Source organism: Moschus berezovskii, chromosome 6 (assembly GCF_049115385.1).
Source record: "Moschus berezovskii isolate FMDL1 chromosome 6, NW_MosBer_1.0, whole genome shotgun sequence".
In the NCBI taxonomy this organism is placed as follows: domain Eukaryota; kingdom Metazoa; phylum Chordata; class Mammalia; order Artiodactyla; family Moschidae; genus Moschus; species Moschus berezovskii.
The window spans coordinates 72,578,464-72,722,642 of record NC_142465.1 but is presented as its reverse complement, the minus strand read 5'-3'; the positions used below and the strand labels follow the sequence as shown (position 1 = coordinate 72,722,642).

Sequence of the window (144,179 nt, the reverse complement as noted above, 5' to 3'; positions counted from 1 at the left end):
TTGTGATCAGAGGTAATGACAATGACAGGCAAGTCATGACTTTGTGTCAATGACAATACGATATTGATCACAAGGCATTCCAATCACACAGCTGCTAAAAGCATGTGTCGAGGGGGCAGGGGAGGCATCTTAGAATCTGTGAAAATATGTAAATAGTATTACTTTCTCATTATAAACAGAACAGACAAAGCATACTCAAAATGATTGAATCATCAAAGTCTATGCCTTCATCTAATTGTAAAGAACTGTGAACCTTGGTCAAGATCTTAAGCACTTGTATAAAAGCATCTTTTGAGCACAAGCAATTTGTCATTCCACGAGGGCAGTTTTCAGCTTGGCTACTTAATTTTGACCCAAATCAGATGCATATAAATTTTTACCAAAGTTTCTCTGGATGGGCAAGTCACAAGGCATTGTTTAAATTGAGATGTAATTGACATGTAACACATCAGTTTCAGGCATACAATATGATTCAATATTTGTTAAATACGTTGTATTTCACAATACTGTGTATATATTATAAAATAATCACTACAATGAGTCTAGTCAATATATAAATTTTTTCTTAAGATGAGAACTTTAAAAACTGTCTCAGCAGCTTTCAAATATACAGTGTGTTATATCCTCATGACTGACTTAGTTTGTAATTGGAATTTGAATATTTTGATCCACTTCACCCATTCATTCCTCCACTGCCCCTGCGTCTGATCTACTTTTTATTGTTGTTGTTGTTGTTTTAGATTCCACATATAAGTGATATCATCCTTATTTGTATTTTTCTTTCTCTGTCTAACTTACTTGACTTGGCATAATGATTTCAATATCCATCTATGTTATTGCAAATGGGAAAGATTTCATTCTTTTTTATGGCTGAATAATAATCCATTGGATAAATATACAACAAAATTCTTTTTTTTTTTCTTTTTTAGGTAATTAATTTATTTTTTATTGGAGGCAAATTATTTTACAATATTATATTGGTTGGTTTTGCCATACATTGATATGAATTTGCCCCAGGTTTACATAAGTTCCCCCTCCTGAACCCTCCTCCCACCTCCCTCCTCCCTTTATCCTCCCTCTGGGTCATCCCCGCATGCCAGCCCTGAGCATCCTATAACATGCATTGACCCTGAACTAGTGATTCGTTTCACATATGACAATATACGTGTTTCAATGCCATTCTCCCAAATCATCACACCCTCACCCTCTACAACAAAATTCTTTATCCATTAATCCATCACTTAGGCTGCTTCCATGTCTTAGCTATTGCAAACAGTGCTACAATGAGTGTGGGGTGCATATATCTTTTTGAATTAGTATTTTTAATTCTTTCAGATAAATACTCAAAAGTGGAATTGTTAGATCATACGGTAGTTCTATTTTCAATTTTTTGAAGGACCTCCATACATGTTTTTATTTATTTGGCTGTTTCAGGTCTTAGTTGCAGCAAGTGGGATCTAGCTCCCTGACCAGGGACTGAACCTAGGCCCTGGACCACCAGCAAAGTCCCTGATTGTGGTTTTTGCTTCATTTCCCTGCTGACTAGTGATGCTGAATACCTCTTCATATACCTGTTGGCCATTTGTATGTCTTCTTTGGAGAAATATTTATTCAAATCCTCTGCCAGTTTTTTAATCAGACTGTTTTTTCATTATTGAGTTGTTTGGGTTCTTTACGTATTTTGGAGATTAACCCTGCAATGGATACATAATTTGCAAATACAGTTTTCATTTGTTGTTCAGGTGTTCGATTATGCGTTTGAAGGAAAAGGAAACAAGCAGTGTTGATTCTCTTCAGATGGTCTCATCTCTGTATCTTCTCTGGGTTTGCCCAAAGCACTCCTAAAATGCAGCCAAACAGTGGTTCTCAAATCCAGTGGCTATACAGTCACCTGGAGAGCTTGGTAAAAATGTAGATACAAAGACCCCACTCAGGAATTGGACTAAAGCAGCCTCTAGAAGTGAGACTCAAGAATCTGCATAAAAAAATACAAAAACTGGTCCCTCCCCATGATTCCAACACAGCCTAAAATTGAGGGTCACATCTCTAGAAAAAATCATAATAGGAAAAAATGGGCAAGAGATGGGGGAAAGGCCATGGGGGAGGGGAGCATAAGAAAAAGTTGTTTCTACAGAGCGGAGTTTCCAAAAGTGGCTCTTTTCAACACCTTTTAAAGGTAATTTGTTGACTTTATAGTGCTGTTAAAATGAGATGAAAGCTGAGGAGAAATCATGAAAAGGGTTGAGCTTTAGGTGCTTTCTGCCTCCACCCAAGGTCCAATCCCAGCTGTGCTGAACAGTTGGGAAGTACACTGGCCCACCCAGGAGGAAGGCAGGAGTGCGGGCCAGCAGCTCACTGAGATCCTGGGACACCTGGTCCCTTTCTGTCCCTCTGCTCTGCCACACGCAGCGTCCCTCTGAAGCCTGGAATCCATGAGAGTGGAGTGTGACTGCCAGGGAAATCAGGATAATGTGACCACCAAGCATGGCCTGGAAAATGGCAACCAATTGGTCCGCCTGTTCAGAAATTACTGCAGTAATGGGGGTGGGGGATGTCTTTAAGGAAAATAAAAGAGTCCACTGTAGAATAGTTTAAAGTGTATTTTTAACTACTCAAAATCCCAGCAGCCTTACAAAGTAATTATTTCCACTTATTAATAAATGGTGGTGAGGGGGGATATCTTTAAGGAAAATAAAATATAGAGTCCACTGTAGAATAGTTTAAAGTGTATTTTTAACTACTCAAAATCCCAGCAGCCATACAAAGTAATTATTTCCATTTATTAATAAAGGCCTTCTCATTTAATTCTGATAAACCCACATAATGTTTACAGAGTCATAATCACAGCGCACACACACACACATCTTTTTTGCTCTTAATATTATTCTCTAAACTTTTCTTCATGTTTTATAGACACCATATAATTTCAAGTAACAGCAGGTCATCTTTAATTGATAGGCCAACAGGTACTTAACCAAATTCTATGGTTTCTTCCAGTTGTTCACTGTTATAGGCAAAGTTGTGATGACAATCTTTTGCATACGTCATATTCTACACACCTACTGCTTGAGTGATGGTCATTTTCATTTCTGCCCTGTGGAAGAGAGAACTTTCCCTGGAGCCTCTCACAAACTGCTCCCTTGTTCACTGGGTAACATCATTAAAGTACAGAGCTTGAGATGGCAACATTATCCTGGATTATCTGAATGGGTCCGAGGTAAAAAGCATCCTTAAAAGAGGGAGGGAAGGTGATTTCCCTGGCAGTCTGGTGGCTAAGACCTCGGTTTCCAATGCAGGAGGTGCCAGTTCAATCCCTGCCAAGAAGCTAAAATCTCACATGTGGCCAAAAACCAGAACATGAAACAGTGGCAATATTGTAACAAATTCAGTGAAGACTTTTATTTTTAAAGGGAGGATACAGAATGGGAGTTAGGTGGAGGAGATGTGACAATAGAAGCAAGAGATTGGAAGGAGGTGAGAACAGGGTCCTGAGCTGAGGGATGTGGGTGGCTTGTGGAAGCTGGGGAAACAAATGCTCCTGGGCAGGCTCCAGAAAGAACTCAGTCTGCCAACACCTTTATCATAGACTTCTGGTCACTAGAACTTAAAGAGAATAGATCTGCACTGTTTTAAGCCACTACATTTGTTACAGCAGCAGGAGGAAACAGATACATGTACTGCTGGGGCTGGAGCCCGACAGGCACAAAAACTAGTAGTAATAAGAGTGATAATAAAAGTGCCGACATCCATCGACGGCTTACTTACTCTGCTTATTTATTTGTCCTGCACATCAACCTAGAGGGTCGCGACACTATGAGATGGGTGCCGTGATCCCCACGCGACAGACGTGAACCGGAGTCTTACAGAGGCTAGGGAACTTCACAAGGTTGCACAGCCTGCAAGCGGTGGGGTCAGGACTGAGACTCAGTCCAGAATCCAGCAAAGATGATGCACGCGTAACACTTGCCCAAGGTGCTCGGTTACAGACAGAAGCAGAAACAACCAATCTCAGCCTCCCCACGGACTCCAGAGGACTCTCTCCTTAATAAGGGGGCTAGATTGGCCGGATGGTAGCGGGGCAAGGGGGTGGTGTGGGGGACCCAGACCTGGATGAAGACTGGGTCAGATGCTTCCAGATTCTGCTCCAGGACTTGCTGGGCGTCACGGCTTCCTAATCAGACAGAGGTTGCCACTGGACGTCCTGTCTCCGCAGCTCCTCTTTGGTGATTCTGACATCTCAAAGCCAGCTCCACCCTCTCAAGCTTTTAGCACCTTTGTCTGTGGGGGAAGTCTGAGAAATACTGCAAACTCCACCAGCCCAGTGCTCTTGGGGGATGGGGGTGGAGGGTCTCTGCAGGCTCTGAACTTATATAGAGTTCGTCTCACCGAGCTGAGCTTCTTGGAGCCTCCATTGGCCACTGCAAGCAACTGTGTGTTTGGAGCGCCCCCTAGTGGTAGCCAGGGTCCCCAGCATTTCTTCTCAAACCTGGTCGAGAGGAAGGGGCTGGAGTACCTCCCTTCCTCTGAGGTCATTTCCAGGGAGGCTTGGGTGACTTAGAGCAGTGGTCCCCAAAAACTTTTTGGCACTGGTCAAAAAATTGGAAGTCAGTTTTTCCATGAAACGGAGGGCGGGGTGGTTTCAGAGTGATTCAAGCGCATTATATTTACTGGGCACTTTATTTCTATTATTATTAGATCAGCTCCACCTCAGATCATCAGGCATTAGATCCCAGAGGCTGGGGACCCTAGACGTAGAGGGTCTTCATCACTCTTGGATTCTAGGACACTTTAGAGAGGCTCAAAGCCCGCTGTGTGTTGTACTGTGTGTGCTAGTCATGTCTGACTCTTTGGGACCCCCGGACTGTAGCCTGCCAGTCTCCTCTATCCATAGAATTTCCTAGGCAAGAATACTGGAGTGGGTTGCCATGCCCTCTTCCAGGGGATCTTCCTGACCCAGGGGTCACACCCACGCCTCTTGCATCTCTGGCATTGGCAGGGGGATTCTTACCACTGTGCCACCTGGGAAGCCCCCAAAGCCGGCTGCTTCCATGAAAACCTGTCAGCTCACAGTGGGACATTGTCACATCCTGGGTTCTGCCTGGCGGCACAGATGCTGACTCTGAGTTGAGACACAGAATAATGCTTTTTATTATTTCTCAGCTCCATGGCCTGAAAGAGGGTGGGGAAGGTGTCTTTTGGGGTAGGAATTAGCATATCTTTTCAGTGTGAAAGGAACTAATAGAGGAAAGTGAATTTTAAAAAGCTATTGAAAATACAGATTACTTGACAACTAGATAAAAATGGGCCAATTCCTTGAAAAACACAAATAACTACAACTCACTCAATATGAACTAGATAATTTCAATATGCCTACAACTGTTAGGGCTTCTCTTGTGGCTCAGCTGGTAAAGAATCCGTGGGTTGGGAAGATCCCCTGGAGAAGGGAACGGCTACCCACTCCAGTATTCTGGCCTAGAGAATTCCATGGACTGTATAGTCCATGGGGTCACAAAGAGTCAGACACAACAGAGAGACTTTCACTTTCACAACTGTTAAGGAAATTGAATTTGAAAATAAAAAGATCCCTGTCAACCTAAACTATACACTTAATACAAAAATTAACTCTAAAATGGGTCACGGACTTAAATGCAAAACATAAAACTTTCAGGAAAAGACAAGAGAAAATCTTTGGGATTTTTAGACTAATTTAAGAGTGTTGATTGCTGGGAGAAATATCAATAACCTCAGATATGCAGATGACACTACCCTTATGACAGAAAGTGAAGAGGAACTCAAAAGCCTCTTGATGAAAGTGAAAGAGGAGAGTGAAAAGGTTGGCTTGAAGCTCAACATTCAGAAAACAAAGATCATAGCATCTGGTCCCATCACTTCATGGGAAATGGATGGAAGGACAGTGGAAACAGTGTCAGACTATTTTTTGGGGCTCCCAAATCACTGCAGATGCTGACTGCAGCCATGAAATTAAAAGATGCTTACTCCTTGGAAGGAAAGTTATGACCAACCTTGATAGTATATTAAAAAGCAGAGACATTACTTTGCCAACAAAGGTCCATCTAGTCAAGGCTATGATTTTTCCAGTGGTCATGTATGGATTTGTGAGAGTTGGACTGTGAAGAAAGCTGATCCCCGAAGAATTGATGCTTTTGAACTGTGGTGTTGGAGAAGACTCTTGAGAGTCCCTTGTACTGCAAGGAGATCCAACCAGTCCATTCTAAAGGAGATCAATCCTGGGTGTTCATTGGAAGGACTGATACTAAAGCTGAAACTGCAATACTTTGGCCACCTTATGCAACGAGTTGACTCACTGGAAAAGACTCTGATGCTGGGAGGGATTGGGGGCAGGAGGAGAAGGGGACGACAGAGAATGAGATGGATGGATGGCATCACCAACTCGATGGACATGAGTTTGAGTGAACTCTGGGAGTTGGTGATGGACAGGGAGGCCTGGTGTGCTGTGATTCATGGGGTCTCAAAGAGTCGGACACAACTGAGCGACTGAACTGAACTGAAATGAATGATCAAAAGAAAGGTGACATAAAAACAGTAATCAAAGGAGTTCCCTATGGCCCTAGTGGTTAGGATTCTGGGCTTTCACTGCCATAGCCTGGGTTCAATCCCTGGACAGGGGGCTGAGATTTTGAGTACCACGTGGCACAGCCAAAAAAAAAAAAAAATCAAATGACCAAATTTACAAGTACATCAAACAGAAGTTAATAATTAATTCATGCTTTCCCTTTCACACAGGTAGGATAACCAATTGTCCCATTTGCCCAGGACTAAGGGCATTCCCAGAATTGAGGACTTTATGTACTACACCAAGACAGTCTGATAAACCTACATAAGCCTCATGGGATCAGTATAATTACTGGTTACTCTCTGCTTTCCCCATTAGACAGAGATCCACAGGGGCAGGACCATGTGTATCTTATAGCCTGGTCCATATCTTAGTATATCATAAACGCTCAATCAATATTTGGAGATGGAAGACAGACAGGCAGGAGCAGAGTGAAAGAGGGAAGGAAGGGGGAGAGAGGAAGGCAGACATACGCTTGCTGGGCAGACTCCCCCTCAACATTCCTCCACCATCGGACACTCACCATGATCGCAGTTCTGACTGCACACAGTATAGCTACTTATTTATAGGCCTGTCTCCCTTAATTAGGCCTGAACCCCTCCTGTTCGTGGACTGTATTCTCTGCACTGTCGTATCATCAAAGATGCCAAAGCCCAGAGGTTAGGAGAATGAATGTTGAGTTCAGTCTGCCTGGGTTCATATCCCAACCCTACGGATTATCAGCTGGAACCTTTGACAAGCTATTTCACCTTTCTCTACCTCAGCATCCTCATCTGAAAAACTGAATATGAAAAGAATAATACAGGACCTACCCTTATGGAGCTGTGAGAATTTTACACTCGTTACTGCATGTAAACCGTTTAGAATGGTGCCTGGAATAATATCCAGAGCATTCAATGCCATTAGTTAGAATTGTTATTAAGGGAAGGGAACCCACAAACCCCATTTAAAGAACTGAAATGGAGACGCGGGAGACGCCCGGCTCCGGCGGCGCAGGCGCACACGCGGGAGACGCCCCGGCTCCGGCACAACCGACCACGTGCAGAATCGTGGCTGAGATGAGCTACCCCGCGCCCAGGGTTAGGGCGGTGGCCGAGAGGAGCTGTACCACGTACAGGAGGCGGTGGCTGCTTGGGCACCGGAGGGCCGAGAGGAGCTGATCCACATTCAAAGCAGGAGGGGCGGCCTTGAGGAGATACCCCTCGTCCAAGGTAAGGTACAGCGGCTGCGCCTTGCTGGAGCGGCTGGGAAGAGATACTCCACGACCAAGTGGAATATAAGAATCCAGTGTTCTGGGGAGGCAGGAACAAGATGGCGGAGGGATAAGATGGCAAGACTACTTTCTCCCCCACAAATTCATCAAAAGAACATTTGAACGCGAGTAAAGTCCACAAAACAACTTCTGAATACTGGCAGAGGACATCAGGCTCCCAGAAAAGCAGCCCGCTGTCTTCTAAAGGAGAGAGAAGAAATCCAGCTCCACCCACCAGAACACCGACACATGCTTCCCTAACCAGGGAACCCGGACAATCACCCGTCCAACCCCACACACAGCGAAGGAACTACATAATAAAGAGAACTCCACAAACTTCAAGAAGAGGGAAAGGCCACCCCAAGCAAAGCAATATAAGCAAGATGAAGAGGCAGAGAAATACCCAGCAAGTAAAGGAACAAGATAATTGCCCACCAACACAAACAAAAGAAGAAGATATAGGGAATTTACCTGATAAAGAATTTCAAATTTTGATGGTGAAAATGATTCAAAATCTTGAAAGCAAAATGGAGTTACAGATAAATAACCTGGAGAAAAGGATTGAGAAGATGGAAGAAAGATTTAATAAGGACTTAGAAGAAATAAAAAAGAGTCAATATACAATGAATAATGCAATAGATGAGATCAGAAACACTCTGGAGGGAACAAACAGTAGAATAACAGAGGCAGAAGACAGGATAAGTGAACTAGAAGATAGAATTGTAGAAATAAATGAAACAGAGAGGAAAAAAGAAAAACGAATTAAAAGAAATGAGGACAATATTAGAGACCTCTGGGACAATGTTAAACGCTCCAACATTCGAATCATAGGAGTCCCAGAAGAAGAAGACAAAAAGAAAGACCATGAGAGAATATTTGAGGAGATAATAGTTGAAAACTTCCCTAAAATGGGGAAAGAAATAATCACCCAAGTCCAAGAAACCCAGAGAGTCCCCAACAGGATAAACCCAAGGCGAAATACTCCAAGACACATATTAATCAAATTAACAAAGATCAAACACAAAGAACAAATATTAAAAGCAGCAAGGGAAAAGCAGCAAATAACACATAAGGGGATTCCCATAAGGATAACAGCTGATCTTTCAACAGAAACTCTTCAGGCCAGAAGGGAGTGGCAAGACATACTTAAAGTGATGAAAGAAAATACCCTACAGCCCAGATTACTATACCCAGCAAGGATCTCATTCAAATATGAAGGAGAAATCAAAAGCTTTACAGACAAGCAAAAGCTGAGGGAATTCAGCATCACCAAACCTGCTCTCCAAGAAATGCTAAAGGATCTTCTATAGACAGGAAACACAGAAAGAGTGTATAAACTTGAACCCAAAGCAATAAAGAAAATGGCTACGGGATCGTACTTATCAATAATTACCTTAAACGTAAATGGGTTGAAATTTTCAAAAAGGCTAGGAAACAATTCTCATAGCCATCAATAGTTCAGTGTTGAGTTCATGAATAGTTTTTAAAGTTTGGGACAAACTGTAGTATTTGCTATTTGAAGTTCTATTTGTAATTGGCATATTACGATATAACATTGGTCTTCATTTCCAACTTAAAACGCCTAAAAATGCCTAACAGGTTTTTAGATTTGTGAATTTTAGTTGAAATGTATTTTACGATGTTACTAAACCTGCAGAAATATTGAAATATTTCAGAGAACTTATTCACTGTACATTTAATTTATTTTATTTATAAAAGTTATGAACTGTAGAAAGTTTTACTTGTTGGGTCAAATGCTTGTTGCTTCAGATGCTTGTTGCATTTGAAGTGCTAGTTACAAGAAAATCAAATACCTTCAATGTATAAATGCTATTAAGTTTTTAAAGGACTCTGGAGTATAAGTAAATTTGTTTAAAGAAATTTAGTCTGTTCAACTTGAAAAAAAAATAAAATTGGATTATTTGATTTAAAAAAAATAAAATAAAATAAAAAGAAAGAAAAATAAGTATCAGGCAAAGAAAATATTAGCTTTAGATTTTATAAGATGATTAAAGAAGAGAATAAACCTTGAATTTTGAAAAATTAACTAGCAAGATATTACCTTTTAACCTTTTTCTATTAAAGAATAAGTATACAAAATAAATCTTACTTTATAACTTTCTTAAATATCGACATCATAAATTTTAAAATATTTGTATCCTGCTTTCTCAGTCTCACCTGATTGCTAATGATTAATACTAAAATCATGTATTTTTCTCTTGTTTCCTCATAATTTTCTATTGTTTCCATGAAATAAAACCACAGATACACATAAAAAAAAAAAAGAAGAACTGAAATGACCTCATGGTGATCAGGAGCCTGCAGGTGGCTGTATTTTCTGGTTGGTGGATAGACAGCAGTCGCTCTGACTACCTCCAAAAGGTCAAAAGGAAACTTTTCAGGTTTGGGAGGGTGATGCAGGAAGGCTCCAGGCTGACATGGGGCTTCCCTTGCCCACATCCCCCCTGCCTGTATCCGCTACTCATTGTGCCATGAAGGCCAGATACCCCAGTGCCTCTGGTGTCCTCAGAGCATCTAGCCTACACCTGCACCTCCACGTGCATTGTCACTTGAAGGGGGCAAGGGACTCTTAATGGAAAGTCAGATCTAGGTGAGTGAATCCTTCAGTTCATCACTGAAACCCCAGAACCTGGTTTCCAGCACAGAGCAGGCACTCTGGAACTGCTCGTTAAAAGACTGATTTTAATAAGCATAAATATTTTTTTAAATTAACTATATGCATATAACTGAGTCACTTTGCTATATAGCAGGGATTGGCACAACACTGTAAACAACCCACCACACTTCAATAAAAAATAAAATTTAAAAAAATTCAACAAAGTTTAAAAACGGGTTGAAATGAAAATAAAGTTAAGCAGATAATATTTATCAAGTGCCTCCATACAGTGGCAAAATGGGTACCGCACAAATATAAAACCCCAAATCTCACAGGTTCACGCTTCACATTTAACTGGGCATTCTTGCATCCGTTACTTCATTTGCCACACCCACCCCCCACAACTCTATGAAGCAGGCAATGAAGATATCATCTTTGAGTTACAAACCTTTTAAAATCCCAGTTGTCTGTCGGTGCCCAGATCCACATCACCTCTGGTCCTGCCCTTCACTGTGCGTCTCCTCTCCAGGTCCTTCCTGCTGGGTCATGAACCAGGAAGCAGAATGGCCATGAACCAAGTTATTCCATCAGGATTTACCCAAAGGAGCTGGAAACTTACGTCCACACAAAAATGTGCACGCTGGTGTCTATGGAGGCTTTGCTCATAATCGCCAAAACCTGGAAGCAACCAAGATGTCCTTTAGCAGGTGGAGGAATTCATAAAACTGTGGTACATTCAGACAATGGAATACTATTCGGTACTAAAAAAATACAAGCCATCAAGCCATGAAAAGACACAGAGGAACATTAAATGCATAATATTACTAAGTGAAGGAAGCCCATGTGAAAAGATCCTATACTAGGATCTTCAGTCTTCGTTGTGGCATGCAGGATATCTTTTTTCCATTGCAGTATTTGAACTTCTAGTTGCAACATGTGGGATCTAGTTCCCTGACCAGGAATCGAACTCCGTGGATTGGGAGGGCTAGTCCTAGCCCCTGGACCCCCAGGGATGCCCCTCCAATTGGACGATATTCTGGAAAAGGCAAAACTATGGAGACGGCACAAAGATCACTGGTTGTCAGGGGTTTGGGGGAGGGAGGGATAAACAGGCTGCAAGAAGCTTTAGGGCAGGGAAAGGATTCTGGAAAGTAAATTGGTTCCACCTGTGAATTCCCCAGGATTCTGCCCCTCCCCCACTGTCCTCTTGACTTGATAGAGCAGAGACCCAGCTGGGTTCAGTAGGCAAGAGACTAAATTGCTTTCCTTTTTTGTCACCAGCCTTTACTAGGGACGTACAGGAGGGCCCCTTTGTCCCAGCTCGTCACAGGCATTCATTCACCCTATTTGCTCCGAGGCACTGAATAAGCTTGTTCTTTGCACTGGACTTAACCACGCAATTCGCAATTCGGTGTGATGAGATCATCCTTCCAGAGAGAGTGCTTGTGAAACCAATAAAGGCTGAGTTAGCGCCAGGAGTCCCCTCTCCCTCCCCCCAGAATAAATCTTCCCTCCTGTGCCCCGAGCCCCCACCCCGGGACATGCCACCAACAACACTTTCTCAAGCTTATTTCTTCATCTTTCCCTCAGACCATGACAAGGACCCTGTTCATCCATCACTCATCTGGCCAGCCCCACCTAGGAGGTGGCAGGTCCCGTGCTAAACATGGCAGACAGATGAATAGACGCAGCCACAGCCTCTCGTCTTGTTCATTTCCGCACCCTTGGCATCAAGCGCGGTGCTCCACAAAGAAAAGACCTTTGTTGAAGGAATGGGTGAAAAGAATCCCTGAATGACCCCACATCAGGTTGCGGAAACTGCCCAACTAAAATCTGTTTTGGGGCTTTGGCCACCTGTGCCCGGGCCCCTCACTCCAGGAGAGCAGGGATGAGGACAGGAAGGGTCCTAGTGACATAAGGATGGACAGACAGTGTCCTTCATTATCACAGATCAAAAGGCAGTTCAGCCAGCTCAGCGCTGACAGCCCGAGGCCGCCCTTTGTCTAGGAGAGAGATGCAAAGCAGACAATGGTTCTTCCAGGAGTGGAAATGTACTGACACTGTTCTTTCTTGTCATTTTATCTCCCCCTTTCACAAAAATGAGACCATATAGTATGGACCATTTTGTAAATTTGGGTTCCCCACACCCTGGCCAGTTAGTATTTTTCCACGGTACTAAATTTATAAGGCAAGAAGTGGTTTTAATGGTTACATCACGTTTCCCTGTATGAATGTACCAGCTCTTATTTTAACTGTTTCTCTAGTTTGGGATGTGTAGACTGTCCCTAGATTTTTGCTGGGATGAATATCCTTATTCCTAAATCCTTAGAAGAAATTCCTAGGAGAGGAATTGCTGAGTCAAACAGCACGGACATATCAACTTTTGACCTTTATGACCAAATTGCTTACATCTGTCAAGCAGGGGATGGGTGAGCACCGGGCCCCTGTGAGGTTAGTGGGCAGTTTAATACAGATCCATGGCACTTATCTGAATCCCTTGGGACCAGATGTACTTCAGAATTCAGAATTTTCTGGATTCTAGAGAAACACCACAGTGTATATTCTATGCACAATCTTGTACCTCCAGAAGATTCCAGGGCAGACCCACAGTCCAACTCATTACAATTTCCTCAGTAAAACACAGGAAGATTGACAGTAAGTGAGACCATTCAAGACCACAGACAGCCTTGTGGCAGCTCAGGTCAGGTTTTGCCACTAGATACGTTTTGGAGCTAGAAGTATGTTTAAAGAAGAAAAAAACAACTTTCAGAGGCCAGAATGTTTGTAGCTCAGATTTTTGGAGAAGGAACCATGGTCTGTAGTCTTTCTGCTGGTTTGTGAGGGAAACTGGCTTAGCGGGACAAGAGAAGGGAAGGCAGGGTGAGGATGAAGTCAGCAGCTTGGGAGGAAAATCCATCTGTGTTTGGATCCTGGCTGCACCAACTGCAAGCTGGGTGTCCCTGGGCCAGTAGCTTGCCCTTTCTGGGCCTCATCTCTGAAGAGTACAGAGCTGTGGAGAAGACTGAAGAAATGGAGCATACAAAACTCTTCACATATACCCAACCAGCCCTGAACAGATGACAGCAGTTATTAAACTCGCCTAGGTAGACTTCTCTGGTGGTCCAGTGGTCAAAACTCCATGCATCCGATGCTGGGGTTGTGGGTTTGATCCCTGGTTGAGGAAGTTCCACATGCCATGCAGCCAAAAAAAAAATCACACATAGAAACTTGCCCAAGTAAACAGCGGCACTGGGAAATAAAAGGGAAATGAAAGTCTTTGCTTGTCCTGTGATGCTAGGTGGGGTCCTTCTCGTCTGTCAGCCCCCAAAGCTGACCTGCAGGAGTCTACTGTAACTCACCTAAGTGGAAGGCCCAGAAATTTGGGGAGAAGGAAGGACCCACCAGGAGCCACGGTGGAATTGCTCCCTGTGGCCCCGCTTGGCTTCTGCCCGACCTGGTGACACTGGAGCCCTCTGTGCCCCGGCGCCCTGGCTGTGTGGGGCAGCGCCCAGCCCGGCCCCACCTGGACCTCCTCAGAGACCTATTTCGGAGTTCCAGGGTGCGGTTGCTGCAAATGAAGCCCAGGATAGTGCAAAGCTGCAGTTACAGAAGTAAGTTTCCCTAAGTACTCGGGCAAGACACCAGCAGGTCCCACATAATTGAGCTGTGGCATTAAGGACATGGGTGGCCCACCGGGAGGACGTGTGAGAGCAGGCGCAGAGGGCAGGGGTCCTCTGGGAGACCACAGGTGGGGGCCAGGGTGGGAGCGGCGGATGAGGGCAGCCCCGTGGCTGGGGTCGGGGGAGGGCACAGGTTTGGGCTGGGCTGGGACAGAGCAGGGTAGGGGAGGAATCAGAAGAAGCCATCCTTCCCCGTGTTCCAACCACATGGACGTGGAAGAGTGCAGGATACACCCCTGGGTTGTTTACGAAAATCGAAAAGAGAGAAAAGGAAGAGGAGAAGGAACAGACTTGGAAATAAAAGCCTGAAAAGCCCTCTGTTAGATCCCCACTCTGGACCAGGTTTTACCAGCACAGATTCTAGCACCTCGGTTGCTGGAGGCTCTTTGCGCCGAGAACTCAGACAGATCATATTTGCCAAGAATAACTTTGTCAGGTCCTAACTGCTCTGCACCAGGACGTGCAGAGATGGAAATTTTCAGAAGCCCCCCGATCCAATGGGACCTTTCACAGCTCACCAAACAGAATCTGGAAAACAGCAAACAACTGGCTCATCTGTTTAGAAAGTACTGCCAGGATTTCTTTAAATGACTTTTAGAAAATATTCTAGAATCCACTGTAAAACTTCATCAAAAGTGTTTCTTCATTGCTCATAAGCCCACTGATTTTACACAATAGCTTTATTTCTAAACATGCCTTTCAATCTTAATCCATACAGATTTCCGTGTTTATATTGTTTTAATCAGTTTTATTAGATTTCATTTAACCCTTTTTCTTTATATTCCATAACAGTTTCTAATGGTTTTTTATAGTCCTCATCTTGATTCTAATAATAGCATCCATTTCATCATATTCAATACCACAGACTTCTCACCAGACTATAAAAAATCGTTTTTCACTATTACACTGATAAATAATGCTGCAACAAACATCTTTGTATAAGTGGTGTATTCACAGACCAACTACTTAATTCTCTGTTATTTATTCAATATAGGTTTACTGGATACCTATTACATTAGGTCCAGGGGGTAAGTGAACAAAACAGACACAGTCTCTGCCCCAAAGGCCAAACAGTCTAATCTGTAATAATTTTCTGATTTGTGTTCCTTTTTCTTTCTGAGTAACATTCCATGTACAGCAGCTCATCTCTATAGGAGACATGGGGCAGGGATCAGGGACCACGTACAATGTGGTGCCTGAGAGGCCACTGCATCATAAACTTGCATCCTGTCACAGGGCAGGTCTGGGCCTCCACAGGCCTCTCCCCACCACCACTCCCACCAGGGGCCTGCCTCTTTAAATGGCTGGAAAGTGGGGTGCAGTGTGGGTGGGAAGTATTCTTCCAGGGACAGGCTACTCTCAAAGGGGAGAGGACGTGCTGAGCGTGCTCAGTGCCTTCTCTCCAGCTCCCCGGGTCAGGTAACTCACTCCTCTCCTAACAGAGGGAAGGCTGTGACTGCAGCTGGGGCCCCCTACCAACCCCCACGCGGCATTGAAACAGGAGTGGGGACTCTAGCGGCAAGGGGGAGGTGGTCCAGTCTTCTGCTTACAGCCCCTATCTCCACCCAAGACCCGTTCCTGACACCCAGCTCCTCTCAAAGCCTAGCCACTGGAACTGGCTCTCCAGGGCTCTGGGACCCTGTCAGCAGGCTGAGGGGTGACCAGAAGTGGTTGGGGTGGGAAAATGGCAGCATGTCACCCAAAGTCAGGACTGGAGTAAAACACTGACCCTGCAGTTGGTCTGAGTCTGCTGTTTGGTGGGATGACGGATTACAGGGCCGATAATCAGGAGGCAAATCCCTCAGCCACAGGCTGCTTTTGACTGAATTATCATCGCTAAATTCACTTACTCAAGCCTTACCGTGTGCCAAGAACTTTTTTTGATCATTGTCCTGCTGAGTCTCTGAGCAGCCCTCTGACCCAGGAGCATTTACCAACTTTCCTTTACACTTGAGGGTAGATAACTTCTCCAGTATTGCCCTGGTGAGTAGCAGTGACCAAGTTCAAACCACAACATGTCTGATGGCAAAGTGCGAATTCCTAGCTCTTGTGCTATGCCATGTATCAGCACATGGTCACCCCCGTCTCTCATGCCCTCCTTCTTGAGGATGCACAATTGCTTGCAAAATCACTGCTCCGGTTACCAAAGAGAAAATGTTTCATTTGACTGATCACACAGACATTCACAAGCATGACTGGGAAAAGGCCAGTGTCTCCTGACAGTCAGATCTGAGCCTGCCAATGGTTCATGTACAATAATGATCAGTAACACCAACGGCCACCTGATGTGAAGGCCTGACTCATCAGAAAAGCCCCTGATGCTGTGGAAGAATGAGTACAGGAGAAGGGGGAGACAGAGGATGAGCTGGGCAGATGGCGTCATTGACAATGGACATGAGTTTGAGCAAACTCCCAGAGATAGTGAAGGACAGGGAAGCCTGGCGTCCTGAAGTTCATGGGGCTGCAAAGTCAGTCATGACTGAGAGACTGAACACCACCACCGTCAATGGAGTACTTTCTAAGGCCAGCTTTGTTGTCAGGACCCTGTGTGTGTGCGGTCAGCCGCATGCAACTCTATGAGACCCTGTGGACCATAGCCTTCCAGGCTCCTCTGTTTATGCAATTTATTCCAGGCAAGGACACCGGAATGGGGTGCCATTTCCTTCTCCAAGGGATCTTGCTGACCCAAGGATTGAACCCACATCTCTTGTATCTCCTGCACTGGCAGGTGGATCCTTTAACACTAGCGACCCCTGGGAAGCCCCTGTCAGTACCCTGAAAGAAAATTAAAGTCGCTCAGTTGTGTCCGACTCTTTGTGACCCCATGGACAACAGCCTACCAGGCTCCTCCATCCATGCGATTTTCCAGGCAAGAGTACTGGAGTGGGCTGCCATTTGCTTCTCCAGGGGATCCTCCTGACCCAGGGATCGAACCCGGGTCTGCCACACTGCAGAGAGATGCTTTACTGTCTGAGCCACCAGGGAAGCCCTGTCAGTACCCTCCTGACAGGTTAAATGATCTAGTCCTCAAAACAACCACATGAGGAAGGAAGGTACAGATGTTTCCACCTCATTTCACAGCTGAGGTGATTGAGGCCCAGAGAGGTTAAATGACAAGCCCAAAGTCACACAGCAAACGGTAAGCCAGGATCTGAACACAGCTTGTCCAAAATTTAAGAAGCTATTGGGACTTCCCTGGTGGTTCCAATGGCTCAGACTCCACGCTCCCCATGCAGGGGACCCAGGTTTGATCCCTGGTCAGGGAACTAGGTTCCACAAGCTTCCACTAAGAGTTTGCACGCCTCAACTAAAATCCCGTGTGTAACACCTAAGACCCAGCACACCCAAACAAGCAAACCAATAAACATTTTTAAACTCCATTTTAGAAAATAGAAGCTACTGCTTCAGCCACCCTCCCTTAAATCCTTTTTGACTGAAGAGGAACAAAGCAGTCCATCCATTTCAGAACACAGGACACTGTGGTGATTCATAGCGGTGGTTCTCCCCGAGCTCCTTCTGGCGTAAACATCTAGATTTTTCCACAAAACCATCCCTGGGAAATGCCTGTTGTTTCCTCACATGGGACTCTGGGGCCATGGGGAGGGCTGGGTTACAAAGTCTCATCTTATTTCTCAGTCAGTAGACTGGTCTTTGCCGTATTCTTATGTCCAAGTACTTCGCCCTCCGAGCCTCTGCACTGACCTTCTCCGATTCTAAAACTTCTCTCCGCACAAAACATTCCATTTCCATTAACGTGGCCTTTCTACTTCATGGAGACTTCTCTTCTCTGCAAATATTGACAAGAGGTTTTTTTTTTTTCTCCCCGTTGATGAATTAACACACCTCAGCCCAGCCAGCATTCTCTGTGCCCTGTATGCTTTGAAACGTGCACAGAAGTTTTCTCTCTGGTTTTATTCAGAGAGAACTGACTGGTCCCAGACGCAATGAGAACAAAACATGAACATAACAAGGAGGATCACGAGAGAAGAGGTTTTCAAGCAAATGCTGAGACTGCCTAATAATGGTTTAACTAGCATCCAAGCCTTCCAACAAGGAAACGGGGGAAAGGAGACTGCGTTAGGATGGTTAGTTTCGCTTGTCCTCTTGGCAGTTTGGATATTCAAGTGAAGCATTTATTTAAAAAGTTGATCTCTATTTATGGCAAATGAGGTTGGTTCCCATTTATGATTTTGACATATGTTTTCGTTTTCAAATAAATGTGTTTACCAGGAAGCCACCAGGGAAGCCCACTTTAAGGTATGCTGTGCTGTGCTTAGTCGCTCAGTCATGTCCAGCTCTTTGCAACCCCATGGACAGAGAAGCCTGGCAGGCTAAAGTCCACGGGGATTCTCCAGGCAAGTTACTGGAGTGGGTTGCCATGCCCTCCTCCAAGGGATCTTCCCAACCCAGGGATTGAACCCACGTCTCCTGCACGTAGATTCTTTACTGACTGAGCCACGAGAGGAGCCCAAGTAAAATACACAGAGGGGACAAAAGTGTGCATCGGGGTTGGGATGACACACACAGCAAGTCCACAGGGATCTCTGCATGAGCGGGGGTGGGAGCAGGTCTTCACCCGCTCCTCCTGCCCACCATGAGGAAGGCTGGAAGGTGCTTTGTTGAGCTTCAAGAGCAGCCCTTCCCCGGACCCCTTCTCCCCTGAAGGAAAGGGAGCCCAGGCAGAGGGCACAGACCCTACCGAGAAGGCTCCCAGCTACACAGGGCATCTCTCAGTAGGACCTGGGCCTCCTGTCTCCCATAGGACGTCAGACCACTTGGGGTCTCTGTGTTTCTATTGTTACATCCAAGGGATGGAGGTTCCATTAGATCATGCCTGACATGTGTCTGCTTCCAGAAAGGATGCGTCACGTGGACACTATCCTTCCTGCACGAGGGGCCTCGGTGTAGATGTGTAGCACACACATGCCTGTGTGAGTGCCCCTGGGCCCCCATGTATCTGAACAAAGGGGCAGGGAAGCTGCTGAAATGGAGCAATAGCTCAAACTCCCTGTCCCCAGTATGGCAGTGGCCTGCCCTGCAGCCCTTCATCATAACGTATAAAATATTAATGCATTTTATTTATGCTCTAATGAATTTCATTATAAATACAATTAACGCTCTTACTCGTCTCAGACACAACACCTCGTGAATCTGATGAACAACGTTTCAAGAGAGTCATATCCTGTCATTATCCATAACTAAACTCAGATTCCAGGAGACATCCACAGACCCTCAAAATCAGCCCTTATAACTCGAAGCGTGTATTTCTTATAAGTAGCTTTAGGAGCTGTGTTGATTTAAAAAAAGGTGCGGCATGCTTACCACTGCACAGGATGCTAAGCTTAATTTCAAAAACAAGTGCAGAAATGCCTACAGCTGTCATAAACTGTCACTCTGTGATACACCATGTGTCATGTGATGCTCGCTTACATGGTAACAGGCTTGATTTTCTTGTGACCCCTGGATTCTTGCTCACTCATTGGCTGGAGGGATGCTGAGGTCCTCGGGGCCAGCTGAGCCTTGGGGAGCCGACCTGAGCATCTTACATAGAGAGTTACTCCCTGGGACACAGAGCTCCAAGTCCAGCTTTGCCTTCAATAAACGTGTGCGTCTCTCAGTGAGCTGTGAGAAGGCCAAGGCCACACCCCAGAAAAACATGTGGGTCTCCCACATTTGGCATATACCTATGTAGCTGGGTGTTTTTTTTTTTTTAAAAAAAAAGATTTTATTTTTTATAGCAATTTTAGTGAAGTGAAAGTCACTCAATCGTGTCCGACTCTTTGTGCACAGTCCACGCAATTCTCCAGGCCAGAATACTGGAGTGGGATCTTTCCTTTCTCCAGGGGATCTTCCCAACCCAGGGATCAAACCCAGGTCTCCCGCATTGCAGACAGATTCTTGACTGACTGACCCGCAAAGGAAGCCTAGAGCAGTCCTAGGTTCACACCAAAACTGAACAAAAGTTACAGAAATTTCCCACATATTCCCTGCCCCTATGAGTTTGAGTGAACTCTGGGAGTTGGTGATGGACAAGGAGTCCTGGCGTGCTGTGATTCATGGGGTCGCGGAGAGTCGGACACGACTGAGCGACTGAACTGAACTGATACACACACACACACACACAGAGCCACCCCACCATCAGCACCTCCACCAAAATGGCACATGCATTAGAGTCCACACTGACACATCATTATCATGCAAAGCCCATAGATCCCCTGAGGGTTCACTCTTGGTTTTGTACATTCGAGGGTTTAGTTAGACAAATGTATAATGACATGTATCCACCATAACAGTATCATATAGAGTAGTTTCACTGCCCTAAGAATCTTCTTTTTCTTAAGAATCCTCTTTTCATATACTGATTTCCCCCCCGCCCGAGCTATAACCTATAAACTTTTTCTCATATCATTAAATCTTTTCTGGAAAACAAAAAATGAATAGCTCTATTAGTCAAAGTACAGACAACTAAGCTGCTATATCAGAGACCCCAAAGGGCTATATCTTCAAAGAGTGGTCCAGATAAGACACACGTGTCTTTCTCATTCAGCAGATGGAGGTGGGCAGGGTTCTCTGGGGCTGGCCATCCAGGGACCCTGCCTGGGCCCTTCCTTCTTGTTTCAATCTGGCTAAAACCAGATTGTTTGTCCCCTTTCTGTGCATGTTACCACCCAGAGAGTCTTCTGGAAAATGGGACAAAAATGTCCAGCTCTTTGGTCCATCGGGAGCCAAATGAAACACTGCATGTAAGCACCTCATCGCATGAGGCAGAGGGGGTGTTTTTATTAGAATACCCTTATTTCAGAGGCTCAGGGAAGGAGCAGAGTTTATAACCATGACAGTGAGCTAAGCCCTTGTGAAGCACGGCTTTTGAAATTCACATGGGGTGGGGGGGACACCCCCCACACACCAGAAGTGACCCCGGGGAAGGCCCAGCCCTGATCTTTTCTTCCTTTCCTTTGCTTAATGGCCCTCCATGTGGACTCCGGCAGAATGCCATAAGAATCATAAAAAGAAATTTAGAAGAAGGCAGTTGTTGAGCTGTGTGAGCCACACAGGAGGCAAGGTAATTGCATTCCAAATCATGCTTCTGTCTCCTCATTTTCACCATGAGAAATTCATTTCACCAACTATTAGGCTCAAATTCACTACAGCAGGAAAGGGGCTGGGAAGGGCGGTGCTGTGAATCAACCTCCTTGCCACATACACACACACCCTAGAGCTCCCACACAAAATCCCCTTCCCACCTAGGGTTTGGGGGGAGACTGGGGAGAATTAGCTCCTGATAACACCCCATCACCTTATAAGGTTCCTAAAGGGGAAAACACAATGCAAGGCTGTGTTGTCCTTTAATTTTGTTACTACTCTCAGATGAGGCGGAGAAGGAAATGGCAACCCACTCTGGTATTCTTGCCTGCAGGATTCCATGGACAGGGGAGCCTGGTGGGCTACAGTCTGTGGGACTGCAGAGTCGGACACGACTGAGCACACAGCACACACACACACACTCAGATGAGGCCTGTGAGGGTTCCTGGTGACGATGGGCCCTGCGCATGGAGGGGCCTTTCTTCCTGTTCTCCGCACTTGGCCCTGAGGCAGAGGCGGGCCTTTCCTTCTGCCTCTCCTGCCAGCTGACCCTGCCTTCTCCCAGGGGTCACCCTCACATCCTGGAGCATCAGCTGAGGCTCTGAGACACACTCCTCACCAGCTGGGGTCAGGGTCCCCTGGGAGGTATTTTACAACGTGACGTATGCTCCCCAATTCCCAAGGGACTCCCTGGCTTGGGGCCCTGGAATGACATTTGGAGGCTGTTGTAGGCAGGAGGGAGCCAGACTGGATAGAGACGGAATTGTCTTGAACTTGACAATGCTGCCTGTTCACATTTTCAGATCTCATATGCTGAGAACTGCATTACTCATATTCAAACAATAATAACAGCACCCACTCACCCAGCACCCCCTTTGTGTCCACTGCGATTCTAAGCGTTTGACCATGTGCTTAAACAACTTAATTCTCCGGCAACTCTGGGAGATGAGCACTGTTACTACCCCTGTTTAATGGGGAAGAAAAGAAGGGCACTGAGAAGCTAAGACTCACCTGTCAGGGACTCCTGCCTACAGGAAGGCCAGCATCAGGGCGAGGTCCTCTTTTTCTTCAACTTCCTTCACTGCCATGGTTTCCTACTCCGTGCTCTGCAGTCAGCTGCTCTGATCTGCTGAAAGTGTGCTGTCTGCAGGGGTCCTTGGTGGGTGTTCGAGCATCTTTACAATGTAAACAAGTGGCTGTTGGGTTCGTTCTCTTCCCTATTGTTTTTTTTCACCCATGTTCATGGTACATCTCACAATACTGTTTCATCATCCTGCCTCCTCCTGGCCAACCAGTCCATCCCTCAGTGAGAGATGTCAGGATTGGGTCCAACCTCCCAACACCACAAATGATGCCACAGGACATTTTTATGCACATCCCCTTACTGACACACCTGAGAGATCCATCAACTTCTCTGGGGCTGATGCCCAGGAGCAGGACTGCTAGATCACACTGCACAGTGCTTGATCTGACTAAACACTGGGAAGCCAACGGTCTACTCTCGCACCAGCAGAGCCTGGGCGTCCCTTCACACGGCCTGAAACAGCTTTCTGTCTCAGGTCTGTCGAGTATGAAGTGGCCTCTCGTTATCCGCATTCACCTCTTAATCTCTCATGAGTCTGCACATATCTCATCTCTTGGGCTTCCCAGGTGTCATAGTGGTAAAGAATCCACCTGTTGATGCAGGACACATAGGAGACGCGGGTTTGATCTCTGGGTCAGCAAGATCCCCTAGGAAATGGTTACCCACTTCAGTCTTCTTGCCTGGGAAATCCCATGGACAGAGGAACCTGGCGGGCTACAGTCCATGGGGTCACAGAGAGTTGGACATGACTGAGCGACTGAGCACACACACCCCTCCTGTTGAGACCCTGGGGTTTCCTCTGCGAGGAATAACCAAGTCAGTGTCCTTTGCCTCCTTTCCTTTGGGGCTCCTGTCTTCTTCCTGATGACCCAGAATCCCTCGCTGTCACCTGGGTCCAAATCTCTTGTCAGTTTTAGACACTGAAATTGTCTTCGCCTGATGTTGTTTCTGTAACTTTTCCATGGTGGGCTTTGTGGTCAGACCTTTTGATGCAGTCATTTTGCCTTATGCTTTGTGGATTTTTTTTGGCGGGGGGCACAATATGCAGCTTGTGGGATCTTAATTCCCCAACCAGGGATTGAACCAAGGCCCACATCAGTAAGAGATGGAGTCTTAACCACTGGATCGCCAGGACATTCCCTGTGGTTTATACCTTGAGGCCATGGTATATGAAGCTTTTCTCCACCTCTACATTACAGAGATATTTTCAGTATTTACCACATAAACTTTATGGTTGTAGGATATATATTTATGTCTTTACTCTGTTTTATGCCTAATTTTGATGCTGTTTTTACATACAGTAACTGAGTTTCTCCGGCATTATCTGCTAAGGTATTTTTTTCTTTTGATTTTCTGCAACTTTTTAGCTCTGTGGCTTTGTTTCTTCAGGAGAGTAGTCTGCCCTTCACAGAGGTGGACACTAGGCGGCGCACCTTCTCTTTCTGCGCTTTACAAGCCACATGAGCTTGCGTAAAAGACCAAGTGAGTCCCAACCTTACTTTGCTCACCTGAAAAACAGGTACCACAGTTCTGAGGGTTCTTACAAAGATTAACAGAACAAGTCACTGCACATAAAGTGACCTGAAGGTACAGTCTATTTCCTGACCGCAGTTCTCATTAATAATGTCTCATCTCTTTATAGCCGCTCTCAGGGCCAATTTAAGGTCTTTGTTCCCCCCACGCCCTTGTGCTTGCTTGAGTTACTCCCACATCATTCCAAATATAATGAAGGCAGCCCTTCCTGTGTTCAATCTAACATTTACAAATACACGAGCAGTGGGGGCTTCTCCGGTGGTCCAGTGGTTAAGAATCCACTTTCCAAGGCAAGGGATGCGTGGTTCAATCCCTGGTCAGGGAACTAAGATCCCATACGCCAGGGAGCAACTAAGCCCACAGGCCACAACTACTAAGCCTGCATGCTCTGGAGCTCTCGCACTGCAAAGACCAGTGCAGCGAAAAAAAGAAAATTAAACCAAACACAAATCAACAAAAAAGAAATATAGGGGCAATGGATCCAACTGTATTTGATTGGCTAAAATAATATTATAGGAAGCATTTCAAGATTGGTCCATAATAATTTTGCTGCATTCTTTTTCCCCTTCTTATTTGGAAGCATTTTGTAATTGGAAGCATTTTGTAAAAGGTCTCAAATGTCTTTATAAACACTAGGTCTTTTTTTCATAGTACTTAGTGGATAAAAGTGAGGAGCCGAGGGCGTAGAGTCTAGTTCCCAGAGTCGTACAGGGCCCAAACCTGCCCTTACACCCTTTCCTCCTTCACCACCACCAACTCATCTCATGGCTGCCGTTACGCCTGCTGTGTGGACACTGACTCAAACCCAGCACCACCTCTGCCTCCTGCACCTGAGACCCACCACCCTAAACTCGAGCTTCTGATATTCCCCTCCAACCTGCCCCTCCTGCAGTGTTCCCATCTCAGTGAAATGGCACCTCTAGCCTCAATCCTCCCAGTGCTGAAGCCCCATAGGGGGAATCATCCTTTCTTTCTCCCACCCCGCATTCAATCCAACGCTATGTCCTATTGGTTCTACTCTCACCTTCAGCTAAAACATCGTCCCTCTCCCCTCGACCACTGCAGCGCCCTCCACCCGGTGCAAAGCCTCAGGCCTCAGGCTGCCCTCAGCCCAGCCACCGCCATGCTCCTGACCTCCTGGGAGTGGCGTCACACGCTCCGCTGCTCGGAGCCCTGCAATGGCTCCCACTCTAGATGCTACCTTTCATCTACCTCTTGCCCCTCCGTTACCTCTCCCTCCTTCTTTCTCTGCTTCACCCACCACGCTGCACTTGACATTTCCCCAACCCAGTCCTTCTCTGCCTCAGGGCCTTCACATTTGGTGACCTCTGCCTGGAATGCTCCTTCCCCCAGGATCGCTTTCACCTCTGTCTTCAAAGGTCACCTTTTCTATGGGGTGTACCTCTACCACCTTCATTAAAATTCCACTCCCCATGCCCTACAGACCTCTCCCCTTCCCTGCTTAGGTTTCCCTGGTGGCTCAGAGGTTAAAGCTTCTGCCTCCAATGCGGGAGACCCGGGTTTGATCCCTGGGTCGGGAAGATCCCCTGGAGAAGGAAACGGTAACCCACTCCAGTATTCTTGCCTGGAGAATCCCATGGACAGAGAAGCCTGGTAGGCTACAGTCCACGGGGTTGCATAGAGTCGGACACGACTGAGTGACGGAACAGAACAGAACAGAACTTAAACACCATCTAACATTCAATACAATTGACCTATTTAGTTATTTTTGCTGGTTTCCTTCTATATAATTTTTGACGAGGATTACTGATGTTTCCTGTTGACTGCTGAACTCTCCTGCCTAGAACAGTACCTGGTACCTAATATCTGTGGAGGAGATGAAGGACTAATTGCGTACATTCACCCACCCTACCTGACCACACACACCTTCAGAGGTGAGATCTGTTTTGGTCCAAGTTCTCTAGATAAAAGTGGACCAGTAGGGGATGGGTAGGTAGATAGACACAGGTAATAGATTCATTATAAAGAATTGGCGGGTGCAATATGTGCGTACTAAGTGCCAAGTCGCTTCAGTTGTGTCCCTTTGTGAGCTGCTAGGCTCCTCTGTCCACGGGATTCTCCAGGCAAGAATACTAGAGTAGGTAGCCATGCCCTTCTCCAGGGGATTGTCCTGATCCAGGGATCGAATCTGGGTCTCCCACATTGCAGGTAGATTCTTTACACTGGGGAAGCCCAAAATATGGAGGCTGAGAAGTCTCACACGCTACCTGCCACCTGCAAGGGGTCAACTAGACTAAAATGTGAACCTCAGCACATCGACCAGGCCAGACAGCGCAGCATCAGTGAAACTTGGCACCGAGTTCTCAGCATCACCAACATGAGCGCTGAAGGCCATTCACTTCTCAGGCACATGAGCCCAAGACCACCACTCAGTAAGAACGCACGGCTCAGTGGATATTAATACCTTTTAATGTTTCACATTGTTTTTTTTTTCTTTCTTCCAGAAGATTTAAAACAAAAATACATGGAATTTAATGAGTTTCAATACACCAGGCGATTACAGAGACAAGTCTATAAAGTGGGATTCTTCTTGTGGGGACAGAATATTCCATTCCACGAAGAAGACAGAATCACAACATGATTAGGCTTGATCACCCTGTACTGCCTGTAATCTAGTTTCAGAGATTGGCAGACTTGGAGGGGGAAAAAAAATAAATAAATAAAACCGAACACAGTCAGCTGCCTCAATTCCCCTCTCTTTTTCCTTTTTCCTTCTCTCCACACAACCAGATGGGGCGGGGTGAGGCAGGGCCGTGGGACAGACGAGGTCAGGGGCCCTGCTGACCGAATGCTGGGCGAGTTCCCTGAGGTGATCGAGAAATGTGCTTTGAATCAACCGCTCGGTGTTGTGGCTGAGAAACACACACAGAGGGAAGACCCAAAAAGGGGGCTGGGGGGCTACAAGGACTGCTGGTGGGAGGCCTGCCGTCCACAGCATGTTTAACATCTTACTTCTGTAGAGGGGATACGGCCTAGATATAATGCACTGTCAGTCGCTGTAGCCGGAAATCTCTAACTGCAGGGTTAATACCTCTTTGTGATAATCCGAGTTGGAATGCAAGCAGAGCATAAACACTTCTGCCCAAATTCCACCAAGTGCTGTCAACAGAAAAAGTCAAAACCACTTGGTTTTTTAAATGAAAATCCTTCACATCCACCTGTGTTCAAAAATAATAAATTATGATATTAACAGCTTCCTTTAAAAAACAAAGCAATTACCACAAGAGTTAAATTGTCAAGTGTAGAAAGACTTTTTTTTCTATGAATGTAGTTCTCAAAGGGACAGATACCTCACACACATGAAAAATTAAGCTGTGCTATCTTGTGATTTCAGCTTAAAGCAAAAGTTACTCCCCAAAACAGTTTTAAACGAGCGCTAAATGTTTTCCATTGCAATAGACCTCAGCTCACTTAGGCCAGCACCAACAGACTAAATACATTTTCTGTTTCTCCCCATTTCAGGTGGACATCTGCCTCCATGATGAAGAACGGTGGAAATCACACTATACTACCAAGTTCTCTGCAGTGGAAGACTCCTTCTAATAGGCTGGCCAGGCAGCCACTGCCTTTTCTAAACAGAACTAAAAACAATCACCAGTGGTGTAGCACATGAGCAAACTGGCCAACCGTGCTTCCCGTGTTCTGGGAGGAGACTTGGGCCACAGGGCAGTCTCTCCTGGGACAAGCCTGGGAGCTTCCCCATGCTTTCCCGGCGATGAGTCGCTTGTATTTGCACATGGTAGCCATGACTTGCTTTTGGACCAAAATTGTTTGCTATCATCTCTAGTATCACTAACACCGAGGAGAAAAAGTGAAAAAAAGAACCAACATTAGAAAGCTTGACAGTTAGCCTAAGAAAACCCACAAAAGAAAGGCCAAGAGAAAACTGCTCTGACAGTTCCATCACCACCCACCACGAGGGGCTTGGGGCTGGTGACTTCATGGACGCATCACTCCGATGCTCTGCCAAAAGCCAGTTTTGAGTTCATCACAGTGACCCCAATGCAATGCTGCCTGCCTTCCACGAATCACCTCCCACCCGTAAGACCCAAGGGGGCCTCGGGGAGTGTAAGCACCGGACACGCAGGTGCCAAACCCGAGAGCCTTTTGCAGCACTTCGCCTTGGACTTGGGCAAGAAACGCATCGGTGGTTTGGAGTCTAGGCAGCAGCATCTGCACTGGGGCTTAGCCTCAGCAACCGGTCTGGAGGATGTTTCCCCCGGAGCGCTTGGTCACCGACAGAGTTGTGAACACCTGCAGGGGCGGAGACAACACGAGAGCGTCAGACACCTGGGAGCTGAGATAACACCGTATGTACAGAGGATGACTTGGCCGAGCACTTAAAATGTATACAACAGAGGAGTAATACGACCAAGGCAAGCATTTCACCAACGTAAAACAGAGAAAATGCAGGCTCTGTCTAATAAAGCACTTATTTATTAGCATGTGATTTATGAACTGATTAAAACAATCTCCCTGGTTGCTTATTAATTCTCTAAAAGAAACACACCATGAAATATTCTGGATACTCAGAAAGGAATAAAGTGTACTATTCCAAATACCCTTGGCCCACCCAGCTCAGACAGCCTCATAATGTGGTTGGAACCCCGTGTGTGTCCCCCTTCCTGAGCTGATCCTCAGCTCTCCCCCTTTAAACACTCCTCAGTAGACTACTCCCAGTCAGGCAGACTGAGTCAGCTGGAGAGATCCATTAAGGCTGGGCCTCTCCAGCCACCGTCTCTCCTGAGCTCCACGACAGTAAGACCAGACCCACACCTCTTCACACTTAACCCAGCTCCTCCCGGTGATCGGCATCACCACTACTTGGCTGCTCAGGCCATGCACTTGGAATTGATTGTTAATTCCTCTATTTCTACTACTGTTGATATATCATCAATTAATAAGTCTTAGGTATCTTGCTTCTTTTCTGTCAAATCTGATCCTTCTTCATGTTAACACTACTGTGATATTTCTGTTTCCAAAACAAAAAATGGTGCCTTCACCTCCTTGTGATGACCCTGTAAGGACACATGTTATACATTCCTGCCCTACTGCACATGGATGTGGGGGACAGGGGCTTGCTCTGGCCAAGGTGGGGAAGTGGAAAGCATCGCTTGGGAACACAAGGCCTGAGCACCAAGGTGCTTTTCCTGCACCTCCTGTCCCTCTGCCATTAAGCCACAGTGGCCCCAGAAGCTGCCCCGTCAGCTGAGTCCTGGAGTGACGACAGCATGGGAGCTGGGCTGCAGCTGATCCGTGATGACCTCAAAGCCCCACAAGGCATACAGGCAAAAACAAAACCTCACCCAAACGGACTATCCATACTGCTCAGGCATGAAAAAGTAATTTTGTGTTTAGCAATGTGGAAGACCTGGGTTCGATCCCTGGGTTGGGAAGATCCCCTGGAGAAGGGAAAGGCTACCCACTCCAGTATTCTGGCCTGGAGAATTCCATGGACTGTATAGTCCATGGGGTCACAAAGAGTTGGACACGACTGAGCGACTTTCACTTCACTTCACTTCAGAGAGCCACTGAGTGTCTCACTGAGACAAGAAGCCATGGCTGACTTGGGAGAGTCCCCAGTGGAAGCAAGACTTTATTGTCAGCACACCTGGACACCCTCTTTGGTCAGCTGCATCTTTGATTCTCAAGAAATATCTGGTTTCCTGATTTTTACTAAAAAGAGGAAAGCACAAGAAATTGAGGCAGTTTTGACTTCTACAGGTCAAAGCAATAGGAGTCAGCATCAAAAATACCTGTGAATAAGAGGGGAAAACGCTGCTATGTAAAGGAGGAACAATATTGAGGAAAATCCTCAGTCTATTCAGCCTTAAAGCAGTGACAAAGCCTTTTTTTCCCTCTATGCCAATTTATCAGCAGCACTGCAAAAATGTCAGACCCAAGTAATAATGGCTAGTAAAACATTTAAAGTATGAACCCAGAAGAAAATGTGAGAATAATTCACATTCCCAAAAATAATAATTATAAGAAGTTCATCCTTATTAGCAAAGATATGTGAAAAGGCTCGAAATAGTCCTTTCCTTTAAACTTATTACAGAAAAAGTTACACTGAATTTTGCAACATTTTCATGAGCACTCAAATTCAAAGCTGATGACACTGTAAACTAGTACAACTCTTTTTTGAAGAGCAATAGAACTCCTTTGTTTTAAAAAAAAAAGTGTGACTGTGGATGAGAAGACCAAGATAATATGCAATAATGAAAATAGCTGTGTTCAGATGCTGGTATTACAGGCAATTTAAAATACCATCAAACATGCTCTCTTTCCAATTTTTTAAAGGAAGAAAAATAATGAGCAAGGGAATACATTAAAGCAAATTTCATGCTTGTGAGTTTGCAAGCTTATGTTTTATTTCTCAGGAATTAATTTAGACACAGAACTTGTAGGATGTGTGGATAAAAAACTAAACCCATCAAAAATGGAAAGAAATGAAGGGGAAAGAAAGAGCTCTTATCTACTTCTCTTCTACTGGAAACATGTTAAAGACACGGGGGAAGCCAAACCACCATTGCTGGTTAGTCTATACAGAAAAAAACAAACAGCATCAATTCCTACAGGGATCTTATACACACAGACCTGATTTACAATTGTCCTAAAAATATTTTTGAAAAAAATGAGCAGAGGCAGTTTTTTGATCCCAGGACAAAGAACACACTCACAAAAGGGTAAATAAACACTATGGGAGGCATGTCTCTTACCTAGCCAACCCCTCTGAGCCTTACAAGATCCCCCCACCCCATTCACTGCAGACTGTGATTATGCTGACTATTAATGAAACAAAACTTTTGATGTTTGGCACTAAAATTCATTTAAGACATTTCACAGGTCTTGTCTCTGATGCTCCTTCTTCTTAAGGCATTATTTTTTCTCTATAGATAATTAGTTGAAATTACTACTCAAAATCACATGTGATCAGTTTCCTCCTCAATTATTACTGCTCAGATGTCCAGGATAAATAACCATCACACCAGCCTCAAACTGAGTAACACTCGTGTGTCACTGACGCCGCAGGCCTTGAGACCCCCTCTCTCACTGACACCAAGGGGCTTTCAGTCAAAACACCAGTAGTCTCTCCTTCTCCCACAGAGACTCTGGAAGGAAACCCTGTGGAAACTATTTTCCTCCAAAAAAGCAAGCCTCCCCCGAGGAATGCATCAACTCCTGTAGGCAACTACTTCAGAGCCAAAGGTTGCGCAATCACGAAGGTTCTCTCATTGAAATGGTACAAACCACCCACAGCTGGTGTGGCACTGCGACAGCAGTTCTGAGGGCCTTCAGGTCCCTGAATAAACCATGATCTCTGCCACACGGGGTTCTCGTACTTGGTGCTCCCTCGGACTGGCTGACACGAATGCATTGTCTCCTCTTGTGCGAGAACTGGCCCCCAACCCTCCTGCCCCAAACGCCACTGTGCACTTGTCCTGAGCCTGGGACCCACCACCCAGATGTGTGCCTGGCCCTTCCCTCACCCGCCTCACTGCTCTGACTCAAACCCCTGCTGCTCCCCAGCACCCAGCACAGAGCTAGGCACACAGCTGCACAACAAATGCACTCAGAGGGAAACAACGGCAGCCAGTTTTTCAATCTCATTAATCAGTCGCCACCTTGGAAACAAGACAAAGAGAAAAGCCTTATGAAAAGAGTGAATGTTCACCTCTGAGCTTCAAAGAGAAGCAACAGATGGAGATGCACAGCGGCAAATGCTTAAAGAGGGTTTCCAGCATGCCAGGTGCACCGCGGGGACAGGCCTCTGGCTGACCTCTCTGCGGGCCTGGGCTTCAGAAGGACACCTGCCTTCTCCACCGCACCTCTCTGCCCAGCTGGCAGTCAGCCTGCAGACAGTGCCACGTGCTGCCACTGGGTCAACACGACACAAGCAAGTGAGGCAGCAGGAGCCATGCTCACATCAGCCTTTTAACCAGTCTGCTGAGAACCGAATTCAGATTAAAAAGCCAGACACTTGCATAACCAAGTTGGGAAGGGATGTCTTTATCCCGGTTGAGAATGACCGTTGTTTTAAAGTATCCTAGACTTTTAACCATACCCACCATCGTGGGTTGAATAAAGTCCTCCAGAAAGAGCAGCTCAAGTCCTAGGCCCCAGTACCCGTGAACGTCATGACCTTGGTTGCAATCAGGGTCTTTGCAGATGTAACCAAGTGAAAATGAAACCATTCAACGGGGTCCTAATCCATGACCTTACAGTAGGAGGGAAATCTGGACCGAGACACACAGCAGGTAAGGCCACATGAAGCCAGAGGCAGAGGCTGGAGCAATATGTCTACAAGCTGAGAAAAGTCAGAACTTGCCGGCAACCACAGAGGCTGTAAAGGCAAGGAAGGCCTCATCTCCAGAGGCCCTGGAGGGAGCATGGCCCTGCTTTCAGACTCTGGCCTCCAGCACTCTTAGACATTTCTGTTGTTTCTAAACGCTTAAGTTGCAATATGTCAGCCCCAAGAAACTAACACAGTTTTTGAAAAAGAATGAAACTAACTGGCTCCTCACCTTCCCTAGACAGTCTCAGTCACGACACTGAATAAAAGATACACTGCACAATTTTCAAGAGCTTTTTAAAATCTATTCTCTTTTCCGTTTTTATGTATCATTTTTGAAATTCAGTTTTACTTCACAAAAACAAGTTTTCAGAAACAAAACAACAACAAAACCCAGAACAAAACAACACATACAAAGTTCTCTGTGAATAATGCCCTGGTCACTAAACTGGTGCATACTATACAGGAAGATACTCATAGTATAGAGGAAGACACTCGGGGAAAAGACAGAGCAAAAGGAAGCGAGAACATTCTTCCAGGCTGCAATGCTCAGCTCCGCCCCTAAGCCTCTGATGAGAGAAGGTACCTCCCCAGCCTCCAGGCTCTCCAGTGCAGACACGTCTCTGGCCTACCAGCCCTGTGGAGCGGCAGCAGAGTCAGTAACCAGCTCGCAGGTGAGCACTGACGGGTGTGCAGACACACTGACAGCCAGAGGCCCCACCGCGAAACGTCCAGTTCTGCCGTCACATGCGTGATCTTTCCCAAGCTTCACTTTCTCATTCTTTGACACTGAAAGCTAACAAGGGAGAGAGCATCACTAGCCTCCAGGGATCTCAGGGATAACTAGGGCTGATGCTCTTTTTGAGTATGAATGGCATCATCAGCTGATTGCCATGAAAATAATTTATGACACGTGATAAATAAACAATTTGAAGCATATGCGTATAAACCACTCTCACCATTTTTACTGTTCAGCAGCACGACAGTACTATCCAGTGGGCTTTCCAGGTGGTGTAGTGGTAAAGAATCCGCCTGCCAGTGTAGGAGACATGAGAGGCTCGGGTTTGATCCCTGGATCAGGAAGATCCCCTAGAGTAGGAAATGGTAACCCACTCCAGTATTCTTGCCTGGAGGATCCCACTGTCAGAGAAGCCTGGTGGGCTACAGCCCATGGGGGTCACAAAGAGTCAGACATGACTGAGCACACACGGACAGGCACTATCTAGCCTTAACTGAAAGTGTGGAGAAAAAATAATAATAATAAAGAAAGTGTGGAGACGCACCTCTGCGCAAACGGGGTGGATTCCGATGGTGCTGTCCAGCTGCCCTTTGGTCAGTCCACATTTGAGTGCCGCTGCGAAGCCCTGGGTCACTTCTCCAGCATTTGGACCCAGTACGTGGAAGCCCACAACACGTTCCTAAGATACAAAAAAGTGATACAATTATGTAGAATTTTCCCTCCTTAACAGCCTGGAATGTTTTTCCAGTCTAATCTAAAAAAAACCCATTCAGAAATATTGATGCTTGCTGCTGAAAACTGTGTAGGCTGAAGGTACTGCAACACGGGCTAATACAGAACTGTGGTCATACTATGCAAGAAGGAAGAGAAAGAACCAGCCACTGGTGATGATGAGGAAAAACACTTTGGAAAAGCAAAAATGTGTGCAACCACGTAAGCACCAAAATGTTCTGGAAGGTGTTTTCAAAGGGCTTTTCAGTGGTGCCCTCGTCTCTATCCGGTTGTCTCAGAGCTCCAGGTAAACCACTTGTGGTAGCTGAAACATTTAAGAGCAGCCATTCAAATTAAAAAACCATTTAAACTGAAGTTTTAGGAGTAGACAGAAGAACCTAAGAGGCTTTCAATGTGAAAACATTTTTGAAAGCAAGAGAAAAATATTTGGCAATTCTGAAATACCTGTGTGGGAATCATTTTGGATAAATGCTAAATCCAAACTCAGGCTACCCCTGCCAAGAGCAGGGAAACCTGTTGCATCCTACTGTGCAGACTTTCCCAGCTCTGGGCTGGCCCATCCAATCCAACCCTCTTGTAACAGACGAGGCAGCTCAGGCAATGAGGCGCAGAGCCTTATCTGATGTTCAATGGCTTCCTGAAAACAGTCAGAAAGGGCCTTCTGTATGTAATCCACTTTATGTTAGACTCTTGCTTTATTCATTTTGGCAATCTGGGTTTGTGCATATGGATAAATAAAGCACAAAATACACTAGCTCTTAAAATACACTAGATCTAAATGCAATAATATGGATAGATCTCAAAAAGTGAGATTAAAAAGGAAAAGGTACAGGCTTCTATTTAGCTGAGGATACCACCTTTCTTTAAACCATGATGTATGTGTTTACGGGACATAATAGGCAGCAAATATATAAAAGTGAGACAGCCCAAGGTGAGGCGAGTGAGGCCTCTGGGGCAGGGAAGGAATGGGGGTGGAGGACCGGGAAGGAATGGGTGGAGGACCAAGAAGGAATGTGAAAGACGACCAGGATAGAGGTTAACAGCATGGATTCTAGTTGCTTGGACTGAATTCCAGCTCCTCAGTTCAGTTCAGTTCAGTCGCTCAGTCGTGTCCGACTCTCCACGACCCCATGAATCACAGCACGCCAGGCCTCCCTGTCCATCACCAACTCCCGGAGTTCACTCAAACTCATGTCCATCGAGTCGGTGATGCCATCCAGCCATCTCATTCTCTGTTGTCCCCGTCTCCTCCCACCCCCAATTCTTCCTAGCACCAGACTCTTTTCCAGTGAGTCAACTTGACGCATGAGGTGGCCAAAGTATTGGAGTTTCAGCTTTAGCATCAGTCCTTCCAATGAACATCCAGGATTGATCTCCTAGCACAATTAACTTCCACACTTCGGCTTCCTTGACTATAAAACGGGGATAACAATAGCACAGTATCTCACAGGATTATACAAGGATTAAATAAGCTAGTATATGTAGACCATTAAGTAATGGCGACACATTTTACATGTTCAACAGGTAAATACAGCCAGCCTATTACAAACTGCGAGCTTCCCCGGTGGCTCAGGGGTAAAGAATCTGCCTGCCAAGTCAAGAGATCAGAGTTTGATCCCTGGATGGGGAAGATCCCCTGGAGGAGGAAATGGCAACCCATTCCAATATTCTGGCCTGAAAAATTCCATGGACAGAGGAGCCTGGAGGGCTATAGTCCACGGGGTTGCAAAGAGTAGGACACGACTTAGCACTTATGCGTTATAAACTGCCTTTATGACATAAACGTCTATCATTCAAAAGAGAAGCTCTGGGCAAATACACCAACATGTTAATAGTCAGAGTCTGCAGTAGGGACTTGCCCTATTCCTTTCTGCAAATTTCAAATATACTGTGTATAAAAAGGATAGCATACAAAAAGAATAAAAGCCCAGCAAGCAAGTACTATTTAAAACCAAGCACAGTCAGTCACTTTGAAGTGACTGAACTCAAAGTGAATACAGCCTGCCCCAAGGATGTTAAAAACCAGAAGCAAGCTTTTATATAAGATGGCTTATGACAAAAGAGCAATGACAAGTATTCATCTCTTGTAATACTGTCTCTGTTTATGAAAATAATTAACAGCAATACCATCCAACAACAATACCATCCTCAGTTATTTTAATTAAAATGAGTTTTTACTGGTAGTATAAGTTATTTTTCATACTATATAAAAAAATGCCATTTGAACAAATGACACATCAGTAAAAGAAAAAAGGAACAAGAGAACCGGGTGTAGTTAAAATAGATTTGCTTGATATAAAGGACACTTTTGAGGTTTCACTGACTGCTGTATGCAAATGAAGTATCTCCTACTAGACATCAGACCGCCAGCGTGAACGTCTGACATTCTCTCCTCTCGTCTGTAGTAGCATGGCATCTAATGCACACTCATACAAATGACTTTATTAAAACTGTGTCTAAAAAGACAAAACTCTCCATAAAACTGTTCTCTATGTCAATTCTGTATAGTTTGCTAGAGGTAACCCTGCTGCTGCTGCTAAGTCACTTCGGTCGTGTCCGACTCTGTGTGACCCCATAGACGGAAGCCCTCCAGGCTCCCCCGTCCCAGGGATTCTCCAGGCAAGAACACTGGAGTGGGTTGCCATTTCCTTCTCCAATGCGTGAAAGTGAAAAGTGAAAGTGAAGTCGCTCAGTCGTGTCCGACCTTTAGCGACCCCACGGACTGCAGCCTACCAGGCTCCTCCATCCATGGGATTTTCTAGGCAAGAGTACTGGAGTGGCTTGCCATTGCCTTCTCTGAGTTAACCCTAGTATGTCCGTTTATTAAAAGCATCTACTGATGACCTTTTCTGTAGCGAATCCAGGTTTTCCGAGAACCCTGGGCTCTGCAAAAAAGCAATCTGCAACTGTGCTACTGTGTAGGGCAGTAGTTACTAAACCAATATATCACTTAATTATACTCAAATCCCAAAATGAAAAAAATGAATTCATTAGGCTTTTAACATATGGATTCTTTTAGTTGTTTATATTTTCACTGGGGTACTTTTTGAAAAAGATCTCAACTAAGTTAAAAATATACCAATTCAAGTTAAGATTCAACCCACAATGGTAAGAGAGACCAAGAGGTACAGACTTCCAGTTACAAAATAAACCATACAGTCATGTACAGTGTGGGGAATACAGTATTAAGTAATAAATCTGAATCGTGACAGACGGTAACTAGAGTTATCATGCTGATCATTTGAAATGTACAGAAATATCAAATCATCATGTTCTACACCAGGAACTAACACAGTGCTGTAAGTCATTAATACTTTGAAAACTAGCTCACAAAAAGAGATCAGATTTGTGGTTACCAGAGGTAGGGGATGCGGGAAGGGAGAAATGGATCAAGCTAGTCGAAAGGTACAAAATTCCAATCATAAGACTAAATAAGCACTCAGGGTATAATGTGTGTGCATGTGTGCTCAGACGTGTCTGACTCTTGCCACTCCATGGACTGTACAGCCCACCAGGTTCCTCCATCCATGGGATTTCCCAGGCAAGAATACTGGAGTGGGTTGCCATTTCTTTCTCCAGGAGATCTTCCTGACCCAGGGATCAAACTCACATCTCCTGCAAAGGCAGACAGATTCTTTACCACTGAGCCACCTGGGAAGCCCTAGTGGTGTAATGTATAGCAGGATAAATATAACTAACATTGCTGCCAGTTAGATATGAAAGTTGTTAAGACAGTAAATCCTGAGTTCTCATCACACACACGGAACACTTACAGAGCATGTGCAAAGACATACACTTGTCCCGGATGACAATACAGAAAATGGGGGCAGTAGTCAGAAAAGTCTGAAAACCAATGACTTCATCACTTTGTAGGTATGGAAACAAAGCCTGTGAGGTCAGGGGCTTTAGCCTCAGGTCTTTGTTACTAGCTGTTACATGAAGCAGCAAGCAATGAAATCTTAAATGAGAACCCAATTAAGAGCTCCCCCATTCCAGCTTTCTCACTAGTGCTAGCTGCTTAGCATACAAACTTGGGTTACTCCTTTCTTGTTCTGTCATTGTTTTTAGATAGTCAATGGCTTCATTGGTTCTGACTGCCTGCCCACAACACATTCACGCAGAGGGGAGTCAGGCCATGTCATCAGGGGCCTCACCCTAGGGTAATGTCCACACAACTGGGGAGACTCACAGGTGAAATACTAAAAGAATGCAATGTGTGTATCACGTGATCAAAACAGAGCTGCATAGTAAAAATAAAATGAAATCAGTAGAAAGGACTAAGTATGAATGGCACTTACATTGTCTTTGATATTGCAGACTACTTTTGCGTAACATTTGTTGTTATCTCTTGATGGAATAGTCCATTCCAATGGCCAAAAGTAACTATGGTAAACCTAGGGAGACAGAAGCACAATTTAGACCCATCATCTCAAGAAGTATGTCTGTCAGACACTAGTTGTGGTGTGAAGACAGTGGATGCTCTTTAATATTTAATCATTAGACTTTCATTGAACAAAAAAATTCATGGAACATATAAGAAGCTGGTCAGAAGGTAAATAACTTTAAACTCATAGTTGACAACCCTTCTGCCATAATCTCATCCCTTCATTATACTTCAACCTCCAATGAATAAACCTTATGTAACGACAACAAAGTGCAAGCCAATGAGGGAAAGAAGCCACGTAATTACTTTCCATCCTGCATTAAAAAAGAAAGAAACCAACGCTATCTTGCTACCTCAAAAGAATGGCAACTTTGGGCAAGAAACAAGTAAGGTGCCAGGAACACTTAGAGCAATTATCTAGTTCCCCTAGTTAATACTTCCAAAGACATCTCCTTCTCTGAAATTATCCACCAAAAGCACGGAAGGAAGGAAGGAAGGAGGGAAAGATGATAGATGAAAGGAAACAGACATCCTTACTGACAGTTCATAAACTTAAATCTTGGATGACCAACAGGATTTTTTTCTCCTTCAACTGCTAGCCTCGATTCAAAACATACAAGGTTGGCAGGATATTTTAAAAACACACTGATTATCTAAACATTATATAACATTCTTTTACCTTGTAATATAATTTTTTTGATAAATGTGGGTTACGAAACTGAATGTACAGTATCATAGTATCACAACAATTACACAGAGGGAAAAATGATTTTAAAAACTACTAACAACAGCTGTGTTATAAACATAAGTCTATGAGTGATTGTTTCCTATTTCCTTTGCATTTTTCAAGATTTCTTCAACTCAAATGCCTTGCCTTTATAATGAAAAACGCAAATTCTAATCAAACAAATACAAAAGATTATCTGAAAAAATACACAATATTAAGAACCTTAAAATTTAAGTTATTTTTTGATAGCAATATAGCCTCAGAAAATAATCAGAGAAAGAGACAGTGAGTAATAAAGATGTTCATCATTCTATTCATAATAGTAAAAAATGAATCTAATAAAATGGCTTAAAAAATTACTGTATAGTAGCACCCCTGAAAGGAAATATTGCAAAAGTCATTTTTTAAAACGGTGCTTTTAGAGGGAAATGCTTGTGAGCTAACACTAATTGTCAAGTACAACAGAAAATTGCATGCAACTTAATCACACTTTAAAAATTAGCTATGTATACCAACACAAAATTATACATATATAAAACATATTTAGACTAGAATATACAAAAATATTAATAGCAGTTATCTTTTCATGAATTAAAATTTCCTTTTGTAATATTTTGAAAATTTCCTATGAGGATATACTATTCTTATAACCAGAAAAAAATGCTAATAATGTGTTACTGATAGATCAATATTATATACTATTACTAAAATATAGAATAAAAGAAGTTGTTAAAAAATTTAAAATAGACTTTCGTATTACAAAATGCACTCTGATTCACAAATCTGGTCTTTTAGGTTTTACTGGAAACTTTTTTCCCCAAATAATTTAAAACAGCAGACCCTTTGTGTAGCATTACTTGTGTATATAAAAGTAGTTTAATTCATGTGCAGTTTCCTTGACATTGGTGGTGGTTTAGTAGCTAAGTCGTGTCTGACTCTAGTGACCCCATAAACTGTAGCCCACTAGGCTCCTCGTCCACGGGATTTCCCAGGCAACAATACTGGAGTGAGTTGCCACTTCCTTCTCCAGGGGATCTTCCCGGTCTAGGAATTGAACCTGGGTCTCCTGTACTACAGGCAGATTCTTTACCAATTGAGCTACAAGGGAATCCCTTCCTTGACTATATATAGGATAAAAAGTGACTGGCAACATTAGCTATAAATTAAAGGGTAATGGTAGGAAAAAAAGACCCTAATAGAACAGTAGAAATGTAGGTACATTTTAGTTTTTTTCCCCTGTATTTTTTAACCATATTAATAATAAAAAAAAAACCAGTAGAAGTGGTTTTGAAAAACAGAACCAAGAATTACTACATCAACTGATGAAATTGATGAATGGAAGGTAGGTCAGATAACCATATTATATCAACAGTAAACTGTCTAAAAAGTAGTAACCACCATGTGTTTAGACAGGAAAATGTCCTTGTTCATAGTATTACAGCATTTAGGGGTAAAAGGGCATTCACCTTACTCAAATGGTTCAGGAAAAAGAAATACACATAGAGATGCACAGAGATAAGAGATATGACGAGGCTAACACAAATGGGCAAAATGTTACTAACACGTGAATCTGGAAAATGGGTATACCAGAGTTCTCTGTACTATTTTTCAGCTCCTCTTTATGCTAGAAATTATTTTAAATTTGGGGGAAAAGAGCAGTAGTGAAGAGTAAAACTTACCTCAACATTTTCTTCCCCAAATTTCTCCACAGCTTTCTCTTCAGAAAGACCACAAGACCCATATTCCAAAGGAGTGAAAACAGTCGTTGGAACGTTTTCATAGTCACACTGTTTCAAAACGGAGGAGGAGAGTTATGATGGGAGAGATTATAACTCAAAAGAACATATGCTTCAAAAAACTTCAAACTGAGGAGAGAAAAGTAGACTGATAAATCCTTTGTACTGAGAACCATTAGCTGCTGTGATAATATTTCAGCAGAGGTTTACATTCTGTCAAGACTAGTCATGAATAAGAGACTCGTGCGGCTTCTCATCCAGCTACCAGCTCATGTTGACAAGCACAAGCTTTCTCTCCCTTAAATAAAGCAAAAACAATCCTCGTGCACCCAATGTTGAAAGTCTTAATTACTAATGCAGAAGTTAACAGACTTTACTGGAAAATCAATTAGGTAATACAAATCAAGAGCCATAAAAACATTTTACAGTTTTTGGCCCAATAACCTCACTTTTAGAAATCTATGATGATAATTTAATATACAGCAAAAGCTATATAAATTAACTGAGCAATGTCACAGTTCTCATCAATAGAGGAAATATCAGAGTGGCTTTAAAATTCAAATAAGAAAGTGGTTCTATAGTACGTATTCTCAATGCAATCTTATGCAGCCACTAACATGGTAACGAAGACCAAGGAACAAAAGAAGTTCATGATGGGCTTTTCCCTGGTGGCTCAGTGGTAAAGAATCTGCCTACCAATGCAAAAGACACAGGTTCAATCCCTGATCCGGGAAGATTCCACATGCCACAGAGCAAGTAAGCCAATGCATCGCATCTATTGAGCCTGTGCTCTAGAGCCTGGGAACCGTGACTACCGAAGCCCTTGTGCCCTAGAGCCTGTGCTGCACAAGAGAAGCCACCACAATCAGAAGCCTGCACATTGCCAACTAGAGAGTAGCCCCCACTGGCTGCACCTAGAGAAAAAGCCTGTGGGGTAACAAAGACCCAGCACAGTCAAAAATAAATAAACAAAATTATTCAAAAAAAAAAAAGTTCATGACTATGACAATATTGCCAAAGCATACTTTAATAGTCATAGATGACAAAAGGGTTCTGAAGTCAAACAAGTTTGTAAAATGCTGTATTAAGCAAATAGGTTTCTCAACCATCAGATTTCTCAGAGGCTTTAATATGCTGATGTGAATTATGAAAAACGTAATTACGGAGATGCCAAATACATTTGCCAGCTGGTAAAAACCTACCCAGTCACATTTGGGCAAAGAGGTTAAGTCATTCTGAACTTAAAATATGAACAATACAATTCTCACTCTCTAACACAGTAGGGTGGAATCTTTAAAATGTGCCTACCTCTAGAATTAGCAATATATAGTCTTTTTTTCCTCTAATACAAATCCTTGGAATTCTGATTCAAAAGTAAAGACAGACTTCTGCTTACACCCATATGGACCAGATTTACTTCCTGCTTTAAACAACTTAAAAAAAAAAGACAAATATGAAATACTTCTTAGACACTGGACCATAGGTAGTGCAGCACCAAGGCTGCTGTTGAGAAGGAAAACGAGAAGGGCAACAAATGAGGCAAGTTGCCTGCCCAGAGCAGTTTCCAGGGCTTGGTAAGGAGAGGGAACAGAGTGAAGAGTGGTCTTTCTGAGTTACAGCGACAGATATCCCGGTTCAAGGATGCCAACGTGGCCAGAAGCTGCAGGGCAGAACAGCAAAGTGGGTGAGGCTGCACAAAGAGAAAGCGAGATCAGCAGAGAGGGCCTCCTGAGATGTGGGCTGAGCACTGACCTGTAAATCAATGCCAGAGGAAAGCAATCAGGGTGAGGAAGGAGCCACCAGCAAGCAGAGAGCCCCAAAATGACCAGAGCTCTTACAAGCCACAGTAGGGAAAGAGTTCACAGTAGGAGGAATGGGACAGATTCCTTGGAAGGGCCTCCATTGAGTAGAACTAAATTAGGCCTAAATGAAACGTTACTGCTGACACACCCAAACAAAGATGAAAAGCAGGTTACACAAGGATAAAATGACTCCTGTGTAACTTAACGGGCCACCAAAACAAACTCCAACACTATATAAAGGAATTCAACAAAACCCAATACCCAACAGTGTAAAGGGCACAAAGTCTTCATCCATCCAAACAAATATCAAGAATAAAACTAATCAATAGAAACAGACACTGCGAAAGAGATGATGGGATTAGCAGAGGACATTAAAAGAACTATTAAAAACGTGTTCTGTAGGCTCAAGAAGGTAGATAAAAATGCAGTCTGCTGAGGACAGAAAAGGAAAATGTAACTTGTAGAGATGAAACTACTTGAAGTGCAAATTACACATAATGGGATTTACATCCCAAGACTACAAAAGAAAAGATCAGTGGACTTGAAGACATTGCCAATAGACTCTCTGAGAAAATAAAAGCACAGAAACGGGGAAAAACATGAACACAGAGAGACCGGTGGGCTAATATCAAGTGAACCACCAGTCATTAATTTGAGGCTTGGAGGGGGGACAAAGGAGGAGCAAAGCAAAAACTTAACTGAATAGCTAAAAAAACTTCCAAATTTGATGAAAACTATGAACAGATAAATCCCCAAATCTTGACACACCATAAGCAGAATAATTATAAAGAAAAGCATGGCAAAGCATGCAATAATCAAATTGCTAAAAAAGAGGGAAAATCTTAAGAGGAACAAAGATAAAAATGATAGCATATTCTCCTATGCAACCAGAAGACAATGGGCAAATTATTAAAATACTTAAACACTGTAAATCTAGAATTCTCTATTCAGCAAAAATATCTTCCAAAAAGTATACAGTGAAGGCATAATAAACTAAAACATCAACCAAAAACCCCACAAGGAATTCACCTTAAGCAGATGTGCATTAAATGATGGCAGAAAATAATGTATCGGATGGAAACCTGGATCCAAATTAAAGATACTTTTTCTCCTTGGTCCCAAAACTGTTTCCAATTGGCTTAACTGACTACTGTGGCCTACCCAGCCTGAGAAATGTAGTCCTTTTTTTCAATACTTCTATTTGGCTAATCAACTTAATGAACTTTTAGAACACAATCCATCCTCAAATTGCAGAGATGTGTACTGTGGTTTCTCTATAGTTCTGACATAAAATCTTTTTATATTTACTGTCAAATTGAGCTATCTTACAAAGCACCATTTTAAGTAATAATAAAATTATTCCAAGTATTTGAGAGCAATTCTAAAAAAAGAAATCTACTGCTCCTTGGAGAAAACAGCTGGAGTGTCCATTCAGTTCAGTTCATTTGCTCAGTCGTGTCCAACTCTTTGCGACCCCATTTACCACAGCACACCAGGCCTCCCTGTCCATAATCAGCTCCCGGAGTCCACCCAAACCCATGTCCATTCAGTCGGTGATGCCATCCAACCATCTCATCCTCTGTTGTCCCCTTCTCCTCCCACCTTCAATCTTTCCCAGCATCAGGGTCTTTTCAAATGTGTGCCCATTATAACCTTTTAAAGCTGGTACATGTGTCTTATCATCTGGCTTTTTAAAGAGCTAACTAGAATGTCCATCACCTACAGGCTGACTCAGCTTTATGATCTGTTTTTGAAATGATAAAAATATTTTTCTCCTTCCTTGTGTTCCCAAAAATAACAGAATATTTAAAGGCAAATATGTTTAGCAGCTTTGAAAATGACTTTAATCTACTGTTAAAAAGATTCATTTAAATTTTTCCAATATATTTTCCACTTCATTTAGTACAAGCACCTCTGTATTGGTGGTAGTCTTTAAAGTCTTGAGGCATCTTTTCTACCCTCATCACCTTTTATAACTGATACTTCCCAAATCTTCCTCATGTCTTTGCGTTAGTTGCTTAGTTGTGTCTGACTCTTTACGACCCCATGGACTGTAGCCTGCCAGGATCCTCTGTCCACAGACTTCTCCAGGCAAGAATACAATAGTGGGTTGCCGTTCCCTTCTCCAGGGGATCTTCCCAACCCAGGGATCGAACCCTGGTTTCCCCCATTGCAGGCAGATTCTTTACCATTTGAGCCGTCTTTACGAGATGCATTTTCATGGTTAACACAGCAGTACCTACAAATCAGATATGGACTGGATTTTTGCTTTGGCTGCCTCCAAGCACTGTGACCTTGGACGGTAACCTAATCCCCTGTAACATGTCATCAGCCTCCACAGCTGCTCTATAGTGGAACGAGGTGCGCGCATACACGGCGCTGAGCACAGTGCCAGGCACGGACAACACAGCTGCTCTCTGTCCTCTTTTCTCCAAACACTCTTACAAGGCAATGAATATACGTTATCAATTTTGGAGGAAGACACAAACACCCATTATTCAGTTTGGGTTCTCTTAAAATCCCACAACAGATTTAAATTTAGGCAGGTGTTTATGTTAAGCTGAAGTTTTCAACAGATAGCTAGCTGCTCCTTCAGAAGGAAGGCAGATGGATGTGGATCCACTAGTGTTCTCAGATATATGGGAATGATCTATTAATGCACACGGGACAAACTTAAAAGGATTACACAGTTCTTAAACAAAACAATTAACCTAGGTATCTATTAGTATTGCAGTTTTGTTTACTATACTTGACAAACAGACTGATGAGATTTCAAACTCAGGGACTTAGCAGCACTTGTTCATTTTCCTGTTCAGTAAAGTATTTGTCCTATTAGTTAGATTAAAAAACAGGGCGGAAAAAGGAACAACAAAAAAGAGTCCTTTAATTTCAATTTACATTAATTCTGATGCTGATAAAAGCTGAAGGCACTTTAAGAAAGAATTTGCTCTACCTGAGAGATGCTATAGTACTCTGCTCACACAAAGAGGTTTATGTCCAAAGTAGGCAGATTCACTGGATTTTTAAGAAAATTGGTGCTACAGTAATTTCACATTTATTTACTAGCAAATTTTGCATATTTTCCCTGATCATTATTGGTATAAAAATTTTTTTCCTTTTCACTTTAGGAAATCACAAAGATAAAAAGGTGAAAAAAAATTAAATGCACCTCATTATATTTCTGAACTACCTTTTCTTGATTTACCATAAAAAAACTCCAAAAAGTATAAAAGACCTAATTCATTTAAAGAGGCAGTTAATTTATTCCAAATAGTAATATGAACCAACTACTATTCCCTGCATGATCAGACAACCTTGCATTAAAAACTCTTTTCAACCTCAATCCTGTTAATTTCAAAATATTAAGATTTATTATACTACAATCCAAACTAACCCCACAAACATTTAAAATGCTTGTCACAAATTTTATTAGCAGTATTCTTTGAGGCTCCATTGCTGTAACCTAACTAAATCAACTATGATGATTTATGCACAAGGAAAATGGGGAGTGACTAAATTCTTTACCATCCTTTTTTAAAAAAAATAAATTTCCAGAATCCTTTAAAAAAAATTAGAAAAAATAAATTTCCAGAATCCTTTAAAAAAAATAATTAAGAAGGGAACATTGATAATAATTAGGGGCAGGGGATATATGGAAAATCTCTATGGTTGAGTTACTCAGTTGTGTCCAACTCTTCCCACCCCTCGACTCTTGCCTGGAAAATCCCATGGACAGAGGAGCCTGGTAGGCTGCAGTCCATGGGGTCGCTAAGAGTTGGATATGACTGAGCGACTTCACTTTCACACATTGGAGAAGGAAATGGCAACCCACTCCAGTGTTCTTGCCCGGAGAATCCCAGGGACAGGGGAGCCTGGTGGGCTGCCGTCTATGGGGTCGCACAGAGTCGGACACAACTGAAGCGACTTAGCAGCAAGCAGCAGCAGCAGCTTCCCATCCCATAGACGGCAGCCCACCAGGCTCCTCTGTCCATGGGATTCTCCAGGCAAGAATACTGGAGTGGGCTGCCATTTCCTTCTCCAGGAGACGTTCTCAACCCAGGAACTGAGTCCACGTCTCCTGTATTGCAGAAGGATTCTTTACCACTGAGCCACCAGACTTCCTCTCGATTTTGCTGTGAAGCTAAAACTGTTCTGCAGAAAATGTCTTATAAAATTAATTGAGCGTATTTATTCTTTTCTTGCCATCTAGTCTCATAAGATACAAATAAGAGTTTTAATGTCCTACAATGACTTTTAAAATCACTTTAGAATATTAATATAACACATTCAACATTCCAAGAGCAGGAGATCTGTTCTTAGAAATGAAGTGAAGTGAAGTCACTCAGTCGTGTCCGACTCTTTGTGATCCCATGGACTGTAATCCACCAGGCTTCTCTGTCCATGGGATTTTCCAGGCAAGAGTACTTAGAAAGGATGGGGGAATAAAGCCTGAATATCACTTCAAACAGCTCTGAAGACTGACATTATTTACCTACATCCTCAAATCCTTTTATAGCCTAGTCAGGTGCCATAAACAGATTTAGAACATTATACACCAATTGGTAATAATGAATGGATGTAAGATGCAACTATTAGGAATTTACAGAATATAACAGGGCTGAAACTTGATATACTCAAGTTCATTTTACTCGTCATTTGATTCTAAGAGTGACAATGTCCATAACAAATCACAAAGGTAGAGAGGTCGTAACAATGTCTTGCCTGGAATAGTTACTAAAGCACATGTGGGAATGCCATCATCAAAATAACTAAATTATTCAAGACCTGGAAAAGTTCACAACCAGCTCACCCAGAGCACCAGGAGGACCACTAAGAATAGCATCTCAGTGGAGACAGCCCCAACACTCACCTTGACAGTGGAGCCACCATACAGCCTCTGAGCCAGCAGCCTTCCTGCCTGGATGGCCACGGGGGTGAGCTCCAGCTTCCCCTCCAGTATATCACCGATGGCATAGATGTAAGGCACGTTGGTCTGCTCTTCCTCTGTGACAGGTATTTTTCCAGTCCTGCAAATTCATTCAGTTAAAAGCACCATCCATTACCACTGTTAATTAGGTCCAACAAAATCCCCTTTCTCCCAAAGAAACCCAAAATCGGGAGTCTAGCTGAGGGTAATGTTCTAATGTATTACCAAAACAACAACAACAAAGCTCAGAGGAGCCAAAAGCTTAGACATTCTAGCTATTTTGAAAATCAGAGGAATAAGAAAATGGTTAAGAAACCATGGAATGGGAAAAGTGGAACACAGTGGTTAAGAACAAAGGAGGATTCTGAACTGCAGGAACTAGGTCTGTTAGTTATTACCTCTGTGATCTTGGGAGGGCTATTTACCATCTCTAAGCCTCATTTTTCCACCTATAAATGGGGATGATGATAATGGGAATAACAGAAGAAAAAACTACCATCATCTGCTTAAAGGGGTTGTGAGGACTGAATGAGAAATGTGTACAAAACATTTAGCACAGCAGTCCATGGACCCTGGTAAGCACAGAATAACTGTGAGCTATTAATATATAAAATCTAAACCTTGGTCCCAACTGCACACAGGCAAGTAGGTTTTCAAGATGGTGGACACTCGGTCTGCTAAATCTTCTCAGACCTCCTTAACTCCCTTGTCTCTCCAACCCAAGGGGGAAAAGAATAAAACAAAAATCCTCATATTAAGAAATCTCTTCTGAGTAAATGTTCCTCCTGAAAGAGGGAAGGGAGGTAGAAGGGAAAGAGGGAAGGGAGGGAAAGGAAGGGAAGGGGGCAGTAGTGGGGACTCTCTATTTTCAATTTCCAAGGCACCCAGCCTTGCACAGCACTTGTTTTCAAATGGATGTAGGAAAGGTGATATTGGGAAAATATCCCATGCCCCTTCCAGAAGCAGACAAGAGTCTCAATTATCCAGAGCAGTGGTACAGTGCAAAGGATTTTAGCTAATAAAACAGCAAAGTTTTCATATTTGCAGCTGTCACTAGAAACGTAGTGACCACTCTAGTGATTCTAAGACTTGGTAGCTTCAAACCCGGTTCAAATCTGCATATTCAGTGAAGCTTTTAAAGCACATAACTGCAATTCAGTGAGGAGTTGGATCTTTTACTGTACATATACACATTAAAGAAACAAAATGAAAGCCAGTGCATCTCTCATTTAGATTTCGAAAAAGGGAAAAAAAAAAGACAAACAGGAAAGATGGTGATAAGCACTTAATGAAGAGTCCTCTAAGTTTAAAAAGGGAATGCTCCAACTGTGGTAAAAACTAACTTTAAAAATCTAAAACTCCAAGGACTTCTCTGGCGGTCCAGTGGTTAAGAAACCATGCTTCCACTTCAGGGAGCCAGGGTTCCATCCCTGGTCAGGGAATTAAGATCCCACGTGCTACATGGCCAAACAAAAGAGAAACCAAGCAAACAAAACATCTAAAACTCCACTACTAAGGAACCTTATAAATCACTGAAATAGTATTTAATAAAACATCATAAAAGTTTTTTTCTTACTTCTCATTTATCTTTACCCCCACGTTTTCTAAGCCAATTTTTCTCGTGCAAGCATCTCTTCCTATTGCCAGCAATACCTGAAAAATCATTAAAATACAGTGACTGTTAATAAAAAGGCTCTGCCTGAGTTATTTCATCACATTTTTTCCATTAAGCCAATATGATTCATTTTCCAGATCTGGAAAGAAATATTCTATTAAGAAAATAATGCCAAGAGTTTAAACAAATCAAAATAAATTAAATCTTCTAAACATGATATAGTAAGAAGCTATAACACATTTCTTAAGAAAAATGGAATTAACAATTCCTTGGTAAATTTAGCCAAGTATAGAGACAAAGCATAGCCTACCAATGAAGTTGTTTTTTTTAAAGTGGTAGGCTGGGGAAATACAAGAACATGAGACAGAAAAATTCAAGGTCATTTTAACATGCTAATCCTTTTCAATAACCATTTGATAGATAATATGTAAGTTATAGTAGAGAAAATTTAAATTCATCCCTGTACCAAAACAAATTATAACATCATAAGTAATAAAGGTGTCTTAGAATGGGAACGGAACCAATAGTTTAGAAACAGCAACCCAGCAAATATAGCATAAGCATATGATTTGCTTCCTAATGAAGTATGTCCGAGGTCCATTCCTTACCGTATTATACTCTCCTTCGATGGTTTCGTCACTATTAGTGGACTTAGCTACCACTCTCAGTCGGCCTGGTGTCCCTGCTTCAATTTGTTCAACCTATGAAAGCAATATAAGGTTTTACTCCACAATAAAGACACATATCAACATCAAGGTGGATAATTATGTCCTCTCCTTCTATCTGGTTAACCCAAAGTTAAAATACAAAATCTGGCTTGAAAAGTCTTTTATGTCCCATCTCCCTCACATTAACATCTTTAGGATGACATGAGATTCTTTTATTTATTCCCTTCTTTCTCATTGCTTACTGTTTGTTAGAGGGGCTTTCCTTCAAATAATTCTCAAATAGAATAAAATTCAGAGAGTAAAAAATCAGCAAAGAAAAAAGCCAGAGAAAGCACACTACAATCTCTGGGGAAAAAAATTTTAAAAGTTAGTTGCTTAGTCATGTCTGACTCTCTGTGACCCCACGGACTGTAGCCTACTAGGCTTCCCTGTCCATGGAATTCTCCATGCAAGAATACTGGAGTGGAAAGCCATTCTCTTCTCCAGGAGATCTTCCTGACCCAGAGACTGAACCTGGGTCTCTCGCATTGCAGGAATATTCTTTACTGTCTGAGCCACCAGGAAAGCCCACAATCTTTAAATCACCCTTTGGTAAACTGAGCAGAATGTTATGTACATAGACACAGGCTTATTTCACTAGGGATAGTCCACCATGTTCTCAAAGGGCCCAAAATGTTCAGAGATTAGAAAGGAAGATGCTACTTTTTATCTGTACAGCATATATACACAGCTGTTTCTTCTAATCACAGTCCTAATGCTAGCAGAATTCTCATGAGAACTGTGAGATGGATGTTATCAATTATCATTTTACAAAAGAATGTGAGGCTTGGAGCAGTCATTCTCCCAGAGTCACATGGCAAGAAACTGGCAGAAGAGGATGTGAACTCACGTCTTTCTAATCCCCACACTTACACTGTTATTTACCAGCATCAAGAGATTCATGCTTCCACAAAAAAAGAACCCCAAGTTACTAGCCCATTAAGCAATTTTAAAAACAACAGCTAAAATTCCTTAATTTAAACAATATTACAATTAAAATTCCTTAATTTAAACAATATAGTCTCATCCTTACTTGCCCTAAAGGAATCTGTTAGAGATATGTCAAGTGATCGATTCTGTCACTCTTATGTATCAGAACATTTGTGGTTAACAAGTACCAAATATAATTTGGCATTTTATTCAGCATTTTCAAAAGAACTGAAAAGAAGATTAAATGAGCAAAACAAGGCCATCCAACATAACAAAATTAGATAATCATTTCCAGGGAAGCCAGAATAATACAGTGAATCTGTGGACTATACTGTATACTAAGGAGAAACGTCTTTGAAAGAAAGAAAAAAAATCAGTCTAGTCTCAAACTCTTATTTAAATCACTGGAATGTAGAAAAAAAAATAAGTATTAATATAAAAGGTCAAAGATAATGAAATAATGGAACACAAAAAGCAAAGCATTTCAACAGAAGAGAATAAAAGGTGGTAAAGTTGAAAGGGGAAGGAAATCATTAATTTGCAAATAAGAACAAAGCTATTGAGGTGGTAGGCCCTATTTAGGCAGAAATAGTATATATACCTAAATCACACAGTTGAGGAATGACAGTATCCCCAATGGTTCATAATGCTGAAAGGAGGCTTCTTCCCTCACCCACCCCAACTCTCTCTCACCTTTTAATCTGAGTATAGAATCAACAAACCTCCAGGCAACCCCACTTACTTTTATTGGTACAAACTGTCTTATGAACTTGATACCATGTTCTTGCATATGTTCACCAATTTTGTTGGCCATGTCCTGGTCAAATCCTCTTAGGAGAATGGACCGTACCATAACAGTGACGTCTAAACCAATACCAGCAAGAAATCCAGCACATTCCAAAGCAACATAGGATGCTCCGACCACCAGGGTCTTACCCGGGCAATAAGGTAGAGAGAAAAGATCATCACTGAAAAAAAAAATTTTTTTTTTTTTTTTTAGAAGAACAGAACAGAAAAATGTCCATATGTGTATAATGACCCAAATTAAAGTAGGTGTTTTTACTTTCTTAAGAACAAAATACTTTTAGGATTAAAACCATCCCGATTAGCTACACACATAATATTTGAGAAATTTTTACAACGTCTTAGACACTCTCCTTTCTCATCACTCAATGCTGTGGGAGCAGCTCGAGCTTCCAACGGGTGAGCACAGCAGACCATAGTAACTCTGACACTAGTCCAGCTCCCAGTCAAACAAGTTTATTTTGTACCATTTGGAGTAATTCTCCACTTAGGTGTTTAAAATCACACATGTGAAAACCCAAACCCCCACCCTCGTCCCACTGCTCCAGCTCTCTCTGAGGTGGAAAACCTGTGTTACGTTTCCTTAACCACCACACCAATCACCAACGGTGGGGAGAGAGATGGAGAAAAGCTGTCAACGTTCGGGTTTTGTAACGTAAAAGCCATTCCAAGTAAAGCCTGACAAAGCTTCTTGTAGAGGCAGGAGGACACCAGACACAAGAGATCCAGTTTACATAACTGAGCTCACATAATTTTTCTCTTATCACAGTCTCATCTTGGAGCTTTCAGGAGAAGAGCAAATCGAAGTACTGTTGGTAGACGAGTCTTTAAAAATATGACAAGGGAGCTCATTTAAGACAGTGAAAACGAGAGATGCCAACTGAGCTGCCCCAGGCAAAGGTTCACAGGATAAACTCAAATTGCAAAGGAAAAAAGCCTAAAAGTAAGTAGTTATAATCAGAAAACAAGAAACTCCTGGGCAAAGAGCATCCAAGGAGACATATTTATCAACAACCTATCTTAATAACGTCATAATTCAAAACTTCAGAACAATAATGTCACCAGTATTTCCACTTGATGGGCAAAAATAAGCCACACAGCAAAACCTTGCTGACTCACTGATTTCAGAAGGTCCCTCTGCACTGACACTGCACCCATTCAAATGGCAAAGAGTAAGGAAAAAGTAGGGTTGAGAAACCTAAATGGCCTGTTATCCTCTAAGTCGTATAGTATCTACATAAAGGGTAATATGTAATCCTAATTTTGTAAAAAAAAAAAAAAACTTAAAAAGGTACAGACATATGTATCAATTATTTTCCGAACTATCTGTAAATATCTATCTGGGTTTTACATAGAATACATTTATAAGACATACTCACATACATATACATTTCAAATATAAATATTGCAAGCATAATCTACATATGAGTAGAGATATTAACTCTGGGTGATAAGATGACCAATGTTTATAATCCTGAATTTTTTTAATGTTCTCTGGTTTAAAACTTTTTTCCTTTCTCTTTTTCCTAATTCCCTGTTCCTTTGGGCAAAAATGTGGTGAAAAACTTAAGTTCTAGGAAAAGGATTAAATGGATTTGAAGAAAAAAGAAAAAGCAGAAATCCTCTTTTCTCTCCCAATTTGTCCTTACCTGCTGATACAGTATTCTTTGTCACCGGGGATACCCAAATAACGTGGCCTTTCACCAGTGGCAATGAGAAATCTCTCTGCTGAGTAAATCTTCTCTTTGCCTTTGTTATTTGTTGCCTACAAAGGAACCAATGTATCAATTTTTAATAAGTTATTATCCTTTAGAATTGTCAACATTGTAATTAAAAAGGCTGTTTACTGCAGTAACCAATTTGATCTTCATAAAAATTTGCTAATACAGTGAGAGGTTGCTCAAGGGCACAATGCTAGGAAGCAGCCATAGAGCCAAGATCCAAATCCTGCTCGTCTGACCCTAACCCAGTCCTCTTATCCTTCACTACACCACAAGAGAAAGCCCCTAAGAAGTGACCACAAAATCACCCAACTGGATGGTCTGGGTCACTAATGTTTTTGTTAGGAAAATCACCTTCACTTTTCCTCCCCCAACAAAAGCTTTAAAGATATAAAACCAAAAAACCTTCTTAGGCAGTCACACACTTACCTTAATCCTGTGAGGCCCCACAAACTCCCCGTATGCATTCTCGTAGGTGACCTTCTTCTCCCGCAGAGCCACGCGGTAGCCCCAGTTGAGAGAGCCAATGTGGTTCTGGACCGCCTCTGTCATTCTCTCCCAGTCATGTTTAACTACACAAGAAAGACAGACACCATGCTCAGCTTCTCAACTGCCTGACAAGTATCAGTTCCCAGGAACTGGTCTGAAATAGCAAGTCCTTCATTTCAAGCACATAAACAACCTTTTCAAGTATTTTTTCCCTTTAGAAAACTACCAAACAATTAATTAGAGTAAAAATCCTCGAAATTTTTAAGACTAAATTAACTATACTCAAATTTTTTTCTTCTTTATCTAGAAACAAACAGGAATTTTACCTTTGACTATGAACACTGACTGCTGGGTCAATGGGGTGCTTAAGTAAAATACCTAGGATTTGGAATGTATATCCATCTCCAAGGGATTCTGATGTAGCCAGGTTTGGAGTACTAATTAGCTGGAAACAGTGTCTGGACCAGAGCTTGGCAAATTAAGGCCCCACCAGTGAAATTCAGCCACCACCTCCTCTATACATGAAGCTTTACTAAAATCCAGCCACGATCATTTACCTTCATAAGTGAGCAGTTCTGACATAGGCCACAAGGCCCACAAAGCCTGAAATATTTACTCTGTGGCCCTTTTCAGAAGTGTGCTGATCCCTGGTCCAGACTGAAGCGTAAGAGTCTGCTTTATTACCTCCCAAACCTCCTATCTCACCAAAGAGGAAAATTCTTAAAATTCTATCATAAAATTAATTCTTTGAGCAAAGGCACTAATACAATATTGAATTTCAACGGACAAAAACAAATCCTGTCATTCATTCATTAACAACTTCAACAATGACTGAAAAAATAGGACACAGGTAAAATCTACTCTGGTGGTAGAAGAAGGCAGGTTCTGGGGAAGCTGTGGTTTGGAATGAGGAAAAAAAGAATCAACACAAATTGAAAGTCTCTGACACAGAAATGAGCAGTCTGAGTCAGGGTTAAGTAGCTTGGCTCAGGCAAGGAGTACTAGAATCAATTCTATGGGTACCAGCAGCCGGTCTCTGGAAGTGGGAATGACAACACAAAAACTGGTTTGTGGCCTCCCAGAGAACAGATTACAGGGATTCAATTCATAGAACCAAAAAATGTCTGCAAAAACTGGAGCAAACCTTCAGATATGAGTTCAGCTGGAGTGGGGGAACTTTGGAGGCCACTGTTGTCATGAGGCCAGGTGGACTAGGTGCTAGGGCCCAAAAGACGTTACAGAGAGCCTTGACCAGCCTGTCTGTCTGATGTCCATCCACCACCATGGAAATATAAGACAGGGCTTACTGTTTCCCCACAATGAATGGAAGAGAATACCATTAACTCACTCCCATGTGCCAATCATCCATATTTAACAATTACCAACATTTAACCAATCTCATTACATAACACGTCTTCTTTTTAACTAGAATATTTTAAGCAAATTCCAGATATGGTTTTATCAGTGGTGGTTTTATTGGTAGTGGTTTTGGTTGTCACTCTGATGCAAGCAGGAACCAAGATTGCCAGGAGAAATATCAATAACCTTAGATATGCAGATGACACAACCGTTATGGCAGAAAGCAAAGAACTAAAGAACCTCTTGATGTGAAACAGGAGAGTGAAAAAGTTGGCTTAAAACTCAACATTCAGAAAACGAAGATCATGGCATCCAGTCCCATCACTTCATGGCAAATAGGTGGGAAAACAGTGGAAACAGTGTCAGACTTTATTTTTGGGGGCTCCAAAATCACTGCAGATGGTGAATGCAGCCATGAAATTAAAAGACGCTTGCTCCTTGGAAGAAAAGCCATGGCCAACCTAGATAGCCTATTAAAAAGCAGAGACATCACTTTGCCAACAAAGGTCCGTCTAGTCAAAGCTATGGTTTTTCCAGTAGCCATGTAAGGATGTGACAGTTGAACTATAAAGAAAGCTGAGCACCAAAGAATTGATGCTTTTGAACTGTGGTGTTGGAGAAGACTCTTGAGAGTCCCTTGGACTGCTAGGGGATCCAACCAGTCCATCCTAAAGGAAATCAGTCCTGAATATTCATTGGAAGGACTGACGCTGAAGCTGAAACTCCAATAGTTTGTCCACCTGATGCGAAAAACTAACTCCTTGGAAAAGACCCTCATACTGGGAAAGATTGAAGGCAGGAGAAGGGGATGACAGAGGATGAGATGGCTGGATGGCATCACCAACTCAATGGCCATGAGTCTGAGCAAGCTCCAGGAGTTGGTGATGGACAGAGAAGCCTGGTGTGCTGCAAGAACATGGGGTCTCAAATAATCGGACATGTCTGAGAGAATGAACTGACACAGGGATGTCCAGTGATGCTAACTATCCTCCACCTTGGTTCCTTACAACTAGGAGCTGTCCAGTACAGCATGCCAATAACACCCCCAGGGAGGAACAAGATCAAAGACACATTTCACTCTGAAATTTTACAGTGGTAGAAGTACTAAGTGGATTCTGCTCTGCCAATCCTACAAGAGATACAATATTCAAAAAGAAGACACAGTTGGGACTAAGTAACTGTACAAAAAAATTACTTCAATGACAGAAATTCAATCATTAGACCTAATTCAACACTAATTCTATTGTTAGGGACAAGCTTTGTAACTGTTAGGCCCCATGTGATTTCCAAACTCCTCAAACCCCTTTTCTCTACCAAAGTTCCTTCATCCTCGGGTACAGTAGGCAGGCATCAATCTCTAGTGTGGTTATGCTCAGGCAGAAGAAATGAAAAAACCTGCAGCCCACTACTCTGGGATTCAGCATCAAGATACTCTAGCTGCTCCTATGGTCCTGGTCTTGCATTTCATTCTGAGAACTGAGTTTCAGTCTGACAAAATCCAAATTCCTACTTAACCTGCTGCTGGTGGTAACCAGATCCCTGTTGGACCATGGGTTACATGCCCGGAACCCCAATTCTCTAGGGCTGCCCTGTTTTCCAGTAATGCCCCAAATCCCCCACCTTCCTGCATTCCCATATACCACCTGGACACTCCCCATTCCTATAGACCACCCACTGGCACAGCCCAGCACCTCCCCCAGGCCTCCTGATTCCACTGGCCTGGTTCACCAGCTGTAACCTAATGCTAAGCCTCTGCAATGCCAATTCCAGCTACCTAGGCAAGGACTGTACTTCACCTGGGTGCGCCCTCATGCCCACCCTGGCAAATAGGTCTTAAGCCAATTCTCTCATGCTCCTGAACCGCCCCCCACTACGATACACCCTGAGGTTCGACAACAGTATTCAGACTAACAGAGCTACTGGCATCGTTTCATCTTCATTGCACCTGCTCACTTATACCTCAAATACCCTGAAGGGGCACAAATTCCTTCCAGTATATTCCTTCCAGTATATACACAGAAGGATGGATGGATGACCTGCCCAGGCCTACACGGAAACTCACAGCAGCACAGACACACTGTATGTGAACTGTCAGCTGAGTATGGTAGGAGAATACATGCATCCAGAAACTCTGCAAGCCCCCAACTGCAAACCAATAATTGTGCTTTCTCTCTAAGGACAATGGGATCCTAAAACTTCACAAATTTTTTAAAAGGTAGATTTAATTCTTGAGCACAAGAGAATTCAAACAGGTATATCTGAAGAAAATACAAAGCCAGTAAATCTTCCAGAAAGGACCAATTCCTCCAGTTTACATAACTGAGCTCACATAATTTTTCTCTTATCACAGTCTCATCTTGGAGCTTTCAGGAGAAGAGCAAATCGCAGGCTGAGTCCTGGACGTGTCACCCACCTCTCCCCGCCTCCCACCTCTTCACCAGGCAGATTCTGTGCTGCCTGGTCCAGGTCCAAAGGGCCTTTCCTCCCTCACCACACTCAGAGCTATTTGCAGTGTCAGAGAAGACAGTCTTCCAAGAAAACAGAAGCACTGTTCTTTGGTCAAGGCCATGAGATTAGATGTGTTTCTATTTGAAAAATGCAAAATAGGCATTCATGCCTCATCTCCTGGGAACACGGAGCAGCAGACTCTAGGGGCTTCTCGTTTGAAAAATATACCTCCAAGTTTCTTTCTTCCTAATATCTAATGATAAATGTTTGTCTAAGTCCACTATATCTTTCACCACCAACATTTTAGCACAAAAAGGAGGGAGGTAATGACTGCTCCCTGGGTGGTAGATCCCGGCAGGCTGGGCCAGCCACTCCCACAGCACCCAGCTCTGGGCCCCACAGAGGCCAAAGCTTGCTGCAGAAGGCACAAGGAGTAATGAGTAATTGTGTGTCGGACACAACTGAGCGACTGAACTGAACTGTATTTAATCCTCACCACACAGGCAGTAAACAGCAAAGTCAGAATTACCACCCGCATCTATCTACCTTAACAACCTATACTTCAATGAGGTGAAGGAAGGATCTTATCCCTGGGGGCCCCAGAGAATGAAGTCTCCCTGAGAATACTGGTAAAGAGTATGTGTGGAAGGATAGGGGTGGATCACAGATCTTATGAGTGGTTAGCAAATAAAATGAGTGGTTCTTGGGTTTTCCTCCCAAAGACCCAGAAGGGAAATTCAAGTGTGGCCTGCAGACTGCACATAGAACTTGCCCCTTTTGGGGAGAGAACGGTGAGGAGAGGTACACACAGACCAAGGTCAAAAGCTCTGAGAGTACTTGCTTCTACAATAGCTCCCAAAACCCTGGTTCCTCTAGAGGAGTTGCCACTGAAGCCATGAGGGCTGAAAGAAGACCACTTGCATAAACCCCATGTGTTTTGAAGTCAGAGAGACTTCAATCTAAACTCTGAGCTGTGCTGAGTCGCTCAGTCGTGTCCAACTCTTTGTGACCCCATGGACTGTAGCCTGCCAGGCCCCTCTGTCCATCGAGATTCTCCAGGCAAGAATACCAGAGTGGGTTGCCATGCTCTCCTCCAGGGGATCTTCCCAACCCAGGGATCAAACCTAGGTCTCCTGCATTGCAGGCAGATTCTTTACTGTCTGTGTCACCAGGGAAGCCCAAGAATACTGGAGGGGTAGCTTATCCCTTCTCCAGGGGATCTTCCTGACCCAGCAATCAAACCAGGGTTTCTTGCATTGCAGGCAGATTCTTTACCAGCTGAGCTACCAGGGAAGCCCGAGTGTTGCCAATTTCTTAGCTATGATATGGGGGCACCACTTCACCATCCCCAGAGCTTCGATCTGCTTGTCTGCCAAATGGAACAACAGGATCCCCCTCCAGGGACAGCAGGCTCATACGTGTATTGCAATAAGATGGAATGGAGAATAAGGAAAATCATCTGACTTTAACTTGACTCCTGACCTGGAGGACCCCAGTGAAGCCGTGAGGTGGGTATTGAGGAGCTTCCTCTCTGCTATAGCTGTGGTCTTCACCTCCTCTCCCCTCTTCTTCCTGCTATCCCAAGAACCATGAAACATCTGCTCCAACTTGCCCTCAGCACAACTGCAGCTTGCTAAGCTGGTCCATATTCCTCCTCCTACCCTCATCCCAAACCGCCCAGGGCATTCAGCCCACAGCAACTGTCTGCTTTATGTTCTCACATGCTCCCTGCTCTAGAGACGCCAACGTGTTTACTACTCTCCAAGTACGAAACTTGTTCCTTTTCTTCCGTCTAAATGAACTGACTATCCACTCCTCTGCTTCTTGTCAAGGACACAACATCTAAAGTCATCTCCAGTCACCTCTTAAATCATTCACTGACCCCACCTCTGGGCACCCAGGGTCCTTAGCTGGTGTATCAACGATATCAGCACGTCGATGAAAACAGAACCTGTGTATCTACAGATTTGTACTATTTATACACTTCCCCAGCACAGAACCAAGTGCAAATAGTGGGTAAGCAATAGTAATATTATGTAACTTCACTAGGAGGATTTCTGAAAAGTCTACTGAAAAACTCTGATTCATTAACTGAAAGAAGGTTCTGCTGTGAACTGGGTACACTGACAGTAGGCTCCCAGGAAGAAAAAGAGTGGACTAGCGGCAGACTCAGGTACGCAGACACGGGAGTGAAGAACTTGCAGGGTAGGCGGGGTAGAGGTGGGACGAGAGGTAGACCATCAGCAGAGTATGTGATAAATTCATGCTCCATTAGGTTCAGTCTCCTCACTGCCTTTTTTGTTGGGCAAGAGAAAAGGATGTAGTTTCCATGGTACTCTAAATACTTTTAATCCAACAAAACCCCTTCTCAACAAATAACCCTCCCAAGTATCAGCTCATAAAACAAACTTCTTGGATGAGAGAAAAATAACAGCTTCATGGGAAAGCAAATGTAATTTGCATTGCCATAGGAAACTCTAGAATTATGAGAATTTCTTGGGTTTCTGTTATAAAAAGATACTCCAAGTACAATATCTGTTCTTACCATTAATAGTTACTACACAGCCAACAAGACACAGGATAACCACACTGTTTTTTTTTTAACCACACTGATTTTATCCATTAAAAAAACAAATAGAAATGACTTCCAGGTTATATGCTAGTCTCATAAGAATGGATGGTGCACTGTAAGATCCCAGCTCAAGCCCCTCAATAGCACAAATGGAAGAGTAGCTTCCCCTACATACCCGTCTCCTCGACGTTCCACCCGTAGTTTCGAGAGTCTTGTAGGGCTTGTCCTAACAACGCTGCTTGGTGCATCAGTTTTTTAGGTATGCAACCCACATTCACACACGTTCCTCCAAGACCTGCAAAAGCATTGCAAAATCAGATTATAGCATGATATACAACCCTCCAAAGAAAAGGGCCAACAGTTATTACCATTATAAGGGAGAGGAACCTTCCCCGCCTACCCCTCTTCAGTTCTTGTGGTTGGACAAACCAATCTGACATAAGACAGATCAACAGGAGAAAAAGAAATACACTCTAATTTGTGCACACAACGCTTTCATAGAAATAGGACCTAAGAAGTAGCCCAGAGAGACAGCTTTTCTATTTTTCAGACAAAGACATAATACATTTGTGAGGAACTGACAGGACAAAGCAGCTGACGTTTTGGGTGCTCAATTATTTAAGAATCAGATCAGCATGGGTTTGGGATAATAGGTAAAGAAGTAACAGTTTTCTTTACATTAGGTTTCTCAGCCCCGAATTCCCTATCTTTTGTGATAAGGGTGTCTTTCTACTTCCTGATGTAGGGAGTGCACCTTTCATGTGATGTACTTTCTGCTTTCAGGCAGCAGAAAGGAGGGCCAAAGTGTCCAACAGGTCATTTCTTAAGTAACTTTAATTAAAAATAATCAACGAGCCATAGTGCATATTTTTGGTGGCCCACTCCAAGCCCCAATGCTATTCTATGAAACATCGCAATTCATTTGTTTAATGTAGTCAACACTGTTTATATGAGTTTATTCTTAAGTCTTTGCCAACAAAGGTCCGTCTAATCAAGGCTATGGTCTTTCCCGTGGTCATGTATGGATGTGAGAGTTGGACTGTGAAGAAAGCTGGTCGCCAAAGAATTGATGCTTTTGAACTGTGGTGTTGGAGAAGACTCTTGAGAGTCCCTTGTACCACAAGGAGATCCAACCAGTCCATTCTAAGGGAGATCGATCCTGGGTGTTCATTGGAAGGACTGATGCTAAAGCTGAAACTGCAATACTTTGGCCACCTCATGTGACGAGTTGACTCACTGGAAAAGACTCTGATGCTGGGAAAGGTTGGGGGCGGGAGTAGAAGGGGACGACCGAGAATGAGACGGCTGGGTGGCATCACCGACTCTGTGGACATGAGTTTGAGTGAACTCAGGGAGTTGGTGATGGATAGGGAGGCCTGGCGTGCTGTGATTCATGGGGTCGCGGAGAGTCGGACACGACTGAGCGACTGAATTGAACTGAACTGATTCTTAAGTCTCACGACATTTCTAAGATCAGAGGGCCTTACAGACTAAACATGGCAAAACTACCCTAAAACGAAAAGAAGCAGACTTCCACAACTTCCATGTACTTAAAAAATTCATAATTAATTGACTGCTGATAAAAAAGCCAGATATGGAGATTTTACTTTGCCTACAACCTTATACTTGCCACTAAATCCATGAACAGAACTGATAACCGGGTTGCTGAGCAGGGCATGGCTAGACTGCAGTGGGTCTGAAACCACATGCAAAGTTTGGTATAGGGGATTTCCTGACAGTCCAGTGGTTTGGACTCCACACTTAACTGCCAACGGCATGGGTTCAAACCCTGGTCGAAATAAGGGAACTAAGATTCCACAGCCACACGATGCAGCCAAAAAGTAATAAAAAAAGTCTAGTGTACGTGAGCAAATTTTTATGGAGGTGGTCCACAGCCTTCACTGATTCTCACCGAAGGATTCAGAACACCTTGCCCATCCCTAAAAAGATTTAGTGTCCCTGAACTCAAATATGGTGATAACCTGTCTCCATTAGAACATAATGTAAGCAGGTGGGCAGGCAGCCAAAATGCCAAGAGTGAAAGATGGCAGAGGACTGCACAACTTGGGAAACCAGCAGCCCTAAAAGGAGAATGCGGGTTGAGTGTCACCACAGTGTGTGAGCTCCACAGGCCAGCAGGACTACACCCAGCACAAGAACATGCCTGACAAGAGGTGATACCTTAACAAGTACCTGATAAATGAATGAATCAGAAATTGTGACACTGGCTTACCCAGACTTCCTGCTTCCTTCTAATTTCCACAGCCAAGTCATCTTGATGAAATTTACCTATCTCATTATTCCCCTTCCCAAAGGTTTCCCATTATGCTTGGATTATCAGGACCAAATCCCTCATCTTGGTCACAAGGACCTGTACAGTCTGACACCTACCTTCCTATCCAATCTTAGCTTCAGCTTCTACTACCCATGCCACAACCACCAAACCTGCCCCAGGGCCTTTGTATGTGCCTTTTTGTGAGAAAGAGAAAAGCTGCCTGGAAGACTCTTCCTCAGCTTTTGGTAGGGCTGGCTCATTCTTACTCTTTGGGTTTCATCTAAAAGCCACTTATTCAGAGATCACCACTGACAACGGTCTCAAAGTTAAAACTCCTTTCTTTATCCAGTTCCTCTCTATTCCAGCAAGTAACTTTTTCAGTACCATGTATCACAATCGGTAAAGTTCTTGTTCATCTTCTGTCTTCCACAAGAATGTAAACTCCACAGAAGCAGGAACTTCAGGTCTACACATCCACTGCTGTACCTCCACAGCCATCGTTCATAGTAAGTGTTCAATAAATATTTACTGAATAAATAAATAATGAACACAGAATTCACCAAGACTAAGAAGCAGCAAGGGCTATCCATTAAGGTACCTAATTCCAGCTCTTGTTGGACACAGGAGACAGATTTGAAAAAGAAATCCAGGAAGAGTTTAAACTTTCACTTATTAAACCCCTAAATATACTAAGTTACTCAAATATTTATCTTTAAATCATCAAAACAGCTGTGGATACGGCTTTGTGTTATCTCAACTCTGTGCCAAGGAACCTAAGTATTCAACATTTAACTGGAGTCCATTTTGACCTAGCACAAGTGAAAGAGGCAGGTGTTTCGTTTATTTCATTTCAAAATTGGATTTTAGAAGTCATTCAAACCAAAGCCAGGGAAAAATCTGCTCCTATAAATTCACTTCTAAGGTATTTTAAAAGCTTACCCCATCTAGTTCCAAGAGGGGTTGGAGTGACAAAATCCAGAACCATCACCTTCTTGTCATATTTGGCTGCCTCCTGGAAAATAAATTATTAAAATGAGTTGGAATGGTTAACATGATGGACTGGAAATGGACCATTAAAAATCAATGCTATTTTAACTCAGTTATAATGTCTAAAGCATAACCAATTATTAATACTTGAGAATTTCATATACCAAGATGATTAGTGCAACTCCAATGTAAAAATTAAAAAAGGGTAGTTCTAAAAACATGCAGATTACAGTTGTAAGGATCTGACTACTTTCCCCATATCCCAGGACACACAAGGAGCCTTGCCTTGGCGGCTGCCAGTCCTCCAGAACCCCCTCCAATGATGATGAGGTCGTAGTCATAGGGCTCCGGGAGATCCTTGGAGCCATTCATTTTCACTGGACTTTGAAGTCTGCTTTCCTGAGAAGCCTAAAGAAGAAAAACAATGGAAGAGAAAACAATTTAACTCAAAAGCAGCAATAAGTCTGATAATAAGCAAAAAGTCTGATAAGTTCTGTGAAAGGACCCTTCTTTGAAGAAAAACAGAAGGCACTTCCAAAGGAGAAACACAGTTTATTACATCACAGCACACAATGAGAAATGTTCACCCTTCCCTCAAGTGGTGATCGGTCACCTGCTTTGTGGTAGGGCTGTCCTCATGCCCCCTCCACATGGCGGCATGTACTGTAACGTGTCTGCAGAGTCACGAAACTGAGGTCCTGATGGCCCGAAAGAATTAACTTACACCTGAGTTAAGTTTGATCAGCTCTTTTTTTCCTAGAATTTTTAATCTATGCTTTAGGTTTTAAAAACACCTGTACTGTATGTTTTTAGTAGACTCAATACAATTTAGCAAACATTTATACTTTCTAGTCAAAGGTAGAATAATGAGTATACTAAGGTTATAGAATAAGATAGGACCCTGCAAACAGCAACTGAAACAAGTTAGCCAAGTATTTATTTTTCCACACTGTTTAAGTAAAACATAAAATCCAGAAATTCAGAAGAAAATCATTAACTGCCATTTACCTGCAGGAAAAGTTAAAAGTCCCTGCTTTCATAAGACGTTTTAAATAAACAGGGGCGGGAGGGGGGAAATAAATAAATAAGTGACCCTTAAAGCTCATTTCTTTAATCTGCCTATGCATGAAGTTACCTATTTTTATTTTCCATATACTTGGCATTTAAAATATAAACTTTTAATTTTACAAAATCCTTTGATTCTACTAGTTTTAAAACACACTAGTTACAGTTCACATTTGGGTAGAACATTGTTTTGGTGATGCATTTAAAATTTCTTCTTATTAAAACAAAAATCTGCTAACATAAGAAAATGATTATACACAAAAAATTTTTTAAATCAGGTTTTAACCTTCGTAATCAAAAAAGCCCCCTGACTTACCAGCCCAGACTGCACATTTTCCTCCTGCCTACCATCAGATGTGGGGGGCAAAAGGCAGAGCTTAGGGTCAGTAGAAGAGGATGCTTGGGATGTGGAAGGGGGTGCAGTGTGGAAAGGTGGAGGAGACGCGGCACTGTGGCTGCCCGTAGGCAGTGTAGCAGGCATGCATGACGGTTCAGGGACTAAAGGGAGGACACCTGGAAACCAGCAACAGCAGGGGCAGGACTGCATCATCCTGACCGTCTGCACAAAAGGTCTAACATGAAAGGCTGGTAAACACAGCCAGTATTCATCAACTGGCATTATGGCGAGGTTCCTCCTCCAATGCAAGGCACTGTGGGGAGAAAAACAACAGCCCTTCAGATCAAAGGATCAATATGGGCTTCAGGTCATAATCGTTTCTCTCTCTAGCTGATCTCACAGCATAAGGGCTGACTTGATGCTTTAAAAGAATTAACAAATGACGCTGGATGTTCTTCTGGGAAAATAACCATTTTTAATCTAAGCCTCATTTTATCTGCACGCACTTAACACAGATGGTGCCAGAACACAATCACTGGCTACCTAAATAAAAACCACCCAGTTCCTATAACCACTTCCTCTACTACTGAATAAAACAAGGTAACTGTCATGCTGAAAAGCATGCTCCCTCCACCAACCTTCATAACCTGCTCTCTACTGAAATTATGTATCAGACCTGGGTTCTTATGGTTCAAGTTTAAGAAAAATTGTATCAACCAGTGCACCAATTTTACAAAGAAAGCTCTGGGTGAACCTGAATATTTTTAATTCTGTAAAGTAAAATCAGAAGGACAGGGAATTGAGGTATTCAGCTGACCCCAGAACTAAACAAGATGTTTTACAATTATAATCCAACTTAAAACTGAAGTTGCTGTCATTCAATTATAAGGAAGAGGTTGCCCACCTGAGATGTAAGACAGACAGACAGACATCTCCTTCTCCTCTACAGCATAAGGAAGAAGTACACAGATGGGGGTAAGGAGAGACAGGAGAAAACTGTCCCCCATTCTCCAGTTACAATTGCCAGAAACAGTGGTCGCTGACCAGAGCAGCTGATAAAGAACAGGAGTTCTCAAACTTTCAGTCTCAAGATGCCTTTAGAACCTTAAATTATTTAGGATTTCACACAAAAAGCTTTGAATAATGTGGGTGGGGTTTTGAATATTAGAAACTAAAACTAAGAAAAAAATTTTAATATCTTGAATATAAAAATACATAAACTATTAAAATATCTTTAAAATTTAAATAAAAACAAACATTACTGCTAAACATAAACAACTGATTAAAAACATTTTTAATCAGTGAGAAAAGTGGCATTATTTTCTATCTTCATGATTCTCTGATGTGTGTTGATGACAGTGCACATCTTTTTCGTGTTCAGTCTGCTGCACCACATCGCCTGCTGTGTAACCTCTGGAAAACTCCACAGCAGACTTGTAAGAGAATCAGAGTGAAAAAGACAAAGAGCAAGTTATTATTAAGATCATTTTGACCTAAAGGACTACTTGAAGGGGTAGGAGTGAGGGTGGGGATCTGGACCACATTTTGAGAACCTACCCACAGAGATGTAAACGTATACCCTCCTCTCCCCAGCAGCTGCTGGTGAAGCTTACAGAATGTACATTCTTCCATCTGCCTCTCAAAGCCTTTCCTCTACCCCACCCCTAGTAAACACTGCTTCAGACTCCCCAGAAAGGCACAATAAGGAATGTAATTAAGATTTCTTTAAAATTAGAATAAGTCATCTTTATTCTCCCCCTCCAAAATCATTGAAGATGGTGACTGCAGCCATGAAATTAAAAGATGCTTGCTCCTTGGAAGAAAAGCTATGACCAACCTAGACAGCATATTAAAAAGCAGAGATATTACTTTGCCAACAAAGGTCAGTCTAGTCAAAGCTATGGTTTTTCCAGGAGTCACGTATGGATGTACAAGTTGGGACTATAAGGAACGCTGAGGGTCGAAGAATTAATACTTTTGAACTGTGGTGTTGGAGAAGACTCTTGAGAGTCCCTTGTACTGCAAGGAGATCTAACCAGTCAATCCTAAAAGAAATCAACCCTGAACATTCACTGGAAGGACTGATGCTGAAGCTGAAACTCCGATACTTTGGCCACCTGATGCGAAGAACTGACTCATTGGAAAAAACCCTGATGTTGGGAAAGATTGAAGGCAGGAGGAGAAGAGAATGACGGGGTGAGATGGTTGGATGGCATCACCAACTCAATGGACATCAGTCTGAGCAAGCTCCATGAGTTGCTGATGGACAGGGAAGCCTGGCGTGCTGCAGTCCGTGGGGTCGCAAACGAGTTGGACATGACTGAGCGACTGAATTTAACTGATACTGATTCTCCCCCTAAACACGACTCTATCCTTTGGGCAGGTGTGTACTGGTCTTTGGTTTTTTACCCATTATACATGAGCTCTTGTGTCAAACCGACCTGGGTTAAAATACCTGCTCTACCATTCTCAAGGCTGGGTGATCTTGCTGCTGCTGCTAAGTCACTTCAGTCGTGGCCAACTCTGTGCGATCCCATAGACGGCAGCCCACCAGGCTCCCCCGTCCCTGGGATGGCTATCACCTAATCCTTGGGAGTCTGTTTTTACATTCTGTAAAATGAGCATGCCCTCTCAACTACTGAGTTTGAGAAAATGCATATATAGCACAGTGGCTGGAAGGAAAAATCCCTACATTCATTAATTCTCCCCTTCCTACAAAAGGGAACCTGCCTGCCCAAGGGGCTGAGTCAAAAAGCTCTGGTATTTCCAGATGTCATTCCCTACACTTCCTTGCATCACCGCTCACCTGAAATGCCCTCTTCCCACCAAATTCTGATGCAGTACATTGACGGCAGGTTATATTATTTCTATTCAATGTAAACAAAACATCACCCTTTCTAAAGCATTCCTTTAGGTTCTTCTACCAATATCTGAAGATCCCAACATAAGGTTATTCCTTCCATTGTTTCCCTAAGGTTCCCAAACAACATTATCTTTTTTTTTTCTCACAACTGCATTAATACAGGTTCTCAGAGCCCTCAGTGAAGGCTGTTCCACCCCAGCCACTTCCTGTCCTTCAAGATTTAGCTGGAAGCCTTTAGCTGACGGCAGACTGGCTCCTCTCCTGAGGCCCCTGTTGGTATCTTCACACGATCCCATCAACTCCACAAGGATAGCATCTTTTCTTTCATCCTGGCATCACCAGTGCCAATTCCACATGCCTGTGATGTGATGTTCAAAAACATTCTTAGAATAAAAGACCTGAGCGCTCATTCCTGCTGTGTTACGTGTACTGAGAGGCTGGGCTTCAAGTTCAGTTTTCTCATCATGAAAATAAAACTGTGGGAAAACATTAGAAAAGGTATCAGGTGTGCAGCATATTGGTTAGGAGCTCATATTTAGTCCACATCTGAATCTGACTCTGCTATTTGTGTGATCCTGAGCAAACTGCTTAAATTCTCCTGCCTGGGCTCCTTGTCTGCATGGTTATATAAATTGTATCAGCTGCTGCAGCCAACAAGCTGCAGCATCCACTAGGGGATGTAGTCAAGCCTCTGTGCTTTGGATGACCATGGGCCAGGAAAGAACACTAAGTGATGGTTTAAATGCTACAGACTTTCTAGAAGAGCCCAGTGGGCCCCAAGGCCTATGACAGCAATTAGCAAACTACAATCTGAGAGGCAAATTTAGCAGGCCTGCAGTTCTTTCTTTTTTTCTTTTTGAACAGTCCCTGAGCTGAGAATTGTTTTTCTTATTTTAAAGTTGTAAGCATGAAAAGAAAAAAAAAAAATCAAGAGTAAAACTTCATGATACATGAAAATTATATGAAACTTGAATTTTGGTATCCATTAAGTAACATCTTATTGGAAAAAGACCAGGCCCATTTGTTGCAATATTGTCTATGGCTGCTGTTTCTGCAGCAGGAGCACAATTGATTAGTTTCAACCAAGGCCATATGGCCCACAAAGCTTAAAATATTTACTATCTGGCTTTCTGCAGGACAAGAATTGCCAACTCCTGGCCTAGAGGAAATTTTAATAAATGCTGACAGGTGGTGCTGGATGAAAAGTACCCTACAGTAATACTAAGGGGTAAGCACAAATCAAAGAACTGTCTTCCTGCTCTGGAAGTCGAGATGCTGGCTGTACTACCTTTCTTCCAGGAGAACCAGGGACACTGATTCTCCATGACCAGTTAACTATCTAGACCTTCAGCTAACATGTGCCTAAAATACTTAAGGGCCACAGTAATACTTGTAGCTCAGCTGGTAAAGAATCTGCCTGCAATGAGACAGACCTGGATTTGATCCGTGGGTTGGGAAGATCCCCAGGAGAAGGGAAACGCTACACCCTCTCCAATATTCTGGCCTAGAGAGAATTCCATGGACTCACAAAGAGTTGGACACAACTGAGCAACTTTCACTTTCACATAATCAGTAACATTTAAAGGACTCTAAATCAAGTATCCAGGCAAATTACTTACAACAAACAGACTCCATTTCAATGCCCCCTGCCAGGGGCTTTGCCTTACACCCCAACCACCCCCAACACACCTGCCCCCCAACACAGCATCTCAACCACTCTCCAGGTAGTTTTTCTTCAGAGCAATCATCACTGACAGAATTACTGTGGTCTCCCACTGTTAGGCTCAACAATAGTACCCCCAACATCAAAGTCCAAATCCCCAGAACCTGCAGATACATTACCTGTAAAACAGATTCTCAAGATGTGAGTTAAGAATCTGGTGACTGGGAGATTTTCCAGGATTACCCCACAAGGCCCAACTTATTCACAGGTATCCTTATGAGAGGGAGGCACACAGACACACCACAGAAATCAATGAAGACACAGAGGTTGCACTGGCAGTTTTGAAAATGGAGGAACAGACTGTGAATCAAGGAATACAGGCAGTCTCCAAAAAGGCTAAGCATTTTCCCCTCAGAGCCTCAACAGGACCCGGCCATACTGACACCTTGATTTTACACCTTGCACACCCTGAGAAACTGATTTCGGACTTCCAACCTCCAGAATCGTTAAAATAATTTGTGTTTTAAGCCACCAAATAGTAATTCATTACAGCAGCAATAGGGAACTAACATACATATCAAGCTATAAATCCCTTGAGAGTAGGACAATTTTCAATCCATCACCTTCCCCTCAGTGCTAGTGCAGTGCCTGGCACAGTTGCTGAAAGAATTAACCAAGTGCTCATTCTAATCACTTGATAATGGTTTCCGCAAAATAAGGGCAAGAATTTGCGAAAGCCGGGTCTAGACTTAAACTGAATGAACCAGGACGGAGAGGCCACCGTGGAAGGGGGTGGCAGCTGCATTCTGACGCTGGCCTAAGTGAGGCACTAACCTCAGTGCTCACAATGAGCCCAACACTGTGCTGAATGTTTTGTACACACCATCCCATTTAATCCTCACGACGGTCTTGTAAGCAATGTCATTGCCACTTCAGAAACGACAATAAAGAAACCTTTTGAGATTAAGAAACTTGTCCATGAGTCAAGAATTAAACCCAGGTCTAAATGATTACAAATCTCTTCCTTTTCTCACTAGATCATACCCAGTAAATCAAAGTACTTGTCACATACTGTACATTTAATAGGTCATTATTCCCACTAAGCAAATAAAAGAACCTAAGGCTTGCAGGTTTAATAATTTGTTCAAAGTCTCTAAGTAGAATTTAAAAAGGCAGAATCTGATCCCAGGTCCTTTGACCAGAATTGGTTCTGTTAACAACAAAATCCTAGTTTAAAAAAATTCCATGATATTTTCCTATCAGCTGATTTTACTGAAACTGTGAAATTAAAGCCACTCTAAATATATTGTTGAGAAACCAGCAGACTTGCAGTTTGGGTCACATCTAATCTCTATAAATGAATTATCTATTAGCCAATCTCCCTTTTTTCTTCACGGTAAAGAGGGGAAGAACCGACTACTTTAGAAAATAATTGGCTTTAATTTCCAATCTATACGTCATGACAATTTAAATTGAAACGAGTGGTCAATCTGATTTATATTTTAACAGCTATAACTTTAGAGAAGACCCAAAAGATTACCTTCCTCCTAAACCTCCACATTCTCCATTCACGCTTTTAGTTAACACTTAAATCTTCAAATACTCCTAGTAAAGACATCTGGTGTGTAAAGAGAAATCTGGTGGTAAGCAGACCTGAGGCAAGATATTTCTACTATCTCTAAGATGATCTTTTCCCCAAAAAGCAAAGATCTGTAAAACCTAAGGAACCTGGATGGTAGAGGTATGCTAAAGGGAGGATCAGAGAGACTTCCACAACTACTAGATCAAAAGGTGGAGGCACAAGGGTTAGCATCCCTTCATAAGAAAAGGGGAAGAAATGACTACTTTAGAAAATAATTAGCCCAGTTTCATGAGAAACTTCCCTTCTCGTAAAAAAAAAAACCACCTCCACTATTACTGAAGAACTTCTCAATCTCAATCTCCTCTCCATCTACATGTCACTCAATCTCTGGGTTTCCCTTCCCTGTACTACATTCAGACTTAACAGGAAATTTTTATTTAATCCTGTTACACAAAGCAGATCCTTATCCACTTCCAAGTAAGGTTTAATGGCAAGACCCACTACTACCAAAGACTGTTTCTACAGAGATCAAGAAAAACAGCTTGCAAGGATGCTCACTACACGTTCAAAAACCGTTTCCTTAAAGACCAAGATTTTCAGCAGTAGCGTCCAAATAAGGTTGCAATTTATATTCTTAATACAAGCGACAACAAAAGCCTTTAGAGCTTTATATGAAGTGAAGGAAATTTGGATAAATTAATCATATACTGATAGTTTACACAGGGAGAGTTTCCAGGCATTCAAAGTCCTATTAAGAAATCAAAATTGAGTTGGGAACAAATATTCAAGGCCAGTACATAATGAAACATCACCAATTCTGAGAAACACTCTGTGTACTAGCAGAAATTACAAAGGGAAACTAGGGGCCAGAGAAGAAACAAAACAAGTAGATAAAAATTGTAACTGGATGTTAAAAGATTTTGTGTTTGAAATAATCTAACAAAGAGAGGGCACTAACAGATGAGGTAAATCAATTTTTGCCTAGTATAACATTCAGTTAGAATAGTTTTCCAAAGAAAACTTATAGATCTCTCTGGAGCCATAACCACTCACAATTCCACATATTTGACCCTCCATATTTCCCCTGCCGATCTTTGATTGATTCCTACTCACCGTTCAGTACTTAGTTGATGTACCTATTACAGTAGACAGTCTACTTTTGTTAAGCCCACACCACAGTAGAAATTATTTAGAACAAGGACACCCACTCATTAATCTTATGAGTCTTCTTTGAAATGAAGCGTGGCATCTGAATTTTTTTTTACAGTGTTAACATGACTTACGCACTGTCCTACAGTCTTTCTTGACCCTTTTTTTTCACCCATTCTTTCCCCCAACCTGGTCAAGAGCCCCATATGGGATTCCCTTGGCTCCCTGTAGCAGAGAAAGCAATGCAGGATCACAGAGCATCATAACTCATTTTTTTTTAATTATCAAACACCTTTTATTTTATGGGATTCAGTTTTTATTAATAAAGTCTTAAGGAGCAGTCAAAAAATCTTTCCCATGAACACGCTAGTAAATTTTTTAAGCAACAAAAGACAACTTTATAAAACTACCAAAAAAAATACAACACACAGTAAAACAACTTATTTTCTTTACTTTTCTCAAGAAATACAGTATGTGCTTCTGTTTGGATTTTACTCTCCACTATGTTATGCTTTAGAAAATAAACAAAAATGCATCCTATGCTAAGAATAAGAGTTTGTGATCATAGCCTCTGAAATTTCGAAAGTTGCCACAATATTTTTCCAGTCTTGTAAACTCAAAGATATAACGCCCTGTTTCCTTCTGTGGAAACTGGGATCATTTCCCTCACCGGCTAGGTTAATATTAATTGGCTCCAATATTGGCAGCCTGTCTTGGTCAAGCCTTATTCTTGCAAAACCATCCCTTATAATGAAAGAAACGTAAAAGATATTCTCCACAGTACGAGAGAAAGAGTTTGGATCAATCACAAACTCAAAATAAGACACAGGAGTATCAGGATACTTTCGAAAGTACGTTTGCAACAATCCCAAGATTCTTTCTACTTCTTTTTCTGTGGCTTCTTGATTACCAGTGAGATCGAGCTTCCTCAGCTTTGTAGGCATATCCCCATCCTCTTCCATTTTCTGAACTTTTCTCCGGTGATCAAGTCGCGGCTTTCGCGCGGCAGACTCTGGTTTGAACGAACCAAAAAGAAAGTGGAACGTTTCAGCTTGTAACATCCACGACGTCGCTTCCTTCTGTACTGTCTCCCAGAAGGAAACAGCTATATTATCGTCACAGTTATTTAACGGATCATGTCTGTCATCTTCCATCCAATTTAGACCCACAAATATAAACAGAAAGTCACAAAATGCCACCTGATTAAAAAAGCTCATGTCAGAGTTCAGCTGCTTTGCTTTTTCTTTACCCAAATCAGAAGCCAAAACAAGAAACTGAGAGTCGAGAGCAGCTTCTCTTGTTCGACTCACTGCATCAAAGAGGACATTGGCTTCCTCAAGAGCCTCGGTTAAGGAGTCGCCTCCCGCGTTCACTATGTCGTCACGGTTCTGGTGGACGGTACAGATGAGCTGCCGGTACTGCTTGCGGATACTCCGGCATTTCTCCTCATCCACCCGCTCCAGCAGGCTGGGGTCGATGTCGGCCTTCCCCCAGCTCAGGTCGTCAGAGGAGGTATCAGATTCCCAGTCAGACGCCGCTGCCACTTCCACCTTCAAAGCTTCCTCCTCCTCCTCCTCCTCCACCTGCTTCCGAGAGTACGCACTACCCCGGATGGTCACCGCTGGCCGCGCTCTCGTCTCGCCGGCTTCCCTCAGGGAATCATTTTCATCGGCCATGTCGGCGACGGGAGGCACTCAGGTAACGGTCTTCGCGACGTTTCGGACGGACAACAACGGAAACCGCAGGGGTCACCCAGGGCGGAGGAAGCCGCTGCGCATGCGCACTAAAGGCGGCCTGGCGGCCCCGCCCCCTCAGTTCGCGAACGAGCACCCCCTCCCCCGCCCGCGCAGAACGCCGGCAAGACGCGGGTCCCGGCGCCGCACTGGAGTAGCACAGGTTGGTTCAAACGACAGCCGTTATTTTGGCGTTTACTCTCAGTGTCATCTAGCTTTCAAAGAAACGCTTGCAAAATCTAACGACAAAACTATGGGAAGACTAAACGTCCCGTACTGTAAAACACTGGCTGTCACATACTGCAGCAATACTGTCATTAAAAGATGGGGTGGGGGGTTGTTTTTTGTTTTAAAAATCTGGCTAAATTACAAACTGCTTACAAAGCCAAGGATCGCGGCCTGCACTATCATCTCCATTGCGGAAAGACTGAACTCCCAAGGTTCACTTGCAGAGTGGTTGCTAGGACTCCGTCTTCATTATACAAATGTAAATTGTGTTTTGAAGGCCTTCAAAAGCCAAATCCTCGCCAACCTACCCCAGTGGGGAGGGGGTAGGGTGACCGGGTAAGCAAGGGTCCGGGCTGGCGCATGCACAAAGGTGCGCTGCCCTACCCCCACCCCTACCCCGTCCCCCAGTGTTAGGCAACTGATCTCTGACTCTGCAGCATCCATGAGTACAAGAATACAGTACACAGGGTCTCCGCCAAAGAACTCTTTGGAAGACTGCAAAAGTACAGGTCACACACCCCGAGTGGATATTAATCTGAATCCTAAAAGGTGAGAAACCTGTTAAGAATTTAAACACAATCTGTTACGAGGATATGAACATGAACTCTGTAAAGTCACGTGACAAATTTATGTAGGAAAATACTGCCACTAGTTCACGGGGGAATCACCTAAAGTTGGAGAAAGGAAGGACTCAGCTCACTAGTCACAAGAGGGGAGGGACAGGAAAGAGGGAGAGAGAACACCTCAGAGCACCTCAAGTTCTGGTTTCCCGCATCAGCAAGTATCTGCCCTACCTTCCCTCCAATGCATCTTTACTTGTTCATTTTCCTTTGACATTAGCACAGTTTTGGAGTAGGAAATGGCAACCCACTCCAGTATTCTTGCCTGGAGAATGCCATGGAGGAGCCTGGTGGGCTACAAGTCCATGGGGTCGCAAAGAGTCGGACACAGCTGAAACAACTGAGAGCAGTTTCTTGTAAATGCATGAACAGCAAAGGCTAGTATTCAGTTCAGTCGCTCAGTCGTGTCCGGCTCTTTGCGAACCCATAGACTGCAGCACACCAGGCCTCCCTGTCTCTTGAGAGTTTCAGTTCAGTTCAGTTCAGTCGCTCAGTCCTGTCCGACTCTTTGCGACCCCATGAATCACAGCACGCCAGGCCTCCCTGTCCATCACCAACTCCCGGAGTTCACTCAAACTCATGTCCACAGAGTCGGTGATGCCATCCAGCCATCTCATCCTCTGTCGTCCCCTTCTCCTCCCACCTTCAATCTTTCCCAGCATCAGGGTCTTTGCAAATGAGTCAGTTCTTTGCATCAGGGGCCAAAGTATTGGAGTTTCAACTTCAGCATCAGTCCTTCCAATGAACACTCAGGATTCATCTTCTTTAGGATGGACTGGTTGGATCTCCTTGCAGTCCAAGGGACTCTCAAGAGTCTTCTCCAACACCACAGTTCAAAAGCATCAATTCTTCGGCGCTCAGCTTTATAGTCCAACTCTCACATCCATACATGACTACTGGAAAAACCATAGCTTGACTAGATGGACCTTTGTTGGCAAAGTAATGTCTTGGCTTTTTAATATGGTGTCTAGGTTGGTCATAACTTTTCTTCCAAGCGTCAAGTGGGTCTTAGGAAGCATCACAATGAACAAAGCTAGTGAGGTGATGGAATTCCAGTTGAGCTATTTCAAATCCTAAAAGATGATGCTGTGAAAGTGCTGCATTCGATATGCCAGCAAGGCTAGTATTAAGTTACTCAAAAATAGTTATATTACTATTTTTGTTCACCATTATTTTCTTAAAGTGGGGTTAAAATTCAGAAAGAAACATCTGTTTTTCAAAAACAGTATGCATTATTGTTACTTGTACATATATATCATCCTGCTGTATTAGACTGTTCAAACAAGGGACTGGTTCAAAATTGGGAAAAAGTAGGTCAAGGCTGTGTATTGTCACCAAGCTTATTCAACTTTTATGCAGAGTACACCATGTGAAATGCCAGGCTGGATGACGTACAAGCTGGAATCAGATTGCAGAGAGAAACATCAGTAACCTCAGATATGCAGATGATACTACCCTAAGGGCATAAAGTGAAGGGGAACTAAAGAGCCTCTTGGAGGTGAAAGCAGAGAGGGAAAAAGCTGGCTTAAAACCCAACATTCAAAAAACTAAGACCAAGGCATCCAGTCCATCACTTCATGGCAAATGGGGAAAAAATGGAAACAGTGACAGATTTTATTTTCTTGGGCTACAAAATCACTGTAGACAGTGACTGCAGCCATGAAATATTTTTAAAGACGCTTGCTCCTTGGAAGAAAATCTATGACAAACCTAGGCACCGTATTAAGCAGAGACACTACTTTGCCAACAAAGGTAAGCACAGTCAAACCTATGGTTTTTCCAGTAGTCACGTATGGATCTGAGAGTTCGACCATCAACAAGTCTGAGCACCAAAGAATTGATGGTTTCATACTGGTGCTGGAGAAGACTCTTGAGAGTCCCTTGGACACAAGATCAAACCAGTCAATCCTAAAGGAAATCAACTCTGAATATTCATTGGAAGGACTGACGCTGGAGCTGAAGCTCCAATCCTTTGGCCACCTGATGAAAAGAAAGAGCTGACTCATTGGAAAAGACTCTGATGTTGGGAAAGATTGAGGGCAGGAGGAAAAAGGGGCAACAGAGGATGAGATGGTTGGATGGCATCAGTGTCTCAATGACATGAGTTTGAGCAAACTCCAGGAGACAGTGAAGGACAGGGAAGCCAGGCTTCCTGCAGTTCATGGGGTTGCAAAGAGTTGAACGTGACTTAGTTACTGAATAGCAACAAATTAGACTGTTAGCTCCCCTAAAGCAAGAACGTGTTTGTAAATCTTCCAAGCTGAACTGTTTTCACATGGATATATTTGAGTAGACACATTTCAATGTGTAAGCGTAGATGAAAAACTTTGTTCCAGCACCTACTGCAACTTATTTGGCAGCAAAAGATGAACTTCTCTAGTGTAAGAAATAGATCTCACACATAGATAATAAAAGTTGACTGCTTTTCATAATCCAGCCTTGTTTCTTCTCTGAAATGAAGAAAAAGCAACAGGAGAACAAAGTCGGGGCCCAGGATCATCTAAGGGCCATATTTTACCCCAAGCCTGGCCAAGTAGAAACTAATACTTAACCTGTTTTATATCTTTGGTGAAAACTCATAGTCCCAAGTTCTTAATCCCAAAGAGTTTGGTTTTATAGTTAACCATATTTTGGGGGCTTTCTGATATCCATTTCAAATTCAATAAAAGCAATTTATAGATGAACTCCAAAAGACAAGCCAACCTTCCCACCCTAAGGTGTCTATTTTCCCCTAGCTCAGAGTATGGAAAACAGGCTAGCACCAATTTGCTCCACACAGAGCCTTTCATCAAAGAATTTTTAAATGCTTTAGAAAAGTAAATGAATTTTCCCAACCTACTTATAAAGTATTACTAATACCATTTACAGGGATTTCTCAGGAGATAACAGCCCACACAACTTGCTCAGAGCAACAGCACACATCAAGACAAGCATTATGTTATTAAGTTGTGATTTCCAGTGCTAAATTTGTTGTCTGCTAGATCCCTGCTGCTAAGAACCTCAGAAACATATAGCATCCTCAGAAAGTCACTGTGGTGCTGGAGAAGACTCTTAAGAGTCCCTTGGACTGCAAGGAAATCCAACCAGTCCATTCTAAAGGAGATCAATCCTGGGCGTTCATTGGAAGGACTTAGGCTAAAGCTGAAACTCCAATACTTTGGCCACCTCATGCGACGAGTTGACTCACTGGAAAAGAGTCTGATGCTAGGAGGGGTTGGAGGTAGGAGGAGACGGGGATGGCAGAGAATGAGATGGCTGGATGGCATCACCGACTCAATGGACATGAGTTTGAGTGAACTCTGGAGTTGGTGATGGACAGGGAGGCCTGGCGTGCTGTGATTCATGGGGTCGCAGAGAGTCGGACACGACTGAGTGACTGAACTGAACTGAAACTGAACTGTGCACAAATATTTCATGAATATGGGATGAGCTATATATTTAAGCAAATCTAAGGATTTCCCCTGATCATTTGAAGACTGGAGTTGCTGCTAAAGGCTTCATAATGCCTCTATTCCCTTTCTTCTTTTCTTCAATATTTTTCTCCAATGTTACTGTTCAGTCCCTTTGCTAGGAGTTCAGATTAATTTGTTCCAAGCATTCTTAAGCTCCTTCCACAACCCTCAGTGTTCAACACAAACATAACAGGACGGATGAATGTTACAGTGTGTTACAGGTCTCTCTATGGTCAAATTTTAAAAGTCACACAGGATTCACTATCTTTTCCAGTGGGTTTTTATTGCCCGATTAATCTATAACAAAGAGATATTTAAGAGACCTCTGAGCCAAGCTAGGAACCAGTTGGGTTAGTCCTGCATGCTAAGATACCTGCTATTAGCTACCTCCTGACACTTTCCTGTTCCTTCTTGCACAGAAGTTTTTCTCCCTTCATCCTGCCAGGATAAGCTGTAAAGAGACATGGTGAAGGCGTAGTTTGATTTGTCAGAGTAGAAGGGTGTTATGTACATGTTCTTTTTCATTTTCATCTCCTTTCAGTTCAGTTCAGTCACTCAGTCGTGTCCGACTCTTTGCAACCCCATGAATCACAGCACGCCAGGCCTCCCTGTCCATCACCAACTCCCGGAGTTCACTCAAACTCATGTCCACAGAGTCGGTGATGCCATCCAGCCATCTCACCCTCTGTCGTCCCCTTCTCCTCCTGCCCCCTATCTTTCCCAGCATCAGAGTCTTTTCCAGTGAGTCAACTTGTCGCATGAGGTGGCCAAAGTATTGGAGTTTCAGCTTTAGCATCAGTCCCTCCAATGAACACCCAGTATTGATCTCCTTTAGAATGAACTGGTTGGATCTCCTTGCAGTCCAAGGGACTCTCAAGAGTATTCTCCAACACCACAGTTCAAAAGCATCAATTCTTCGGCGATCAGCTTTCTTCACAGTCCAACTCTCACATCCATACATGACCACGGGAAAAACCATAGCCTTGACTAGACGGACCTTGGTTGGCAAGTAATGTCTCTGCTTTTTAATATACTGGCTACGTTTTTAGGTGTATGTTTTTGCTTTGTTTGCCTTTTCTATTAAAGGTAAACTTGGCAATGATCAAGGCAGATTATCTGTTTTTAAAATGAGCTTCTGAAAACTCCATGGACAGTGGAAGAAGGCAAAGCTGGGTTCCAATCATGTGTGATGCATGCGTGCTCAGTCATATCCTACTCTTTTCAACCCTATGGACTGTAGCCCACCAGGCTCCTCAGTTCATGGGATTCTCCAGGCAAGAATACTGGAGTGGGTTGCCGTTTCCTCCTCCAGGGGATCTTCCCTACCCAGGGACTGAACCCACATTTCCTGTGTCTCCCACATTGCAGGTGGATTCTTCACCACTGGAGCCATGGGGGAAGCCCAATCATGACCTATTAGCGTTTCCTTAGACAGGCTGCTTAACCTGTCAGCCTCTGGTCTCCTCATCTGTAAAACATGAATACTACTACTCTGTCATAATGCTACTATAAGTATTGAATGAATCAGAATTACATAACAGATTTGACAATATTTACAACTGCTGAGTAGTTACCTTCAGTTACCCCAAAGGTAGCAAATGTTTAATAAACATTAAAACACTAAACAGAAAAAAATGTAACAAACCAGTAGCTTCACTCCTGGATATTGTTTTAGGAGCAGAAAAATGTTTTAAAGGCTAAATACATAGGAGGAAAACAGAAATATATCTCACTATAATAATACCAGTGAAATCTGTTATATAATAAAATTTTTAAACCTACTAAGGCTTCAGTTAAGCTTCCCAGGTATCGCCAGTGGTAAAGAACCCGTCTGTCAAATCAGGAGACATAAAAAATGCAGGTTCAATCCCTGGGTTAGGAAGAACCCCTGGAGGAGGGCATGGCAACCTACTTCAGTATTGTTGCTTGGAGAATCCCATGGACAGAGGAGCCTGATGGGCTACAGCCCATAGGGTCGCAAAGAGTCAGACACAACTGAGGCGACAGTTGTGTATAGCACTTTGAAAGGTAAACCACTCCACTAGATATTCTAAATCTGGGCCACAAAGTGAGTCTGAAATTATACGCAAAATTCTTTATGTTTATTTTTCTATAAATGGATTTCAGCAGATTCTTTGAAAATACTCTGTATCTAAAAGAGGCTTTGAATAACTGTTCTATTCAAATAAGGCTTTACTGTTAACTGAAGTAAAAGATAAAATGACAGTCATGTCCCACAAAATAACTTGGACCCACCCATTGAGATACTTTAGAGTACATAAAACCTCCACCCTTGCTCTGTGGTTTAAAGTCATACATTTAACTGACACTTCAGAAAACCAAGTACTGGCTGACTTGCCAAACCCCAACAACTAACATAAACAAGGGTGTGAGATGAAAAGAGAACATTTCCCATTGTAAGAGCCATTATCAACTCTCCTGGGACATCTCAGAAGCCAGCAATGACCAGGAACATCGTTTTGATAGGCTAGGGGTAGGGAAGCACCGGGTGTGTGGCTTCTAAAGGAGGCAGCCTTGGAAAAACTCAGCCCTCGAGGCCAGAGTTAAAATTAGTGCTTTCTTCATAGTTTGACTTTCCTCATTTGTAAATGCCACCCATCAGATGACTTCTCTGTCAATCAGAGTGGCTGTAACTCTTTGTAAAAAACCGTATTGCAAACATCAGGTGACAGATGTATTTTTAAATATGCACATTGCCCTACAGATGTTACAGATGACAAGGACAGGGCCTAACTCACAGGGAGAATACCGGGGCTCAATAAGCATCAGCTAAGTAGACATGTTGGAGAAGACTCTTGAGAGTCCCTTATACTGCAAGGAGATCCAACCAGTCCATTCTAAAGGAGATCAATCCTGGATGTTCATTGGAGGGACTGATGCTAAAGCTGAAACTCCAATACTTTGGCCACCTCATGCGATGAGTTGACTCACTGGAAAAGACTCTGATGCTGGGAAAGGTTGGGGGCGGGAGGAGAAGGGGACGACGGAGAATGAGATGGCTGGATGGCATCACCGACTCTGTGGACATGAGTTTGAGTGTACTCCGGGAGTTGGTGATGGACAGGGAGGCCTGGCGTGCTGTGATTCATGGGGTCGCGGAGAGTCGGACACGACTGAGCGACTGAACTGACTGAACTGAAGTAGACATAATGTGACTTTCTTCTCAGTTGACCTGGACACAGCTACATAACACGTTTAAGTGGACAATGTTCCAATCACACAGCTCCTTGAAAGTCTGAACTGCATTATATGCTGCCTAGAACCTCTCCTGAACCACTTTGGGCACAACTGCTGATAGAGACAGTCCACTTTCAGAAAATCAGACACCTCATGGCTAAATCCCTCACTCAAGTCAGTCCTCTAGCTCTGCCATCAATCACTCATTCTACAAGTATTTACTGAGTGCATATCCGGTATTAATACAACACATGGAAGACACAAAAGTAAGCCATTTTTGTCCTAAAGGAAGGTACAACGTAGTAGGCACAGAGGAATGCAATTCCAGCCTGCAAATATGCTGCACACCAACGCCAATTTGCCAGAACTATGCCAGGAATACCAAGATCTGCATGGGCTCAGCCGTGAGTCATGAATATACAATCACACCCGAGAGATCAGGCATGCATCCCAAAAGAGATAACACAAAGCCAAGTGCCAGAAGTGTGAGAACAGCACAGTGAGCTTTACAGACAGCCCTGTGCTCCATCCTGGCTTTGCCGCTGTGTTGTCTGGGCATACTCCTTAAGTTCTGAGGGCCTCCACTCTGTCATGTGGAAAACTGGATCACACCACCTCCTTCACAGCACTCTTGTAGGATTAAATCAACTAGAGATCACAGCACTTAGAAGCTAGCACAGAAGACACATTCAATACATGGTAGCTACTCTCTCATTGGTAGGCACGCTCATTTAAATATCTGATGAGATCTGAAGACAGATCTGGAAACACAGGCACTAAGAATAAGTCTAGCTCTTCACTCTTGATATTGGCAGGACTCCTCTTTTCCCAGAGACAGGGATTTGTGGGAGTACTGAGGGAGCAGAGGAGGGGAAAGAGGTAAATCTGGCCTTGTACTCTGAGCCAGGTGGAAAAATGGGTCTGAGCAGGAAGACAAGTCAGAAAATGACTTTTGAAATGAAATAAAGAACAGACCAAAGGAGGGAAATGTTAGGGACTATAGCTGCAACAGTATTCCCACGAGCTTCCAGTATAGGCAAGGGAGCAGAACAAGAGACAACCAGAAAAGCAGGTTGGGGCCAAACCCTGGGGAACACAGAAAACCAAATTAAGAAATGTACACTTTATCCTGGATGCAGATCCAGGGGCAGCAAACAAGCAGTCAGGAAAATGACTATGCAGAAGATGGACAGGAAGGGCAGGAAGAGAGAAGAAGGCAGCCAGTTAAGAGACTATAGAGGCAGGAGGCAGTGAGTACCTGAAGCAGCCTGGGCAAAACTTAACAGAGGCAGAAGGCACCTGCATGGGAAACAGTCAGGCCTGGCGAAATGAACACAAAACATAAAGGTGAAAAGAAATCTGAAGCCTGGACCAGAACAGTGACACCATTGTACCAGGACAGACAGCAAAGAGGTTTGAGTCATCTCTTGGTTAAAGCGAAAGGAGAAGGCATTGGGTCTCACCATAGATTCACAGCTACTAAAAACTGTATTGTAGAATCAGCGCCAGATAAATATATTTGCAGTACAAACAATCTATGCCCCTTTTAAACACTGTTAGTCTTTACCTCTTACCTTCTTAAGAAACCAAGGTCAAAGCAGTCCTTCAACACTCCTTAGGCTGAAAAGCACACACATTACTAATCTCCCCAGAAGGGACTGTCTCAGAGGAGAGAATCGAGTTTTCTACTCATTTTAGTAGAGTATTAAGAAAGAAAGTGGACTAGGCAGAGTTATTAAATTACCGCTCCATTTCCTGATGTCCATTCAATCAGGAGTTTCTGGTTTCTGGTAACTTTAGAAGTTCAGCTTGAAAGGACACTTGCCTCTTTCAGTGCCCACCCCTGAGCTTCCCCGACACTAGTTCCAAAATTCACTTGGATGTTCATCAAAACGTACTGCTCTGTGTCTGTCACCTCTCCTGTTACTGTCTGGAATAAATGAAGTCCCATGTTGCAAGTTTTAGTCTTATCTTCCCAAGTTATTCTCTCAAACTACTTAAGTCTTATATTTGGCCCTTCGTATTCCAGCAAGTGCTTTTTCACTCACTTTGCTTTTCCTTTCAATACCACCAAGAGGCATTTTGTACAAGTGGTTTCAGAACTCTAGAATCCAGGAGATGCTGATTTACATATAAGATTTCCTGTAAGAAAATTTGCAAACTTGCTCTTAAAGAACTAAAATATTTACCTTTATACTAAAATATTTAACTAAAATACCTTTTGGGTATTAAGCCATATCTTTTGTTTTGGTTTTCCTCAATTCTAATTATTTAGCAACTAATCTTGACCAAACTACCTCATATGTTAAAGTAAATCTCAAAACAGGATATATAGCGTAAGAATTACCTGAGGGGGCTTCTTTAAAATAAATTAAAAGGCAGAACCTAGCCCCTTCCAGAGAGTTCAATGAATAACACCTCAGATATAGCCCAGCATACCATGTTTAACAAACATTCCAGGTGACTGCAGTTTTTTTGAAAGGCACTTCTTTAAAGCCTTTATCATATAGGTAGTCATCTAAACTTATCAGTTCCTTCCAGTAGGACCCTACTCCCTGGTCTCCTACAATTCACTGTGAATGCAAGGTAGGTTTTGGTGCTGCTGCTGTTTATTGAGGGTAAAGGAAGGTAAATGAAGAAACAATATTAAGAGGAGAAAAGAAAAGCAGACATTTTTATGAACTCCCACTTCATTATTTAAGTTGCAATTAAAGCAGGAAATCTTAACCTTTAAGGTGTGGACTTTAAAAGGATTTAGCACTAATCCTATAAGCACTCAATTCTCCACCAAATAAATGCCTTTCTCCACTCATATCCAATTTTCCCTAATAATTTCAGGACCTGCCATTTGGCCCCAAATGTGGTCAATCTGCTGCAAATTCATAAACATTTCTTACCTAGCTGTATTCTTTCATTTTTTAGTACTCATTAAAAATCAAAAATAAATGATAAAAGGAGAGTGATGTTTACTTGGAAGAGGTGTGCTAAATAATTTTTTTAATTTTAATTATAATTTGTCAGTAGGCTTTTCGTTCATGGCACTGCACTTCGTTAAATGGCTAAAATTAACTATGGTCATACAGAATTGAGAATATCCGATCTTATCAATTAAGTGGGTGCAAAGCTTATTAAAAAATTCATAAACATTCTTTTTACTCCCATTCGTATTAAAGCCAGGATCATCTATAGAATTGATACAAATTCAAATGCCTATACACCTTTCTAAGTGCAAATTTATGACACAAGTAGAGAGATCAGACAGAAAGGAATATTAATAGGACTTTGTTTCATTTTACTTGCAAACTAAAGGTCTGAGTAACACAATATATTTTATATCAAGCTAAAAGCCTTTGTAGGGGTGGCTCAGTGGTAAAGAATCTGCCTGCCAATGCAGACTGGGGGGAATGTGGGTTTGATCCCTGGGTCAGGAAGATTCCCTGAAGGGGAAAATGGCAACGGAACCCACTCGAGTATTCTTGCCTGGGAAATTCCATTGACAGAGGACCCAGGCACCAGTCCATGGGGAAGCAAAAAGAGTAGGACATGACTGAGCAACTAAACAACAAATGCCTTTTTATTTCAATTATTTTCCATTATTTACTGTGTCTTTGAAGTCTATCGCCATTTTCTATACCCATTCTTCAAAAAGGTAATAAATGATTCTTTTATAAAAAAAGATAGTAAATGCAAATTAATTGTTAGTCATCCTGAAGGCAAACATATCTAAATACACTGTTGGACTTAACTGAGAATTCAAGCTTACTTAAGACAGCACTGGTCAAGTAGGAGTTCCATTTCTTCAAAGTTACAGATACAATTAAACAAGGACGACCAAAAAAAAAAAATCAGCAAAAATTAAAGCAGATATAGCAAGGTGATAAGATTCTGAGTATCCCCCACACCTGATGTGTTAATAGAACATCATCCATGTTGCATATCCCTCCAAAGGTGTACCCTGCCCGCCAGCACTGGGCCAGTGAGGTAGGCCATGACCCATCCAACCCTCAGTAGATGGTCCTAAGGGAGGACTGCCACCAGCTCACCACCACCCAAAGGAAAGATTGCTTTCTTTCCTTTGGTTCTACCCGGTTAACTCTGAGCTAGAAAAGAGACCACTGCACGGAAATGAACTCACTCCAGGAGCTTGAGGTCGCTCTCCCCTGAGCCTGGGGTGTCTGGGTTTCCCTCCCTGCGAATTAAAAAGGAAGATGATAGGGTCCGGACAAAGATAACCATTCCCTGACCCACTTTTCTCCATACTTCTCTAAATAACTCACTTTCAGCAGTTTACACTGCTTCTAAAATACAAAAAAAAAAAAAGTTATTTAGATTTACTGGAAGAGAGAGGGAGGGACATAGGAAGGAAAGGAGATGTAGCTCCCCAGTTCTGAAACGTGTCTCATCCACGTCGATTCACACGTGAGCTGGCGCCCGCGTTTCTTCGTTTGTCTAAGGATGTGCTCCTTGTGGAGGTTCGCTCACAATCACCCTGGGTCTGAGACCACGACCGGCTCGGTGAGCTTGTTTCCAGTTCAGGCGGGTAAAAGAGACGTTAAGGTCCCCCACCTACCTTCAGGGTCGGACCATGGTGGCCTATCTTTCTCCGTTTCACAGGGGTTTTGGAGGTCCGTTCGGACAGCGCTTCCTCGAGGCCCAGCCGGTCCTCTGTGGCACAAAAGCAGAGCGGAGCCGGTCAGTCTTTCCGCCCCGGGGCCGCGGCGGGAAGTGCGCGGCGAGGGCGGGGCTTCCGCGTCCCCAACTGCACGCCCCCCGGCGACCGCCCGGCCCCAGCCCGGGCCCCGGCCCTGACCTTGACCACGGCCGCGCGCCGGCTCGGGTCTCGGACCCGCGCACCGGCATGCGGCCTGGAAACGTGGCGTCGCGGCCCGCGAAAACCCCAGGGTTCCGGCCGGATTCTAAGATAAACAAGGCTCGCTAAAATACGCGTCCTACTTTCCCGGCAAGTCCAGAATTCAGAAAAGCCTCATAAAGAAGGCTAAGGCACAATTATCTCAGTTTTGATTAAAAACACCTCCCAACTTAAATCTTCCTTTGAACTCTGCATGGCTAAAGTATGCAGAAAACCAACTTCCAACGTTTCTTTGAAATCTGAAACCACGGGGCAAGATTAAGGACACTATGCCCACTGAGGGTGCTTTTATTTAAGAGCCTTGAAATAATAAAGCAACACCCTACATGACAGCCTGGGTGCAACTGGTCCAATTTTACAAACGGGTGAACTCAGGTAGAGAATGAGTCAGTGAGAATTAAAAATAGACTCCAGTTATCCTGACATCAGGTCCATTCATCAGACTAAATCCACCGAAGCACCCAAAAGTATAGTCTGATAATAACAATAATAGCAGGACCGATTCTGCAGTGCTTTGCATATATTAATACTGGATCTTCACCACTACCGTTTCGTAATATGTTTTATCAGGTCCATTTCACAGATAGGGAAGAGGCACAGAAACACTTTCTGCCCAAATTCAAGCAAGCTACCCAACAGCAGAGCCAGGATTCAAACCTGGCAATGCAGTGTAGCCTTTAAACGCCTACCCTGCCTGATACAGTGAGATGAGCACCAGTTCCTCTTCGCTGTCTCCTGTAACAGCCTGGGGAGTCACAGCAGTCTGAGCGTGGTCTCCCCGCTTGCACACACAGAGACACATATGACTTGCCAACCTCTCGCAATTTCTGAAGATTCAGTGGTGTGACGATTACTCGAAAGGCATCCTTAAATTGTTACACTCGCTTAAGGCTGACAAGGCTCTGTCAAACTATTCATCGTATTTGCACCTACATTTCAAGACTCGTGCTCTACGAAATGATACAAAACCCCATTTTTCTCCAATATTCTGCAAACCGTCCCTGTAGAGAAAAGCTAGAGACAGGAAACCAATCGACAGAGGGCCGGTCTCACCTACCGACGCGCTAAGCTTTCACCCACCCGGGCGAAACAATGACCGACGCCAAAAAGCTCCCTCGCCTGGAGAAGCCTCACCCCTGCTCAGACACGCCTTCAGACGTCTCCCTTCCCCCTGCATCCCCAAGGCATCCGACAGGAGGATGCTCCGGGCCCGGCGAGCTCACAGCCCGGGGGCTCCAGGCTTCCTCCGTTTTCAGTGAACCTGAAGCTTACACGAACGCGAGCCCCTGGACACCCGGCGGTCCTCCGGCCGTGCTAGCGCGCCTTCAGTCTGGATGCAATGCGGGACTGGGGCAAACTGAGCGAAAGGTCCGCGGATTCCCAGTGGCTCCGAGAAGCCACGCCCTCCTCTTAAGTGGGCGGGCAAACCGCCAGAGTCAGAATGACAAAGCAAAAATCCACTCCTCGTGCAGCCCTGGCGACTACGCGGATGGGCTTAGCAAAGTGGGATCTCCTAATTGGGTGACAGCACATCCTCTTCCTGCTCACAGCGCCCCCAACCCAAGAAAGGTGCAAACGCAATTTAAGGAAATGTGTGGAACCGGAACAAAAAGAGTGTGCCTTAACTGAACTGGACTATGCCCTCAGGCACTGACTCTGGAACTTTGTTACCGAATGTGATCAGGCAAAGAACTTTAAAAATAATGACACCTGGTACACACTCCCAAACATCCTGTTGTATTAATAATTGGTATTGGCTGCGACCTGGGCGTCTGAGGTTTTTTAAAACTCCCTGAATGATTCTAGTGAACAGCAGTTTGGGATCCATTACCCTGTTGTAATGGATTACTCAGTCTGGTGATTCTGTAAAGGAAGTGATGTCTTTTAAAAGAAACTTCCAGTCCATCCTGACTAATTCTGAAAAGTGACAAATTCTTACCAAGCATAACTTCGCTTTGTAGTACTTCTTCCTTATCCCACTCAGATTTTGGTTTGTCATGTTTGTCTTAAGGAAAACTGAGAGTATATTTAACTCCAGCCATGCCAGCCACTTGCAGCCAGCTGCCCCGTTGAGCCACACTCTCTCATACCTCCTCATATTCTTACTCAGCACGTGGTACTGGTAGGTGGCTATGAATATTTGCTAAATAAATAAATAACTGAATGCCTTCCCCACTGTGATTGTTACTGCCTGACTGAAGCACGCTCAGGTGAAAGGGTTGCTGGTCTCGAAAGAATCCATGAAGCCACAATTTGCTTCTTTGAGTCCCTTTCCCAGTGCAAGGCAGAGGCTTAGTGAAGCCTCTCAGGTTCTGAATGTAGGCGCACACACACGTGTGCACACACACACTATATATATTTGGAGGAGGGGAAAAAAACCTTTTCTCCAGTCTCCTAGGTTCTTCTAGAGGTCAAGGAATTAAATTGTCATGAGACAAATTACAGGAGAACATAAAACTTAATTACATATGTACTAAATTAACATTAGAATATGAGGTCCAAGGAAAAGTTAGGCAGGTTGAAGCTTGTATACTGTCCCAGAGAAGTAGGAGGTAAAGGGTTTAGGACTTCAAAGGCAAGAAAGGACATTTACAGGAAGAAGAAAATGAGCAAATGTCTGATAAACATTTGTTGGGTCATGCAGGTTTCCCAGGTGGCTTAGTGGTAAAGAATCCACCTGCCAGTGCAGGAGACAAAAAAATGCGGGTTTGAGCCCTGGGGTTGATCCCTGAGTTGGGACAATCCCCTGGAGGCGGGCATGGCAACCCACTCCAGTATTCTTGCCTGAAGAATCTCATGGACAGAGGAATCTGGTGGGCTAACAGTCCATAGGGTTGCAAACCAACTGAGCAAACATGCACTCAGGCACAGTGGGACCCAGAGAGAACCTCAATCAAACAGGCCTTGCTAAGTTCCCCCAGTCTGCCACACCTAGTTCACGTTTTACTTAAGTTTTCTATGATGATAATTGTTTTTCCTGGAATAGGCCCTGTTGGCAGGTAAGGGGACAAGGTAAAAAGTTCTTCCTGAGGTTCTGTTTCTTAAAAATAATCGACCCCAAAGAATCCTCAAACCAAAGAGACACATTTTGGGGTGACAAGTTTTGTTCCCCTACAAGACGCTAAACTGACACTCTCCCTGTTCGGTGGTTATTTCTGTGCATGTCTCACCTGATTCTTGCAGTGACCCAAAGAGGAAAGAGCAGAGAAAACCAAGGAGGGTCTTGGAATGCAGGTACGGAAAAACCAGACCCTTATTGTCCTTTCTCCCCCGTGTTGTAACTATTAATGGATTTCAGATCCTCCTGAGCCGTATAACCTGCCTCCCCCCTTACCCCACAGGGAGAAGGTATTTGCCTTACTCTTTCCCCCACCCAGTATATGTGCCTCATCCAATCAGCAAATGACCCACAAGACCCCTATCCCGCTCCTTGTACCCTGGGTATAAGGGTTCAATGTCAGTTCTCGCTTGAGCTGGCCCACTATTCTAACAGCATCTCCCGCTCTAATAAACTTTATTTCCCTCTCATTCTGTCTAATGTCTGAAAATTTTTTTCCAACCCGTGCACGAACCACGACAATTCTGGAGTCCTGAGAAGAGAGGATTGTTCTAGCACATAAGTGTTCAGGAAACAAGATGACTTAAGAGAGCAAAGAATGGAAAATGTGAAGGAAAGAAAGCTGGGATCAAGGGAGAAAACTTAACATTTACTCCTGGCTGTGATGCTGAGCTCTGCATTAACCATATATATGCCTTATTTCATTTAAGCTACAGAAAACAATCCACGAATCAGGGTCTCTGCATTCTTAAAAATCTTTAGAAACTACGGTTTATTTCAAAAGCATGTCTTAGGATACAGAAGGACTTTAAAATCATTTAATATGCTAAAAGCAAAACCCATGCCCCTCTGTACTGGAAGCACAGTTTCAACCACTACACCACCAGGGAAGTCCCCTTCACACTGTTCTTAAGTGAGCAGATTATGTTAATAACACAAATCCCAAGAGTAGCCCCATGTAGTTACTTTTTATGTTTTTTTTTTTTAATCACCATTAAAAAAAGCTTCACTTTCCTTTCAAAGGATTCTTGCTGCAATTCCAGGCCCAGAATTGGGAAATAGAGAGAACGCCTTAGTTCTGTTTGCCACTAAGTCGCTTCAGTCGTGTCCAACTTCGTGCGACCCCATAGACGGCAACCCACCAGGCTCCCCCGTCCCTGGGATTCTCCAGTCAAGAACACTGGAGTGGGTTGCCATTTCCTTCTCCAATGCATGAAAGTGAAAAGTGAAAGTGAAGTCGCTCAGTCGTGTCCAACTCTTAGTTCTGTTTAGTTGCTGGTTAATGGGAAAAGAGCCTCATCGCCCCCATCTCTCAGCAGGCAGCATTTGTTCCATCTTGCCTTTCTTGACTGGGTTCCTGTTATTCCTCCTGCCTAAAATTATCTTCCCTCCCTAAGGGCCTCCTCCCTCAGAGCTCATTTGAAATGTCACCTTCTCTGGGAGGGCTTGCCTGATTTCTATCTGAGTGTTTATCACTCCTTCCCTCTTAAGTGTCCCCAAAAACCTAAAAAAACTACACAAACCATCTAAATCTAACAGAGTTTTGAGAAGGCAAAACTTTGCTTGATTTATTATGCCCTCCTGGAAACTGTTATATATAGTAAGTGTGCAGAAAATGCTGGAAAAGACCCTCTGTTCCTGAGCTGTTGTCTAAGCACACTATTAATGGGTCTATGTAAGTGTTTGATCAATGGTACTATTGTACTAAACTACCATTCCTCAATAAGCCTTTCTAACACACACACACAAATACACACTGAGCTGGAGTCACCTTTCTGACACTCAAATCTTCTCTGGTCATACCTTCAGTAGCTCTCTCAGTTCAGTTCAGTTCAGTCGCTCAGTCGTGTCCGACTCTTTGCGACCCCATGAATCACAGTACACCAGGCCTCCCTGTCCATCACCAACTCCCGGAGTTCACTCAAACTCATGTCCATCGAGTTGGTGATGCCTAGGAACCTTCAAATAAGGTCCAAAGTCCTCAACTGTACTGACTTGGCAAAGGCCACCCTTGTTAAATCTAGATATCCACATATTCTGTACCCTGCTGCTGCTGCTGCTAAGTCACTTCAGTCGTGTCCGACTCTGTGTGACCCCATAGACGGAAGCCCACAAGGCTCCCCCGTCCCTGGGATTTTCCAGGCAAGAACACTGGAGTGGGTTGCCATTTCCTTCTCCAATGTGTGAAAGTGAAGTCGCTCAGTCGTGTCCGGCCCTTAGCGACCCCATGGACTGCAGCCTACCAGGCTCCTCCATCCATGGGATTTTCTAGGCAAGAGTACTGGAGTGGCTTGCCATTGCCTTCTCCGATTCTGTACCCTACTTAACCAGAAAACATAGCTGGAGAAAACAAAGAAATTAAAAGTAATTTCACTTTAAAGTCAAGGCCACTAATCTCAGTGTGTCTCCAAAGCTGCCCAGCAGTCCTTTGTATCACTGATATATTTGTTTTCCCAATTTCCAGAGTGACACTTTCATATCAAACCTCTAACACACTGTGAACAAAGGAAAATAAAGAATATTGCTCAAGTTGGGGCCCAGATTACACCACCCCAAAATGTGCCTCAACACTGATTTTTTTTTTTTAACTAATTACTTAAGAAATGGCCCCAGGATTTCTCTGGTGGTCCAGTGGTTAAGAATTTGCCTGTCAAAGAAAGGGACACGGATTCAATCCTTGATCTAGGAAAATCCCACATGCTTTCGGGCAACTAAGCCCATGAGCTGCAACTACTGAAGCCCATGCGCCCTTGAGCCTGTGCTCTGCAACAAGAGAAACCACTGCAATAAGAAGCCCGCGCACCACAACTAGAGTAGCCCCCACTCAATGCAACTAGAGAAAGCCCACGCAGAGCAAAGAAGACACAGCACAGCAAAAATAAAGAAATGGCCCCAATGCAAGAAGGACATTCTGACTCTCCTTTCTGTCTCTCTGAGAGCAAGAAATAAGTCACTCATGTGAAAGAGCACTCCTGCACCTGGAGGCAGAAGGACACCTTTATCACCAAAGATAGGGAATGTAGGGCCAGGACGCCTATAGAAGCAAACCTGTTTGGGCATCACTGACTCATGGACATGAGTTTGATCAAGCTCCAAGAGCTGGTGATGGACAGGGAGGTCTGGTGTGCTGCAGTCCAGTGGATTGCAAAGACTCAGACACGACTGAGCGAATGAACTGAACTGAATATACCCCCAAGCACACACTCTGTTCATGTTTGCCACTAATTGCGCGCCGAGAACCTCAGTTTCTTTGTCCTGTTGGTTCCTCACAAAGGTACTGTTTCTTTGTCTAAAAAATATAAAAGCTGCCTCCTTTGGCCACTTCATGGATCCCATTTCTATGGGCGCTCCATGGGCATGAATTAAAATTTGTTTCTTTTTCTCCTGTTAATCTGTTTTGCGTCAATTTTATTATTAGTCTAGCCACAAGGACTCAGGAGAGTCAGACTGGGAAATTTCCTCCTCCTCAACACTCAACACCCAATTCTGTAAGGATTAAGTTGCAACCCAATTCAACTGCCCACAAACGTGAGAGGAATTCAGGATGGAAGCAGGATAAAGCATTCTATGCTTTGGATAAACAGGTCCTTAAACAGAAGCATATCTCAGGAAGAATTTCAATGACCCCAGATTTTTGCATCTTCCCATACTTAGATAAGCACTAAACTCATTGAGATACCTGTCCTTTGTGATTAGCAGTAATCTTTTATCAAGATGTATGCTTGACTTCCTGGGCTTCCCTGGTGGCTCCTGCCTGCAATGCAGGAGACCTGGGTTCAGTTCCTGGATTGGGAAGATCCCCTGGAAAAGGGCATGGCAACCCACTCCTGTCTTCTTGCCAAGAGAATCCCATGGACAGAGGAACTTGGCAGGCTATAATCCATGGGGTTGTAAAGAGTCGGACATGACTGAGCAACTAAGCACACACACACACATGCTTGACTTCCTAGCCAAAAGAAAAAAACATCATGAGCACTGTCTCTGGGCTATAGTTCTCAATAAGATCCTGAATAAAACTTAATAAACCAACTCTTGTGTTTTTCTTTAAGTCAACAACACCTACACTTTGCCATTGTTTCATGATGACCGGCTTTTTACTTTAAGAAAATAGTATAACCAGAAAGAATCCCCACCTATTTCCAACACAACCACCAAGCTGGCATAGTCCCTGCCTTCATCCTTGTTTTAACGAAGGCCAACCTCTCCACTTGTGTTTGGATTGTCATGTTTTCTTGACTTCTCAATCTTCAGTAATTTCACTCCTCAAATTAGCCTTCTTCTCTGGCATCATCAGCTTTTTGTTCCCACCTGATCATTCCCATCATCACACAAACACACTGTAGTGTTTCCATTTTTTAAAATTTCCCATGATCCCATATGCCCAATCCCTGTAGTTACCAGTCTAACTTCACTGCTCCCCTCATAGGAGGGGAAAGAAAAAAAAAAACTTTTTGGAAAGAATTCTTTGTACCCTGAGGATAAAGTAGGATAGAGAGGTCAGGAAAGATATAAATATTCAGCACTCAAGCAGAGACCAGAGTGAAATGAAGGAGCAAGACTTAAGGGGGAAATCTCTCTAAGCAGAGGAAACAGGGTATACTAAACTCCTAAATGGGGAGACTGCCTGATTTGCCTGTGGATCTGCAAAGGAACCAGTGTGTCTATAATTCAATGAGTGAGGGAGAAAGTGGTAGGGAGGGAGGTCAGAGAAGTAGCCAGGGGTCGGATCCCAAAGGCCATAGTCAGGACTTTGGATTTCATTCTTGATGTGATAAGAAGCCAAAGTGTCACAAGAGAGGAGAGAGAAATGATCTATTTTGCACCCTTCCAGGATTGCTCTGCTGTGTGGAGAACAGACTAAGATAGAGACTCCAGAGTGGAGGAACGCAGACCAGTCAGGAAATTACTGTGGTGGTACAAGCTGAGATGACAAAGGTTTGGATTAGTGAGGTGAGACTATATTATCTGAAGATAATGCTAATTAGTTTTACAAATGGATGGAATGAGGAATGTAAAAGAAAGAAAAAAATCAATGATGACTCCAGGGTTTTGACCTTGCCTGATAGATGTGGGTACTCCTTAATTAAAAGCAGGGACGCTCAGGGAGGAGGGGAAAAGATGGGAGAGGTGGAAAGCAACAGTTCTGGACAAATCCATGGTGTGGTGAGAGACCTGCTGCTATTCAAATGGAGATTTTTGAGTAGGCAGTTGGTATGCAAATCTGGAATTCAAGGGAGAAGTCAGGGTTAGAAATAAAAATTGGAAGTCAAACATAAAAGATATTTAATGCCGTGGATATCGAATTGTATATAATGTCGGGTTCTCCAGAGAAACAAAAGCAACAGAGACAGAGAGAGGTGTATTTGGCTCACAGGATGTCGGGGTTGGCAAGTCTGAAACCTATAGAACAGGCCAGCAGGCTGGAAACTCCAGCAGTCTTAATGTTGCAGTCTTGAGCATGAAGGCCCAATTTTTTTTCCTCTGCAGGAGACTTCAATCTTTTCTCGTAAGGTCTTCAACTGATTATAGGAAGCTTTCTTACTTTATGGAGAGTAATCTGGTTTACTCAAAGTCTATTGATTTTGATGTTAATCACGTCAAAAAAACACCTTCACAGCAACATCTAGACTTGTATCAGTCTGATCAAACAACTGGGTACCATAAAATCAGCCATCATGGGACTACATGAAATTACCTAGTAAGTTAATGTATTTGGAGAAAGGAAGACAGTCCAGGACTGAGCCCTGGCAAAGTGCAAAGGAGACATGTCCAGCAAAGGAGGCTGAGAAGGAGCTGGAGGGCGGTGAAGGAAAACCAAGAGAATGTGGTAAATCAAAAGCCAAGGAAAACGTGCTCCAAAAAGGAGGAAGATCAGTTAATCAGGTGTTGCTAAGAAATTCTGCAAGATAAGGATTGAGTCAGCAAAGCCATTGCTGACTTCATTGAAAATGATAAGGATGTGTGAGGGAGGAGGAAAGCCTAAGTAGAGGAGGTTCAACAAGAAAAAGAAAAAAAGAAAAAAGGACATGGAGGTAATGCATGTACTCAGTCATGTTTTGCAACCCCGTGGACTGTAGCCCACACCAGGCTCCTTTGTCTATGGGATTTCCCAGGCAAGAATACTGAAGTGGATTGCCATTTTCTCCTCCAGGAGATCTTCCTGACCCAGGAATTGAACCTGAGTCGCCTGCATCTCCTACATAGGCAGGCATGTTCTTTACCACTTGAGCTACCTGGAGATAATAAGTATAGCCAACTCTTTCAAGGAGTTTTGTTATAAAAACAGAAGAAGGAAAAAAAAAAATGGGAAAGTAGCTGAAGAGGGATGTAGGAAGGTTTTTTTGAGTTTGTTTTGTCTAAGAAGGAAATTATTATAGCATATTTTTTTTGCTGAAGAAATAATCTAGGGAAATTTGGTGATTTCCAAAAAGGAAAGCAGCAAGATGAGATCTGTAAATTACAGAGGTAAAGTCCTTTGAATATACATCCATTATGCAGCACAGACTTAAATCTGGGTTCTATCACTGATTAGAGAGTCAAGTTACTAAGCCTCTCAGCTTTCTCCCCCTTTTTCTACAAGGTCTTCTGTGGTCCTTCTCCTCTTTCGAGAGTCACCCAAATCTCTCCATCTCTATGCCCTAGCCATTAGCCTTTTTTTCAACCTCTTTTTCCCCCTTCAAATCAAATGAGCTTTTTTTGGATCTTTAAATATCACAAATGAGTCCAAAAAACCATCTGGCATATTGCTGTTTCTGTAGCCAGACCACTCAGATCTTATTCATCAGCTTGCTGAACTGTTCCTTTTCAGAAACACAGATCCCATTCAAAAATCTTCTGATATCCTTGTTTGTTTAAAAAATAATATATATATATATATTTTTTTTACTGTGCTGGGTCTTAGTTAGACATGGGGTTATCTAGTTCCATGACCAGGGATCAAACCCAGGCCCCCTGTATTGGGAGCGGGGATTCCTAGCCAGTAGACCACCAGGGAAGTCCCTAATATCCTTTTTTTTACCTGTTATCATTTGCTGAATCAAAGCAGCTGAATTTGAAACAAGCTTAAGTGTTGTTTCCTTCAAGAATAAACTCATCTTTCTGGGCTCAAGATACTGAACAAGCTACACCTTGCTTCATTTGAACCTCAAGGGGATGTATTTTTCACCTCCCCAAATTTGGATTTCAACAGGAGAAACATTCTTGACATAGATGGAGAAGCGAGCACACACAGACCTCATCATGTAACACAAGTCCAAGGTTACACCCTTGATCATGTTCCATGCATGATTACAAATAGTGCAAACAGTCACCAATTCTTTTCTATTTCCCCACCATCTGTCAACCTGGAGCCCCTTCTTTTTCTTTCCAGGGAGACTGAGCTCTACACTGATGTGATTGAAGTGCCTTTAGGACTCCTCACAATAACTATACATCCCTTCAAAGTAACATTGGCATTTTCTGGAATAGTCTGATTGCTGAGCATAGTTCATTCCCACAGTAGATGTAGCAAAGAAAATTCAATCTCTTTAATTAATCTAACTACAGGCTTTGCTAACTCACTCAACAAATCTTAGTTCAAACATGTCTTGCCAAATTGCCCTCTGAAATGCTGTGTCACCATGCATTCTTTCTGATTAGTACTTACCACAGTTGCAGTTATATTTTCATGTATGGATATTTGATCAATGTCAGCCTCCCCTCTGGAATAGCTTAGTTCAACAGAACTTTCTATGATGATGCGAATATTCTGTATCAGCACTGTCCAATTCAATAGCCTCTAACCAGATGTAGTTATTGATCAAATAAAACACAACTAGAGCACTTGGGGATGTAGCTCAGTGGTAGAGCACATGCTTTGCATGTATGAGGTCCTGGGTTCAATTCCCAGCATCTCCATTTGATTTCTCCCTGTTTAATGCTCAGAAAATATGACAAGTACAGATATGAGTTTTAAATTTCATTTATGCTTAATTTAAATGTAAATAGCTACATGTGGCAGAGATTATTTATGTGCCCCACAGTCTTCCCAGCACTTAACTCAGTGCCCACACTTAGTGACTGCTCAATAAATATTTGTTGAATGATTTATCTGGTGGTCCAGTGGCCAAAACTCAGTTCTCTCAATGCAGGGGGCCCAGGGAACTAGATCCCACACGCTGCAACTAAAGATCCCATGTGCCCAACTAAGACCCAGTGCAGCCAAATAAACAATGTTTAAAAATGATTATTTGTTGACTCAATCTGTACAATAAGGATATGACTAGTAAACTTGTAGATTCAATCTTTTTCTAAGAGGAAAAGGGGAGGGGAGAGTCTCTACATGACAGGGTCAGCTATCAAAGATTCTCAGTCCTCCTATAAAGGTGAATCTGACCTTCGAAAATTTGATCAACCCCAGAGGGTGGCTGGGATAGTAAATAACATATGGGGTGATCTGGATAAAATAACACCTGCAATATGCCTAGGAAGTGGAACATGTGGTGGTCCATCAGCTTCACAGAGGGCAAGTGAATGAAGGTTTAGGGAAATTGAAGAAGACTTCCCAAAGCAGGTGACATGTGAATCATATCTGGAGGAATGATAAAGGTGGTAGGAATGGGAGTGGGACGAAGTCCTGAGAGGTTTCCAGTGCTTACCATGTACCAGGCAGAGACTTGGGTTTTTATATGGCTAATTTAATCCTCACAATAATCAGAAGAGTGAGATACCATTATTTTCCCCATTTTACAGACAACTGAAAAAACTGAGGTATAGAGATGAAAATCATCTTCCCATGGTCACCTCGCTGATGAATGGCAGAGCTGAGGCTGATACCCAGCCCTTGGCTCTTACCATGATGCTCTTCTACCTCATGAACTGAATTTTTCTTTTCAGAGGGAATCATGTATAAAGCCACAGTAGTAGAAAAGAAATGGTGTGTTTTTGCATGAGATGCAGAAATGTAAGGGGAGATGAAACAATAAATAAATGCTAGGGTCAGTCTGGGGTTCCCAAGGCAGTTCAGTGTATGGCTCTGTCCCCTACAATCTCAGTTAATCCTCACAATAATCCAAGTATTACACCATGTTATAAAATAAGAAACAGAAATTCCAGGAAGTTAAGAATCTTGCCAAAGGTCACAAAGCAGGTGTGCTGAAGTTGGGATATAAATCAAGGTGTGCCTATTTCTAAATCTGCGGTGTGTCTTACTACTCAGTAATGTATAGTGAGGTATGGGCTGAAACAGAGGCAAAAAGAACATGCTCCAGGGACAAAAGAAAGGATGAATTTTCTGACAAGAATCAGGTCAGAATTCATCATGAAAGACCTACCTTGAAAACTGAAATCCTGCTTGGGGGACCATAATCTCTGTGAAGCCTTCTCTGATCAAACACGGCATTAGTCACTCCATCTTTATTTCTTACGTCAAGCCACATTAAAGCTTTCTGTTTACATGGCTGCCACTCTCAGAACTGCCGCTTACTGAGCACCTCTCTGGCGGGAGCTGCACATGTCATGTTCTCATTAATCACCTTAATAACCTTCTGGGAGCTGTATCATCACCTCCATTTGCAGATGAGTAAACCAAGGATAAGTGAGTGGCCAAAGGTCTGATAGCTAGTCCAGGACACATGCCCCATGTTCTCTCTCCACCACAGTCTTTTTCACTCAGGGGCTGGTTTTTGCACCCCTAGTACCTAGCACAGTGCCTTCCCCATGGCAGGCAGGCACTCACTCGAGGTTTGAATTCAGCTGGTAGGATGGCAGGCTTTCAAATGTTAGTGAAGTAGAGAAAAGAGTCTAAGGTGTCCTGGGAAACCAGCTTTGGATGGTAGTTGGGGGAAGCCCTCATTTGGAGCATTTGCCAATTTCCATGGTATAAAAACCCCCACTTAGGCTGATTTCAAGCTACCAACCTGCTTACAAAATCCCTGGATGTTTAATCATGGCTCTCTTGACCTAGTAAGAACCAGTTCCAGCAGACACCTGAATGTTCAAGGTCCTCAGGTACAAACTACTTTCCGTCTTACAGTTCCTCTCCACAGCAGCTCTCTATATCCAGACTTCTTTGCAATCTCAGAAGAGTAGGGATGTAACAATAAAGCTCACTTTTACCACAGCCCCATGACCTATTCTAATTCCAAATGGTCCTGGGAACACAACATCCCTTAAACATTGCCTCCTTCTTTTGTATCCAGGACTATTTAATATTTAAGCACTCCTGCCTTCAAATGCACCTTGGTCTCCTCTTCTGTGAATATCTGAGCTGGTCCCATAGCCTCAGACAGCTTTCTATTGACAAGCAGTACAGAGCAATAGTTATGGGAGCCTCCTCTGACATCACATAACCTGGCATTTCTGCTGACAAGTGGCATGCCCTTAGGAAGGTTCCATTACCTTTGTGTGCCTCAGTTTACTGATCTGTAAATGGCAATTAAAAAAAAAAAAGAAACGGTACCTGCAGTTTATGTGGAAGTTGTGGAAATTAGATGAGTAAGTAGATGTAAAGGGCTCAGAATGGGGTATAGGTATTCAATATTTGAGTTGTTCTTATCATCATTATGTCCTTTAGGCATGGCACTCACTGGAAAAAACTCTGATGCTGGGAGGGATTGGGGGCAGGAGGAGAAGGGGATGACAGAGAATGAGATGGCTGGATGGCATCAACGACTCGATGGACATGAGTTTGAATGAACTCCGGGAGTTGGTGATGGACAGGGAGGCCTGGCATGCTGTGATTCATGGGGTCACGAAGAGTTGGACACGACTGAGTGACTGAACTGAACTGAACTGAACTGAAATCTAGGAAGGCCTCAGTGTTAGGATTTTTCCACAATAACTGTTTAAAATGTGTTACACTAGACTCTGTATAAAACTTAATTCAAGGGGGTAACGTATTCATCTTTAATTAGCAATATATAGTTAAGCATGTCATTTTTCATAGTCATCCATTCTCATGGTTCAGAGCTTGTTCTTTCCCTTGTAGAAGAAAAAACATAATTTTCTCAACCAACTTGGTAAAAGAAATAAAAAGACATGAGGAGTTTAAAAAAAATAGTACATGCATTTTGTATTACATGTACATACATGCATACTGTACAGACACTAGAATAAGCACAAACATTCCCTTCTGACACCCCATTTGTTTTAGGTCTCATGGAGTCCCATTTCGATTCTAGAGGAAAGAAAACATCTTTAACCTAGAAAACAACTGGCCAGCAGAACCTCAGGAGGAACAGGCTTTACTGAAGTCAAGTCTCAGATGTCTCTCTTTTTCTTTGGCTGCATAGCATGTGGGATCTTAGTTTCCCAATCAGGGTGTGAATCCATCCCCCCTGTACTGGCAGCAGAGTCTTAGTCAGTGCACCGCCAGGGAAGTCCCTCATAAGATGAAGTCTCTTCATCTTATAAGACTAGAGATCAGCCACCCTCACCACCAGTCAAGGGGTCATGTATTAATTAAGAGTTGTAAGCAGCTTTTAGATCTTACAGATGAAATAAGTACTATACAGTTTATTATCATGATTAATCCCAAGAGAGTTGATGATCAATCATTGGTGGAGGTGTGTGGTCACCCATAAAACAGCCTTGAATCTTCCTGATTGGCAAATAATACTCCAGAGTCTGATTTGAACTAAAAGTGACCTACATCTCATTTATAACCTCAGATGTATTAAGACCAACTTTTCCATTCTAAGGACAGACTGAAGTATTTCTGAACTCCTTTATCTACAGGTTTACAATTGTCACCCAATCTTTCAATAATCTCAGGAACTCTCTTGAGGCTGTGTTGCAATAAAGGAAGCTAGATGACCTACTCATCTTTACAGGGTTCAGTGTTAACCATTGAGTGAGTTTACTAGGCCTCTGGTTCGATGTTTGGTCATTGGCCTTTCTAAGAAGACAAAGCATTTTCCAACTTACTACTATCTTGACCGTAGTATGGTGCCTCACTCTTATGATTGAAGTAGGAGATGAATGTATGTTTTATATGGAAGTTATTGTACTGATTCCTTCAGACAAACCAACCTCAGCTTTTCCACAGGCAAAACCTAGATGTTACCAGTATCACTAACTAGATTCTTGATTTTTAGCTCCCCAAAATAACGATTTAATTTCCCCATCTTCTTTCAACAAATATATGGCTAAGTGACTATATTATGGCCTATAGGATGTAAGTGAACTGTCAGGAGCAAGATTCAGAAATTGTTCTCAAATGGAAAGGACATGTCGTCCCTCAACTCTTCTTCCAACTGATGACAGGAGTTAGGGCACTCATCTCGGGATGTAAGATAGAAGACAAATGCTCAGTACTGTGGAACACAAAGACAGGAGGACTCAGTATTGTCTCCAAAATGGTAGAGTACCGTCTAAGCCCTGGACATATCACTTCTATCTAAACTTCTCTTAGGCGACAGAGAAATAAGCTTAGATCTACTTTAAGCCACTCTTGTTTTAGGTCTGCTGTCAGTTCAGTTCAGTCGCTCAGTTGTGTCCGACTCTTTGCAACCCCATGAATCACAGCACACCAGGCCTCCCTGTCCATCACCAACTCCCAGAGTTCACTCAAACTCACGTCCATCGAGTTGGCAATGCCATCCAGCCATCTCATTCTCTGTCGTCCCCTTTTCCTCCCACCCCCAATCCCTCCCAGCATCAGACTCTTTTCCAGTGAGTCAACTCTTCGCATGAGGTGGCCAAAATATTGGAGTTTCAGCTTTAGCATCAGTCCTCCCAATGAACACCCAGGACTGATCTCCTTTAGAATGGACTGGTTGGATCTCCTTGCAGTCCAAGGGACTCTCAGGAGTCTTCTCCAGCACCACAGTTCAAAAGCATCAATTCTTCGGCGATCAGCTTTCTTCACAGTCCAACTCTCACATCCATACATGACCACAGGAAAAACCATAGCCTTGACTAGACGGACCTTGGTTGGCAAAGTAATGTCTCTGCTTTTTAATATGCTATCTAGGTTGGTCATAACTTTCCTTCCAAGGAGTAAGTGTCTTTTAATTTCCTGGCTTCAATCAGCATCTGCAGTGATTTTGGAGCCCAAAAAGATAAAGTCTGACACTGTTTCCACTGTTTCCCCATCTATTTCCCATGAAGTGATAGGACCAGATGCCATGATCTTCGTTTTCTGAATGTTGAGTTTCAAGCCAACCTTTTCACTCTCCTTGTTCACTTTCATCAAAAGGCCTTTGAGTTCCTCTTCACTTTCTGCCATAAGGGTGGTGTCATCTGCATATCTGAGGTTACTGACATTTCTCCCGGCAACCTTGATTCCAGCTTGTGCTTCTTCCAGCCCAGCGTTCCTCATGATGTACTCTGCATAAAAGTTAAATAAGCCGGGTGACGATTTACAGCTTTGACATACTCCTTTCCTGATTTGGAACCAGTCTGTTGTTCCATGTCCAGTTCTAACTGTTGCTTCCTGACCTGCATACAGGTTTCTCAAGAGGCAGGTCAGGTGGTCTGGTATTCCATTCTCTTTCAGAATTTTCCACAGTTTATTGTGATCCACACAGTCAAAGGCTTTGGCATAGTCAATGAAGCAGAAATAGATGTTTTTCTGGAACTCTCTTGCTTTCTCCATGATCCAGCGGATGTTGGCAATTTGATCTCTGGTTCCTCTGCCTTTTCTAAAACCTGTTTGAACATCTGGAAGTTCGCAGTTCACATATTGCTGAAGCCTGGCTTGGAGAATTTTGAGCATGACTTTACTAGCGTGTGAGATGAGTGCAATTGTGCGGTAATTTGAACATTCTTTGGCATTCCCTTTCTTTGGGATTGGAATGAAGACTGACGTTTTCCAGTCCTGTGGCCACTGCTGAGCTTTCCAAATTTGCTGGCATATTGAGTGCAGCACTTTCACAGCATCATCTTTCAGGATTTGAAATAGCTCAATTGAAATTCCATCACTTCCACTAGCTTTGTTCGTAGTGATGCTCTCTAAGGCTCACTTGACTTCACATTCCAAGATGTCTGGTTCCAGGTGAGTGATCATGCCATCGTGATTATCTTCATCGTGAAGATCTTTCTTGTACAGTTCTTCTGTGTATTCTTGCCACCTCTTCTTAATATCTTCTGCTTCTGTTAGGTCCATACCATTCCTGTCCTTTATCAAGCCCATCCTTGCATGAAATGTTCCCTTGATAGCTCTAATTTTCTTGAAAAGATCTCTTGTTTTTCCTATTCTGTTGTTCTCCTCTATTTCTTTGCATTGATCGCTGAGGAAGGCTTTCTTCTCTCTCCTTGCTATTCTTTGGAACTCTGCATTCAGATCCGTACATCTTTCCTTTTCTCCTTTGCCTTTCGCTTCTCTTCTTTTCACAGCTATTTGTAAGGCCTCCTCGGACAGCCATTTTGCTTTTTTGCCTTTCTTTTCCATGGGGATCGTCTTGGTCCCTGTCTCCTGCACAATGTCACGAACCTCCATCCAGAGTTCATCAGGCACTCTATCTATCAGATCTAGTCCCTTAAATCTATTCTTACTTCCACTGTATAATCATAAGGGATTTGATTTAGGTCATATCTGAATGGTCTACTGGTTTTCCCTACTTGCTTCAATTTCAGTCTGAATTTGGCAATAAGGAGTTCATGATCTGAGCCACAGTCAGCTCCTGGTCTTGTTTTTGCTAACTGTATAGAGCTTCTCCATCTTTGGCTGCAAAGAATATAATCAATCTGATTTTGGTGTTGACCATCTGGTGATGTCCATGTGTAGAGTCTTCTCTTGTGTTGTTGGAAGAGGGTGTTTGCTATGACCAGTGTGTTCTCTTGTCAAAACTCTATTAGCCTTTGCCCTGCTTCATTTCATGCTCCAAGGCCAAATTTGCCTGTTACTCCAGGTGTTTCTTGACTTCCTACTTTTGCATTCCAGTCCCCTATAATGAAAAGGACATCTTTTTTGGGTGTTAGTTCTAAAAGGTCTTGTAGGTCTTCATAGAACCATTCAACTTCAGCTTCTTCAGCATTACTGGTTGGGGCATAGACTTGGATTCCTGTAATATTGAATGGTTTGCCTTGGAAACGAACAGAAATCATTCTGTCGTTTTTAAGATTGCATCCAAGTACTGCATTTCAGACTCTTGTTAACCATGATGGCTACTCCATTTTTTCTAAGGGATTCCTGCCCACAATAGTAGATATAATGGTCATCTGAGTTAAATTCACCCATTTCAGTCCATTTTAGTTCACTGATTCCTAGAATGTCAACGCCCAAGGTCAGGGCGGTGGCCAAGAGGAGCTGTCCCACGTCCAAGAGGCAGTGGCTACTCGGGCACAGGAGGGTCAAGAGGAGCTACTCCACATTCAAGGTCAGGAGGGGCAGCCTTGAGGAGATACCCCTCGTCCAAGGTAAGGTACAGCGGCTGCACTTGGCTGGAGCAGCTGTGAAGAGATATTCCACGACCAAGGTAAGAGAAACCCAAATAAGACAGTAGGTATTGGAAGGGGGCTTTAGAGGGCAGACACACTGAAATCATAATCACAAAAAACTAGTTGATCTGATCATATGGACCACAGCCCTGTCTAACTCAATGAAATTAAGTCATGCCATGTGGGGCCACCCAAGACGGACGGGTCATGATGGAGAGGTCTGACAGAATGTGGTCCACTGGAGAAGGGAATGGCAAACCACTTCAGTATACTTGCCTTGAGAACCCCATGAACAGTATCAAAAGGCAAAATGATAGGATACTGAATGAGGAATTCCCCAGATCGGTAGGTGCCCAGTATGCTACTGGAGATCAGAGGAGAAATAACTCCAGAAAGAATGAAGGGATGGAGCCAAAGCAAAACAAATACCCAGTTGTGGATGTGACTGGTGATGGAAGCAAAGTCCGATGCTGTAAAGAGCAATATTGCATAGGAACCTGGAATGTTAGGTCCATGAATCAAGGCAAATTGGAAGTGGTCAAACAGGAGATGACAAGTGTGAACGTCAACATTCTAGGAATCAGTGAACTAAAATGGACTGAAATGGGTGAATTTAACTCAGATGACCCCATATTACTTCTATCTAAACTTCTCTTAGGCGACAGAGAAATAAGCTTAGATCTACTTTAAGCCACTGTTGTTTTAGGTCTGCTGTCACGTTTAGCCAAACCTTATTCTAGTCAAAACACATTTGCATTATAGGAAACACATTTACCTGGTAGGAATTTTTAAAATAAATAAAGCAAAGGAAGAAAACAAAATTATACAAAATTTCACCGTCTGTATGTAATCAAGATCTAACTGCTGCTTTACTTTGCAAACTTTCCCTGAGTGTCTCCATCTATTCTCACAGCCTCAGAGCTCACCTGGCGATTAAGCCTTCCCAAATCTCTATCTCCTGCTCATCTAGGCTTACACACCCACGAGCCTATATATATCCACATTGTACAATCACATTGTGTCCAAAACAAAAGTCATCATGTTCACTAGTCTAAACTCCGTCCCCTTTCTCAGTGACTGATACCACCATCCCCTCTCTTCATGGCAGAGGTCAAGGCAGTTTGCCTGACTTCTCCTTATACTTCAGCCGACACTGGATTGTGATCATCTGTCTCCCATACTAAAAAGTTTCCCCCAGAATAAATAAAATGTTCCCCTAAGGAAGAATCAGCTCTTATTCACCTGTGTTTCCTCAGTACCTATAGCATGGCAAGATAGATGTACAAATATTTGAGTGATTATTCCCATTTTGTGCATTTCTTTCCAGTCTTTTCCTATACTTTTTGAAGCAAGATATGACTATTCTATAAACACTACTTTAAACTCTATTTTTTCATTAATCATTATAGTACAGAAAATTTCCCCTTACTATTATTAAAAACTCTATGTGAATCATTTTTAATATCTGCATAATATTACATGAACTAGCAGCTACTACTAAGCACTGACTATGTGTCAGGAACAGTATGGGCATTTTACATACAACCTCACTACATCCTCACTTCATAGATGAAGAAACAAAAGCGCAGAGAAGCAGAGTCCTCCACTTGTGATGACTAATGAGTTACAATAGAACATGAGCCCATGAAAGGCAGAACTTACATCTTTTATGTACAAGAGCAGGCCCTCCAACATCTGTTGAAAGAATTAAAAGAATCAACTATTTACAAGAATGTATATCTGGCAACAAAAAGAGATTTACTTGCCTTATAAAAGCTTAATCTATCCTTTTCACATCTCAGCACATTGAGAAGAGGACATTAATTAAACACCATATTAGATGCATTACAAACATCCTATTTAGTTCTAACAACTCAAACAGAGGAGTAATGCTGTGCCACCCGCCATGATAGGAACCCAGGTGTGCATAATACAAAGATATATTTTCTACTTCCTACTTAAGAGAAATTCTTTTGTATAAACTGTGTATTGTTTTCTTAAATGGATAATCAGCTTCCCTACTTGCATTCATTCCAAGATAGGAGTTTACTTGACTAGAAGTTATATATGTATGGATTTTGAAGTGCGTTCTATACAACCCTCAGTCCCCATCCTCTTGATCCATTTATATAAAAGCAGAGCACACATGAACAGCCCAATCAGTGCAGTGGTTATGTCTGAAAATAGTGCTATTACAGGAGTAAAAACTGCCCTGGTGTGTGAGATGTGCATGTGTGTATGTGTGTGTGTGTGCACGTGCACATGAGTGTGTATAGAAGTTAGTGGGAGAACCATGACCAATAGGAGCATAAGCACAGGTTAGATCAGAGAGCAGGTTGGCAAGGCCTGGCCTTTGGATGCATTTCCTAGTGTCAAGTTCCAGCTCTATCACTTACTGTTTGTAAGATGTTGAGTTCTCTAACGTCTTTGTGTCTTATCTCCCTAGCTGTGAAATGGAGATAACAGTAATATTTATCTCACAGAACAACATGACTAAATTAGTTAACGCTTGAAGTGATTACAGCGCTGGCTCATAGATATTGCCACATAAGGGTTTCCTGAGAAACATGAACAGACAATTCAAATATAATAAAATACATGGAAATTTTTTTGCCACACTAATAATCAAAGAAATACAGATTGAAATAAAGACATATTTCTACCCCTCAAATTGGCAAAAACTAATTTTTTGAAGATAAAGTGACATATTTATTACAGTGACTACCACTGCTCCCTCACCACCTATCTGTAACAACTTATCTCGAAGCACAACATTTTTCAGCCTAGCTTTTGATTCAATTTTAAATCAAAACCAGTATTACAATTTCAACATATCAGAGATACAAAGCCAATTTTCTTTACACATTTACTATAGTTACAAGTCAAATCAAAAAGACCAATAATTCAATTAAATAAAAATGACAAAGAATATGAAAGACTTACAAAAAAGGAACTACAAGATAGCTCACATATACGAAAGATATTCAATATAATATCATTACTATGTTAGTATGACAAAAAAATAATTTTAAAGAAACTATTATTATTATTTCTTAACACCAAGTACAGGGAAAACTCATTGAACATGTGGTTCAGTTCAGTTCATTTCAATTAAGTTCAGTTGCTCAGTCATGTCCGACTCCTTGCAACCCCATGAACCGCAGCATGCCAGGCCTCCCTGTCCACCACCAGCTCCTGGAGTCCACCCAAACCCATGTCCATTGTGTCGGTGATGCCATCAAACCATCTCATCTTCTGTAGTCCCCTTCTCCTCCTGCCTTCAATCTTTCCCAGCATCAGGGTCTTTTCAAATGAGTCAGCTCTTCACATCAGGTGACCAAAGTATTGGAGTTTAAGCTTCAGCATCTGTCCTTCCAATGAAAATTCAGGACTGATTTCCTTTAGGATGGACTGGTTTGAACTCCTTGCAGTCCAAGTGACCCTCAAGAGTCTTCTCCAACACCACAGTTCAAAAGCATCAATTCTTTGACACTCAGCTTTCTTTATAGTCCAACTGTCACATCCATACATGACTACTGGAAAAACCATAGCCTTGACAAGATGGACCTTTATTGGCAAAGTAATGTCTCTGCTTTTTAATATGCTTTCTAGGTTAGTCATAACTTTTCTTCCAAGGAACAAGCACCTTTTAATTTCATGGCTACAGTCACCATCCATAGTGATTTTGGAGCCCGAAAAAATAAAGTCTGTCACTGTTTCCACTGTTTCCCCATCTATTTGCCATGAAATGATGGGGCTGGATGCCATGATCTTACTTTTCTGAATGTTGAGCCTCAAGCCAACATTTTCACTCTCCTCTTTCATCATGAGGCTCTTTAGTTCTTCTTCACTTTCTGCCATAAGGGTGGTGTCATCTGCATATCTGAGGTTATTGATATTTTTCCCGGCAATCTTGATTTCAGCTTGTGCTTCATCCAACTGAGCGTTTCTCATGATGTACTCTGCATATAAGTTAAATAAGCCGGGTGACGATTTACAGCTTTGACATACTCCTTTCCTGATTTGGAACCAGTCTGTTGTTCCATGTCCAGTTCTAACTGTTGCTTCCTGACCTGCATACAGATTTCTCAAGAGAAGGTCAGGTGGTCTGGTATTCCCATCTCTTTCAGAATTTTCCACAGTTTCTTGTGATCCACACAGTCAAAGGCTTTGGCATAGTCAATAAAGCAGAAATAGATGTTTTCCTGGAACTCTCTTGCTTTTTCCATGATCCAGAGGATGTTAGCAATTTGATCTCTAGTGCTTCTGCCTTTTCTAAAACCAGCTTGAACATCTGGAAGTTCACAGTTCACATATTGCTGAAGCCTGGCTTGGAGAATTTTGAGAATTACTTTACTAGCGTGTGAGATGAGTGCAATTGTGCAGTATGAGCATTCTTTGGCATTGCCTTTCTTTGGGATTGGAATGAAAACTCATCTTTTCCAGTCCTGTGGCCGCTGCTGAGTTTTCCAAATTTGCTGGCATATTGAGTGCAGCACTTTCACAGCATCATCTTTCAGGATTTGAAATAGCTCAACTGGAATTCTATCACCTCCACTAGCTTTGTTCATAGTGATGCTTCCTAAGGCCCACTTGAACTTGTGGAGTTACTAATTAATACACATTATTTAAAAGGCTCTAGAAATTTAGAAATGTTTGTACTCTGACCTAGAAATTAAATACAATAATCTATCCTAAGAAAATAATTCTAAATATTCAGCAAAAATCTTATGCCTGAAGAAAAATATTTTCTAACCTGTTATTCCATAATAGCAAAAAATTGGCAACAGAAAATATCCAACCACAGTGGAATGGCTAAGTAAAAATATTACATGGAATATAACAATGGAGAAATTATTAAGAACTTGTAATAACATGCAAAATACTTTAATAACAAAACAGTACATAGGATACATAAGAGATACACAAAAAATGTTAATAGTGGTTATCTCTGGATATAACTATATGTAATTTTTGTATTTATTATACTGCAGTCTCTTAAAGTTTCTAAAATGAACATTTTTGCAGATAAAATTTAAGCCTCATTCATAAAAAACAGAACAACTTCCCATAGATCCCCACTTCCTATATGATAAAGTCTCTTTACTTTTACACTTTAATCTCTCATCATTCTCTCCATCAGACCCTCCTTAGTACAGTCACTCTAAATGAACAAGTCGTGATGTTTTCTAACTTGTTTTTGTTTATGGCCTTGAATTCCTTCTTAATTTTTTCTACCAGGAGAATACCTATCCAACACCCTATCACAGTTACTCTGTGATTCCACAGCCTTCAGAAAGGAGACAGAAACAAATGAGAAGAATGACCTTAAAGAATGACACTGTGGGACTTCCCTGGGTGGTCCAGTGGTTAAGAATCTGTCTGCCAATGCAGGCGACAGGGGTTGGAGCCCTGATGTGGGAAGATCCCACGTGCCAAAGAGCAACTTTGCCAGTGGGCCACAACTGCTGAAGCCCGTGTGCTCTAGGGCCCAGGAGCTGCAACTACTGAGCCCAGCGCCTAGAATCTGTCCTCCACAAGATAAGCCGCTACAATTGTAAGCCTGCAAACCACAACAGAGTATACCCCATTCACTGCAACTAGAGAAAGCCTGCATGCGGCAATGAAGACCCAGCGCAGCCAAGAATAAATATAAATAAATAAATGTTAAAAAAAAAGATTATATGAGACAAAGAAGGATGTTATATATTTTTTTAAAAAAGAACAATTCTGTGCCTTATTCATCTCCTCTCCTGCCAGTGCTTGGCATGTAAACAGGTGCCCAAAACACATCTGCTGAACAAATAAGTATCAGTACCAAAGTGGTGAGATCTGAACTAGCCTGGGCACCTCTGCCTGTAAGGGGCTGGCTTTATTTTTGTTTGTTTTTGGCGGCATGTGGGATGTTAGTTCCGCAACCAGGGATCAAACCCACACCACCCGCATTGGAAGCGTTGAGTCTTAACCACTGGACCACCAGGAAAGTCCCTGTATGGGGCTTTTATTTGTTTAAGGAAAGTCATCTCTGAAGAAGTGAACGAGGAACCAGACAGGTCTAGGCTTGACACAGCAATGGTGGACAAGCTATTAAAATGCTGAGCATCTGCTTCCTCACTTGCAAAACAGAATTAAACCCAGGAGCCCCACAAGGTCATTGTGAGGATTAAGTGAGAGAGATGTGAAACACTGGCATGAAAAGGGAATGTTAAGTCACCAGTACAACTCAAATGTTAGTTCCTCTCCCTTCTGCTGAAGGAATTAAAGCCATGTTTTCTGTACACAGCCTGGGGACAAGGGTGATGCATCTCAGAACCCCTGGGCCAGTAACACACAGCATCCAGATCCATACTTGTGGCAAACTGGCACTCATGTCCTCTCAGACTTTATATCTGCTTTCTACATCGATAGCTGAAGAATGGCAGCAGCTGCCAGACCAAATTAAGAGGATTACTTTGATGTTGTCTGCTACACATATCAAAGTCACTGGGCAGGCACCCGAGACCAAGATACAAGACTTCGTATATCAGTGAGCCCTGTGAGTGGCAGCTCCCACACAGGTAGAGCCAAGGTACAGCTGTCACGGTGGCAGGTTGCACAACCTCCGGTTACAACAGCCATCTTCACATCTAGGAATACCTATCATGATATCCGTACTATGAACACCACACACAAGGCAGGTAGGGTGAGTCACGAAAGGTTCTGAGGAGGGAGGCAGAGGAAGTAGATGGGAGGGGCCAGGAATTACCAATGTGTTTACTAGCAAGTTAACTATCCTCTCTATCAATACTTTTCTATGCTTTGCTTCCTCTTCATATGAAGGTGGTACCACTACCCACTTCACAGATAGTATTCTGAGGATTAAACAGGAGAGCATGCAAGAGCCTCTGGCACAGGAAGAATGGTATTTGTGACCATTCCCACTGCCCACACACAGATGCTAATGCCATGCCTGCCCATGCTGAGTGCCACTCTCTAATACCAATCCTGATAGATTTGAGTTCACCTTGACAGTGTTCTCAAGTAATACCCTTAATTCATCTAAAAAATAAGTGAAAGTGTTAGTCTCATGGCAGGTTCTTTTTGACACCATAGATTGTAGCCCACCAGGCTCTTCTGTCCATGGGATTTCCCAGGCAAGAATACTGGAGAGGGTTGCCATTCCCTTCTCCAGAGAATCCTCCCTGCCAGCACAGCCTCCCTTCTTGATTTTCTTTGAGAGTTGATAGTACTGCAAACACCAGAACTCTATTACCAATCCAGTACACAGCACTGGCTGCCACAGGCCCTCAATTCTAAAAGAAGATTAAGGGCGTTTTCAGGGGAAAATAAAAACAAATAAATATCATAAGAACAGATAACACACCTGCCTGGTTCCCTACTGTATTCCCAGTACACTATTCCCAGTATACCATGCTTAGTATAGACTCTAGCATGGCAAGCGTTCAGGAAACATGCTGGATGAATAAATGCACCCATCTGATTCTATACCAAATACCCCTGACTACCAACAGGCCCTCTAATTATTTGAGAATTTACTCTTAATTCAGGCACTGGAGGGGTTAGGGAGCCAAGACAGGTGTGAAAGGCATGCCTATGGTTCTTCGTGGAGTCAAGCAGAAACAGATAAGAAGCTATATCTTTTGAAACCAGCACTTAAGAGATCATATCAGCAATTTCAGCTCCATAATCACAAGCTTCTTGAAGACATGGACAAGATCACATAACTCTCCTATGTGACTGGTTCTGAGCCCACCCCTTCCCAACACGTTGGACCGTGTTCCTCCTATGCTGCAGACAAGTAAGTCTCACAGAATCCAGATTGACTGACTGGATTAACGCTCATACTTCCTCCTTGCCTTGGAACACATGACCTCAAACCTCTGGCCGTCAATACCCCTTTACTTACTTAAATAATTGTTGAGGATCAGAAAGAACTTTTGGTTATATGGGTTACATTTATCAATATCTACTCGATTTAGAAATTAAAACATTTTAAAAATATTTATTGTTAAAATTAATAATAATAAACCCATTACATCTTAACATTTTAATTTAAAATAACTATATTTTCTTAAATATAATGAGAAGGTTGGCATTATTTTACATTTTCTGCTATTTTTTTAAGTGTCTGGTTTAAAAAAAGATTATTCTCATATCTGCTTCTTCATTCACTATATTGTGATATATGTTGTTTTGGTAGAAGTATATGAAGAAAATCCAACCTCACAAAGACAAGTAGTTGGAAAAAATAGAAATATTTAATAGATTTTTTAAAGATAATTACGGATATTCTTTTTTGATACTACACCAAAACTCAACAAGTGGTGACTGATTAAAAGTTAGGTGCAAGGTGGAATCAGAAACTATGTGGATGACGTCTTTATATTCTATCACATTTAAACCCATAGGTCTTATACTCTGAAAGGCTCTGTTACCCATGAGTGACTTTATAAGGTCATATATTGATCATTAAGAAAATATTCATTCACTAAGTTACACAAATCTTCCAGATGTTGGCATATTTCAACACAGAATATTTTTTAATAATTATATTCATAAATAGTACCACTAACCTTATCAGGAAAGTCTTTTTAAAAACTTTTTCTTTTGAGTTGGGGTATAGCCAATTAACAATCAATGATGTGATAGTTTCAGGTGAACATCAAAGTTTCAGCGACACCGCAAAGAGTCGGACACAACTGAGCGACTGAACTGAACTGAACTGAACACATGTATCCATTCTCCCCCAGACCCTCCTCCCATCCAGGCTGCCACATAACATTGAGCAGAGTTCCCTGTTGCATTTTTTTTTTTTTGGCCAAGCTGCATGCAGTATCTTAGTTCCGTGACCAGGGATAGAGTCCCTGAAGTGGAAGTGCACAGTCTTAACCACTGGACCACCAGTAAGTCCCAGAAAAGTCTTTAAGTATTAAAAAGCTACTGAGTGCATATGGCAGATACAACTTCCCAGATTCTAATATTCATGTGAAAGCTCAGTTTTGCCATTGGCAACAAACACCGTCAACTGTTATCCTTGAAGAGACAGACTCATTTTATTCATTTTGGGGCCAATGTCTGCCAAGTACTCAAGTTCGAATAACCACAGTTTGACTGTCAGTTGTTTTTTCAAGTATATATTGTGCTCCATGAAAAAAGCTGCTAGTTCAGTTTGCAACTCAAACTATTAATTGCATAAGTGCTTCTCCTTGAGAAAATCATCACACTTCATGTAGCAGAATACTTTATGCATACTTTCCCCATCACACAGAATATTAAAAAGATATATTCTCAAAGGGTTGAGATTTAATAAAGTTAATAATGTTTATGACTTCATCAAGGCTAGTCTTAAGTAAAATTGACATTTCTTTTCACTGTATGTGTGGTGGTGGTGAAGAATATGATATAAACTAATACAGTTTGATACCCCTAGATACCCCTAGTTTGATTCATGCTAAGTCATCAGCAGTTTTACCCACCGTTGCTTTGCACTATCAATGAGAATGTCAAAACATAAAAATGGTAAATAACATCTCAACATTACTATGAAAACAGTTTTGACCTTGAGGACCACCAGAGTTCACAGGCACCACCAAAGGTCTGCAGACCACATTTTAAGAATTGCTGACTTTACAAATTCTGATTTGTCCCTGCAAGCTGCCCAGACTGTGAAAAAGAGAAGGAAGATAGCTTCTTAATGTGTGACAAATTAACAAGTGAGGACACAGGTAAGAGGTTCCCATTCTTAAATTATAGACAGTTTCAATATATCCCAATTTACATACTTCAGATTTCCTCAGACAGGACTTTAGCAAGGGGTGAGTGGGAACTCCCAGCAGGGATCTACAGATCTATTGCCACTTATACAACAAAAGAAAAGAGCTTCTGTCTGATTAGTGGCTCCAGAATAAAAATTTCAGAGTAATTGAAGCTGGCCTTAACTGATCCCCATCCACCTTTTGGCACGCTCGCCAATCTCCCTGCCTTCCAACTCCTGCCCCCTAACCACTTGGTACATCCAGCCTGCCCATCCTCTTTCAATGTTACCTCCCTTATTTCCCTAACCTTAATTAATGTGTTCATTTGCTTTATCTTGTTAATTACATTTTTTCTAATTCACACCAAGCTGCAAGTGACTTAACTTTCCCAGAAAACTTTTACTTTTAAAAGGCTACTTTGGGGGCTTCCCTGGTGGTCCAGTGGCTAAGAATCCACCTGCTAATGCAGGGGATATGGGTTGGATCTCTGAGCAGGGAAAATGCCACATACCATGAAGCAACTAAGCCTGTGTGCCACAACTACTGAGCCTGTACATTAGAGCCATGAGCCCCAACTACAGAAGCCCGCATGCCTACAGCCCCTGCTCCGCAACAAGAGAAACCATTGCAATGAGAAACCTGCGCACCACAACAGAGTAGCCCCCACTCGCCTCAACTAGAGGAAGCACACATACATCATTGAAGACTCAGCATAGAAAGAAATAAATCTTTTTTTTTTAAGGCTACTTTTTGTCCCAAATGAAATTTTAATTACTGAGATTTCCTTTCATATGCTATGGAGTGTTTAGGGGCAAAAATCTTCCCTGATGGAGGAATAGAAATGTCATGCTAGGAGAGACAGACAACATGGTATTATGGACAGAACATAGACTTTGGAATTACCCAGGCCTATGTCCAAGTTACAGATCTACTTTTATGATCTGGGGGAAGTTACTTGACCTCTCTGGGATTCAATTTCCTCATGTGTAAAATGTAATGATAGATAATAACTTCCTTGCAGAGGTCCTGTATTAGTGACTTTGTGTATAAACCCAGCACAGTCTCTGTGAGACAGCAGGCACTTAGTAAGTGACAGCTATTATCTGGTTCTGTTTTAGGGAATTTGTCTTTAGAAGCATCAAGTAATAGTTTTCTGCCCCACCACTACCTCCTGATCCTAGAAATGAGCTCTCTATCCTAATTTCCATGTCTCTCTCTAGCTGAGTCTCTTCTCTGTCATTTTATTCCTTTGGAGACTGGGCTGAGACTATAAATACCTAGGACTGCTTCCCCAAGCTACTAGGAATGAAGGTTACCAACATATACTTCCTGACCTGGAGGTATCTCCTTTTTACAACAGAAATGATGATGCTGTGCACTTGATCAGATTCTTCATAATGCTTGACTGCTGAGTCTTTGGGATTTTCTAAGCCATAAACAAAAAACTGAGCACCATGGTCCTGGGAAGAGGCTACTTTACTCTACCTTTCTTTCCTTGGGATTTCAAGCCATATGCAACTATTTTTCAACGGCCCCTTTCATGGATCTTTATCATTACTGGTCTTTATATGTCCTTACCACAGTTTCTGAATACATCTCAATTTATATTTAGTTAAAAATATTATTTGGTATGACTTTCCAGGAAGGAGGCAAATTTGCAAAAATAATAAAGTTACCATAAAACTAGTATATACTGTACTTGTAACTAGACACAAGGTTAGTAGAAATAATGATTCCAACAATAGGAAACTCAGAGTAATACCTCAGTTCAGTTCAGTTCAGTTCAGTCACTCAGTCGTGTCCGACTCTTTGCGACCCCATGAATCACAGCACGCCAGGCCTCCCTGTCCATCACCAACTCCTGGAGTTCACTCAAACTCATGTCCATCGAGTCGGTGATGCCATCCAGCCATCTCATTCTCTGTCGTCCCCGTCTCTTCCCACCCCCAATTCCTCCTAGCATCAGGCTCTTTTCCAGTGAGTCAACTCGTCACATGAGGTGGCCAAAGTATTGGAGTTTCAGCTTTAGCATCAGTCCTTCCAATGAACACCCAGGACTGATCTCCTCTAGAATGGACTGGTTGGATCTCCTTGCAGTCCAAGGGACTCTCAGGAGTCTTCTCCAACACCACAGTTCAAAACCATCCATTCTTCGGCGATCAGCTTTCTTCACAGTCCAACTCTCACATCCATACATGACCACGGGAAAAACCATAGCCTTGACTAGACGGACCTTGGTTGGCAAAGTAATGTCTCTGCTTTTTAATATGCTGTCTAGGTTGGTCATAACTTTCCTTCCAAGGAGTAAGCGTCTTTTAATTTCATGGCTGCAATCAGCATCTGCAGTGATTTTGGAGTCAAAAAAAATAAAGTCTGACACTGTTTCTACTGTTTACCCATCTATTTCCCATGAAGTGATGGAACCAGATGCCATGATCTTTGTTTTCTGAATGTTCAGCTTCAAGCCAAACTTTTCACTCTCCTCTTTCACTTTCATCAAGAGGCTTCTTAGTTCTTCTTCACTTTCTGCCATAAGGGTGGTGTCATCTGCATATCTGAGGTTATTGATATTTCTCCCAGCAATCTTGATTCCAGCTTGTGCTTCTTCCAGCCCAGCGTTCCTCATGATGTACTCTGCATATAAGTTAAATAAGCAGGGTGACAATATACAGCCTTGACGTACTCCTTTTCCTATTTGGAACCAGTCTGTTGTTTCATGTCCAGTTCTAACTGTTGCTTCCTGACCTGCATACAGGTTTCTCAAGAGGCAGGTCAGGTGGTCTGGTATTCCCATGTAGACTGGATGCTAAAGGGCTGACACACCCATCCACCTATGTTGGAATGTTTCCCTCTGGTTGCTGCTGCTGCTAAGTCACTTCAGTCGTTTCCGACTCTGTGTGACCCCATAGATGGAAGCCCACCAGGCTCCCCCATCCCTGGGATTCTCCAGGAAAGAACCTAAGCTATAATAAACTGAAGACTAAAGATAAGTAGGATTGGTCCTAGTGGAAAGCCCTGTCTAAATGGAACTAAAAGGTAAGAGGAATCAACTGGCAAGAGATTACTGAACAACAAAAACCCTGAAGAAGAAAAATAAAAGCCAGACACAACAGATTAAATAAAATGTACAGTCAGCAGATATAATTTACATATTAAACAGAATCTTACCAACCTGATCAAGTTCAAGCAAAAAAATACGGAACAGATATAGATTTAAATAACTTCTTCACCTGGAAGAAGTTGAAAAACAAGGGGGGAAATGTAAAAAAAAAAGTTATAACCAACAGTAGAGTCTCTTACCCACTTTGTTACTTTCCTCCTCAAGCAGCCTTCTCCTTTGAACACTTTTTAGTTGTTTGTATGTAACCAACAAGATTCTCCCTGTTGACAGTGATATATTTAACAGTATTTGAAGTCTGTTGATTCTATTCTGTCTTCAGTGATTCACCTGTGTGCCTTCATAAAATATATTCTATATATTTAGTGACTCAGTCTATTCCACAATAAAATGGGTTTAGTACTAACCATGTTTAAAAAGGCACTGGAATACTTCATGTTTCCAAAATATTATGTGCAAACCTGAGGAAAAAAACACATCCTACTATGGTCAAAGTATTATTTATTTTCTTGGTCAAGTAACTTTTAACCAACAAATCTGTTACAAAAGTCATGAGCAAGATTACATAAATTACAATGGCAAAAACTTAAAATTTTACATGAAAAATAAGAGTTACATGTGCCAAATTTATAATGCTTTATATTAAATTATAACTTTTGGGGGGCATTTTATTAGTTATTTTATTTAATTCTTTAAATAGTGCTATAAAATTAGTGTCACTGTTGCAATTTTACAGATGAAAAATGTGAGCGCTTGTCCAAGGCATGTTAACAGAGTCTGGAGTCAAGTTCAGAGCTTGTTGTTTCCAAGGTGCTTACAATTCACTAATATTTAAAATTACTGCTAAATAACTTTGAAATTACTGAATAAAAGAGAGTTTAAAATTACATTTACATACAAGTTACAAATCGCCTGTTATTAATACTTCAGAAAAGTGTAGAACCACATTCCTCCAGCGTAAAATGAAAAAGGCCAGCACTTTCGCCTGGGGTTCATAGAAATCATCAAAGAAGAGAATATCTTCTTAAATTAGAGATATTTCCAGCTGTTGGAACAACTAGAACACGTAGCACACGGTCCATCCACGGAGACTTCGGTGCACGTGGCCATTCAGGCAGGCTGAGGATGACTAGGGAAAACCTTGCCTCTGCCTTGGCAGGTTCACAGTCCTAGTGAGAGCTGCATAGAGTGATTCTGTGAGTCTGAATACTTCCCTGAACTGATGGGGGATGAAGGGTGAAGAAGCAACGACATTCATATGAGATCGCAGGTAAAGAAAGCAGTTGAGAGGCTTACGGTTCAGGTAAGGAAATGTAAGGGTTTGGAGAAGAGGACTTTTTTTGGAGATACTATCTGTCAGTCTCCATTTTTGACCATTTTTTCCAAAATAAAAAAATAAACTGACCTATTAAAAAAAAGAAAATGTCTTCTTGTCCCATTCTCACTTAACTACTAAATCAGTAGGCTTTCTATTATACAGAAGTACATTTAAAGATGTCTGTCATTTCTATAGACCAAATAAAGCATTTTGATAAAAATGAGAGAACGAATTCATTCACACAACCTCAGTGGCCTTTCTCTTACACTTCTCTGAACAGCACCTGTGCCCCAGTCTGAATCCAGTTTCTCTGGCAGCATACATTTAAAAATACAAGAATCCTTTCAAAGAATGATGGGGGTGTATAAAGAGGGACTTAAAGGAAAGGGCAAGGAAAGCTATAGCTGTAAGACTGCCTGGACAAAAGTCAATTCATACTCTAATGCTCATTTTCTAAGACTAAAAATAAAAAGTTAATCACATAAAAGTAAAGACTCTTAAGACTTCCTTATCTGCTTAGTTTTAGAAGTAAACCATTTACAGTTTGTTACGAAAACAACAACAAAAAGTTTTCCAGATTTAGAAAGCAAGTTCTAAAAGTAAATTATCAAAATTCTAAAATTATCAAAACATGATATGCGAAATTATAGAATAAATACTCTCTAAATTTCACAGTACACATGAACCCACTTCAAGAAACTATTTTGGGACTTTCCCGGTGGCACGGTGGATAAGAATCCACCTGCCAATGCAGGGGACACAAGTTCAATCCCTGATCCAGGAAAATTCCACAGGCCACAGAGCAACAAAGCCTGTGCACCACAACTACTGAGCCCAAGCTCTAGGGCCCCATGAGCCCCAGCTACTGAGGCCCACGTGCCTAAGCATCTGGTCTGCAACAAGAGAAGCCACCATAATGAGAAGCCTTTCCGCTGCAGTGAAGAGTAGCCCCCTCTTGCCCCAACTAGAGAAAGCCTGTGTGTAGAAAAGAAGACTCAGGGCAACCAGAAATAAAGAAATTTTTTTAAAAAGAAACTATTTTGTAAGTTATTTTAACTCTGATTACACTTAAGCATTGTTCCTCAGTATAAGATTAAAGATTTGTATTGAATATCAGAAATGCCAGTTTCTAGGGTATTCTTATTAATAAAAGTAGAAAATGATAAAATTTTGTCTATAAAATAACCACATGGGAAAATGGCAGTAGATCTAGATATCAAGCAGTGGATAAATTATAATGAAACATCATTTGCTAATTCCAACTGCATACTTCTGACTCCCCACTGAAACAAAAATCCTATTTTCTAAAAAGGTCTGGGGGGGGATGTATCTATAAAACCCACACTTCACGGTAGGATCACAGTAAGGATGTGTTATGCAACAAGCAGGAAATGAACTTCTATATAACTTTATGTAGAATTTAATTTCCTTGTGGGTATTTCCCCATTTGAATTAATGCAAATTACATTACTCATCCTGAATCAATCAGGCCAAGTACAAATATAAAAATGAAGTTTCTCCACTCTGACTCACTCACATCACAACTGTCAAATGAGATGATAAAAATAAAAACTGAAGAAAATAACCTGGGGGAATACTATTCCAATGCAAACTTTTTAAAAACAAATGTGAACAGCCAAGTATATAAGTTGCACCCCCCTCAGAAGAAAGTCACTGTTTTAACCAAGAGAGGCACCCAACCATCCTTCATGGTCAAAGACATTGAAATTTAATTTCCATATTAATTATTGTGAATATGAAAACAGCTTATATATTATATATATTCTAAAAAGCTAAAGAGCTGGTATTTGTCAAGGTAAAACCAGAAGATATTTGTCCAGAAGGCCTGGTATACCCAGAAATTATTCAGATAATGACACTAATAAGTATTTGCACACTTATTAAAATGTATAATTTCATTTAGGGCTTCCTAATAAAAACATACTTGGTAGACTTCCAAGTACTTTTACATAGATTTGAAACTATCTGGGCCTCATAATGAAGCTATGTATTTTACAGGTATAGTAGATAAGGTGGCACTGCCATCATCACCCTGTTGTTGAGGAAACAGATTTACAGAAAGAGAACTGAGGTATTTTTCATTCAGCTGTTCCTTCTGCTGTACCAGCATGAGGATGGAGCTATGAAGGGAGAAGCTAGATTAGAATAAGAAACCAGTTTTTAATAGGGTCAGTTGTGCTTGGCAAAGAGACTATTTGTTGAGTGCCATCTTCCTAAGATTAAGAATTGACCAAAGGAAGATCACCATCCTAGGTCTTAAGTCTTGACAGGAAAACAGGAAGAGCATATAGTTTCTCTGGTGGCTCAGATGGTAAAGAATCTGCCTGCAATGCAGGATACCCAGGTTTGACTCCTGGTTTGGGACAATCCCCTGAAGAAGGCAATGACAACCCATTCCAGTATTCTTGCCTGGAGAATCCCATGGACAGAGGGGCCTGGTGGACTAGAGTCCATGGGGTTGAAAAGAGCGAGTGACTGAGCAACTAATACTCTCTTATTTAACAAGCATTTAAATAGCATTTACTACGTGTCAGGCACATTCTATGGCTTTTATAAATATTTATTAATTTAATCCTCACAACGAACTTCTGAAATAGAACTATAATTATCCATATTTTACAGATGAGGAAACTGAAGCACAATAGGTAAATAACTTATCCAAGGTCACATGGCTAATAGGATATAGAACCAAGATCCAAACTCTGACTTCAGAGTTCAGGCTCTTAACCATTATTTGGTAACACAAAAGGTTACACAACTCTGTCACCTCATAACTAAAATCATCTCAATCATCAGCTAGTCTCAGCTCTTCATTTTAAAGGTTAAACAAGGGAGAAGAATCTCAAAAGGTCACCAGAGCTTGAGAACTGAGCCTCCAGAGGGCAGGAATCATACAACAGATTTCTAAGACTCAATCATTTTTAAAATTCTCTACCATTTACTGCCTATACTAATCATTTAGAATGTATTAATAGCATGGGTTATCTTAGATCATCTTTCTTTGTAAGCCTATGTTCTGCCTTCTCAGTTTGAATAAACCCTCTAGGGCTGGGACCTATGCCTCCTACCTCTGGGCAACCCTACTCCCGATATATGCCCCACACAAAGGGCGTCAGATGGCGTCAGTAGGGATGAAGCCTCAGGTGACAATGAAGCAGACTATGTTAAGGTGAAGAACAAAGGTGAAAGGTTCTGCCTACTTTAAATGTGTCCACTGCTTGCCCTCCTTCCCTTCGTTTTTCTTTGGAAAAAGAGAACACACACACAATCAAAGAAGCCTGTCTCAACATAAGGCTTCCAGAATAAAAAGGCTTCTGAATTCAATCTCTCTGAGAAGTGGAAAATAAGTCAAGAGATACATAAACTGAGGGAAAACTGAACTTAATGAATTACCTGCACAGATGGCCAGCTACCTTAAGAGTCCACTGTATCTAATCTCAGAGTTACCCTGAGTATAATTTAAAGCTAAACTTCAGTGATATTTAAATGCCCTCAACCTTCCTATTAAGCACCTGACCAAGTCTGTCTTTAAATTCTCAACTTCAATCTGTGGTTAAATTGAGGAGGATTAAACTAATCCTCCTCACGGCTGTGATCACTGACCTTTTCTAATAATCTTAGATCATGAACCAAATAGGAAGCACAGTTCATTCTTTGTCCATAAAAAAACAGAGCAGAAAGAGATATTTATCCAAATTAGGACCTTAAGTAACAATTCCATAGGAAATATTCCCTATTGACATACCTAAAAGGGCAGCAAATTACCCAGTTTGGTTAACTCCCCCACCTCATCTTCCCTGACCTTGGCTACATGACAACATCTAAGATTTTGCAAGAGCTAAGAAAAAGATTACTGAAGCAATATTTTGTTCTTAAATCAACAATCTCCAAGCACTCTGAAGCAAGTTACACTTACACAAACCCGCTTCCTAAGGTGAAATCCAAGTTCTACAGCTTAGCTCAAACGTCTGTTGAATTTCTCCCATTCAACAACTTGTCACCACCCTCTGAGGTTAAATTCTTACCTCAGTATAGCATCTGCACGTGGACCTGCTAAAGATGACCACAGGGTGGCTGTGGATACAGGCCCGTGCCTGGGCTCTGGGATCCTCGAGGGTCGTGCTGGTAGGCCCTGAGGTGGCCACTCACCACGATGCCTGAGCTTTCTGGCAAAATTTGACTACAGAGATGATCCTTAGCTACAAGTAATAGAAGCAAAGATGGTAATTATCAGAAAGAAAAACATGATGATGCAGCTTCTAATATTAGGTATACTCTACAAGCCTTACAATTTTAGCCCCAGGAGCCAAAATAAGGACTCAGGGAAGGACTCTATCATGGATTACATCTTTAGTTCTGTCATCTGACTGGAGACTTCCAGCAGTTCATTCGCTATTCCCCACTCATTTCACCATACTCAAAGTTAGTTCTCAGGGGATCCTGACAAATGATAGCAAGAGTCTGAACCATCCCTGGAAGGTAGAAGAGTTAGTAATAGGCTCTGGACACTGAGGGCCACATGTACCTGACCCTCACTCCCACTCGTGTTTGACACACAGAGGCCCCAAATCAGACATTATGTCCCCTTCTCACACAACTTGCTCGGGGACACAGGCACAGCCAGCTCAAACCAAGCCTTCCTCCTTTCCCTCCAGCTAACTCTTGGATAAGCAGACACAGGATCTTTAGGACACAGAAGCAGCCAATTAAAAAAAAACAAAACAAAACTTTTTTTCAGCATCTCTATTTCCTCCCCAGACTTTGCTGGGGCCCAATCTGGCACCATAACCAACATGATCCAGCTGAATGGTATGTGATCCCCACATGACAGCTCTGTCATCCTGTGCAGCATCACCAGCCAAAACCACTGAGAGATTGCTACCTCCAGCTTGTAAATGTCTAAACTAGCCGTCTTCTTCGGGGTTCACACACAGTCCAAACTCGATCCTACTCTTACTATTAATACTTGCTCTGCGAATTATTTCTTCCCACTTCTGCTTGTCTGAGACCTAACTGTTCTCCAGTCTCTTCATCATCTTCATAGTTCATATTCATATTTACTAGAGAGGGAGTGAACATCTAGATGTATCAACTCATTTAGTGTTTACAAGGATACCATTAGGCAGGCTCTGCTATCTCATCACCCCTATTTTGCAAATAAGGAAACATTCAGAGGTAAAGCAACCTGCCCAACGTTGTACAGCTTACAGTAAGTGATGGAGTTAAAATTCAAATCAGGGTTATAGTTCTCTAGAACTATACTTCAGCAAAATTGTAATTAAGTTCTGGTTTTCATTTAGTCTTTTCCATTTTGCTTATTTTACAAGGCAAAGTGGATACAAGGATTCTTAGTGGTAAAATCTCATAGAAAGAGACTCACAGGATATGAGCATGGGAAAGACATTTGGGGCCACTAAGCTAACCGATTCATTCTACTGATAAACAAACTGAGGTCCAGACAGGTAATTAAATGGCTCTGGAGTCAGGGCTACCACACAAGCTTCCTATCCCATTATGCCTTATTGCCTCTCTTGACTTCATGGGATGACTGATTCTAAAAGAAGGTGACAATTCCTTACATAACATCTAAGCTAAAGGCCCCACCCTCCTATTAAGCTCAGATATTTGTCAATACACAGAACACAGTACTAAGTGCCATGGTAAGGAAAGGAATATCTTCCATAATCAAAAGAGCTGCAGTCTTACTGGGGAAAGACTATTTACCACAAATAAAAATAAAAAAAATAGATGGATAGGTTCAGTTCAGTTCAGTCACTCAGTCGTGTCTGACTCTCTGAGACCCCATGAATCACAGCACGCCAGATCTCCCTGTCCATCACCAACTCCCGGAGTTCACTCAAACTCATGTCCACAGAGTTGGTGATGCCATCCAGCCATCTCATTCTCTGTCGTCCCCTTCTCCTCCCACCCCCAACCTTTCCCAGCATCAGAGTCTTTTCCAGTGAGTCAACTCGTCGCATGAGGTAGCCAAAGTATTGCAGTTTCAGCTTTAGCATCAGTCCTTCCAATGAACACCCAGGATTGATCTCCTTTAGAATGGACTGGTTGGATCTCCTTGCAGTCCAAGGGACTCTCAGGAGTCTTCTCCAACACCACAGTTCAAAACCATCCATTCTTCGGCGATCAGCTTTCTTCACAGTCCAACTCTCACATCCATACATGACCATGGGAAAAACCATAGCCTTGACTAGACAGACCTTGGTTGGCAAAGTAATGTCTCTGCTTTTTAATATACTACCAAGGTTGGTCATAACTTTCCTTACAAGGAGTAAGCGTCTTTTAATTTCATGACGGCAATCAGCATCTGCAGTGATTTTGGAGCCCCAAAAAATAAAGTCTGACACTGTTTCCACTGTTTTTCCATCGATTTCCTATGAAGTGATAGGACCAGATGCCATGATCTTTGTTTTCTGAATGTTGAGTTTCAAGCCAACCTTTTCACTCTCCTCTTTCACTTTCATCAAGAGGCTTTTGAGTTCTTCACTTTCTGCCATAAGGGTAGTGTCATCTGCATATCTGAGGTTATTGATATTTCTCCCAGCAATCTTGATTCCAGCTTGTGCTTCTTCCAGCCCAGCGTTCCTCATGATGTACTCTGCATAGAAGTTAAATAAGCAAGGTGACAATATACAGCCTTGACGTACACCTTTTCCTATTTGGAACCAGTCTGTTGTTCCATGTCCAGTTCTAACTGTTGCTTCCTGACCTGCATACAGGTTTCTCAAGAGGAAGGTCAGGTGGTCTGGTATTCCCATCTCTTTCAGAATTTTCCAGTTTATTGTGATCCACACAGTCAAAGGCTTTGGCATAGTCAATGAAGCAGAAATAGATGTTTTTCTGGAACTCTCTTGCTTTCTCCATGATCCAGCGGATGTTGGCAATTTGATCTCTGGTGCCTCTGCCTTTTCTAAAACCTGCTTGAACATCTGGGAGTTCACGGTAAATAAACAAATAACAGGAGATTGCCCAGATAAATATAATCATCAGAATTTTTCCTTAAATTCCACCTCTAACAAAGGCAAATATGATTTATTCATTTTATCATTTATTTTCAAAATTTCCCTCTCAATTTTGAAATAAAATTTGAAGCAGCACTGAAAGAAATATATTGAGTAAATGTTGCAAGAACTACACAGGACCAGGTGGTCAGAAAAACCCACATAAAATAACGTTTCTTCTACTTTGCCCCAACTCTTCTGCCTGAGATCAATTCATAATATTTTGATCCATCACGTATCTACTGTCCGCTTACAAAAACTCTAAAGCGTAATTTAAAAAAAATGCTACATGCTTAAACATCTATAAGAATTATTTATGTCAGTAAAAGAGATTGAATAGCCCAGAAACAGACGAATATGCAATAATTTATAATAAAATATGTCACAAAGAGAGAATGTGTTTTTTAAGTAGTATAGCAATGATGACTTGATAATTTGAAAAAAAGCTTTTGCCTTATCTCTTACTATGTGACAAAGCACATCAAATGGAACTTTACCAGATCTCTGAGGCAATAACTTCCTAAGCTTAGAAGTAAATACAAAGGAAAGAGCAGCAGATTACACTGCAAAATATTAATAATAATAGTAGGGTCTTTAAGGCAAAAGAGTAGCTTAGAGAAAATATTTACATTTAAAACAAAACAAAAGAACAACAAGCAAATTGGTGAGAAAACAGAACTACCACATGATAAAATGAATAAAGAACAGAAATTCTTTATTAGAAATAAAAGAGCAAACCTAGAATAACAAATGTCTATTGATTTTATTTCATAATCAGAAATGCAAATTAAAACAATGAAGAATCATTTCTTACATATTAAAAATGGAAATTCCCACTGGAGGTAATTGTACACTGAGGACAGTCCATGGATATGAGGGGGTATGTAAATAAACTATTATTATTCTTTTGGAAAACAATTACCAATGTGATTCGAAACGGAAAGGACCATATATACATTATAACCCAGCATTCTCACCTCGGTTATTATCTTAAAAGAAATCTAAAATAATGAAAATATTATACTGTATTCACAAAAATGATCCCACTTTCAAGTCTCATAAAAGCCTTCTGTAGATTTTATTAATATAACTAGCATCACCTAGTAAATGGAAAACTTCCCTTTCAGTACAAGTTCCATAAATTCAGGAGTAATCGTGATCAGTTCAGTCGCTCAGTCGTGTCCGACTCTTTGCGACCCCATGAACTGCTGCACACCAGGTTTCCCTGTCTGTCATTGACTCCTGGAGCCTACTCAAACTAATGTCCTTTGAGATGGTGATGCCATGCAACTAACTCATCCTATGTCATCCCCATCTCCTTCTGCCTTCAATCTTTCCCAGCTTCAGAGTTTTTCCTAAGGAGTCAGTTCTTCCCATCAGGGGGCCAAACTATTGGAGTTTCAGCTTCAGCATCAGTCCTTCCAGTACACTCAGAACTGATTTCCTTTAGGATGGACTGGTTGGATGTCTTTGCAGTCCAAGAGTCTTCACTAACACCACAGTTCAAAAGCATCAATTTTTTGGCGCTTAGGTTTGTTATGGGCCAACTCTCACATCTATACATGACTACTGGAAAAACCATAGCTTTGACTAGACAGACCTTTGTTGGCAAAGTAATGCTCTACTTTTTAATATCCTATCTAGGTTGGTCATAACATTTCCTCCAAAAGCAAGCGTCTTTTAATTTCACGGCTACAGTCACCATCTACAGTGATTTTGAAGCCCCAAAAACAGTTTGTCATTTGTTTCCATTGTTTCCCCATCTATCTGCAATGAAGTGATGGGACTGGATGCCATGACCTTAGTTTTCTGAATGTTAAGCTTTAAGCCAACTTTTTCACTCTCCTCTTTCACTTTCATCAAGAGGCTCTTTAGCTCCTCTTCACTTTCTGCCATAAGGGTGGTGTCATCTGCATATCTAAGGTTATTGGTATTTCTTCTGGTAGTCGTGATTATAGCTTGTGCTTCATCCAGCCTGGCATAGCACAGGATGTACTCTGCATAGAAGTTAAATAAGCTGGGTGACAATATACAGCCTTAACGTACTTCTTTCCTAATTTGGAACCAGTCCATTATTCCATGTCCAATTCTAACTGTTGTTTCTTGACCTGCATACAGGTCTCTCAGAAGGCAGGTAAAGTGGCCTGGTATTCCCATCTCTTTCAGAATTTTCCACAGTTTGCCATAATCCCCACAGTCAAAGGCTTTGGCATAGTCAATAGAGCAGAAGATGTTTTTCTGGAATTCTCTTGCTTTTTCTATAATCTAATTGATGTTGGCAATTTGATCTCTGGTTCCTCTTCCTTTTCTAAATCCAGCTTTAACATCTTGAAATTCACTGTTCACATACTGTTGAAGCCTGGCTTGGATAATTTTAAGCATTACTTTACTAGCTTGTGAGATAAGTGCAATTCTGCAGTAGTTTGAACATTCCTTGGCACTGCCTTTCTTAGGGACTGGAATGAAAACGGACCTTTTCCAGTCCTGTGGCCACTACTGAGTTTTCCAAATTTCCTGGCATATTGAGTGCAGCACTTTCACAGCATCATCTTTCAGGATTAGAAATAGCTCAGCTGGAATTCCATCACTTCCATTAGCTTTTTTTTTTTTTAAAACATCTTTAAGTACTTTTATTTGCATCTCTAATAGACTTGAACTCTTAAACATCATCATCTACAAATGGAGAAAGTAACTAAAATTCCCTGTATCATTTAATAGCCAGTCAGTATTTAAATTTCCCCCACTTATCCATGAATATCTTTTTTCAGTCAGTCAGTCAGTTCAGTCGCTCAGTTGTGTCCGACTCTTTGCGACCCCATGAACCACAGCACACCGGGCCTCCCTGTCCATCACCAACTCTCAGAGTTTACCCAAACTCATGTCCATTGAGTCGGTGATGCCATCCAACCATCTCATCCTCTGTCGTCTCCACTAGCTTTGTTCGTAATGATGCTTCCTAAAGCCCACTTGACTTCACACTCCAGGATGTCTGGCTCTAGGTGAGTGATCACACCATCAGGGTTATCTGGGTCATGAAGATCTTTTTTGTACAGTTCTTCCATGTATTCTTGCTACCTCTTCTTAATATCTTCTACTTCTGTTAGGTCCATACCATTTCTGTCCTTTATTGAGCCCATCTTTGCATGAAATGTTCCCTTGGTATCTTTAATTTTCTTGAAGAGATCTTTAGGCTTTCCCATTCTATTGTTTACCTATATTTCTTTGTACTGATCACTGAGGAAGGCTTTCTTATTTATCTGGGAGATGGTCTTAATTGCTGCCTCCTGTACAATGTCAGAAATCTCCATAGTTCTTCAGGCACTGTTTATCAAATTTAATCACAGTTTGACCTCAGGCCAAACAATAGGAAGGGAACACAGCCCCACCCATCAACAGAAAATTGGATTAAAGTTTTAGTGAGCATGGCCCCACCCATCAGAACAAGACCCAGTTTCCCCCAAACTCAGTCTTCTCCATAAGGAAGTTTCCATAAGCTTCTTATCCTTATCCATCAGAGGGCAGACAGAATGAAAAACACAATCACAGAAAACTAACCAAACTGATCACATGGACTACAACCTGAACTCAATGAAACTATGAGTCAAAAGATGTCCTTTTCATTATAGGGGACTGGAATGCAAAAGTAGGAAGTCAAGAAACACCTGGAGTAACAAGCATATTTGGCTTTGGAGTATGGAATGAAGCAGGGCAAAGGCTAATAGAGTTTTGCCAAGAGAACGCACTGGTCATAGCAAACACCCTCTTCCAACAACACAAGAGAAGATTCTACACAAGGACATCACTAAATGGTCAACACCGAAATCAGATTGATTATATTCTTTGCAGCCAAAGATGGAGAAGCTCTATACAGTTAGCAAAAACAAGACCAGGAGCTGACTGTGGCTCAGATCATGAACTCCTTAATACCAAATTCAGACTGAAATTGAAGAAAGTAGGGAAAACCACTAGACCATTCAGTATGACATAAATCAAATCCCTTATGACTATACAGTGGAAGTGAGAAATAGATTTAAGGGACTAGATCTGATAGACAGAGTGCCTGATGAACTATGGACAGAGTTCTGTGACATTTTACAGGAGACAGGGATCAAGACCATCCCCAAGAAAAAGAAATGCAAAAAAGCAAAATGGCTGTCTGAGGAGGCCTTACAAATAGCTGTGAAAAGAAGAGAAGAGAAAAGCAAAGGAGAAAAGGAAAGATATACGGATCTGAATGCAGAGTTCCAAAGAATAGTAAGGAGAGAGAAGAAAGCCTTCCTCAGTGATCAATGCAAAGAAATAGAGGAAAACAACAGAATAGGAAAGACTAGATTCTCTTCAAGAAAATTAGAGATACCAAGGGAACATTTCATGCAAAGATGGGCTTGATAGAGGACAGAAATGGTATGGCCTAACAGAAGCAGAAGATATTAACAAGAGGTGGCAAGAATACACAGAAGGACTATACAAAAAAGATCTTCACGACCCAGATAATAATGATGGTGTGATCATTCACCTAGAGCCAGACATCCTGGAATGTGAAGTCAAGTGGGCCTTAGAAAGCATCACTACGAACAAAGTAGTGGAGGTGATGGAATTCCAGTTATTTCAAATCTTGAAAGATGATGCTGTGAAAGAGCTGCACTCAATATGCCAGCGAATTTGGAAAACTCAGCAGTGGCCACAGGACTGGAAAAGGTCAGTCTTCATTCCAATCCCAAAGAAAGGGAATGCCAAAGAATGCTCAAACTCCTGCACAACTGCACTCATCTCACACACTAGTAAAGTCATGCTCAAAATTCTCCAAGCCTGGCTTCAGCAATACGTGAACCGTGAACTTCCAGATGTTCAAGCTGATTTTAGAAAAGGCAGAGGCACCAGAGATCAAATTGCCAACATCCGCTGGATCATGGAGAAAGCAAGAGAGTTCCAGAAAAACATCTATTTCTGCTTTATTGACTATGCCAAAGCCTTTGACTGTGTGGATCACAATAAGCTGTGGAACATTCTGAAAGAGATGGGAATACCAGACCACCTGACCTTCCTCTTGAGAAACCTATATGCAGGTCAGGAAGCAACAGTTAGAACTGGAACAACAGACTGGTTCCAAATAGGAAAAGGAGTACGTCAAGGTTGTATATTGTCACCCTGCTTATTTAACTTATATGCAAAGTACATCATGAGGAACGCTGGGTTGGAAGAAGCACAAGCTGGAATCAAGATTGCCAGGAGAAATATCAATGACCTCAGATATGCAGATGACACCACCCTTATGGCAGAAACTGAAGAGGAACTCAAAAGCCTCTTGATGAAAGTGAAAGAGGAGAGTGAAAAGGTTGGCTTGAAGCTCAACATTCAGAAAACGAAGATCATGGCATCTAGTCCCATCACTTCATGGGAAATAGATGGGGAAACAGTGGAAACTGTCAGACTTTATTTTTTTGGCTCCAAAATCACTGCAGATGCTGATTGCAGCCATGAAATTAAAAGACGCTTACTCCTTGGAAGGAAAGTTATGACCAACCTAGATAGCATATTAAAAAGCAAAGATTACTTTGCCAAGAAAGATCTGTCTAGTCAAGGCTATGGTTTTTCAGTGGTCATGTACAGATGTGAGAGTTGGACTGTGGAGAAAGCTGATGGCCGAAGAATTGATGCTTTTGAACTGTGGTGCTGGAGAAGACTCTTGAGAGTCCCCTGGACTGCAAGGAAGTCCAACCAGTCCATTCTAAAGGAGATCAATCCTGGGTGTTCATTGGAAGGACTGATGCTAAAGCTGAAACTCCAATACTTTGGCCACCTCATGCGACGAGTTGACTCACTGGAAAAGAGTCTGATGCTAGGAGGGATTGGGGGTGGGAATAGACGGGGACGACAGAGAATGAGACGGCTGGATGGCATCACCGACTCGATGGACATGAGTTTGAGTGAACTCCGGGAGTTGGTGATGGACAGGGAGGCCTGGCGTGCTGTGATTCATGGGGTCGCAAAGAGTCAGACACCACTGAGCGACTGAACTGAACTGAACTGAACTGAACTAGGTTGGTCATAACTTTCCTTCTAAGGAGTAAGAGTCTTTTCATTTCATGGCTGCAATTGCCATCTGAAGTGATTTTGGAGCCCAGAAAAATAAAGTCAGCCACTGTTTCCACTGTTTCCCCATCTATTTGCCATGAAGTGATGGGACCGCATGCCATGATCTTGGTATTCTGAATGTTGAGCTTTAAGTCAACTTCTTCACTCTCCTCTTTCACTTTCATCAAGAGGCTCTTTAGTTTCTCTTCACTTTCTGTCATAAGGTCATAAGGATGGTGTCATCTGCATATATGACGTTATTGGTATTTCTCCCAGCAATCTTGATTCCACCTTGTGCTTCATCCAGCCCAGTGTTCCTCATGATGTACTCAGCATATAAGTTAAATAAGCAGGATGAGACAATATACAGCCTTGACATACTCCTTTTCCTATTTGGAACCAGTCTGTTGTTCCATGTACAGTTCTGACTGTTGCTTCCTGACTTGCAGGAAGAATACCAGGTCAGGTGGTCTGGTATTCCATGTCTTTCAGAATTTTCCACAGTTTATTGTGATCCACATGGCCAAAGGCTTTAGCATAGTCAATAAAGCTGACGTTTTTATGGAACTCTCTTGCTTTTTCTATGATCCAGCAGATGTTGGCAATTTGATCTCTGGTTCCTCTGCCTTTTCTAAAACCAGCTTGAACACCTGGAAGTTCATGGTTCATGAATTGCTGAAGTCTGGCTTGGAGAATTTTAAGCATGACTTTACTAGCCTGTGAGATGAGTGCAATTGTGCTGTAGTTTGAGCATTCTTTGGCATTGTCTTTCTTTGGGATTGGAATGAAGACTGACCTTTTCCAGTCCTGTGACCACTGCTGAGTTTTCCAAATTTGCTGGCATATTGAGTGCAGCACTTTCATAACATCATCTTTCAGGATTTGAAATAGCTTAACTGGAATTCCATCACCTCCACTAGCTTTGTTCATAGTGATGCTTCCTTGACTTCACATTCCAGGATGTCTGGCTCTAGTTGAGTGATCACACCTTCGTGATTATCTGGGTTGTGAAGATCTTTTTTGTACAGTTCTTCTGTGTATTCTTGCCACCTCTTCTTAATATCTTCTGCTTCTTTAGGTCCATACCATTTCTGTCTTTTATTGAGCCCATCTTTGCATGAAATGTTCCCTTGGTATCTCTAATTTTCTTGAAGAGATCTCTATTCTTTCCCATTCTATTGTTTTCCTCTATTTCTTTGCATTGATCACTGAGGAAGGCTTTCTTATCTCTCCTTGCTATTCTTTGGAACTCTGCATTCAGATCCGTATATCTTTCCTTTTCTCCTTTGCTTTTCACTTCTCTTCTTTTCACAGCTATTTGTAAGGCCTCCTCAGACAGCCATTTTGCTTTTTTGCATTTCTTTTTCTTGGGGATGGTCTTGATCCCTGTCTCCTGTACAATGTCACAGAACTCTGTCCATAGTTCATCAGGCACTCTATCAGATCTAGTCCCTTAAATCTATTTCTCACTTCCACTGTATAGTCATAAGGGATTTGATTTAGGTCATATCTGAATGGTCTAGCGGTTTTCTCCACTTTCTTCAATTTCAGTCTGAATTTGGCAATAAGAAGTTCATGGTCTGAGCACAGTCAGCTCCCGGTCTTGTTTTTGCTGACTGTCTAGAGCTTCTCCATCTTTGGCTGCAAAGAATATAATCAGTCTGATTTTGGTTTTGACCATCTGGTGATGTGCCTGTGTCGAATCTTCTCTTGTGTTGTTGGAAGAGGGTGTTTGCTATGACCAGTGCGTTCTCTTGGCAAAACTCTATTAGTCTTTGCCCTGCTTCATTCTGTACACCAAGGCCAAATTTGCCTGTTACTCCAAGTGTCTCTTGACTTCCTACTTTTGCATTCCAGTCCCCTATAATGAAAAGGACATCTTTTTTGGGTGTTAGTTCTAAACGGTCTTGTAGGTCTTCATAAGAACTGTTCAACTTCAGCTGCTTCAGCATTACTGGTCGGAGCAAAGACTTGGATTACCGTGATACTGAATGGTTTGCCTTGGAAATGAATAGAAATCATTCTGTCATTTTTGAGATTGCATCCAAGTACTGCATTTTGGAGTCTTTTGTTGACCATGACGGCTACTCCATTTCTTCTAAGGGATTCCTGCCCACAGTAGTAGATATAATGGTCATCTGAGTTAAATTCACCCATTCCAGTCCATCTTAGTTCACTGGTTCCTAGAATGTCGATGTTCACTCTTGCCATCTCCTTTTTGACCACTTCCAATTTGCCTTGATTCATGGACCTAACATTCCAGGTTCTTATGCAATATTGCTTTTTACAGCATTGACCTTGCTTCTATCACCAGTCCCATTCACAACTGGGTGTTGTTTTTGCTTTGGCTCCAACCCTTTATTCTTTCTGGAGTTATTTCTCCACTGATCTCCAGTAGCATACTGGGCACTACCGACTTGGGGAGTTCATCTTTCAGTGTCCTATCTTTTTGCCTTTTCACACTATTCATGGGGTTCTCAAGGCAAGAATACTGAAGTGGTTTGCCATTCCCTTCCCCAGTGGACCACATTCTGTCAGACCTCTCTACCACGACCCATCCATGTTGGGTGGCCCCAATGGCATGGCTTAGTTCCAATGTGTTAGACAGGGCTGTTGTCCATATGATCAGATTGGCAAGTTGTCTGTGATTGTAGTTTCAGTCTGTCTGCCCTCTGATCCTCTCTCTCAGTGCCTACCTTCTTACTCAGGTTTCACTTACCTTGGACGTGAGGTCTCTCTTCATGGCTTTTCCAGCAAGGCGCAGCCACTGCTCCTTACCTCGGACGTGGGGTAGCTCCTCTCAACCGCTGCCCCTGACTCTGGCCCAGGGTATGCCAGGCTGGATGAAGCACAAGCTGGAATCAAGATTGCTGGGAGAAATATCAATAACCTCAGATATGCAGATGACACCATTCTTATGACAGAAAGTGAAGAAGAACTAAAACGCCTCTTGATGAAAGTGAAAGAGGAGAGTGAAAAAGCTGGCTTAAAGCTCAACATTCAGGGAACTAAGATCATGGCATCCGGTCCCATCACTTCATGGCAAATAGATGGAGAAACAGTGGAAACACTGACAGACTTTATTTTGGGGGCTCCAAAATTACTGCGGATGGTGACTGCAGCCATGAAATTAAAAGATGCTTGCTCCTTGGAAGGAAAGTTATGACCAACCTAGAGAGCATATATAAAAGCAGAGACATTACTTTGCTGATAAAGGCCCATGTAATCAAAGCTATGGGTTTTCCAGTAGTCATGTATGGATGTGAGAGTTGGACTATAAAGAAAACTGACTATAAAGTGCCAAAGAATTAAAGCTTTTGAACTGTGATGTTAGAGAAGACTCTTGAGAGTCGAGTCCTGAGTGTTAATTGGAAGAACTGATGATGAAGCTGAAACTCCAATACTATGGCCACGTGATGTGAAGAACTGACTCATTTGAAAAGAACATGATGCTGGGAAAGATTGAAGGCAGGAGAAGGGGACAACAGAGGATGAGATGATTGGATGGTATGACTGACTCAAGGGACATGAGTTTGGGTAAACTCTGGGAGTTGGTGATGGACAGGGAGGCCTGGCATGCTGCAGTCCATGGGGTCTCAAAGAGTCAAATATGACTGAGTGACTGAACTGAACTGAACTGCCACTTTGGAGCAGTCTCTCAGAGCTATCTGAGATGCTGCCTCCCGGGCTACAGTCCTCATTTTGCCCCAAATAAAACTTAACTCGCACAACTCTCAAGTTGTATATCTTTTTTGGTCAACAGAATGAAGAGATGGAGCCAAAGTGAAAACAATGCCCTTGTGGATGTGACTGCTGATGGAAGTAAAGTCCTTTACTATAAAGAACAATATTGCATAGGAACCTGGAATATTAGGTCTATGAATCAGGGTAACTTGGAAGTGGTCAAACAGGAGATGGCAAGAGTGAACATCGACATTTCAGGAATCAGTGACCCAAGAGGGATGGGTCACAGTGGAGAGTTCTGACAAGACGTGGTCCACTGGAGAAGTGAATGGCAAACCACTTCAGTATTCTTGCCTTAAGAATTCCATGAATACTATGAAAAGTAATCATGACAACTTCCTGTAAAATCCAACGGGAACAAATTAGGCCATTGATTTAACTAACTCTCTTTCATTTCCTACCTTCTGAATGTTTATATCACCTTTCTAAAGACAGAGACAAAGTTATATCTCGTTTCAACTGCCTTTCTCCCTCCAAAGGCTATATTACAAAGATTCTCTCTGCTCTCTAGCCTACTTCACTTCTTTCTACTCCCATTCTCAATTCCCCTCTTTTTATCTAACTATTCCCAACAGTTCAATCACAGTATAAACACAATACTATACAGTTAAGTTTTTAAAAAGTAGAAATAACAGATGTTACACGCTAGGAGAATGGCTAAATTAGAGCAGCTTCTTGTTCTTCAATAATTTTAATGGCTGCATACTATTTAAGACTCAAAACAATACGGAAGTGGTTTGACATAATGATAATTAAAAAGAAGTTCAGTTCAGTTCATTTCAGTCGCTCAGTCGTGTCCGACTCTCCGCGACCCCATGAATCACAGCACGCCAGGCCTCCCTGTCCATCACCAACTCCGGAGTTCACTCAAACTCATGTCCATCGAGTCGGTGATGCCATCCAGCCATCTCATTCTCTGTCGTCCCCTTCTCCTCCCACCGCCAACCTTTCTCAGCATCAGAGTCTTACCAAATCCTATGTACTGTAGTTTTGCAATTATTTAAAACTCTGCCTATAAATTTGTTATAGTCTAAGCCACCAGGGAAGCCCTAAGTATTGATTGGAAGGACTAATGCTGACACTTCAGTACTTTGGTTACCTAATTCAAAGAGCCAATTCCTTGGAAAAGACCCTGATTCTGGGGAAGACTGAAGCAGGAGGAGAAGGGGTCAAGAGAGGATGAGATGGTTGGATGGCATCATCGACTCAATGGACATGAGTTTGAGAAAACTCTGGGAGATGGTGAAGGACAGGGAAGCCTGGTGTGCTGCAGTCCATGGGGTCGCAATGGATCGGACACAACTGAGTGACTAAATCCTGAAAATGAATCTGTAAAATGGTCATGTAAGTGGTTCTGGCATGAAAGGATTAGGCATGGCTTTTTTTCTCTTGTATTTCTCAAATTTAAACATTTTTTTGCAAAGCATAATAACCGGCCACAAATTGCTACATATAATCCTTAAACAGGGCCTGGAGTCAAAGACACTGAGGAAATTTTACTATGGACTTGTACTGGATGATATTATCATATCAACATTAAGCCCAACGGGTTTTTGTAGAAGAGTACTCCTTGGAAGGAAAGTTATGACCAAACTTGATAGTATATTAAAAAGCAGAGACATTACTTTGCCAACAAACGTCCATCTAGTCAAGGCTATGGTTTTTCCTGTGGTCATGTATGGATGTGAGAGTTGGACTGTGAAGAAAGCTGATCGCCGAAGAATTGATGCTTTTGAACTGTGGTGCTGGAGAAGACTCTTGAGACTCCCTTGGACTGCAAGGAGATCCAACCAGTCCATTCTAAAGGAGATCAACCCTGGGTGTTCATTGGAAGGACTGATGCTAAAGCTGAAACTCCAATACTTTGGCCACCTCATGCAACGAGTTGACTCACTGGAAAAGACTCTGATGCTGGGAAAGGTTGGGGGCGGGAGGAGAAGGGGACGTCAGAGAATGAGATGGCTGGATGGCATCACCGACTCTGTGGACATGAGTTTGAGTGAACTCTGGGAATTGGTGATGGACAGGGAGGCCTGGCGTGCTGTGATTCATGGGGTCGCAAAGAGTCGGACACGACTGAGCGACTGAACTGAACTGAACTTCTTCTTTAAAGACATATCCTGATATAGAATGAAAAGTCATAAGGCCTGCAATATCTCAAATGGTTCAGGGAAAAAGTGTGTGTGTGTCTGTGTGTATAAGGAAGGAAAAGAAAACAAATGAAGCGAAATATGAATCTTGTGAATGGAATATGGGTAGTTATAATATTATTCTTTCAAATTCACTGTTGACCTGGGTGAACTCTTAGATTGCTGGGTTAGTAATTTTTAAAATTTTTGTATAGAGTGCACAATAGTATATTTCTGTTTGGATTTGTGAGGAAAGTCTGGCTTATTCATCTTCATCCCATCACCTTCAATCTTGTACCTGCACTGAGGGTGGTTTGCATTTGAAAAACTCAGGAAATTTCAAGTCAGCTAACCCTAGAGACATCAAGAAGCTGAGAAGCAATCTCTGGGACTGATTTCTTGATTTCCTTTGTTCAGACAGAATCCCAATGACTTCTCTGGTGCAAGATAAACATCTCTAAACAGTGGCCCTCAAAATGTGGTAGGCACACTTTTAGAGGTCTCTTCACCTTTTTAGAGGTGAAACTATTTTCATAATAAGATACACTTGTCTTTTTCACTATTGGGGTCCTTAATAATGTTTAAGAGTAAAGACCTGAGACCAAATTTTTGGAAACTACCAACCTTGACATTTTAAAAAGTTTGAAAGAAAGAATACGTGAAAAGTGGAGTTTCATTCAGTTCAGTTCAGTTCAGGCGCTCAGTTGTGTCTGACTCTGCGACCCCATGAATCACAGCACACCAGGCCTCCCTGTCCATCACCAACTCCCAGAGTTCACTCAAACTCATGTCCATCGAGTCGGTGATGCCATCCAGCCATCTCATCCTCTGCCGTCCCCTTCTCCTCCTGACACCAATCCCTCCCAGCATCAGAGTCTTTTCCAGTGAGTCAACTCTTCACATGAGGTGGCCAAAGTATTGGAGTTTCAGCTTTAGCATCAGTCCTTCCAATGAACACCCAGGACCCCAACTTTTAATCTAGGATTGTAAAACAAACAAGTTCTCTTAAACCTAAGAGAACACAGGTTGGTTTCTCTTTCAAAGCCCCTAAAACTAATTGGAATAGGGCAGTCCTCTGGGCCTCTTTTTAAAAAATTGTTGTTGGTGTTGTTCTTTTGTTATGAGCTCTAATTCCAGGACACTTAAAATGAAGAAGGAGGAGAAGAATAAGAAGGGGAAGGAAGAGTAGAGGAGGCAGGTGTGGAGAGGGGAGAGGAGAAGGAGGAGCAAAAAAGGAGAAGCAGCAGAAACAGCAACAGCAGAAATAGCCAGACTGTAAGGAAGAAGTCCATCAATACCTCCGCCTTTCTGGATCCTTAATCATTGCATGAAGGTGCAAACGCCTGTGTTTCTACCTCATGTCCATATCAACTAATAGAAAGCCAGATGCTTATCAGGAGAGTTAACTGATCAGAATTTGGAAGGGACCAGATCAAGGTCAAGAGGTTTACACCAATCAGAGAATAAGGGAAGTAGTAAGAACTTCAAAGCAGGGAAACATGGGGGAGGGCAAGGAAGAGCTCAACAAAGAAAGCAAAATGGCTAGGTTAAACACAGACTGGAACTGCCACTTGTTAGAACTTGAAATTTTGCTATTAATTAGCAACAGTTCAGTTCAGTCGCTCAGTCCTGTCCGACTCTTTGCGACTCCATGAATCACAGCACGCCAGGCCTCCCTGTCCATCACCAACTCTCGGAGTTCACTCAAACTCATGTCCATTGAGTCGGTGATGCCATCCAGCCATCTCATTCTCTGTCTTCTCCATCTCCTCCCACCTCCAATCCCTCCCAGCATCAGATTCTTTTCCAGTGAGTCAACTCATCGCATGAGGCAGCCAAAGTATTGGAGTTTCAGCTTTAGCATCAGTCCTTCCAATGAACACCCAGAATTGATCTCCTTTAGAATGGACTGGTTGGACCTCCTTGCAGTCCAAGGGACTCTCAAGAGAATTCTCCAGCACCACAGTTCAAAAGCATCAATTCTTCGGCGATCAGCTTTCTTCACAGTCCAACTCTCACATCCATACATGACCACAGGAAAAACCATAGCCTTGACTAGATGGACCTTGGTTGACAAAGTAATGTCTCTGCTTTTTAATATGCTATCTAGGTTGGTCATAATTTTCCTTCCAAGGAGTAAGCGTCTTTTAATTTCATGGCTGAAATCAGCATCTGCAGTGATTTTGCAGCCCAAAAATAAAAAGTCTGACACTGTTTCCACTGTTTCCCCATCTATTTCCCATGAAGTGATGGGACCAGATGCCATGATCTTAGTTTTCTGAATGTTGAGCTTCAAGCCAACTTTTCACTCTCCTCTTTCACTTTCATCAAGAGGCTTTTTAGTTCCTCTTCACTTTCTGTCGTAAGGGTGGTGTCATCTGCATATCTGAGGTTATTAATATTTCTCCCGGCAATCTTGATTCCAGCTTATGCTTCTTCCAGCCCAGCTTTCCTCATGATGTACTCTGCATAGAAGTTAAATAAGCAGGGTGACAACATACAACCTTGACGTATTCCTTTTCCTATTTGGAACCAGTCTGTTGTTCCATGTCCAGTTCTAACTGTTGCTTCCTGACCTGCATACAGGTTTCTCAAGAGGAAGGTCAGGTGGTCTGGTATTCCCATCTCTTTCTGAATGTTCCACAGTTTATTGTGATCCACACAGTCAAAGGCTTTGGCATAGTCAATGAAGCAGAAATAGATGTTTTTCTGGAACTCTCTTGCTTTCTCCATGATCCAGCGGATGTTGGCAATTTGATCTCTGGTGCCTCTGCCTTTTCTAAAATCTGCTTAAACATCTGGAAGTTCACAATTTGCTGAAGCCTGGCTTGGAGAATTTTGAGCATGACTTTACTAGTGTGTGAGATGAGTGCAATTGTGCGGGAGTTTGAGCATTCTTTGGCATTCCCTTTCTTTGGGATTGGAATGAAGACACCTTTTCCAGTCCTGTGGCCACTGCTGAGCTTTCCAAATTTGCTGGCATAGTGAGTGCAACATTTTCACCGCATCATCTTTCAGGATTTGAAATAGCTCAATTGGAATTCCATCACCTCCACTAGCTTTGTTCATAATGATGCTCTCTAAGGCCAACTTGACTTCACATTCCAAGATATCTGGCTCCAGGTGAGTGATCACGCCATCGTGATTATGTTCGTCGTAAAGATCTTTTTTGTACAGTTCTTCTGTGGCTTCCTGCCAACTCTTCTTAATATCTTCTGCTTCTGTTAGGTCCATACCATTCCTGTCCTTTATTGAGCCCATCTTTGCATGAAATGTTCCCTTGATATCTCTAATTTTCTTGAAAAGATCTCTTGTTTTTCCTATTCTGTTGTTTTCCTCTATTTCTTTGCATTGATCACTGAGGATGGCTTTCTTCTCTCTCCTTGCTATTCTTTGGAACTCTGCATTCAGATCCATATATCTTTCCTTTTCTCCTTTGCCTTTCGCTTCTCTTCTTTTCACAGCTATTTGTAAGGCCTCCTCGGACAACCATTTTGCTTTTTTGCATTCTTTTCCATGGGGATGGTCTTGGTCCCTGTCTCCTGTACAATATCACGAACCTCCATCCAGAGTTCATCAGGCACTCTATCTATCAGATCTAGTCCCTTAAATCTATTTCTTACTTCCACTGTATAATCATAAGGGATTTGATTTAGGTCATATCTGAATGGTCTAGTGGTTTTCCCTACTTTCTTCAATTTAAGTCTGAATTTGGTATTAAGGAGTTCATGATCTGAGCCACAGTCAGCTCCTGGTCTTGTTTTTGCTAACTGTATAGAGCTTCTCCATCTTTGGCTGCAAAGAATATAATCAATCTGATTTCGGTGTTGACCATCTGGTGATGTCCATGTGTAGAGTCTTCTCTTGTGTTGTTGGAAGAGGGTGTTTGCTATGACTAGTGCGTTCTCTTGGCAAAACTCTATTAGCCTTTGCCCTGCTTCATGATCACTTCAAATGTGATGATAAAAATTTTACAGCTCTCCACTTTGCCTGCTGTCATCACTCGCTGGTTTGTGGGTTTCTGACATGTGTGTTTTTAACCTGTTGCCTGTGGTTAAAAGCATCTGGATGCAAGAGCTCTGAAGAAGTCAAGGATTTCTGCAGATCCCATAGCTTAGCAAAACTTTTTATTCAGTTCATGTGCAAAGACCACAAATATACCACCACTATCCGATTTTTTAAAAATAAATTAATTAATAATTTTTAATAGTATTTTATTCAAAGAAACATGGAATATCATTACACTTGGGTAACAGTAAGGAAGCTTAAAGGGTAAGCATATATCATCCATAAAGTGAAGAAGACAAGATATTTATATGTATTTTTTAACGACTACTAAGGTATAAGACATACTAGAAAAATAAAACACAAGTATTTGTGGAAACACATGGAAGACTAGAAACTTTTTAATGGAACATGCTGATGACTCTCCATGCTGAACGTAATACTGTGTCGGCCAAAGAGTTCATTCAAGTTTTCCATAACATCATCAGAAAAATCCAAAATATCTTTTTGACTAACCCAATACAGCTTAGTTTTTAGTATTAGAAACCTGTATGCAGATCAGGAAGCGACAGTTAGAACTGGACATGGAACAACAGACTGGTTCCAAATAGGAAAAGGAGTACGTCAATGTTGTATATTGTCACCCTGCTTATTTAATTTATATGCAGAATACATCATGAGGAATGCTGGACTGGAAGAAGCACAAGCTGGAATCAAGATTGCTGGGAGAAATATCAATAATCTCAGATATGCAGATGACACCACCCTTATGACAGAAATTGAAGAGGTACTAAAAAGCCTCTTGATGAAAGTGAAAGAGGAGAGTGAAAAGTTGGCTTGAAGCTCAACATTCAGAAAACGAAGATCATGGCATCTGGTCCCATCACTTCATGGAAAACAGATGGGGAAACAGTGGAAACAGTGTCAGACTTTATTTTTTGGGACTCCAAAATCACTGCAGATGGTGACTGCAGCCATGAAATTAAAAGACGCTTGCTCCTTGGAAGGAAAGTTATGACCAGCCTAGACAGCATATTACAAAGCAGAGACATTACTCTGCCAACAAAGGTCTGTCTAGTCAAAGCTTTGGTTTTTCCAGTAGTCATGTATGGATATGAGAGTTGGAGTATAAAGAAAGTTGAGTGCTGAAAAATTGATGCTTTTGAACTGTGGTGTTGGAGAAGACTCTTAACAGTCCTTTGGACTGCAAGGAGATCCAACCAGTCCGTCCTAAAGAAGATCAGTCCTGGGTGTTCATTGAAAGTACTGATGTTGAAGCTGAAACTCCAGTGCTTTGGCCACCTGATGCAAAGAGCTGACTCATTTGAAAAGACCCTAAAGCTGGGAGGGATTGGGGGCAGGAGAAGAGGACGACAGAGGATGAGATGGTTGGATGGCATCACTGACTCGATGGATATGGGTTTGGGTGATGGACAGGGAGGCGTGGCATGCTGTGATTCATGGGGCTGCAAAGAGTCAGACACGACTGAGCTACTGAACTGAACTGAACTGAAGATATGAAAGGGATCTGTGGAAATGATCCCTCACACACACCTACTAAATACCACTTAAAAGCTAACTAAAAGAAGTTATCTGTCCTACACTAGACCATTCATTCACAAGATTTCACTAAACATGCTTCAAATGCATGTATATATACAATACATACAGAAAATATTTCACATTTCTCATATCCTTTACGTTACCTAATGAGTATTAAAAATAGCCAAAAAATGGAAAAATAATAATACACTAAAATGTTTAGCCAATATAACCAACATTAGACTTTTAAAGAAAGACTCAATCTTTCCAGTTCTCTTATAAAATGTTTAGAAATAAGAGACAAGGTTGCATTGTGTTTGAACAGACTTTCTTTCAAGGGCTTAAGAGAAAACTGTAGAAAGCAGGAGTATTTAGAAGTTCCTCTGATTCAGCAACATTTTCACATGTGTAGAATATCAGGAGAAAAAAAATTAATAAACATACCAACTTACACAAGATACCAATTTACACAATCTTGTTCAGAAAATACAAAAGGAAGAACCATTTTCCAACCCATTTTATGAAACCAGTGTTACCCTGATAGTCAAACTAGACAAGCCAGCACAAGAAAACTGTGGACCAATATGCCTCATAAACAAAGACAAAAAATTCCTAAACAAAATAATGGCAAATTAAATCCAATGATAAATAATAATATACCATGAGCTAATGGGGCTTATCTTGAGAATGTGAGATTGGTTCAACATTAAAGAAATCAACTGATGTAATCTGCCATGTTAACAGTTAAAAACAAAAACCACATGATCAATCGTATGCCAACCAATTAGATACCCAACATGAAAGTGAAAAATTTTGAAAAAAACATGACTACCCAAACTGACTTTTGAACAAATGAAAATCTGAACAGACCTATAACAAATAGTATTAGTAGTCAAATCTCCTACAAAGAAAACCTCAGGCTCAGGTGCCCTCACTAGTGAATTCTACCAAACATCTAAAGCAGAATTAATATCAATTCTTCACAATCTCTTCAAAAAATTCAGAAGAGAGAATAGTTCCCAACTAATTTTATGAAACCATTACTGCCCTGATACCAAAACCACACAAGGACATCACAAGAAAAGAAAACCACAGACCAGGGAATTCCCTAGTGGTCCAGTGGTTAGGACCCCAGGCCTTCTCTGCCGAGGCCCAAGTTCAAT

General features: G+C 42.3%; 2 protein-coding genes, 1 non-coding gene and 1 pseudogene across 5 annotated transcripts; 1 reads left to right on the top strand and 3 right to left on the bottom strand.

The window, feature by feature from the left end:
- Nucleotides 1–26,252: 26,252 nt before the first annotated feature.
- TXNRD1 (thioredoxin reductase 1) lies at nucleotides 26,253–87,294 on the bottom strand. Of its 3 annotated transcripts, none has more exons than XM_055394296.2 (15): nucleotides 87,145–87,294; nucleotides 85,573–85,667; nucleotides 63,398–63,520; nucleotides 63,065–63,137; nucleotides 60,026–60,145; nucleotides 53,412–53,554; nucleotides 52,911–53,026; nucleotides 51,200–51,425; nucleotides 49,429–49,521; nucleotides 48,782–48,858; nucleotides 47,149–47,305; nucleotides 40,420–40,527; nucleotides 37,928–38,023; nucleotides 33,442–33,576; nucleotides 26,253–28,119 (listed from the first exon to the last, which is right to left on the bottom strand). In XM_055394296.2, the coding sequence occupies exons 3-15, from the start codon at nucleotides 63,482–63,484 to the stop codon at nucleotides 28,051–28,053; spliced, it is 1,500 nt and encodes a 499-aa protein (XP_055250271.2). In that variant the 5' UTR covers nucleotides 63,485–63,520; nucleotides 85,573–85,667; nucleotides 87,145–87,294; the 3' UTR covers nucleotides 26,253–28,050. The 3 variants fall into 3 exon arrangements, with proteins under 3 accessions (XP_055250271.2, XP_055250270.2, XP_055250272.2); XM_055394295.2 differs by having other exon boundaries at nucleotides 87,007–87,146; XM_055394297.2 differs by lacking the exon at nucleotides 87,145–87,294 and adding an exon at nucleotides 86,930–86,948.
- On the bottom strand, nucleotides 69,059–73,484 carry EID3 (EP300 interacting inhibitor of differentiation 3). The gene has a single exon (XM_055394298.2). It carries the CDS (start codon nucleotides 73,445–73,447, stop codon nucleotides 72,314–72,316), a length of 1,134 nt encoding a protein of 377 aa, XP_055250273.1. The 5' UTR covers nucleotides 73,448–73,484; the 3' UTR covers nucleotides 69,059–72,313.
- Nucleotides 87,295–95,847: 8,553 nt separating the features above from the next.
- LOC129536088 (large ribosomal subunit protein uL6 pseudogene) lies at nucleotides 95,848–96,437 on the bottom strand (annotated as a pseudogene).
- A 317-nt stretch (nucleotides 96,438–96,754) lies between these two features.
- Nucleotides 96,755–96,826, top strand: TRNAA-UGC (transfer RNA alanine (anticodon UGC)). The gene has a single exon. It is a non-coding gene; the product is annotated as a tRNA-Ala (tRNA).
- The last annotated feature ends 47,353 nt before the right edge of the window (nucleotides 96,827–144,179 follow it).

Bases quoted from the DNA above. Each gene is read 5' to 3' on its own strand.
- EID3 (XM_055394298.2), bottom strand. From the start codon at position 73,447: ATGGCCGATGAAAATGATTCCCTGAGGGAAGCCGGCGAGACGAGAGCG.